At 47.0% G+C, this 142,578-nt stretch overlaps 14 protein-coding genes across 14 annotated transcripts; 4 read left to right on the top strand and 10 right to left on the bottom strand.

Moving 5' to 3' along the window:
- Positions 1–12,764: 12,764 nt before the first annotated feature.
- Positions 12,765–16,776, bottom strand: PtA15_2A882 (uncharacterized protein; the record flags this gene model as incomplete). Its single annotated transcript, XM_053166948.1, has 6 exons — positions 12,765–13,106; positions 13,175–15,190; positions 15,436–15,491; positions 15,594–16,224; positions 16,313–16,630; positions 16,717–16,776. The coding sequence occupies 6 exons, from the start codon at positions 16,774–16,776 to the stop codon at positions 12,765–12,767; spliced, it is 3,423 nt and encodes a 1,140-aa protein (XP_053018120.1).
- An 11,326-nt stretch (positions 16,777–28,102) lies between these two features.
- On the bottom strand, positions 28,103–30,297 carry PtA15_2A881 (uncharacterized protein; the record flags this gene model as incomplete). The annotated part of the gene is made up of 5 exons (XM_053166947.1): positions 28,103–28,173; positions 28,363–28,717; positions 28,808–29,305; positions 29,401–29,580; positions 29,680–30,297. 5 exons carry the CDS (start codon positions 30,295–30,297, stop codon positions 28,103–28,105), a joined length of 1,722 nt encoding a protein of 573 aa, XP_053018119.1.
- Positions 30,298–30,991: 694 nt separating this feature from the next.
- PtA15_2A880 (uncharacterized protein) lies at positions 30,992–32,465 on the bottom strand (the record flags this gene model as incomplete). The annotated part of the gene is made up of 9 exons (XM_053166946.1): positions 30,992–31,103; positions 31,219–31,301; positions 31,404–31,463; positions 31,538–31,551; positions 31,629–31,774; positions 31,836–31,936; positions 32,010–32,111; positions 32,168–32,329; positions 32,394–32,465. The coding sequence occupies 9 exons, from the start codon at positions 32,463–32,465 to the stop codon at positions 30,992–30,994; spliced, it is 852 nt and encodes a 283-aa protein (XP_053018118.1).
- Positions 32,466–32,748: 283 nt separating this feature from the next.
- On the top strand, positions 32,749–34,994 carry PtA15_2A879 (uncharacterized protein; the record flags this gene model as incomplete). Its single annotated transcript, XM_053166944.1, has 3 exons — positions 32,749–33,433; positions 33,513–34,147; positions 34,248–34,994. The coding sequence occupies 3 exons, from the start codon at positions 32,749–32,751 to the stop codon at positions 34,992–34,994; spliced, it is 2,067 nt and encodes a 688-aa protein (XP_053018117.1).
- Positions 34,995–35,915: 921 nt separating this feature from the next.
- On the bottom strand, positions 35,916–38,177 carry PtA15_2A878 (uncharacterized protein; the record flags this gene model as incomplete). Its single annotated transcript, XM_053166943.1, has 9 exons — positions 35,916–35,998; positions 36,071–36,223; positions 36,301–36,570; positions 36,641–36,706; positions 36,782–36,818; positions 36,894–37,103; positions 37,198–37,836; positions 37,935–38,042; positions 38,115–38,177. The coding sequence occupies 9 exons, from the start codon at positions 38,175–38,177 to the stop codon at positions 35,916–35,918; spliced, it is 1,629 nt and encodes a 542-aa protein (XP_053018116.1).
- A 6,650-nt stretch (positions 38,178–44,827) lies between these two features.
- On the bottom strand, positions 44,828–46,069 carry PtA15_2A877 (uncharacterized protein; the record flags this gene model as incomplete). The annotated part of the gene is made up of 9 exons (XM_053166942.1): positions 44,828–44,870; positions 44,930–45,009; positions 45,087–45,148; positions 45,234–45,286; positions 45,357–45,386; positions 45,457–45,557; positions 45,625–45,651; positions 45,725–45,802; positions 45,893–46,069. The coding sequence occupies 9 exons, from the start codon at positions 46,067–46,069 to the stop codon at positions 44,828–44,830; spliced, it is 651 nt and encodes a 216-aa protein (XP_053018115.1).
- An 826-nt stretch (positions 46,070–46,895) lies between these two features.
- Positions 46,896–52,337, bottom strand: PtA15_2A876 (uncharacterized protein; the record flags this gene model as incomplete). The annotated part of the gene is made up of 11 exons (XM_053166941.1): positions 46,896–46,976; positions 47,063–47,140; positions 47,241–47,356; positions 47,421–48,579; positions 48,657–48,842; positions 48,952–49,106; positions 49,205–50,309; positions 50,413–50,821; positions 50,947–51,227; positions 51,346–51,787; positions 52,282–52,337. 11 exons carry the CDS (start codon positions 52,335–52,337, stop codon positions 46,896–46,898), a joined length of 4,068 nt encoding a protein of 1,355 aa, XP_053018114.1.
- A 1,796-nt stretch (positions 52,338–54,133) lies between these two features.
- On the top strand, positions 54,134–56,422 carry PtA15_2A875 (uncharacterized protein; the record flags this gene model as incomplete). The annotated part of the gene is made up of 2 exons (XM_053166940.1): positions 54,134–55,449; positions 55,531–56,422. 2 exons carry the CDS (start codon positions 54,134–54,136, stop codon positions 56,420–56,422), a joined length of 2,208 nt encoding a protein of 735 aa, XP_053018113.1.
- Positions 56,423–65,085: 8,663 nt separating this feature from the next.
- On the top strand, positions 65,086–72,266 carry PtA15_2A874 (uncharacterized protein; the record flags this gene model as incomplete). The annotated part of the gene is made up of 10 exons (XM_053166939.1): positions 65,086–65,154; positions 65,243–65,348; positions 65,429–65,571; positions 65,647–66,069; positions 66,192–66,594; positions 66,677–67,018; positions 67,091–67,477; positions 67,568–68,538; positions 68,614–68,718; positions 72,033–72,266. 10 exons carry the CDS (start codon positions 65,086–65,088, stop codon positions 72,264–72,266), a joined length of 3,183 nt encoding a protein of 1,060 aa, XP_053018112.1.
- Positions 72,267–73,141: 875 nt separating this feature from the next.
- On the bottom strand, positions 73,142–114,215 carry PtA15_2A873 (uncharacterized protein; the record flags this gene model as incomplete). The annotated part of the gene is made up of 5 exons (XM_053166938.1): positions 73,142–73,278; positions 73,378–73,390; positions 113,490–113,683; positions 113,761–113,895; positions 114,089–114,215. 5 exons carry the CDS (start codon positions 114,213–114,215, stop codon positions 73,142–73,144), a joined length of 606 nt encoding a protein of 201 aa, XP_053018111.1.
- A 273-nt stretch (positions 114,216–114,488) lies between these two features.
- PtA15_2A872 (uncharacterized protein) lies at positions 114,489–116,267 on the top strand (the record flags this gene model as incomplete). The annotated part of the gene is made up of 1 exon (XM_053166937.1): positions 114,489–116,267. The coding sequence occupies one exon, from the start codon at positions 114,489–114,491 to the stop codon at positions 116,265–116,267; it is 1,779 nt and encodes a 592-aa protein (XP_053018110.1).
- Positions 116,268–127,697: 11,430 nt separating this feature from the next.
- PtA15_2A871 (uncharacterized protein) lies at positions 127,698–129,043 on the bottom strand (the record flags this gene model as incomplete). The annotated part of the gene is made up of 5 exons (XM_053166936.1): positions 127,698–127,785; positions 127,860–128,075; positions 128,142–128,740; positions 128,803–128,860; positions 128,928–129,043. 5 exons carry the CDS (start codon positions 129,041–129,043, stop codon positions 127,698–127,700), a joined length of 1,077 nt encoding a protein of 358 aa, XP_053018109.1.
- Positions 129,044–129,837: 794 nt separating this feature from the next.
- On the bottom strand, positions 129,838–132,109 carry PtA15_2A870 (uncharacterized protein; the record flags this gene model as incomplete). Its single annotated transcript, XM_053166935.1, has 6 exons — positions 129,838–130,642; positions 130,735–131,125; positions 131,247–131,567; positions 131,638–131,703; positions 131,768–131,810; positions 131,885–132,109. 6 exons carry the CDS (start codon positions 132,107–132,109, stop codon positions 129,838–129,840), a joined length of 1,851 nt encoding a protein of 616 aa, XP_053018108.1.
- Positions 132,110–135,315: 3,206 nt separating this feature from the next.
- Positions 135,316–137,303, bottom strand: PtA15_2A869 (uncharacterized protein; the record flags this gene model as incomplete). Its single annotated transcript, XM_053166933.1, has 6 exons — positions 135,316–135,369; positions 135,449–136,187; positions 136,259–136,497; positions 136,565–136,706; positions 136,775–136,870; positions 137,113–137,303. The coding sequence occupies 6 exons, from the start codon at positions 137,301–137,303 to the stop codon at positions 135,316–135,318; spliced, it is 1,461 nt and encodes a 486-aa protein (XP_053018107.1).
- Between the last annotated feature and the right edge of the window lie 5,275 nt (positions 137,304–142,578).

Here is a 142,578-nt window from a genome sequence, read left to right as displayed (position 1 = left end):
GTCTTTGTCATAGATTCATTGGATCTTGGAGGAGGACTTGAAGGTAAAGTCGAACTTTTTAGTTGTATCACATCGTCTCCCTCTCCACTCTTTTCCCTTCCAACAGAATTCCGACAGTTTGCTGATGTGTTTCGCCCGCAGGATAATTGTACCCTACCCCCACATCGCGATATGGACATCCAAATCAATTTGCGAGATGGAGCGGTTCCTCCATTTGGGGGTTTGTACAATTTATCTGTTGTAGAGCTAGCACAGTTAAAGGAATACATTGATGAGAATGTGAAGAAAGGTTTCATTTGAGTTTCTTCTTCTAGCGCAGCAGCATCAATATTCTTTGTGAGAGTACCGGGTAAGAAGCCAAGACTGTGTGTGGATTATAGAGGTTTGAATTCAATGACAGTGAGAGACAGTTATCCTATACCTATTTTGGGACAATTGTTAAATCAGTTGCAGGGGTGTAAGTTTTTTACGAAAATTGATTTAAAATCGGCATTTAATCTGTTAAGGGTAAAAGAGGGTCATGAGTGGAAGACGGCTTTTAGAACGCCTTGGGGTTTGTATGAATATTTGGTAATGCCGTTTGGCTTGGCAAACGCGCCGGCGTGCTTTCAACGGTTTATTCAATATGTTCTCAGAGAAGTATTACATGTATCTTGTTTCGTATATATTGATGATATCTTAATCTTTTTTAGAGACAGAGACGAACATACCCGGCATGTGAAACAGGTTTTGTCGAAACTTCAGGAGAATCATTTGTTTGCGTCACCAGAAAAGTGTTCTTTTTATGCTGACAAAGTTTCCTTTTTGGGGTTTGACATTTCTCCTAAAGGTATAAAGATGGACCCTGCAAAACTCGATACCATAACACAATGGCCATACCCCGAGTCAATATGTCATTTGCAGAAGTTTTTGGGATTTGCTAACTTCTATCGCAAATTTATTCATTGATTTTCGGAAATCACGGCGCCGCTCACAGCATTAACAAAGAAAGGAGTGGATGTATCAACACAGATAAGAAATGAAGAGTGTCGTCATTCCTTTTCCTTTCTAAAGACGTGTTTTACAAAAGCTCCATTATTGATGCACTTTGATTTCGCAAAGAAGAGAATTCTGTTTGTAGACAGTTCTAAATATGCTATCTCAGGAGTTCTGTGTCAACCGGATGAACAAGGACATCTTCATCCAGTGTCCTGTTTATCGCGAAAACTGACTTCTTGTGAATCCTCATGGCAGGTACATGATCAAGAGTTATATGCGGTGGTCTCGGCATTTCAGGAATGGCGAGCGTGGTTAATTGACACCAATGAGCCCGTGGTGGTAATGTCAGATCACGGGAATCTACGATTTTTCATGGATAACAATAATCTTTCAGACCGACAGGCTCGATGGGCTTCTCAACTCTTGTCGTTTCATTTTGTAATTCAACATGTGTCAGGTAAGGAGAATTCGGCAGATCCAGCAACAAGACGCCCAGATTTCATTTCAGATGGTGGGAAGGAGGACTCGGCCAGAGCGATTTTTCAGGAACAACAAGGCACATTAGTTTTGAAGGATTCAGACATGATAAAGGATCAGGAAGTAGCGGTAATTGGGGAGTTGTCTTTGACCTATATGAATAATGAACCTCAAAAAGAAATTGACTATCACATTGATCATATGTTCTGTCAACCCACAAAGAGAGCAGTTGATTTGTTGACGGCAGCTTACAGGAAGGAACCACCAAAAGAAACAGAAGAGGAGGAATCATCGCCACTCCATTATGAACACGATCTTTGGTGGATAGAAGATAGGATTTTTGTGCCTTTGTCTCTCAGGACGGCGATACTAAAAGAATTTCATGACGATATCTCTGCAGGTCATTTAGGTTCTTTGAAGACTCTACAGAATATAACCAGATCATTCACTTGGCCGGGAATTTGGCGAGATGTTATCCAATACACGAAGTCATGTTTATCGTGTCAGAAGGCAAAACATTCTACGCAGCGCCCGACAGGTCTCATGATCTCGCTAGCAATTCCAAAGCGTCCATGGAGTGTCATTGGGATTGATTTTGTAGTAAAACTTCCTCTTTCAAGGAAGTTTGATTCAATTTTGGTCATTGTGGATCATTTTTCAAAGGCGGCACATTTTATACCGGCTTGTGAAACGTGGACGGCTGAAGAATTTGCTTATACGTTTTTAGACAGGTTTATCAGGCATCACGGTTTACCAGATAAAATAGTATCAGACAGAGGTGCAATCTTTGTTTCACAGTTTTGGAAAGAGGTTCAGCGTCTTCTGCGAATCCAACCAGCACCGTCAACAGCCTGGCATCCACGGACTGATGGTCAAACTGAAAGAACAAACCAGACAATGGAAACGTATATTCGACATTTTGTGGCTGATAGACAGGATGATTGGGTTCAGTTATTACCAATGGCGGAGTTGGTATTTAACACCTCGGTTTCTGCTTCAACAGGATATTCTCCATTCTTTGCACAGTTCTCATTCCATCCTCGTCTAAATACTATGACAGGAGGCTCCAGTGTACCAGCAGCAGAAAATTTAGTGGAACAGCTGACAACGGTGCAAGATTTGTTACAGGAATTCCTTAAACAGGCAAAGGATACTCAGAAGGAGTATTTCGATCAGAGATTTTGAGAAGGACCGGGATTCAAGACAGGGGATTTGGTATGGTTGTTGAGAAAAAACATAGCAACAAAACGACCGTCAGGGAAATTGGATTTCAAGCATTTGGGCCCATTCAAAATAGCTAAGTCTTATGGAAACGAAGTGTATCGACTAATCCTTCCTCATGATTTGAAACGTATTCACCCTGTTTTTCATTCATCCCTTCTGGTTCCATATGTCAATCCCAGTTCCTTCCCGGGAAGAAAAGGTCCTCCGGCGCCGCAATTGTGCAATTCTCCCCCAATTCAATATTACAACAAAAATGAAATAGAAGCTATCATTGGGTACCAAAAGGCAGACGAGAATGTTCACAAAGATCTAGTCATGTGGAGAGACGGATCTACGGCAGACAATTCCTGGATTCGGGCAGGGCATTTGGGAGAAACCATGCTTCCATACATAAAGAAATTTCACAATGAAAATGGTATTTCTCCGGTGCGACTCACAGCTGATAAATATGTTATAATCCCTTTGTAGGGTACATGGCAGGTCATTTTGTCAAACTCAGGTCAACAACCGACAAAACAAAAAAAAGAAAAATATATGTACTATGTGGTTGCGATGAGAGACAGAAACAAGACAGTAGAAAGACGGATCCTTCCGATTGTTATGATAATAGTTACCTTATTTACGAACCTCTACAAAGAAACACTCCTTTAGACAATCTATCATTTCAAACAATTTCTCAGATATAAATAGTTCCCTCAAATTGTAAAAACTTTCCTTTTCTCAAGAGACTTATTTTGTTATTTCCCTTTATCTTACAAAAATCACCGACAAAAGAAAAACTTAAAAGAAATATCATTTATAATTTCGTGTCTCGCAGATAGTTACAAAGTACCAGTGTGTCAAAAGTCAGAAAGTAAAATAAGTCAGAAAGTCAAAAGTACAGAAGTATAAATTCAAAAGTAGCGGTGTAAGACTCAAAAGTGTTCCTGAGAACCTTTTGCTGAATGGAGAAGGGGATCATGGAGGTGCAAACTCTGCCCTTCTATACTATCAGATAACAAGACCCACCAAGGTAAGCTTGGCAAGTTTTAATGAAGTGACAGGGTTGGTTGGTTCAAGATGAGCTTGTTGATGACACTGAATAATTTGTTGATATTGTTATTGTAAGGGTTGTTATGTATGTAGGTTGTTTGAATGTATGTAAGGTTGTTTATGTAAATGTTGGGGTGACTGTAATTGGTGAGTAATGAACTGAGGTGAGAGATATGAGAATATGAGAGTGAGTTCAGTTGTTATTAGGGGGGTTCACGATTGGATTTTTGGCTCCTGGTGACCCCATAAAATCTTCCTTGCTGGTGCACAATTTGGGCCATAAAATTACCACCAGAAATGGTAAAACTTTGCTGGTCATCCAACAGGGACCAGCAAAATTTTACGGCACCCCTTCCAATGACCGGTCAATACCAGTCATCACCTGGAATGCATAACCCCATCTGATGGCTGGTCAACACGGGTCATCGGGTCGGGTATGACAGCTCTGTTTATGAAACTAAAGGTCAAAACCGTGAATTTTATATCTAATTAAGGTTTGTAGACCCTTGCACTATAACTGTGCTGAAATAAAACACTGGTAAAAATAATACCAAGCTTGTTACGTGGTAATTAGCCACTACAAGGGTTTTTCTCTCTTTATGTAAGAGGTAGAAGGCTTTATTATTAATAATATCTGAGTTTATTAAAGACAGACAATCACAAAAACAAAAATCAAGGGTTTCCCCTACAAAATAATCAAAATAAAAAAATAAAAATAAAAAACAGCCCAAAAAAACACCCAGCCCAATACCCATCCTCTTCTAGAGAGGGTGCAAGTATTGGGCAGATGACCCCCAGCGCGCCGCATTTAAGGCAAGTTGCAAAGGGGGGTCATCACCTTTCACCCTCAAACTGTGCAAACACAGCAGCGGAGGGGCTTGAGTCAACTCACTGGCTGGAAGTGCAGCACAGCGAGTCGACTGGCGATTCCACTTTGCCAGAGGCCGCTCTATTTTTAGGCGTACCCTCCACCCTCACTTCTCTTTCCTGACCGTCACCCATTGCAAGAAAACACCAAGACTGCCACCGCAAGCCTCCCGACCGTTGCAAGATACTCGGCAAACTAGGACTCCTACCAACAAGCACCCTTAAATACACTTCACCCCAGCCACAATCTACCGCGGCGCTGGGAAGCCCAGAATCCAATGGTGCTGGGCTCACCATTGAGAACACAACCAGGTCTCCAGGACCTATGTAACCTCCAACTAGCCAGTGTTAGACTGGGCTTGCACGTGCACGCGAGCCCAGTCGTAGACTGAGAATCCCGCCAGATGTCTGGAATCCCGCTGGCTTGAAACCAGCTTCAATCCCGCGCGACTTTCACTTGTCCGATATTCCCACCCATCACTCCACACCGCCCGTACACTCCAAATCTCGTGCCTTCACTCCAAACCCCACTGCCACCAGCCATCACACAAGATCACCCGACAATGTCGGGTTCAACTCATTTTGGGCTAATGTTCAAGGTGCTGCTAGGTGAGTCTTTTGTTTTTGTTTTTGCGCGCATTGACCCGCGTCATCTGATGGGACTCGTCGTCGATCTTCTCTTCGCCCTGACTGGCCTCCCTGCTTCTCCGGTTCCCAAAGATCCCGTTCAGCCTCGTCCATCTTCCAAGCCCCCCAGCGCCCTTCCGCCAGTCATTGTGTTCTTCCGCCAATCCAATGCTTGCACTCGGCCTTGACGTTGGCCAACACAATCATCTCGGCGATTGTCCACCACGCACCGCGCCTTCGCACTCGGTAAGCTCCATTGGCTCCTGGGAGTCGAGCCGGTGACTGTTTTCAGTCTCTATCGCGGCGATGAATCATGTGAACAAGGATCTCAAGGGTGATGGGGAGAACTTGGGTTTAGCATTGGGCCTCAAAAAAGACAGGTGAGGCGACATTGGTAAAGTCTGCAGGCCATCCAATTCCTCTGTTTTATTGTTCAGTACTGGAATTCCTGGTGGCCGCATTGCAAAATCCTGCAGACTTCTTGGAATATTCTTTTCGCCCCACATCACCAGCACCAACAGAACGGCCGCTTTGGGGCGCTGTTCGCAGCCGACGCCGCGTGTCGTGAACTCGCTGTGGCACGAATGGACGAGCGGACCTATGGAGATGTTGGACATGAAGGGCGTGGCGGACGACGGGATGGACTTGATCCGGCCGCACATCGAGCGCGCCATGGCGTTCATCGAGGCCTGTCGCGTCGCCGGGGGAAAGGTGCTTGTGCATTGCCTCGTCGGCGTCAGTCGCAGCGCCTCCATCGTCATCGCACACGTCATGAAACATTGCCGGCTCGACCTCACGTCCGCGTACCTCATGGTCCGCTCCCGCAGACTCAACATCCTCCTTCAGCCAAACCACCTCTTCATGTGGAGCATCAAACGGCTCCAAAACGACTTGGTCGCCTCCGCCGCTGCCAATGCTTGTACCTACAGGCCCATTAATTCCAGATTAGTCATGAAAGCTGTACAATCATTTTACACAATTTAACAACATAAATGTCAGCTTGCACTTAACTTCTTGAGGACAGCATCCATCAAGGCTCAAGAACAAGCACAAAAGTATCATCTCCAAACATAGTTTGGTATCCAAACTGGCTATTTTTGGATATAAATTTGAGCCAATAGCATGTAAATCACAAACAAATTGTACGCAGGTAGGCTCTTTGGTGGTTAAATAACTTCTGTGTTGTTTAATTTGAAAGCACTTCCTCAAGAGCATGGTCCTTGGGATCAAGCATTAATTTTCAAGGAACCAGCTCAACTCCATGTGAAGTTGCAATAAACATATTGTAGCACCTAAGGAAACTAAGCTACCAACACATAATTGTGCCCTCATATTCCCTCATGCCATGAATAGCTAGGTCACAAGCAATCCTAAATCAGAGAGTTGATGATAGTAGGAAGTTCAAGACCAATCTATAAAGAGGCGTAGAAAAAAATGTTGATTTTTATTGAACTTGATTCAGGTGGGTGGGTGGGTACTGGGTAGGGTGATCCTCCCCAGGGAGGGAAACTCAGGGGAGGTGTCTCAAGGGGGATGAAGAGTGGGAAGTCTGAGAGATTTGGGGGCTGCATGGGCCAAGTATGTGGTGTGAACTTCACACCACATACTTGAAGGGAGATTAAGCACAAGACTATAGGACTGAACCTGAAATCTGCAGCGGCGAAGCCGCCTTGGCCTCTAGTATAATTATTAATAACAGGGAGTTGAGGCGTAAAAATAGCTGGTAAGAGCTTAAGCTGATTGGCTGCTTGACAGAGGCTGTAGTCTTACTGCAACTATTTTTAAAGAATTTACGCTAAAAATTGCTATATAAGGAATTTTGTTGAATTTAAAGTGTAGATTCTAGTAATTTTGACGTGCTAGGTGGGGTTTTATAAGGGATACACTGCTCTTGAAAGCAGGAGGAGAATATTCACGAGTAACTTACAGGTTATTGTGGGTGAATAGTCTGGGGGATCTTTTCCTGAGGGCCAAATAGGCCTCTATTTATAGAGGGGACTTCAGTGGGCGTAAACACTGAGTCCTTTTCTCCCTATGGGAGTATCCAGGGCTGTAGCCGTGAAAAGGGCTTGGCTGTGGGTATTTTAATTGTATTAAAATAGACTAATTTCCCTGACTCTGTCACATGACATGTTTATAACCAATTGTCATGTGAAAGAGCTTCAGTAGAAGTCTACATAATACTTTCACAGGGTATTTTTACACGAGTAATATTACTCATTATTGTACAACAGTTTAATTTTATGTACTTTAATTGTTTTACTAATTTTTTGTATGTAATACTATTTTTGGGCGCTTTCTGTGGCCAATTCTAATTTATACAATTAGCACATGAAGGAATAGGAATAAGGGGGTACTTTAAGTGGGTGACCCCCCTTAATTTATGATGAGGAATCTGATTCTGCAATAATAATTTAATAATTATTATTATTTACTGAGTTATTGCAGTCTTTTGGATACTTGATGTATCTCTAAGGCTGACAGGGTACACACTCAACTCTTCCCCAACACCGGTGATCGGACACACGCAAACACCCCTAACCTGGTAATCGAGTGGATACACACTCAACTCAATGACCCGGGTTGGCCATCGACTCCACACACTCCACTCGATGACCTAGCCGGTCATCGAGTGGATAACTACATACTCGACTTCATAACTGGACCGGGTCATCGAGTGGGTACACACTCCACTCGATGACCCGATCGGGTCCTCCATACCGACTCGATGGCCGGACCAGGTCATCGAGTGGACACATACACTCCACTCGATGGCCAGACCGGGTCATCAAGTGGATACACACTCCACTCAATGACCAAGCCGTCATCGAGTACACACACCCCACTTACTCCACTCAATGACCCGGTCCGGCCATCGAGTGGATACACACCCCACTCAATGACGGCTTGGTCATCGAGTGGATACACACCCCACTCGATGACCGGCTTGGTCATCGAGTGGATACACACCCCACTCGATGACCGGCTTGGTCATCGAGTGAATAACTACTCCACTCAATGACCCGGTCCGGCTATCGAGTGGATACACACTCCACTCGATGGCCGGACCAGGACATCGAGTCGAGTAGTTATCCACTTGATGACCGATCCGGTTGTCAGGTGGATATTCACTCCACTCGATGTCCCGTTCGGTTCATCGAGTGGAGCGGGTAGCCCACTCGATGACCAACTCGGTCATTGGTGGAGTAGTTATCCACTCGATGACCGGGTTGGTCATTGAGTGGGGTGTGTGTCCACTCGATGACCAGCTCGGTCATCGAGTGGGGTGTGTATCCACTCAATGACCGGACCGGGTCATCGAGTGGAGTAAGTGGGGTGTGTGCACTCGATGACGGCTTGGTCATCGAGTGGAGTGTGTATCCACTCAATGACCCGGTCCGGCCATCGAGTGGATCCACACCGATGACCCGGTCCGGTCATCGAGTGGAGTGCGTACCCACTCGATGACCGGGTAGTGGTGATCCACTCGATGACCCAAAGGCATCGAGTGGAGTATGTATCCACCCAAAGACCAGGTTGGTCATTGAGTGGGGTGCATGTATGGGTGTTTGTTGACCCCATGATTGTGAGGTGTGTGAGATTGATGGCCGGTCTTGACCCGCCCAGGTTCATGGTGTGATGGGCACCAGTACGTTTCCTTTGCTCAGCCAGCATAAAATCCTCCTGGTGTGAGGCTAAAAATTTAATTGCGCAGCGTGCGCATCTCTACTGGTGAGGTGATAAAAAGTTGCTGGTGAAATCCAATCGTGAACCCCCCTATTGAGTTGGTAAGGGTTGTTATAATGTGTAAAGGGTTTGGATGGTATGTAATGTTGTGGGGTATGTGATAGGTGGGTACTGAACTGAGGAAAAGACAACTGAGGGGGGGGGGGAAGAGCTCCTTATATAGACAAATGTGAGGGAATTTAGCTACAAGGAAGCCCTGTATGAGGGATTTTAGCTGCAGGGAAACTGAATGAGTGAATGTGGTTGGTCAGGAATGTACATGACGTGTAGAAGGTACAAACATCTGAATGAGTGACTATGATTGGTCAGAACATGAGGGATTTAATGTGGTACTTCTATGATGTTGCCTGCAGCTGTCAGTTGTGAAAATCCACTAGTTTAGAATGTATGTATATACTATGCAGTGCAAATGAGTATGTGTAGCTGTCCTGCAGCTGGGTTGTGTATGTAAACGTGAGGTTGAAATAGGAGGTGAGGTGTATATGTAGCTTGGAATGTAACTTCTAGTCCTGTAGAGTCCTGTCCTTGTGCCAAAGTCCATGATTTCTGATGAATGTCATGTAAAGAAAAGAAAACAGAGAATTTTTTTATTTTTGATGTAGTGGAACCTTTCCGTCTACCACAGCGGTGTTCTTTACAGCGACCCTCAAGGGCTCCGCCACACCCGTCACCGTCAAGGTCCAGCGGCCCAACATCCCCATCCAGATCAAGCTGTCAGCCCCTCCAACCCCCCTCCACCCCACGCACACTTTCTTTTTTGTAGAGACCTGTTCGCCTACCGCAGCCTGCTGTACGTCTAACAGAAAGTCTTTGACCTGCCCGTGTACTCCATCGCCTAGTGTAAGCCTCCCACCCCCCGCGTGCTGACAGATGCCGATCGCTTGATCTTCCCTGATCAGAAGCAATCTTTTGAGTAAGCATCTCCATACTTATCTACAAGAAGGATTGGGCCCTGTGGGATGGAACGAGCTGAGGAGTGTCTCTTATGCAATACTGTCTGTTCTTTACCGTGCTCTTTACCGTTACTTCCGCGGCTTCCACTACTTTAGGGCTGCATTATTAGCTTTTTTCTGCTTCTTGTGTTTTACTGTTTGGAGCTCGATGTTTACTGCTTGCACTGCTTGCTACTCAATGTACTTGATAAAAAAATACTACAGCTATTACTGATGTACCCGTTATAAACCATTGCACCTAGTAAAAGAGAGAATCCAACAATCTACCTTCTTTCAAACCATTCTGCCAACAAAAAATGTTTCAGTAAACATTTGTCCAAACTAAACTTGATTACACAAATATTCTCTCTAACCAATGATGGTTGGAGGAATATTTCTAGCTACCAAGATGGTTCTTGAAACCATTTGGCCAACGCATTCTGGTTATACAAACAGATCAGCCAACATTTCTGGTTATCCAAACCAATTAGCCCGCCAAAATCAGCACCAAAACCATTCGGCCAACCGATTGTGGTTATCCGAACGGATTTGGCAACCAAAACGGTTTTTGACACTAATGGCCGGACCAAATTGGTTTTGAAAACCATTTGAAGTGGTTGGAAGAATATTTCTCCGACCAAGATGGTTTTTGAGATATTTTCAGGACCGCCTGAGGCAGTTCCGAGAATATTTCAAAAATATCTGAAACCGGTTAGTCCGACTCGTTCCTCAGGACGTCCAACACGTAGTGTATTGGAAATATTTTGAAAACCATTGAAATTGGTTTTCAAAATATTTTTTTGCACCCGTGGTGTATTTCTTCATTCGATTCTCGCTGTTTCATTTCTCTTGAAATACATATTCTCATTGTCAGGCTCTACACCACGGGTGCACCAAAAGTTTTTGGGATGGGTTTCAAAACCAAATTGATTGGATAGTGGTTTTCAGAACCAAATTGGTCTGAATCTGGTTTGTGGACAAATTCCGTTGCCAAAAAGGTCCCAAAAACCGTGCCGTGAGAGAAGGAGCATCCAGATGGTTTCAAAAACCATTTCAAATGGTTCTGGAAATATTTTTCAAACCAAATTGGTTACCAAAATATTTTTAAAACCACCTCAGGTGGTTCCAGAAATATTTTAAAAATATCTGAAAATGGTTAGTCCGACTCGTTCTTCAGGACGTCCGGACTCAATTAAAAAAAATATTCTGAAAACCAATCAAACTGGTTTTCAAAATATTTTGTTGCACCCGTGGTGTATTAAGGTGGACCTTGCTCCCCCGGCACAGTTGTATATACGGACTCTCACGCGTGCTCTCCCATGATCTGCTGACTCAACCTGACACTGCCTCTCACTGCCTCCTCTGTCTCCTCCGCCCGGAACATTTCGATATAAATATGGCTTGATAAAGTCCACCAACCGCTGGGTTCGTCGACAGCAACAAATCTTCCACTCCGATAACCAACCTCTCCCCGCGGCACCTGCGAAAAACCCAGCGAATCACACGATCAAAGATGAAACTGCTCATGCTCATGATGATGACGGCCTCACTCCTGGCCGCAACCGTCGCGCCCGGAGTTGTCCACCTAGCGGAGCGTGCTACAGGTCCTGGCACTCCTTGTCAGTCGCCTCAACACTGTTAAAGAGACTCAGTTAAGGCGTCAACTCATTTGACGGTACAATTACTGTAAGCTTGACATTCGTAGTAGAATCAAAGGTGTTGAACTAACAGCTCCGCGTTGCGCATTTTTCTAGCTTTGCGGTTCTCAGGCTCCCCCGATCTCACTTAAGGAAGCTCCCAATGCCTCAAGCAGTCCACGTACCCTTCCGTCTTGTCTTGTCCTCCCCCGCCGCTCAGATCGTCCCCCCCCCCCCCCCCCTTTGCCGGTTTCTGCCAAACTCCAATGTCCCTCACCTCCAATCTGCCTCACGACTATTTTATCAGCCAGAAGTATGACAACTAACACGATAATAGTCCCCGCATGAGACCCCGAAATTTGTATCTGTTGTATTTGAAGAATGCTTAGATACATACAATTATATCGTTGGTTGGAAGTTTTGATCGTGATCGAGCTCCAAACACAGCCAGCATTGGGTATTCTCACTCGGCTGGACTGGTTAAGCTGCGTCAGAAGAGAGGTGTAGAAAGTGCATGATCAGAAAGCACATTTAAGTGTTCTGAACGCATACATGTTTCCCACCAGATTGATATGGATTTGGCTGGTAGTAGCGTGTTGGCCTCTTTCGCGGAGTGATTTCCTTTTTTCAAAACAGATTATCAACATTACTGACCGACAGGACACTTCAGGGCCACCAGTACTATGCATGAGACGGGACCAGTGATAAATTGTTTTAGATGGTTCTGCCTGCCCCAAGAGTGAGATTTCTTGATCAATCTGGATATAGAAATTCAAAGTTGGTGAAGGGAAGTCAAGAAACTTGAAGAACGTATTCCAAATGCACAAATAATCAACCCTCAGACAAGACGAAAAGAACCTGCAATGAATGATCTTTTAATATGGATAGCAACTAACTTGCGTGTTGAAAATCAACGGAAACCTGTCACTGCTTGTTTGTTGGGGCAAGTTGTGATGTTCTTTTACACTACGGAGTTGTCTCATTAGCGTGTGGGATGAAGTCTCCTCGCACCAACTTTGTTTTGATTGTTGAGGTTCTCCCTTGATACTTCTTATTCCTGGTCTTCCTTATTCCCTGAAATTTGGTTGCCATTCATTCTATTCACCTGCTTAGTAGGACAGTGCAGAAAACAGGTTTGTATGGATGCAGCATAAACAAGGATTTTGAAAAATGGAAATGGCCTCTCGATGGCATCCGTGTACACAAAAGAAAAGGGGGCTAAGGTGAGAGATGAACAGGAGGTCTAATAATCGACGCCTTTCTTCAGAACTTTAGCGACCAAGCCTTGACCGATACCGTCGCAGATTTCCGCGAGACAAGCATCGAGATCAAACGCCGCTTTACGTCTGCGGCCATCAGCATTAGCACCACCACCACCACCGGCAGACATCTTGCTAGGATTAGCGGTGGTGTTGGTCGGATGAACAGAAACGGATGCTTCATCGAGCGGCTTGGCGAGATCTCCGGATTGCCGACGTTTGGAACTTTTAGATCCTCCGGCGAGAATTCGCTGGTCAACCACACCACCAATGAGTGGCCCCCCGAATTGATCATAGAAGAACTCGATCGAATCTCGATAGGTATGCTGTGAAAATACAAGCAGGCTCCCCTTAACTTGAGAAAAAAAGGGATAGGGAGGGGAAGAAGACAGACCTGCAATGCTTCAAAGAATTCGAGAACAGGGTCGTCATCGATTTGGGGTCGGGTCTCAAGCGCAGATGCCGAAGAAACGGAGTCCGGACAGACTCGATCGACGGATTGATGGAGACGAGTCGAGCAAGAAAGGTCAAGAAGGAGATGAAAGTCGAAGTGCGTAAGCGGACTTTTGAAGATTGTTTTGGGCTGAAAGCTGACGGAGCCAAGTTCTATGCTCGGCTCAAGGACCTCCAAAGAGGCACTGGCAAGCGCCTGGAGCCGATCTGAGATCAATCGGGTAGGACGTAGGATGCTGACCGCTGTCCTGCTCGCCTCTGGATCGCCACGTGGGCTTAGCAGCCATCTCGAACCTTCCAGGTCGTCTTCAGTCGCAACAAAGTAAGTATATCGATGGAATCCAGGATCCTTCTTGCGAGTTGCCTGGAAGCTCTGTTGGGCCGCTTTCACGGATTCAACGGGAAAGTGAGTGAGACCGTTGGTAGGCAACCCGATTGATGATTGAAGCGGGATCATTAAAGGTTGCTTTTTCCAGTCCCAACATTTCAGAAATCTCAGAAAGCGTATGAATCCTGAAGATCCTGTTGTTGGGGGAAGCGCGTCCTCTGGAAGTAAGTACACCACGGAAGTTAGCAATTCGACTAGCTCGACCGATATGTGTGTGGAAAGTAACATATGGGTACTGAACCATCGCTTGATCAGTCTCACAGTATACGTAAACGAAGGGAATCTTGTCTGAAGGGCAGCGATGGCATCGTGATGCTTCCTCGAGTAGACAAATGTCTTACGATAGTATGCAAGTGCTTCGACTATCCAAGAAGTTTTACATTCTGGGGCCTCTCTAGGATCGTTACTGTCGATAGCCAGAGCTTCTTCCAGTAACATTTCTTCCCGCTCGTAACAGACCATCAACTTGAAAGCATGGCCTGAGGAATGAAGAACATCCAACGTGACGTTCTGGCAGATGGGAAGCACCTTGTGATCAAACACCATCGTGCACTCGACAACTTTCTCTGATTGGACTAGCCCTTCAGCGATCTTGACAAGCAGTGCCGCTTTGATTTTTTGGATGGCTTCTAAGCTCTCTGGCCACTTCCCCGAGCTTTCGAATTTCAATTGACATAGAAGGCTTGGTAGATACTTCGTGGTTAAAGGTTGATTGGCATAGTGTTTTAGACGACGAGGGCCAGGAACAAATACCGAAGAATAGCGGAGATACTCGGAATCAGGCTGCACGGAGGTGATCGAGAGAGGTATCAAGCCGTTCTCCTTCAGAGTCTTTAGTTCTTTGGTAAATTCATTGAAAATCTTCATCACATGGGTAAAGCCGAGCTCCTTGGGATCTTTTTCGTAAATCTTCGACAGCTGAGTGGGATTTTCCTGAATGAAATCGTCAAAGTCGCCGATGAGGTCCCAAACGACACGTCGATCGTCTTTGAATTTGAGCTTTTCGATCAGGACCCAGCGTATGATCTGTTTGATAATTTGCATACGTTCAAGCGGATTCCGAACTTCCCAGTTGACACATTGTTTGATCGAACCATCTTGGAAACGTCGTAAATCAGATCGATCACCCCAAAACTTGCAAAATTTCTCGAGTTCGAGTGGGGATGAATCTGGCGAGGGGCCATATGTGACCAAATTGAAAGCGTGAGCTGGGTCTAAGACCAGTCCCAGCTGCAGGATAGTAGATTCATTTGGAGTAAGACGAGTCGTTTTCGAGCGAGTCTTTTCAAACTTCAGTGATGTCTCGGGAAGCTGGCGGAGAAGGGCAAAACCTACAACTCGCTTTCCAAGAGCAAGTTGAAGATTAGTCGATAAGACCTGTAGGGTGGCATGAAGAGTTCTCCGTTCCTCTTCATGGCACAACCTTTGGATGTCCTCGTCCGATATTCTAATGACAAAATGATTATCAAAGCTTGAGGCAAAAGAAGATGAGGGCCGAGAAAATACTGCTCCGAATACATCTTTGTCACTTTTTAGCAGTGATGCAGTCCGTTGTGCAGCAGCACAGAGCTGTCACAAGACATAAAATGTTAGTAAGAAACTTCTCAGGCGGAGAAACTGTAAGAGTGACATGATGCATACTAGTTTGAGTGTGGCTAATGGGATCCCCGTAGTCAGGTTGATCATGCCACTCGGGTCGATGAGTGCCGAGTCAAACACATTGAACTCTTCTTGAGCAAACTGTAACGCAGGGTGAGGGAGTTATTATCGGTGAAACATGCGTGCGTGCGAGAAGAAGACAATTAAAGACGGACGGGATGAGTATCCTCCATTGCTTTCATCCTGACGATGGATTCAGGGTTCCATTTGGCTAGAAGTGAGTGGGAAGAAGGAAACAATGTTCACAGGATCAGGCATCGGCAAAAAACAACCAGCAAAGTAAGTGGAAAAGGCTGAAAGGGGGAATACCTACATAGCCAATCAATTACATGTTTCCAGAGCGCAGCTGGATCAGTTTGTAAGATTGTCCCGCCAATGTTGGCCTTCTGCCCCCCTTCACGATTTCCAATGAGGACATGGGCCACGAGGAAGTTGACAAACCAGCCAAACCGAGAAAAGCCGAGCAAGCAGTGATCGACTTGGGTTGATTTGGCCTGCTTATAGAACACTTTACGTTGGGCCCAGGCTTTCACGAGCTGGCACGTCTGATTGAAGGCCGGTGATTTTACAGACAGCTGGGTGAAAAATGTGTGGTGTTTCAGGTTGAGTTCACTCGAGTCCATTAGGATAGACTGGTTGTAGTCTGGAGACGCATTTAAGGTCGACTTGAGGTTGTCCTTGGAAGGTGCGAGTTTCGCGAGAGGAAAGACTGATTGAGGGTAAGAGAGTATCAGGCGGGCAGTCCAATTAGATGCCGATTTTGAATCTTTCGGGGGCCGGATATTGAGGATCGGTTTGAAGGAATCGCCTTCCAGGAAAGAGTAGCTGAACTCGTAATTTTCGGAAAATGGAGACTTTAACAGCGATTTGGAGATATTGGCTAAGTAGTGGGCGCGTTTGTGGAAATATCGATTCGACTGGTAATCCTTTTCTTGTAAGACACCCTAGATATTCAAATGATTCGAAAATAAACAACATCAGCCGCGAAGTCTTGGTCACAGCGTATCTTTTTGAGAAAAAAATGTCACTAACCAGAGGAATTTGGACAAGCAGATCGATTATGGCATGTGGATGCTTTCTGGAAGGAGTTACTCCATTTTTCAATGACCAACTTCCGACAATCTCGACCTCCTTAGGAGGGATGAAGACGACCTTCCATTGTACAGGATCGATCGGATCACTCAGTGGAATGCGAACGCCACACTTTTGCAACGACTTTCGTGATGTTTCTAACGGGACAAGCTCACTAGATGGGATTCCGAGTAAATGTTCTTTGAGAAGCGGGAAGAAAGTTTCGAAGTCTTGGAATTTCTTGTGGGATAAGCTGATTGTTTGAGTCAAGGACGAGACCTAGAAACGTTTGCAGACGACGGAGTTTGCATGAGTAATGACGAGTCAAGGGACAGCAGATGGACAGTAAGCCCGGAGCAGCTTACCTGCTGAGAGAAGTTGAATCCAGAGGTTGGCAAGTGATACGCAACTAGGGCATCATCCATCTCGTCCACTAGTTCTGGGTTTGGATGGTGTGAATGCTGGTGTTCTTGTTGGTTTTGTTTTGTCTTGACATATTTTCGCAGGAACCAACTACCCGGAGTTGAGGTTTCGACTGTATTGTGATGTGGTTCGACTGCGGCGCAGCTGAGGAACTCAACCAGGCCGATGTCAAGCCAAAACCAATTGACCCGCCCCGAACTTAGAGCATCCACCCTCGTCTCTAGGGTTCCGATCCGGACCCCAAAGATCCGGTGCTACCCGACCGGATACCGGGTCGAGTCGGGTCACGGGATGGCTCCCAAGATACCGGGTATCCGGTCGGGTATCTGTAAAGCAGAGGAGCAGAGGACAGGCATTTCATTTATTGAATCCTCTGTTCAAAATAGCTTTTCCCTGCCTGAAGGCTAAAACTATTGAAGTCGCCGATCAGGCTGGCGTTTTGAGCGCCTGCAGCCCATTCAAGGTAGAGGATCGATCCGTCTGCTTGGGCAATCAATCCGAATTTCTCGTACCCTTTGGAGAATGGATCTAATCCGCCTTTGGTCTTGTCAATTTTTGTCTGCCATCTTTAAACTTTAGAATGCTGATTCATATACAGCAGTGGTAGTCAGTAGTACTAGGGGAAGGAGGGACAGTCAAGACGAGTCACTTACCGAGCCTCAATAGTCTGAGCGAATGGCTCTAGCCTGGGTATTCTCCTCAGCACAGCGACTGTCAGTTGAGTGAGATGGATGCTCTTACCAGGGGTCGTTGACCACCAGCTGAGGTTTCCCCGAATCACTCGACATCACGGCCAGCAAGAATATGCTATAGAATTGTGGTTTCAGCACCATCCTCACGCGTCGACCGTTTGTTTTTGGAGTCTGAATTGATGACAATTGGTTCGGGGTCTTCTGCAGCGCGTTTAGGGACCATTTCCCGGTGGTGGCGGTGATCAGAAAGCACAGATTCACCATCACCCATCAGAGCCTTTAGTAGCTCAATTTTTGGCCATACCCGGCGGGTACCCGGCGTCGGAGCCGGATACACCGGGTACGGATCTTGGGAAGGCGGTACCCGGACCCGGGGCACCGGATCGGAACCCTACTCGTCTCTGTAAACCCGCTCGGTAAGGCAGATTTACAGAGTACGTAGCCCAATTTCCACCCCCGAGCCCTCTTTAGGGCTCTTTAACAAATGAATCTTTAGTCAAATCTCTAAGCCTTGCGGGATTTACCCACCACTAAAGAGCCTCCGTAAGACGGCTTTAACAAGCCTGCCAACCACACTCGCTCAAATCCTCAAGTCCTACAAACACGCCATGGCCGACTCCCCCCCCCCCCCCAGATAGAAGCACTACTGATCCGGCACCCAAGAAAAAGAGAGGACCAAACTGGCTCCCTCGTGAGGAAGAGCAGCTCGCCATCTCTTGGATCAACGTCAGCGAACAACCCGAGTTTGCCAACAATCAGTCGGGTGAGGCCTTTTTTTGCAAGATTGAGAGTGACTTCAACACCCATTCCAAGGTACACTTTTGGGATCATGCTCAAATAAAAACTCGGTAAGCATTTCATTTCCTATTCTGCCCATGATCTACATAATTACTGATTCCATCCTGCCAGATGGGGTGTGATGAATACAGCGACCCTGAAATTCTTGGTGATCTACAATGCTATTGAGCGCAATCCTCCGAGTGGGTCGAGCCCTGACGATTGGTTGCAAGAGACAATGAAGAATTATCAAGCTCAGAACAAGAATGTGGCCTTCAATTGCCTCTCGGCCTGGCAGAAACTCCGATTTGCTCCGAAATGGTGATCGGACCAACGACCAGATCAGCCAAGCACGCCACTCCCAAACGCTTTGCCGGACCCGATCGAGCCAGATTTATCTCCTTCCACCGGGATTACCCCAAGTGCCCGTTCAGCCACCTCGATTGACCGGCCTATTGGTGGTAAGGCCGCTAAACGACGACGTATCAAAGGTTACAAACACGACGAGGCCATTGCGCAAGCAAACGAGCTCACCGAGATCGCTCAAGAACACCTCGGAGCCTTTCAAAAGGGGAATGAGATACTGATTGCTAAGAACGATATTGAGAGGGAAAAGCTTAAAATAGAAGAAGAAAAGCTGGTTTTGGAAAAAGAGAAAGTGACAATTGAAAAGGAGTTTCGTCGGAGCAAAACACAGATGAACGACTACAAGTTGCTCCGTGAATCCAAGGATATCAACAATGAAGATACCAAAGAGGTCCTCATGATCATGAAGCAAGAAATCAAGAGCAAATGGCGATCCCGGGCCTGATTCCTTTCTTGTATCTTCTCCACTTGATCAATCGATTGATCGATCCCTCAATCTATCTCTTGTGATTTATCTTGGTTGTATTGCTTTCATGTGGTACATGGTACAATACATACTATATAAATCAAACAAGAAATAATGAAAAAAATTGAGAGAGAGAGAACTGTGAATAAATGAAAGAGAGAGCTACTTAGTCCCTCTTGTCGCCACGGAGCAACCAATTGTAGGCTTTCAGGTCTTCGCGCAACTGTGCATGGGTTTCCGGGTTGTGTAGATCGTGGTTGTTCTGTAGATAGTTGGCCCAGGTATGAGTTAAGGCGGGATCTTGATGATTTTCGATGATTTTGGTGTCCGTTTTGTCAAGGAAGGGGTCCAGCGGCGATCGTTCCTCAAAAATCATGTTGTGAAGAATGATGCAGCAAAGCATCATCTCCATGACATTATGCTTCTGCCATAACCGACAACCCCCAGTTAGAACATGCCAACGGGCCTGAAGGACCCCAAACGTTCGCTCGATGTCTTTTTGGGCGGATTCCTGCAGTTTGGCGAAGTGCCTGGAAGCACCATCCTGCAGGTGCTTGATTGAGGAGACTAGCGTGGACCAGGGCGGGTAGATTGAGTCGCAGAGATAGTAGCCGTGGTGTTAATCATGGCCGTTTATCGTGTAGTTGATTGTGTCTGAGGCTCTGGCAAGCAAACCATCAAATAGATGACTCCAATGAAGGATGTTGATGTTATTAAGTGCACCCGGTGTCCCAAAGAAAGTGTGCCATATTCGCAGATTTTGGCTCGCAACAGCTTCCAAGACCATCGTGGGTTTCTTCTCCTTTCCGGTGTACTGGCCAGCAAAGCCCGAGGGGCAGTTCTTCCATGCCCAATGCATGCCATCAATACTTCCGATACAGCCAGGAAAGCCCCGGGCTTCGTTCTCACTCAGGATAACCTTCAACTCGTCACGGTTAGGAGGTCGCAGATATTCTGTTGCATAGAGCTCAATAATGTTTTTGATGAAGTACTTGAGTGTTTGGAGGGCTGTGGTTTCCCCAATTCGCACATATTCGTCCAGAATATCAGCACTTGTTCCGTAAGCGAGTTGTTGGAGAGCTGCAGTCATCTTCTGATGAGTTGATAGGCCTATCTGGCCACAGCAGTCCTGTGAGTTGTTGATCCAATAAGAAATTCAGTTCAGCCTCAGTTTTGCAAACAGAGGTGATATAAAAAGTACTCACCGCTTTGCGAACCCAGAATCGATCATGCTGCTGGAGATCACCACATAAACAATCAAACAAACGGTGACTCATGTGGAATCGTTGCTCAAAGGTTTGGTTGTTCCAAACAGGGTTCTCCACAAAGTAGTCCGCCATCAATCGGTCATTGCCTGCGATTCGATCACGGAGGACGATCTCTCTTGGTTTGGGGCTGAGATTTCTGGGGACGGATTGAGATTCTTGGAGTGCTAGGAGGCGTCGAATGCTTTCTTCTTCTTCTATGTCCCACATGTAATGAAAAAGGCGTTGGTCGGGATCCATTCTTGAGGAAGGTGCTATGTTACCGACAGGACCGGATGGCACAAGGGTGGTGGCGGGCTCGGTATGTAAATTTGTGTTGGCTATCAAGCCAATACCGAGTGGCAAGGGTGAGTTTTGCGTTTAGGTAAGCAACCGAGCCTCGCCAGACTCGCTGGCTACCTAAAGAGTTACTGCAACGAGGGTGGATGCTCTTACGCAAGTCCCTCCCTCAAGCCTACGCTCGGGGGCCCAAAGGGAGACCCTTACAAGGGGGAGAGCTACCAGCCAAATGGCTGGGAGATGATCTCATCCCCATATATTCTGCACAAGCTCTTGGATAAACATCTGGTCCTTGGCACCAGTAGAAGCGCAAGGCTTCGCGCATACTTCACACCACTTGAAAACTCTGAATAGCTCCATCCCCTCACAAGAATCATCCTGTAAAGAAAATACCCTTGTAAACAATCCAACCTTTTCAGGATTGGATATCCCAGCAGATATGCCAGTGCAAGTACATCCATACCTTGCACCTGAGCAACAATTCAGAAACCAGAGACTATCATTTTAACAATGACCTATTGATGGCCCCATGAGTCACTGAACCATGAGAGGGTGCGTGAACCAATGATCCAAACAGTTTGCCAGCTGTCAATCTCTACCAGGCAAAATGCTGGGACATGGCTGACTAGCAATCACAAGCAACTGTTTATTTCAAGCCAAACCACCCCCAAAAAATATGAAAAAATGCCTGAGAAGCAAGGTTGCAAGTCGTTCTCCTCAGAACTTCATGAAAGGCAGTTGTTTTTGTTTAAAAAGAAGAATTTCATGTAAATTTCTCAAAGTGCTCAGGCCATGCGGCTTGAGGGAGTCATCCGCCAAAAATATCATGGTGCCAAAGACCATTATAATATTGCCAGAGGCATATCTCACAATGGCGGACGCACTATTCAGAGTGGCGGATGCACTATTCAGAGTGCCAGGCGCACTTTTGATAGTGCTGGCCGCACTTTTCATAGTGGCGGTGTGGTAGACGGAAAAGTGGAAAAATAAAAAGTTTTTCTATGCCACATAATTACTCATACTAGGCCTCAAGATACCATCAAATGGACCCCAGAAATGGATCCTACGGCCAATCTCACCCCTAGTCACCACTGGAAGCACCCCTGGACCCCCTCTAGTGTGGAAGTTACACCTCATGGACACCTATCACACGGCCAGCCCCAGTAACCCAGCTGTCACCTGCCTCAACCCAAGTTTCACAGTAGTACCCATATACACATCACAGGATACAAAAATACATCTCCCTGTCAGGCTACACTCATTACATATTAACTAAATACACTCTTTATATACATAGTATGACATCATTTACACTGGAGGACTTCCTGTCACTTTTGAACAGATCTGGAATTTCAGATTTCACAGGGAAATCTGGAATCTGGAACTCTGGATCACTTCGGGGATCTTCGGGGACCCAGATCTCCCTGCGAAATTTGATATCTGGCGGCTCAGATCTGACTTTCCAGATTGACGGGAAGTCCTCCACTGTTTCTGCAGCCTCAGACTTTGTGTATACACTAATTACCCCTGTATGACAGCTCATGCAGTCTACTGTCACCTCATGCATGCGTTAGAATGTTCTTTTGTATATATTCTGACATCACGTATGCACCCCTGGCATGTTTAGAATATTCTGTTGTATATTCTGACACCATTCATGCGCCCCTGAGGGGTTATGACATCATTTGTATCTACTCCCACCAGCTAAAATCCCTCACCCTGTTGTCTAGATTAGCTGAAACCCTAACCCACAAGCCCCTTCGGGGCTCCACTTTTGTCTATAAAAGGAGCTCTCTCCACCCCCAGTGGTCTGCTCCCCAGTTCCTCACCCAGAACTCACAAGTCACCCAACACTCATCCACACTCAAATCCTAAAAACCCTTATAAAAACCCTTATAATAAAGGAATTCAACCCTTATAAGAAATAATTAAAGACTTACACATTGCCAGTCAAACAGATTTCATCTGGAACAGACCAGAACTATCACTTAATAAAACTTGCCAAGCTGAGCTTGGTGGGTCTTGTTGACTGATAACAGAAGGGCAGAGCTTGCAACTCCATCATACCCTTCAAAATTCAGCAAAAGGGTTTCATTATCACTTTTGAGTCTTACAGCGGAAGCACTTTTGATAGTGGCAGACTCACTATTCAGAGTGCCGGACGCACTTTTGATAGTGCCGGACGCACTTTTGATAGTGTTGGACGCACTCTTCATAGTGGCGGACGCACTTTTCATAGTGACAGACGCACTTTTGATAGTGGCGGACTCACTATTCAGAGTGCCGGACACACTTTTGATAGTGGCGGACTCACTTTTCACAGTGGCAGACGCACTTTTAAAAGTGGCGGACACACTTTTCATAGTGGCGGACACACTTTTTGTAGTGGCAGAGGCGCCCAAGATTTTTAGTGCCGGGTGGGCAATGAGCTCCATGTGTGGTGGAGGAGCTTTTGGTGTTTGATTGCAGGGGATCGAGCCGGAACCGGCGAGTTCCCCCCTGTCCATGAAATCCTAGAGTAGGGGGAAGCGCACAAGTGATCAGGACCAAGGTTTGGTGTCATGCGCGGAACCAGCAGTGCGGTATATAACATCAACACCTGAGAGACTCGGAATCGCCACGTGCATTCCAATCTCTCCCTCCCCTGATCCTTGAGCTTCTTTCCCCTTTTTGGAGCTCAAAACCAAAAGTTTTCAATCATTCAAGCCAAGATAGTTAGACTTCTCTGCCATTCTACAAACAAGTCGTTTTCATCTCTGCCTCTGCAATTCTACAAACAAGTCGTTTTTCACCTGCCATTCTACGAAGAAGTCGTTTTCACACACCTCATCATTACGTTCTTAGCCCATTCTCATTTTCTTCAGAAGCAGTCTTTGAACTGAGCATTTTAACTGAGCACTTTAAAAAAACTATAACTCGTTACATCCAGACCTTTGCGGTCAGCGGTCTTTGAACCCCTCCCCACACTCTTCAAATTTTTATCATACACCAGGTTGTCTCTGTACGCCCACGGTCAAACTTCGAACATCTCCACGCTCTTCAATTTTTATCATACACCAGGTCGTCTCTGTACGCCTGCAGTCAGATTTAGAACAGATAACGGTTGGTTGTCTCAGCGCACCTCATAAACGCTGATTCCCAGTGGTTTCGTTTCTGATATTTGACGTCCTGTTCTTTACAGTTTCTTATCCTATTTTATCATCCCAGCGACGAATCTTATCGGTTTCGCGACTCGTGTCATCAAACTCAGCTAGTTCAAGCTCCTGCTCTACACATCTTGGTGAATCGGTATGCTGTCGCGGATGTCTCCTCAGAGGGTCTCGAGGCATCGTTGCTTTGTTGACTTTGGATTTTGGGATCTTATAGATTAGAGATGGTTGAGAAAGGTTTAACCACGCGAGCGCTAGCATCGAAAAGAAATGAAGCGGCTCGACGAGATGAAGCTGCCCCCGGGGTGCACACCGATGCTACTTTAGTCAGAAACGGCGTAGGGGGTGGCGATGAAGAATTTTTGTCCCCTGAAGAGGGAGAGGACTTAACGCCGTTAGGTATTCATTACAATCCATATCTTTGAGGTTTATACTCAGATCTATTTCGGATGGGTATTGATTTAAGTTGTTTTGCGCAAATAGTTTCTCAAAAATCTACCGTCGAAGCGGCAAATCCCTCAAATGCACCGGACGTCTCCTCCATAATAGCCGTGCCAACCCTGGACAAAGAACAAGTTGCAGATATCTTAACTTCTACCCACGTTCCGCCCGCGAAAGTCACGAGCATTGATGTCCCCGCAGAGCGTGCCCATATCTGGGGGAAGATACAAGAGTGCCAAGCCTCCGGCAATGTTATTCTGACCAAGCATTTGATGTCCATCTGGTCGGGTATGGACAAGCAACGTGTCGAAAGACCACAGCCAGTGAGATCAGCATCTGCGACACCTGTTTTGGTGACCGTGGATTCTAGGATGATATCTAGCTTGGTCAACACTGAAAAAGAGCATGGATTGGTCCACGCAGTCGGAGCAGTCTCCACTCACCAAGATGTGGGTTTCACACCATATTTCGAAGAAAATATAAGGGCCCTTAGGGCGCCAATCCCATTAACCATTTTCGACCTTGGTAAGTTTATTTCCGCTCCTTTTTTCTTTGGGTCTTTGTCGGGATGTCCAGTTTTTTCTTGGGGAAAATACCTTTTGGGTATCGTCTTGATCAAGGCTGAGACTTGTCATTCTTTCTAATGTAAATAGCTTGGAAGAGAAAGGCTATCCTCGCTTATATCAATGGAAAGCACTCGAAGGGGAGCAACAACAATAAATCATACAAAGGTCTTCCTTATCCTTCGGAATGGTCTCAAACGGAGTCGCAGTGAAACAGCAACCACAGAGCTTTCTACATCGCACTCAGGGATGTCTATGGTATGGAGTTATTTGCATCCAGGCTCTTAGCACATAAAGAGCACTGTGATGCCATAGCGCCCGGTCGCGGCGGTCACCCGCAGACTCCAAGAGACGGGTAGCATCCAAACATCTTTGTTCGGCTACATGGACTCGGGGGTGAGGAAACACCTGACAAGACGGGCGGTCCTGGCGAAACTGAAGGTTGTTTTCTCCGGTGACGAATACCGTGGAATCTCGGGACATAGTTTTAGGGTTGGAGGCGCATCCTTCAGACATGCTTTGGGAATGAATAAGGAAGATGTCTGTTGTTTAGGTAGATGGGTTTCGGCCTGCTACAAATTGTATATCCGAAGTTATTCCCGCACCGACTTGGCCCGGACTAATGCGTTGTTGTTGTCTTTGGGGAAAGACCAGGAGGAGTGGAATTTGTAGTCCTTTGTGGCTTTGCGTCTTTACAGCTTTGTGAATGGAGTTTTGGGTGTTCACGCAAGGCTCAGGCTCCCTTCAAAAACCTGAGTTTTGGGCTTTCACCTGAAACCCAACTCCATCTGTAAAGACACCTAAATCCACCTAGTTTTCCTCTGGTCGAGGCTGAGCAGGGAACCACCACCCTGCTTACCTCTCTTCCCACACTTGTCACGGAGGGCTACAGCGTTGACAGCGCGGCACCTCGTGACAAGTACCAGCGGAGAAACTCTAGCTGGAATGGATCGCCAGTCGACATTTATAGAAATGGAGCGATTAAGTTGATCCTTCAAGAGAGTAACGAACCAAGATTCTGTTATTTTACGTGCTAGAGCTGTAGCGCAGTGGGACTCATAACCTGATGAGATGAATCATCCTCTGAACAGCAGAACACAGATGCGGTGAGTTCGTGGAAGGATGATTCATTTCAGAAACAAAACAGAAGAGAGGAAGGAACAAAGAAAGAAGAACAAAGAGAGAAAAGAAAAAGCTCACCTGAACAGCAGAACACAGATGCGGTGAGTTTGTGGAAGGATGAGGAAGAGAGCCTTCCACGAGTCTGCTGCTCAGGTGACTACACTACATACATGTCACAGAATGTGAAAGAGAGATGACAGGTTGGAAGCAGAAAAAGAGAAAAGGAAAGAAACACAAAACCCTACACCTCAACAGTGTGCCCAAGATGGGGGTCTTCATCCCCATCAAGAAGGATTTTGAATTTTTCAAAAAATTTATGTGTAGGATTTTTTACATGCTAAAGATGAGCAATCAAGACTCAGGTACCTGTTGGCACCCGGGTACCTGCTTGTTTTTTTTTTCCAAAATCAACACCTCACACCGCACCCGGCACCGCTTGGAGGGTACCGGGGGTACTTTTTGCAGGTACCCCAGGTACCCCCTTCAGCGGCGAGCCTCGGCAAGGGAGGTCCACCCGGTGAGCTGGAGAGGAGTCCCCTCGCCAAGCTGGATACATGTGTATCCAGCTCGCCGAGAGGAATCCTCCCAGCAAGCTGAATCTGTCCAGCTTGCTGGCAAGGGTGAAAGCACTGCGCTTCAAAAAGCGCAGCGCAGCGGTTTTGGTGGCCGCTGCGCTGCGCTGAAAGTAGCGGCCCCCCCGCTGCGCTACCGCTTTTTGGGTCTGGCAAGAAGCGGGGACCCGCTACTTTCAGCGGTAGCGCAGCGGAACCATCGCTGCGCTACCGCTTTTTGAGCTGGCCGCGTAGCGCTCCCCCGCTGCCAGCCAAAAAAGCAGAGCGCAGCTGTTTTGGTGGGCGCTGCGCGGCACTGAACGGAGCAGTCCCGCCCGCTGCGCTACCGCTTTCTGAGTTGGGGAAAAAGCGGGGCCCCACTATTTGCAGCGGTAGCGCAGCGGGACTGACACTGCGCTACCACTTTTGCGCTACCACTTTTTGGGCTGACCGCGCAGCGGTTCCCCGCTGCGCTGCGGTAAAAGACCGCTTTTTTTAGTGCAGCGTAGCGTTTCAGCCTTGTTGCTGGGAGACCTCCCCCGCCCCGCCAAACTAGATTTACCAGGTTTTGACCCTTGATCCCCCGGGGGGTGGGAGGTACTTGTGGGCGGTACCTGGGTACCGCACCGCTTTCCAGCCAAAACAAAGCACCTAGTACCGCACCCGGCACCTCTGCGCGGGTGCATGGTACCCCCCAACAGGTACCGAATGTTCATCTCTATTACATGCCAATTTTAGTCCAACATGACTTTTTTTTTTTTTCTTTAAACCCAACCATTCCTTATGTAATCAATAGAGGACAGGACTGTCATTCCAGGATGGTAAATTGAAAAATTCTCAAGGAATTTTATTTTTTGTGAAGAGGCCAGGATATGTGGCCAAACTGGGGTGGCACTGCAATCCAACCTTGACTTACCTCAGACTTTCACCCCAATACAATAGTTTATCACCATTTTTTTTAGCCAAATTCAAATTAATTACAGCATTTCCAAGAAAATGGGTTTCACTAATTTTACTGCAACATTACCACATTCCAAAATTCTAAACCCAATAATACCAAGTTGACTTTTACTTTAATTTTGTACATGAGGGCATATAATGTGAATTACAAGAAACTCTTTTTTTTTACAGGAATTACATTCAAGAATGGCAATTTTGCTTTCCTATCCTTCGACATCATCAAACAGGAGCAATTGATGAGTTGGACTTGGGTGAAAGATCATTTCATCATATTTTTTCCTCTAGTTGTACCTAGAAAACAAAAGAATTCTACGCAACATTGTGTTGACTCCCAAATCAATTCTGACTGACTTTTGACTCACTTCTGCATCCTCTTCAATTCATTTAGGGATGAGTTACTGATGCACATCAGGCTCACATCTGACCAAAACTCACATCAAATTCAGCTCTGGCACTCCCTGGGGAGTGGGAACATATCTCCCCTGGTGTACATTAACAGTTCAGGTTTTTTTCTCCTCCAACAGTTTTTTTTAGTATCAGTGAAGAAAACAAAGCTACACTAAAGCTTCTCTGCTATGCTTCAAATAGTATACTGCAGCAGCCCATTGTTGATTGTCAGGAAGGAGGCCTCTTCTTGTTAGTTGTCAAACTACTAATGCTGGTGATACTACTGTTATGTCTATTAAGGATGATTGGGTTATACTTTACCTTCCCTGGCATCCAAGGCAGATAACAAGGATGCATAACTCCAAGTCAGTTCACGAGCTCCTACAAAAAAAGAACCCCCGGGAAAGGAAGACCAGTCTCAGTAATTTTCTCCCCCGTGGATTACTTTGAATGGCCAGACAACAAGGAATCAAAGGTTTTGAAGCAGGGCTCTCGTGTTGTCTGAAAGTAGCTACATAGAAGACTGAAGATGGCTGATGGAAAGATGGGCGAGACAGAGACCCGACGTACCGCGCATCTGTCCAGTTTCGCGGTCGATTTGTTCGCTCATCCAGCCCTCATGGGGGTCAAAGTATTTGAAGGTAACGTCGGTCAGAAACCGGTCGGCCCACAGAGACATGCGACTCAAGAGCCGCGTGAACTCATCCGTCCCGCGATCGATCGTGAGCGGCGTATGGTCAACAGACTCGCTGGTCAGCTCAGGTAAGAAACGGCGGAAGAAGGCCAGGTTGAATGGGGTGACTGGGATCGAGACCGCCTTTCGGAAATCGTTGATGGCTAGATACGTCGTCTCTGCAACCGCATGCGTGCAGAGAAACCAGGGGTGCCCAACAGAACTCGACTTCACTCCATCGTATTCATCTTCCTTAAAAACCAGACATTGTGATATAAAATAAGTAAGAGATCCAAGTTGTGAGCACGAAAGTGGATACATCTCTGGTGGGTTTGACTCAACTGGATAGCGTCCGATTGCGATTCCAGCGCCGCTTTTAGAGTGGTTGATAGGATAAAGCTGTTCGAAGACTTCCACGAGACGGTCGAGTGTTGCAAGGACGCGGTCGGAGCTGGGTAGCCAATTAGTAGGCTGATTGGAACCAGCGGTATGATTGACAGCCAGTAAGACGGCTGTGTCGACTTGTGATGGCTTGGGCTGTCCATCCACTCGATCCAACGTGGGCAAAATGTGAGGCTTCATGGAGAACGGTAGGAATGAGTTGGTTGGGATGTCGGGATTACCACCCTCCCTGGCCGGTAATCCTGCTGGGTTCCAGAAAAGCTCCAGCCGCTCGTCCATTTTGGCTAACGTGGAGGAATAGTGTTCCTGATCATCAGGCTGTTTCTCAGACGGTAAAGATCGGATGAAATCCAGAAAGTCTTGGACCGCTTTTCTTTGGACCATGAGTGTATAAAAGTGTCCACCCTGGTTTACTTCGACTTCCTCCCATAAATCAGACTATCTTGTGATTATTGTAGGGGATCGCAAGAGATGGAAGCTTGATCAGCTAAGAGAGTAAACGAAGGCAGGGAGCTCATGTTTGAGTCACTAACGCTTGGTTCACTCCAGGTTCGACAGACATGATCAATGTCTAATTGTATTTGAAGTTTGGGATTGTCCTTGTGGTATAAGTGAGCAGCTATGTAATCGAAGACCTGGTCGAGGTTGGGTCGTCGGCTGATGAGGTGTTGGGCATATTGAATCATCGCGCTTGCCCGGATGGCCGGTCCGTCCTATTCATTTTCCAAGCCGAATGAATAAGAGTACATATCGAAACGAGTCATGAGCCGTTCGCTATGGGAAACGTTTAAGAGATAGTCAGTCGTGCTAACATTTTGCGGTCTTCTCCAAGCACCATCAAACCGAGAGCCATCGACCAAAAACTTGGGTTCCCCCAAGCCGCCATCCAAAGGGCCGCCTGAGAGGTTGATGACTTGCTGTAGTTGGCCATTAAAAACCACCGATTCTTGGACGATCGCCTCCAATGCGCGTTTCAGAGATGCTGGAGCTTCTTGGGAATTGATTGCCGAGCCGGGTTGGAGGTCGAGGCCAGACTCGGCCTCTGCCAGTTTCCGTATCACCACTCGCAAGCACAGGTTGGCGTCCCGGGTCCAATGGAAAAAGTAGTCCTCATTCTCGGTTTCCTTATCCCGATACGAGCCTGGACGGGAGGGCGAGGCGACCATGACGCCGGCGGCAGTGCCCGGTGCATTGCTACCATCCGGGCCGAACGCAGCTAGAAGGTGGCGGAGCGCTCGCGGCTTCTCCCGGATGATTGAGTGCTCGAGATCGTCCGGCAGGGGCTCGGATCGGGTCGAGTTGTTGGCCGGCGCCACCCGCGTCGAACTCACATACAGAGCTCCACCCGCGAGCAGACCACCCACCGCGAGCGCGAGCCGACTTCCGAGCAAGTTCTCAGTCCGAGACAGGAGTCGAGACGAGGACGCCATCTTGATGTGGATAAGCAGTCTTGAGGCCTGTCAAAAGTTGAACGGGTTTGTTGACTTGTGCAGATGATAGCTTTAGTGCCGGCTTGAATAACGGGAAGTGCCCCAGCCAGCTGGGGAAAAGATATATGTCGCCGATCGATGGGGCTGATGACCGTATGACGTCATAATCTGACGACCACCCTGGGTGAATCAGCTCACCAAGGCTCGGCCGGCCTTGGGATTATCACCTCAACTTGCAAAGAAAACCCTATAGCTTACGCAGAGTGGGTCTGTCGCTACACAGAGGCAAATCTGAACGCATTGGCGTTGGAAAGAAATAACCAAAAGTGAAACATAAGCAAAAACTACCTGGCCGCCGCCGGAATGAAAGACATGCCCGGGATGAATGACTCATGCCGGGCAGCCAGACACTGCCCGTTCAACAAATCTGGTGCGAACGGGTCGGCAGACATCTGGTCGTCCGAAATGCATGGAACATGCAATATTGAGTATGTACCTCCAATTTTCCTGGATTCCTTGCCCAAAAACATCTCACTTCCTCATCCATTTCATCCTGGCCATGAGCAGTTATTTTCGATGAGAATAGCACTAATATATAGATTCTAGTGTTTATATTATACTTGACTTAGCTTTCAATTTACAGTGTTTTTTTTTTTTGGGATGGAATACATTTGTAAACAAGGATTGGATCAGGCTACTTGTCTTGCTGGGCTAAAACTTTCTTGACCTGGTCTTTCTCCTTTTCATCTTTCCAGATTGGTCGAGGCAATTCGAAGCGTTCGATCGTACGGGCATAGGAGATCCCTCTGGGTGCCGTTGTAAGAACGATGATCATATTTGTTTAAAGTAAGGACGGATCCAAGTCTTCAATGATTATGTGCACATCTACGGCTTCTTCTTTTAATTCAGAACCAAACGCACCCAAGACGGCCAATAGGCATCAATTTTTCCACGGCGACCATCGGTGTATCATCGACTAAGACGTCCTTCTTGATGTGCCAGGCCTGTGGAAGCCGGGATGGTAGTCATCATTTCACGAGAGTAGGAGGGGGCAATCAGGCTGCAATTTCCACTCTCCTTTTATTGTTTCCATGGAAAGAGGTTACCTTGATTCTACCAAGCACGATTACTTGGGTTAGTTTCTTGGGGTCTGACGGGTCGAACATCTAGATGTAAGGATGGGTCCAATATGGGTCATTCGAACTGGTTCTTCGTATGGGGGAAAGAGTCAAATTCCCACCTCGTGCAAATATTCTGAGGCGTGTCGATCGGGATGACGATCAGTTTCATAAGTGACTTTCAAGGCTCTATTATACCGGATGGATACATACCTAACTCGCATTCCATGTTGACCGCGGCTTCTTGGACCCTGGCTGGCTTGACAATGACGGATGGCTCGGGGGTCAGTCCAGAGAGGAGCCATTCGGAGACTTCGGAGGGAGAGTCGATTGCAGTGTAGTTTGCTGCTTCGATGAACCTGCACGGAGGATGAGTACTCTTATCGTCGTGAGCGTCGAATAGAGGAAGTGGGAACTGACGGCTCAGAGATGATGGCGATGACGAATTGCTTGGTGGCTCTGATGTTGGCCGCCGTGTCTTTATCCTCGCCCGCCGGAGTAGCCGTGAAAGAGATCATGAGCTGCGCAAACGATTGTGTGTGTGTGCTCAGTGCTCGGACCCTCCCCCCCAGAGCTCCGTTATAAGCCACTCACCACAGGAGGGTTGGAGCCGGCAGCATTGAAGTAGGAGAACGGGGCGAGATTCGGGTGGCCGTCGGCGGAGAGGGATGAGCAGAAGCCGATCGGTCTGGGGACCTGGGCCAGGGTTCAACTTAGCAGGCCGCTGGAAGGGGGCTGGTTGCAGGGCTTACTACCGAGCTGATCATCAGCTTGTACATCTCCGGGGGCGCGATGTTCTGGTAGGGAATGAAGGTTCTCGTCGGTGCGCCCGGCTGGTAGATCTGGGCATCTGGGAGCGGGGCGGTGTTGGCGCCCTGGCCGACCTGCCAGTCGGGCTGGGGAGTCTTGGTGATCTGCAGGAGAAGTGCAGTGGCAAGTTAAGGCACTGATCCGCACGGAGGAAGGGATGCTACTGACTCTTGAGATGTGGGCCGAGTCGAAGTGGGGCCTGGTTGCTTCGAGCTGCTTGAAGGGGGGGTGGGGGCTCATCCTGGCTTGGGGGGCGGATGGATGGCGGATGGCCAGCTTATTGCTGTCCCGTGAATCTCATGCGATCCGATTGCTGGTATTCACAGCCGTGCCGCCCCCCCGTCCCGGCAATCGCCTCGGCCGGACTCCCCAGCCGCCTGGCCGAAGTATCCGGCGCAGATCCGGGGCATCCAGCTCCACTTCCGGGCCGCCACACCCACACCGGCCTGGCCGAGTCTCGCCGGGTCTAGCTCTGCTTATTAGCCCGGGCTGCCCTCGCCCACCCAGCAGCCAGCCCCTCCACATGCCTCCGCCTTGCCCCGAGCCCCTCCGAAGGGAGAACATCACCATCGACCTCACAACGCCCTCCCCCCCGCCCCGCAAGCCAGCCTCCTCCCCGCTCTTCCCCATCCCAACAGTCTACTCCCAGCCCCCGCCCTCCCGCACGCGCACGCCACCCACCACACGCCAACCTGCCTTCTTCGTCATCTCCGACGGATCCGATCACGAGCCTCCTTCGCCCCATCCCAGAACGCCGCCTCAGCCACACCGAGCTCACACCCCTGCCGGCGAACCCAGCCCCGCCTCGTCATCCTCAACAACCGATGCAGCCCATGTCGAACGCTCCCTGCTCCAACACACCCTTCTCCTCCAAGAAGAGCCCCCTCCCCCGACCCCCCCGCCGCGCTTCCTACCCTCTGACATCAAGCTCCTCAACGCCTACCTGTGCAGACCGATCTCGACCGTCATGGCCACCTGCTCGTCGCTCATCATCCCACCCCGCCAGATCCCAGGCCTGCCGCCCGACAAGCTCGAGACACTCTATGCCAAAGACACCTGGAGAATCAAACCCGAGTCGCTCGCCGCCCCCGGCATGTCCCAGAAGGTCGCCTGTTGGATGTACGGCCATGGATGGCCCGCCAAAACTTTCCTCATCTCGGGCTGGCTAGTCGGAGTCGATAGGAGGGAAAGATTCATCACCTACCACAGTGACGTCCTCGCCTCCGCTATGCTCTATCATTAGTCGAACTAAAACAACCACTATCTTCTTTCCCCCTTCATTCATAGTCGACGATGGGACCGCCGTGCTGGAATGCCAAATCAACATTGCCCAACTTAACAAAGCCTTCGATTCGACCTCTCAGGAGTACTCCCGCCTCCCTCACGAGAAGGAGCCCCCCCAGAAGAGCAGGGATGCCAGCGCGCAAGAAGAGTGTCCAGACCAGAGTGCCAGCTCATCCAGCCCGGCGCCCACACCCAAACCCCGATCAGATCCCCGGCTCGACCCTTACCGGCGCCTGCCCTCGCCCGATCGCAAGTCTCATACGACCAGAGCGACTGCCACCCACGCGCTGGAACCCCCACAGCTCGAAAACCCGGTCGCAGAGGCAGTCACCGAAGAGACCATCGCAAAATACGCCGCGTTGAAGATCGGGATCGTCTTGCGACTGGTCGGCAGACCCAAGTCGTTGTTCCGGGACACCAAACGAGTCCTCGATCTCGAGCGGGTCATCATCGTGCAGGACAATCAGGATGAAGAGGAGATCCGGTTCAGGCAACATGTGAAATACTGCAGAACGCATATCTACAATCAACCTTTCCGACTATCTAACGTCTGGCCCGAGGGCGTCAAATCGCTCGGCCCCGGGCATTCGCATTCAACCCACTTCTTCCCCAAGAGTTCAACGGCTGTCACCAGCCAGGTAGATCTCCTCGTCTTTTTAGTAAACCATTCGTTTCCTTGCCTGATTCGCTGATTGTCTTTTCCTCCTTGCTCTTCTGCCGGCAATCGATGCACATAAGCAACCAGTCGAAAAAGAGAAAGAAACGAGACGGCTGAAGCTGCCGCCGGTCTCAAGACTAACTCCCCAGCAGCTCACCTTCTCGAATTATCTGAACTACGTCAGCCACTACATCGTGTCCCGATACGACGATGACGCCAGCAAGACCACCTACAGCTACCACGAGCTGAAGAGGAAGATCGACCGATCAGAGGCGATAGTCTTGGACGACTTCTCGATCGACGATCTCCTGGAAGAGGGGCCGAAGGACGACCGGCACGGGGGCCTGCGGGCCGAGATGGGCCAGTTCACGGCCAAGCTGGTCGCGCAACAGGCCCAGGAGGGTCCAGAACGCCAAGCCTCGGACTGCGAGCGGCCGGCCAAGAAGCAGCGGCAGCAGCAAGGCGTCTTCCTCACCGACGCCGACAGACACCGCTTGTCGCGGAAGACGCTGGGCTCGAACAAGGCCTTGGTCACCCGGGCCATCCAAGCCTTGGTCAACCAAGGCACCATCATCATCTCGCCCACCGACGAGCGCCGCTTCGCCATCCCCAACCTCGCCAGCCTCGGCCCCAAGATCCTCCACATCATCAACACCACCACCCTCCCGCCCCCAGACCCGACAGCTACCTCCGTCTCCGTTAACGCGATCCTTAGAGGCCTCGCTCGCGACGAGCTCTGGAAGGCCGTCCATCGCGAAACCGTCGTCGCCGTCCTCCGCCGCCTCCAGCTCCGTCAAACCGGCCCCGACTCCTGGCGGATCCCATAACCCCGACCCCCTCCCCACTCTCCTCCTCAACGGATGGCCCAGTCCCTTCGACGCAAACCCTTGAATATCCATTACCTTTCACACTCTTGCATTGTCCATCCATTTCACCTACATCGACGTCCCTAGTTCTGCCTCTTAGCCCGTCTCTCGCCGCGTCTTCGTCCTTGTTTCCTTCGCAAAACCTCTGCACATACATCCCCCCTTTGCACGGGTGCCTCACCTTGTTACCCAGCGGTGCTTCCTACTACCGACCATGGTCCAATCTCCCAACATATCTTTCTTCTTTCGATCCTTCAATCGTAGTCATCCCTTCTAATTCGCACCTTGTATTCATCGCAGGCTTTGTTTGGTCGTAGGCCCCACTTGTAATACTACTCATCCGCAATTCATCCTACCCTCGTCGATAGCTGGCTGAGCTGGTCTGCAAGGGTCCAGCCTCGCTGCACCGTCACGGTCAGTGTACCCGACCTCATTCACCGGGAAGATACAGGCCTTCTTTCCGTTATCAGGGAGGTTCACAACAGAGTTTCATAGAGCTGAGTCACGTTATTCACAATATTTTAACGATTTGGCAAGTTGTACACAGTTCGCGGCGTCTGGGCAATCACCAGTACAGCTTCTCCATTTTGGAAACAAAGGTGCTGATCTTAAAATAGACTCTAACATTGTGTACGTTTCTATTGTGAATCCCTCCCTATTCATCAACCTTACAAAACTCGCACGTATCTTTGATTCTCTAATTGAGCAAGAAGTGCGGTCCGCACAGTGTTTTTGTAAATCGCGCACAGCGGGTCTTGATTGACGGAAATTCACGGGGCGTGGAGCATTTCTCAAGTTGCACAAAGCAAGTCCGTTAAAAAGAAAGCCACACTTTGAACTGAAGAAACGATAAATATGTCGTTGGACGCTTGAGCAGAAGCTTCAAGCAGAATAAAGTGTATCTAAGTATCGTCGGGCCAGGTCGCCTACTAATCCTGGTCCGACAGCACTAGAACTCCCCAAACCTGATAAAGCGAACAGAGCTCAGTCATGGAAACACCCACACGATCGCACAACACGCGGAGATGATAGCTCACCATAAAGCGTGACCATGTCCCCTTTACCGCCATCTTTGTCGCCCTTGACAGACGCCACGCCTTCTTTGAGATCCTGAATTAGAGTATCAATCGCTGTCGTTGTCGGTTTGGTGCACGCGATGTGTAAGGCAGGCGGAAATTGCAATGCTGTCACTGTAAAACAAGAGAAGGTACGTTGATTTCAAGCGGGTTAAGACACAGACAATTCTACTAAAGCACGGTAGACTCACGATGCCATCCTTTCGAGCCGAGGTAGTCTCCAAGTTGGTAGATATTCACGCCCATTCCCTTCTTGTCCTTGAAGGCCACCACAGAAACTAACGGGTTGCCCAAAATTTCCAATTCAGGAATTTCTTCTCTGATAGCCTTGGCCAGCTGCTTAGCAGCTCCGACGATCGACCGACAGCTTTCCAGGTACCCCTCCTTTCCCATATACATCAATGCAGCCCATGTGCCTGCAATTATTGAGCCGGGTCGAGATCCTGCGATCGAGGGTGAAGCTGCAAGAGTGTTGATAGGCAAAGTGATTAATTCGTATCTTGGTGTATCTGGTAGGAATCATCGCCTCACCAAAGACGCCTCCGGGCCAAGTTGGATACACCGTGTACTGGTACTCGCGCCATTTTGAAGTTCGGTCTGATTCAAAAAAAAAAAAAGGGAGGATTGTCAACATGTCATTTCAGGCGGATCGGATACGACAAGCATACTGACACATAATCACACTGTTGCCTTTTGGTGCGAATCCATACTACACAAAAACGAGAGTTTCTTGAGTGCCGATATGCAGTTATCTGCGGGGGCCGCGGTAGAGAGGAGTATATACCTTGTGAGTATCGCACGAGATAGAAGTGACGCCTTCGACGCGGAAGTCAAACGGGTCCATTTCGAAGCCACATTGAGCAACAAATGGTACGAGGAAGGATCCAAGACAGCAATCGACATGTAAACCAAGGTTGTATCTTTTCGCCAGCTTGCCCAATGCGGTGATGTCATCGATCGCACCATCTGGGTAGTTGGGCGCCGAGCCACATAGCTGGCAGCATGCCAAGTGAAAGGAAAACATGCAATGATCGGTTCAGATGTGCAATTGTTTTTTTAAGTTGGGATAAACAATGGAGATAGCGGACCATGACTGTGTTAGCATTGATTGCACGTTTGACTCGTGCAATATCAACCTTCCGAGTTTTCTCGTCGACGGGGATGTAGTGGATCTTGATGCCGAAGTAGTGGGCAGCCTTGTCGAATGCCGCATGGATACTGTTCGGCGCAATCATTTCTGGCTTGGTGATGCCCTTGACGTCACGACCCCAGTCCCGATAGCTCTTACAAGCCATCAGGATGGACTCGGTACCCCCACTGGTCACCGTGCCGCCTGCCTCAGGGGGGGCATTGAAAAGCTCTAGAACCATCTTAACTACTTCGGCTTCCATCTTGCGAACCCCGGGGAAAACGTCGGGATGGAGAGGGTTGCTGATGATGTACTTGCTCATGGCGGAGCAGATGACATGTTCGAGTTCTTCCCCCCCATGGTAAACGGTACCTGAGACCTTGCCGGACTGCCAGTCCGATGAAGGTAATCGGGAGAGTGAGTCAAGTTCATCTTTTAGCCATTCAGCCGATTTACCATCCTGTGGTATCTCAAGCCATCTAACAATCCCGGGACCTTTCGGGGCCAGTTTTTTCTCCATATCGGCAGACGCAGCATCCAGCTGACTGGCCACCTTGCGATTGATTGATGGCACTCTGAGTGCACATTTGAAGCCAAACTACATGTTGGGAAACACACGTGAGGAAAACAACGAGCTAAGGTCAGATCAAACCAATAAAACAGGAGAATAAGATCGAAAGAGTTGATGATAATCACAGTTGCCAGTTGTATGTACGTCTCGTTGATCGTTTTTCTGATCCCTCTTGCACGGAGATGACGGTAAGACGAGATGAAATATTTCCAGACGACGTACAAGAAGACGAACTATTAGGGAGCGATACACCAACCAAGATCAGCTAGACAACTTTACGAGCAATCAGGAAGAGATTAACAAACGTCTCTCAGGCCCTTGAGTGAGAGGAAGTTTTTGATTCGGTTTCGGGTCAAACCGCCAGCCATGACGTCAACAAGTGAGATGTAGCGTAGGAAATGTTAACGATGAGGGGCTTGGGACCCAAAGTGTTGGGAGGAGCTGTACAGCAGCAAGAAGGACCAAAAAAAAGGTCAGCTTCCAAGCCTATATGGATGCGCATCAAGACGTCCCAGTATTTAAGTAATCTCACTCCTTGGGTTTTCTTGATCTCGGGATCGATGGATTGCAGTTTGCTCCAGGAGCAATGGTCGAGTGGTGCTCAGGCCATATGAACCCGCCCACGAGGATACTCTCCGGGGAGACAGGGGCCCGGGAGATCTGTCGACCCCGATCGGACAGGAGTCTGTCTCATTCACCAACATTCATGCTGCAAGTACTCCAACCCATTCCTTCTTCTCCTTCAATGTTCATTATTTGAGGGACACTAGGCTTGCTGGAGGCACCAAAGATGTCACTCAAAATGTGCATAGAGAAAGTTGCAATCCAAATCACCCCGGTGGCGATCGACCTTCGAGGCCCTCGGGGGGAGGCTGTTATGACGTAGTTTACTGGAATCCTCGAGTCCTATAAGGTCCTATATGTAACACCGACGAGCAATTTTACCTCGATATGATTCTGGTTCCTTTTCCAACCCCTTTGGAGACCATGCACAAAAAGGCCACAAGTAAACTGGGCTGCTGATCAAACCAAGTCACTTTTTGAGTGAGCTCGAGATTTTCGACTGTGCTGTTCAATGATGGAAGACGTTTGACTGGATTAAAATGAAGGAATTTGTGAAATCCATTAAGCAACATTTTAAGAATATCAGTGAGGAAGAATTTGTTTGTGAGTTGGAATTAACTGAGGATCTAGGAGCTAGAGCAGCAAATGAATCATAGTCTGTCGCAAGGGACAAACATGACAAGACTTATAGAGGTGTGTGGATAGTTTTGGTAGGAGCAGATCACAAAGTATTAAGGCCGTGTTTGTTAAGCTTAAAGAGGCAGGTTAATTTTCAAGGGAATAATATATTTCAATTTATATTGTCACCAGGAAAAAAATAGTCAGTTGACAACTTTGACAAGTGACATCAGATCAGCTCCACTGTCCAGCAGCAGGTATGTGGGACCTCACTTCTGTGCTAGCCTGCACCTGCAAAGTTATTTTTTTGAGACCTATCAGTAGGGGTTTTCAAATTTGACTTGCATAAAATCCTGAGGGTTGGAAAAACAACTCCTGTTTTTGGGAAAACAACTCCCATACATCACTGGGACCAAATCACGACCAGGTCCAGACACCAACCTAGCCCCTTTTTTGGGTTACACCTTTCTTTGGGAGTTGTTTTCCTAAGACAGGTTTTTCTGGGGAGTTGTTGCCACTAATTTTTTATATTATTTTCATTATCCCCCATACTCATAATTTTTTTTACCACACACTCTTGCATGAAAATTTGAAATCAAAGAGAATTGTGCATAAAATGAACCCCCTTAAATTGATAGCAATAGTGTCACCAGGGAGGGATTTGTTGCACTCTCTAGAGAGTGCCAGACCGTAATTTTGTCAGTTGCTTGGTATGATGTGAGTTCAATGTCATCTGTAACTTTGTTAAACTTCCTCCCCAATAGAAGGGTAACTGTAGGTGAAGTTGTTGTGAAATGATCTGTCACTCAATGTCAACACATCATTATTGCTCTGTTGAATTTTTGTGTTTGGTTCATCATGATCACAATTTTGAACACAAGCTTCAATGCACAAAATTGTTGCCAAGAATGTACCTATCCTTATTCTAAAATATTGCTTTACCCAAGTGACAGGCAATATTTTTCATTGCAGAATTGTTTTAATTCAAAAACCAAACAACACCACATTATGAAAAATACTTGTCAAGTATAGCAACTTCAGAGGATCAGCCAAATGGTGGATGAATCCTAGTGAGTGACATATTTCAGCCATGATATTATTTGGGGAGAGTGGTTTGGTATCAAATTTATATCCTTCAAGAACAGGGAAAAAGGTAGGAAAACCTGTGTAACATGAAATTTGACTCCCAGAAATACAAAATGTGAAACTACTGGATTTAGTTTTCCCTAAAAATTTTACTAAGTGATGGAACATTCAGGAATTTTAGATTCTGAAGTGTGAATCACTTATTATCATTTCGGAATACACACCTTGTGTACAGGACTACACATTGTACAATTTTCATACCTTTAGTTAAACTTACTGAAAAATGCAGGGTTCAGAGCCACAAATAAAATTGTTCAACACCAAAAGGGGCTAGATTGGTGGAGGTTAACGGGAACTTCAATATCCCCTTGCTTCTGAAAACAGCTGGAGAAATAATTCAACAGTTTGCCTGAGACCTCCAAGGCAAGCAGTCACTTCTTAAATGCTCACACACATCTTGGTTTGGGTTATGTATGCCTTTTTTCTTTTAGATTGATTGTCTTCACATATTTTCCATACATATTTTCCATGAATTTTCTCCTGCACGTAGGATTCATTATTCACAGGTAACTTTGTTTCCATGTGCATGGTGCAAAAATGTGGTGTTGATTGCTCTTATCACATGCCACTTAAGTAGCACAGGCTGCTAGATAAGCCTTTGGTACTGCAGACCTGCTGTATCCAGACCACTGAAAATTATTGGCCTTGGAACAGCAGGAGTGGCACGCACATGTGAGGAAAAGAGTTAAAAAAAATTTTGTCTGGTGGTTTGAAGGTGGGCACAAGTAAACTATGGGCGCGCGAGGAAACTTGGATTGGTTTTGTATCCCCCTGTGTCCCCCGGGGAGTGTTATTTTCTTATGTAATGTCCACCCTCAGGTTCGGGCGAACGTGAGGGTGGACATTGGCAAGTCGCTGGCACATGTACTGCAAGTTGATGAACAGTGTGTACTGTTCATTGCACTGGGAAAGTCCCAGCTGACTCCCAGTACATGCTGGCAATCAAGATGGGCGTATCCGAGCCTTGTAGGGAGTATAAACTGCCTACCAAGCTCAGATAGGCCCAGATCGATGACCAGCATGTGCTGGTCATCGGGCTAGGGCTTCTCCGGCTCAACGACAAGCACGAACTGGTCATCAAACTGGCAGAGGCCGCGCTTGGTGACCAGCATGCATTTGTCATCAGCCCCCTGGCTCTCCGAGCTCAAACCCGGAGTACACAGGTCATCAAGCCAGGGAAGCCCTCGCGCGATGACCAGCACATGCTGGTCATCTATCTGGGATTTTACGAGCTCAGTAGGCAGTACATACTGTCCACCGAGCTCTTAAAAGCCCAGCTGAATGACCAGTACATGCTGGCTGTTGAGCTGGGATTTTCCCAGCGCGATGTGGGGTGTATGCCGGTTCACCAGGCTGAGAAAGGCTCTGCTCAACAACCATTGTTTGCTGGTCATTGAGTTGAGATTTTCACAGCCTATTACCCTGTAATCAATTGGATGGTGGCTCCACTTGATGGCCAGTGCACACTGGTCATTGAGAGGAGAAAAACTTAATGTGATGGCCTTACAAACTGGTCATTGAGCAGAGGATGTCTCAAATCAATGGCTGGTAATATACATGGCCATCAAGTGAAGCTCTCCAATTGATTGCCAGTACCCAGGCTCATTGATTGGAGTATGTCTCAACTTGATGGCCTTCCAAACCACCATTGAGCGGAGGCTTTTGCCACTCAATGCATATCCATACTGGTACTCAATTGGAGGGTGTATCCACTTGATTTCCAGTACACACTGGCCAGTGGAGGATCCCTGTGGGTGCCAGAATGAGCAATTGATTTGAGAAAACCAATATTTGAGTTTAACTCACTGGAACACACAAGATTGGATATGGAATAACTCAGTACGAGTTCAGTATAACCATACAGCTGAACCACAATAAAGTTACACATGAGGGAATGGTTCACATCTGGCAGACTTCCAGGGAGAAATTACGGTCTGGCACTCTCTAGAGAGTGCAACCAATTCCTCCCTGGTGTGTGCCATCAAAACATGAGATATGAGGCATATGGGTGAAAATCACATACAGTTTGTGGAGGTTGAGGGGTTGCCTAAGCCCCAGGTGTTATGTGAGGACTCAGCTTGGCATCACTTGGCTCAGTAATGAAAAATGTGTCATGCAAACACGCGTGTGTGTGTTTCTGTGACACATTCTTCAGCTGCTTATGAGACTTTTAGTCTTTGAAGTTTGGGTGATTGTCAGATAAGGATGCCAATCAGGAAGGCTTGGGCTGCCCACGGGTGTTATGAACCGTAGCCTGGGCTCTGCAGCACAGACTCATATGTACATAGATTACACGTACATGTCACGGACCATACTCAAGCTTCAAGAGGCTGAAGATCCAAGCCTCTTCCTCATCCTGCAATCTACCATCTTGGATCCAGAACCCCCAGAACCCCAGACTCCAGACTCTATCTTCCTCTCCATAGAGCAGACCATAAAAACGGGCTAGCCCGGCTTGACCTGTTGCACAATCGGACAGGCCGGGCCGGGCAAAATCACCTGATTTTGGTGTCTGTGTCATTGCGGACACGGGCTGCCCAGTGGCGCCCAGCCAGCCCAGATGTGCAGTGGGCCAGGCGGGGAGCCTGCAGGCTGCCCAATGGAAGTCCATGGGCCAAGGTCAAAGAAGTGAAAGTAGGCAAGATATGTAAAATTTCACATTTCTGGGTGTTAGTGTAAATACATGAGAGTTGAGACAAGACCAAGGAAAATTGTTTTGTGCAACTATTTTGATATGAGATGAGACTATGTGTCATAGTGAGAGCTTAACAGGCAGCTTTTAGTCAAAAGAAATGGGGGAAAAACACAAGAAGAAGAAACAACATCTACTTGGCCAAACACATCCGATCCTGAGAGAAAGGGTGAAAGCGCTGCGCTTCAAAAAGCGCAGCGCAGCGTGAAGCGCAGCGGCTTTGGTGGCCGCTGCACTGCGCTGAAAGTAGCGGCCCCGCCCGCTGCGCTATTGCTTTTTGGGTCTGGCAAGAAGCAGGGACCCGCTACTTTCAGCGGTAGCGCAGCAGAACCATTGCTGCGCTACCGCTTTTTGAGCTGGCCGCGTAGCGCTCCCCCGCTGCCAGCCAAAAAAGCGCAGCGCAGCTGTTTTGGTGGCCGCTGCGCGGCGCTGAAAGGAGTGGCCCCGCCCACGGCGCTACCGCTTTTTGGGTTGGGAAAAAAGCAGGACTCCGCTATTTTCAGCGGTAGCGCAGCAGAACTGGCGCTGCGCTACCGCTTTTTGGGCTGACCGCGCAGCGGTTCCCTGCTGCGCTGCGCTAAAAGACCGCTTTTTTGTAGCGCAGCGCAGCATTTCAGCCTTGCTGAGAGCACAAGAGGGCCTTGGTAGTTACATTAAACCTTGCAATCGTAGATGGGGGGGCTTGTCTTAGTGTCTAGTGACCCAGGAAAGGCAGAGGTAACATCATTCATCCCTTTCCGCACTCAGCAAAAGGTTCTCAGGAACACTTTTGAGCTTTACACCGCTGGGCAGCCCACAGCCACCCGCGCCGTTTGCTGAATTTAATGGACCGGGCCAATGTTAAAAAAATCTGCAAAAGCAGTGTCCGCGTCCGGCCCAAACCCGCTTGGGTTTGGGAGGCCTCCTGGACACCCGGCCCAATTGGCATCCTTATTGTCAGAGCACAAGCGGCACAAGCAGCGGTGGCGGACAAGAGAGGCAAACCTAAGGTTTACCGGATAATTTGTGTGAGCACAAGCAAGAACAAAAGAGATACTTTGGTTGAATTACTAATCACCTTTGGAAGGTTGGGTGATTGTCAGAACATAGGCAGACAAGAGAGGCAAACCCAAGAGAGATAGGACATGAGACAAAAGGTGAAACAAACACAACAGATGAGGGAAAAGAAAAGAGGCTATAAAAGGACCTAAGGTTTACTGGGAAATGTGTGTGAGCACAAGCAAGAATGAAAGAGATACTTTGGTCAGAGAACCGTACAAGCAGAAAGGAAGACAAACTAAATAGTATCTGTTAGGTTTGAGCTACTGCGTACTACTACATACAACATTGTGGGTATAACTAGATGCTAATAGAGAGGAAACACCAAAATATGCTAATAATGCTGACATTTGTCACCAGGGAGTTGGATTTATGGGACATGTTCAGGGGAGCCACAGATTACCAAGAGGTTGTGCATGACTTCAGAAAATATCATCAAAATGATTTGTGTGCACATGGATGAAAATCACATAGAATTTTTTAAGGATTCACCTAAGCTCATGGTGCTGCATGGGCACTCAGATTGGAATGGCATGGTGGTGTCATGAAAAATGTATCACACAATAGTGAGCATGTCAATCTGTGTGACAAATTGTGTCACACAAACCCAAGGTTTGTAAGGTTCAAACATGATGTCACAGTGGTTTTGATGTATGAGTGTTCTTTCATTTGGAGGATCAGACACTGGTTTTTTAGGAGAATTTCCGATGAATGCTGGGAAAAATGGGAAGGGATGAAGAGAGTGGTATGCAAGTGAAGGTACAGTAGTGAGAATTGGACTGAGAGATCCAACAGGAAAAATAACTGTCACTTGATGACAGGTGGCATCAGGCCAAGTGCAACCCATTGTACAGCACTCTGTAGAGGACAAAGGAACCATTCTAGCTCATTAAAAGTACAGTTGGAGTAGAAACAAAGCTACCTCCATTTTGTTTTGTCTGATGTGAATTGTGGCAAGTTTTAAACAGGTCCGGCTCGGGGGTTTTTGCCGTCAAGGTTGTTGCTGAAAGTAATTGAAGAGTCAGGTACCAGCGCACATAAGAACTGCTGAAGTTGACTTACAAATCCCATGTGAATCCACCAACCAGGGCTGTTGGATGGGGACCGAGTTCGTTTGGGTGAATGGCGAGTTTCTTGGCAAGCTGAAAAAAAAAAGAATCAAATGAGTTAACATTGATACTCAACTCTTTGAATTTCCAAAAGCAGTAAAGGTGCTTACTGAATGGGTAACACCGATCTCAAAACATCCCTCCTCTACCTTTGTTTTGTGGAAACCACAGCCTGATAAAGCGGCAGGAGCCATATGGACAGTTAAGTAACAAACGTCGCTGTGTTATTAGCGGAAACTATTGGATGGCAAACATACCATCAAGGACCGGGACATAAAAGACTTTCTTTGAGCCACGTCTTTGGATGTATCTATGTGCCGAATTGTTGACAGGTTAGAGCGCAGCTCAAGTAGCTAAAATCAAGAGAAGGGCTCTCTTACACTTGCTTGCCGCAGTTGGACGTCTTGAGTCTGTAATATCAAGGAGCCAGTGTCAGGAAGCTGTATGGATTCAGACACGGCTGGAGACTAGATTACTTACGAGTTGAGCCATCCAGCAGTATGGATGGTAGGGTGATCTTGTTCGGGCCCACTCCAAAGACAAACTCCATCCTGTTTTTCTGAATCGTATCGTCCACATATCTGCCGGAGCAAGGCGTATAAGAATGTCTATCTTTGAAATAATTTAAAGAGTAGAAAAGCAACCTACACCTTCGCCACTGGCCATGATTAATACCTGTGAATCCAACAAATTCCCACGTTATCAGTACTGGATTGAGTTGAAGCGGCGTATAGATAGGGTAACAAACATCTTCGTTAGTGTCGTAGCGGCGTTCAAGAGCTTTGCCGCTGGTCCTTGTCTTCTTGGAAGGCCCTTGCAGGACAAACTAACGAGACATCAAGGCAAAACGTAAGCAAAATGGGCATTGACAAGAGGGGTGCCACGTAAAAATAAGGGAGGGCAGAAGTGAGCACACCGTCGAGACAGGCTTTGGATGAGGTTTGGCTTTAGCCCCGCATCGGATGTTCGGGCCTGCTGCGCCATTGATACATTTGTCTTTTTTCAGGAAGTAGTCGAAGCACATAGTGTGGATGGTGGCATTTGCAACGGCTAGGGACAAGGCAAGGAATAGAACGATAGCTAATCTGTTCATTTTGTAAAGGGTTTATTGACGGGCGCTTTGTCGGGTGCGACGGCTTAAAACGATATTTATCGCGAGGAAATTATTGAAAGGAATGGATGGTGGGGGATGAGGTACGTCGACTGGGCTCATTGGTGGTGAGGAACCGCCGCCTTTATCCATGCTTGTCGGCTCCAAGCCACGGTTCACACGCGGATTTTGGCAGCTTGACGGTTGAGGCTGCTTGCCAGTGTACCCTTGCGGGGGTGGCTGACAGTACAGGTGATCAGGAGCGAAAGGCTTAGGCAACGCTTCCAAACCCGGGAGAGCTCGGATCGTACAGATCAATTCACATACCGGTCTCCGTATGAGTCTCGGGCGGGCGCTTATCGGGCTCACCACTGCATCATCAATTATTTGCGGAGAGCGGCTAATCTTCAAGAATTAACAGCTGCATCATGGTTCAATTTTTGCGTATTGACTTTCTAACTTATCAAGCTCCTCCCTTGCGCGGAGTGGCGAAGCTGTATTACGCCGAGCCAAGTGACTTGAAGTGTACACTGTGAAGGATAAATAGATAGCAACCAATATCGTATCCTCCAGGTTAGACATTTTGAGACATTCCCCTTTGGACAGCATCATCATTTTGCTTCTCCACTATCTACTGAAGGATATGGCTTGATTAAATTTCAACTTGTTGCATGTTGCGCAAAAACGTGGACCAAGTGTTCTCCCCATAAAAAAAAAAGAAATGGTTGAATATTGCTCGAAGTGGGTTTGTATTGCCTGACATCGTCTATCTTGGTAACCGGGAAACAAACGGCCGGCAGTGGCCGTCTGGTTTGTATTGCGTGCTTATTCACTTCTCTGCGGGTAAGGAGTGCGAACCGCGAGATGACAGGATGTCTTGACGAGTGATTGACGACGATTCACACATATTCTACATTTTGATACGTTTTCAAAGATAATTCGTAATGGCCAATGTCAATTGATGGTAGAAAAGATGAGACAGTGAAAGTTACATACCCTGAAGATTCCTGATTCTTGATCGTATAAGGCCAACGGAGTCCCAATTTCAACAGCCCGACCGCCATCCATAACGACCTAGCGTGATGGCATAACAGATAGAGCTCATGTCAGCCTTTCAGCCTCTGTGCTTGATTTGTGTTGTGCCGTAGCCAGGTAGGTTCCGGATGTCACTGACAATCTTATCATAGTTGATGACCGTCCTTAACCGGTGGGCTATACATAACAAAGTCTTATCTCCAAATTCCTTGCGGATGGTTTCTTGTATCTTGGCATCCGTCTCAAAATCAACGGCTAAAAGGAAAAATAAAATCAATGTTTATCCGAAGGCTCAGTCAGAGGACCAAAATAAACTAACATGCTGTTGCTTCATCCAACACGATGATTTTTGAATTCTTAACCAAAGCTCTAGCCAGAGATACTAAATTTCGTTCTCCCACCGAAAGGTTCGCTCCTTCATCCTGAATAACACTGTCCAATCCATACCTCTCTTTCGTTTCTTCGAGAGAGTCGTTTTTTTGATTTAGACCTGATCTAGATAAAGCGTCCCACAAGCTTTTGTCATCGTACTCATCAAACGGATCGAGGTTGGTTCTGATCGTTCCTTCGAACAAAATCGCGTCTTGAGGAATGATAGAGATCGAGCGCCTGAGACGATCTAACCCGATCTCCCTGATATTCAACCCGTCAATCCGGATGCTTCCCGACTCCAATTCTGTGGTTCTGAACAAAGCCAGCATCAGTGAGCTCTTTCCAGCTCCGGTGCGACCAACCACGCCAACTTTCTCTCCTGCTGCGATATCTATAGATAAGCCTTTCAAAACGTGCGGTAATCCAGGCCGGTAGCTCATCACGATGGAATCGAATTGAATTGAACCACCCGAGGGCCATGTCGAATCAGGATCGGTATCGGGAAGTAGAGCTGCAGCCTCTTGCGGTGCATTTTTTTGATACCACAGGACTCGTTCTACTGAGTTAAGGCTGTTCTCAACTTCTGCAATCTGGCGGACCAGCCAGCTAAGTGATTGAGAGATAGTTTGGACATAAGTTAATATCAGACCAATTTGACTCGGGTTGATGGTTCCGGCTTGGGCCACTGAGATAATCGCAACAATGAAAACCAGAATTGAGCCGAATCCTTCCAGTCGAATCCCTAGCCACTGCTGATTTACAGTGGTCAAGTACAAAGCCCGTGTCTCGTGATCCAACAGACGGCAGTGCTTGGCTATTGACTTTCCCTTCATCTGGAACGCCTTAATTGTGGTAATACCATTCAGCGATTCGCTGAACTGAGCATAGAGCTTACTTCGTAGCAAGTTACTCAGTCGTTGTATATCACGAGCCGAGGGTCTGTAGAAGCTGGCGAGAAGCCAACAGCCTCCTGCGACACCTGCCATCGCGAGTAAGAAATAACGACTTGTAATTCCAATCAAGATGATGGCTCCAATCACTTGAGAGGACGTTGTCAAAACCATCCTCATTGAGTCGTTGAACTTATTGTCGATGGAATCCACGTCCTGAGCAGAATTTCCAGATTATGCAATTAGACTAGACAGGAGTTTAAAAGACCATATAATGAAGAATTACCACATACCTTGGATAGTCGATTCATGATTCTTCCGAGAGGAGTGGTGTCAAAGAATGATAGAGGTGCCCTGGCTATTGCCTTCAACGCCCCATGGTGTAAGTTCTTCGACGCGTAGAAGCCAAATATTACACCAACGGCACCAATTGAAAATCCCGAAAGCGTCTGGAAGATTCCCAGGCTGGCATAAACACCCTAAATTTTGCAAATTTAACAACACTCAGTCTCATTATTTGCATTTATTGGAACACGGGTTGCAATTGATTATATCGCTCCGTCTAGGCCCAATATTTGGAGTATTTACCATGTAAGTTGCTTGACTAATTTGGAGTTTAGCATTCTGCCACCATACCAACCAGTAAGAGGAAAACACCACGGCAGATTGTTCAAGGATGATGCTGATCACCAAAAGCGGAAACAAGTATTTTCCGTTTCCGGCCGTAAACAAGTGCTTGTAGACTGTTAAAGGATTGCGAGTTGTTTTAGGTCAGAAAGATTTATCGGAAAGCCACTTATAATGCGCAATTTAACATAAGTAAGCGTGCTAGTCAGCTTACCGCTCCAAGGAACAGAGCCCGTTACTCTCTCTTCTTCTTGCATTTGATTCAAGTCATCTTTCCCCTCGATCATCCCGGGGGTTTCATAATTTCGTATATGATTCACTTTATCGTCTACACTGGGATTGAAATCCTTCTCTTTTGGAGAATTTGTCGAGCTCTCTGCCCCGGCTTTTTCTGTGTTCTGAATTACCGGATCGTGTTGTTTGTGTTCACCGCCACCAAAGTCTCTGTATAAGGCGCAAAATGTACCACCAGCGGCTAGCAATTCTTCGAAAGTGCCTCGTTCATGGATCTTCCCGTCATTCATGCAGATGATTTCGTCAACCTTGGGTAAAAAATGCAGCGCATGGGTAACCAGAATTTTGGTTTGGCTGCTAGATTCTCCGGGGCCAGCGAGATAGTTGCTGCCACGAATTGCATGCTCGAAGATATGATTTGCTACATGAGCATCGACAGCAGATAATGGATCATCGAAAAGGATAATGTCGGAAGAATAGTAAATCGAGCGGGCGATGTTTATGCGCTGTTTTTGTCCACCCGATAAGTTGATTCCCCTTTCCCCGATCAGGGTCATGTCACCTTGAGGAAGCATGTCGAGGTCAGCTTGAAGACAAGCTGCGTGTACTACGGCACGATAGCGCTTTTCATCCATTTCCGAGCCAAAGATGATATTTTCGCGGATCGTATCGTTTTGTATCCACGCGTTTTGTGGACAGTAACCGACTTGACCCCCAAAGCAGGGTGGGCTACCAACTATTTGTTTCATTTCGCCTATCAACGCTTGGATCAGAGATGACTTGCCCGACGCAATTGGACCAACGATGGCGGTCAGTGATCCACGCTTAATATCCATCTCAATGTCGGTAAGCCGGAAACTAGGCGCAGTATCGAGGGTCTCGGCTGGTTTCTGATTTTTCTCACCAAGGGTTGAGGGGTCTGCCGTGGAAGTGTCAGGCCTTTTGGCTTCATCGCTGTCAGCTGGGTTGCCCAGCTCCCAAACCCAAGAGGATTTCGTGACATGAATAGACGCATCAAGGGCACTATCAACCACGATTCCATCTTGGTCTTCAACCACCTCCGCTTCAAAGACTTTCTCCAGGCGCTGTACAAGGTTTTTTGTTTTGTTTTGTTGAAGTAGAACGAGAATGTAATTATTAGCATTTCCCGACTGACACTTGTTCAGAAATATATATCATGGTACGCACTTGAATACCACTTCGAGCATCTGCGATAGAGCCTAGGGCAATGGGGAGAATGAGGAGAGGGAGTCCAAGCAAATTGAAGAGTGAAAGACTAGTAAAAACTGCTTCCACATTTCCTGCACCATGTCCCATAGCGGAGTAAGTGACGAAGGCGACGATTGAACCTAGCAGAGGGAAGCTATTTGCGAGGGCCAGCGAGGCAGCTAAAACAACTAACGCTTTTTTCAATAGGTGCAATTCTCGCACTCGGAAGCGGTTGATGATTGACAAAAAGGCTTCCTCCCAACCAAAAAGTTTCAAAAGCTTAACACCTTGCAGTACTTCTTGGGACTTGCGGGTACGCTTGTCAGTCCAAGAAACCACTTTCATACGTAAAGAGAACATCAATCCCATGGCTGCGATCTGTAGAGGCCTTTTTAGAAGAAAAATCACAATCAAAATGACATACTATGGAAGTCAAAAAAGAGAAAGTAGATGAAAGCAAAAGTAGATGAATGCAAAAGTACGTTTTCCAGGTTTTTCTACGAAATGACTCACAGTAAAATTAAAATAAAGCCTATTCCTGCCAAGCTACTAGGACCGATCTGAAGAACTAGGATCACCAGGATAGCCGCAAGTTGGATGGGAGTAGCCCATGAAAAATGAAAGAGCCCCATGCAAACGTCGATCCGAGATACATCGGATGAGATATGTCCCACCAATTGAGATGTAGGGAATTGTTTCCGCGACCTTGAACTGAATGAGAGTGAGCGCTTATAGATGGCTGAAATCAATGCCGATCGACTTAGTACACCAACCGACATGCTCAGGTAAAAGAACTGCAAAGAAAAATTCATGGAGAAAGAAATGACCACTGTTTGCTTATGCTCCACCACGAAAGGATCTACCAGAAAGGCTTCAGGAAGGGGGTGGGAGGAAAGCATGAACGAGACTTACCTGATGTAGAAAAAACGTTGAAGATACTTGCATTAGGAATAGGCCAATTGCGAGGCCATAGCCATGAGCTTTGGAGGGAGGCGATGGTGCAGTATTTGGGTTGAGTTTATGAAGATATACACCGGTACCGTATTCGATCAACGCGCGGTTGACTAGCGGTGTGCATGCCACTAATCCATCACTTAACAACTTGCAAATTCCAGAAAGCCAAAACCTAAAAAAGAACGTGTCGTTCAGTGCTCGAGCCAACGAAGCGTTTGAAATGCGCTTGAGATTGTCGGGGGACCGGTCCTTATGTGCGGCAATTTGTCGTTTGCGGTAGTTTTCTAATAGTTTATCCGATAATATGTCTGATTGACGATCGTGATCCAGAGCCCAAATATCAGTTTCCATTAGCGGACGTCGATAGCCTAGGGAAAGAAGTGGCTGGATCCACTGAAATCTGTTTTAGTAAGAAGCGGGGGCCAAAAGCAATTCATTTAAGTCAGTTTAGGAGGAAAATATGAATTCAAGGTGCCTCAAGCTCTGTGATGGAGATAATAGTTTGAGAGTCTATAATAGGCATCTAATGTTGGGCAATGCTTGAGAGTCTATGGTAGGCATCTAATGCTGATCAGTTCTTCTGACTTGATGTCTGTTACTTTCACTTTGGATGGGAACTATCTCAAGTGCCCCAGTCTTGGCTTTTGTTGACTGTTATCTGAGGTGACAATAAACTCCGCCTCGCGAGGACCTTTGAAATCAATTTTTGATTCCAGTGCGTCCAGCACGGTAAATCAAGTAAAACGTGGGTTGACTGGGTAAGATGAGTAGTTCAACTTCGGGGAGAGTGATCACTTTCCATCGAGATTATACTCAACTCTTCAGGAAAATTGAATTGCGGGATGAACGTGATTCAGAAAACCCTGAAAGAATTGCATGAGGCAGAAGGCTCACGTGAGAATAGACAATATGTTCGCCTTGAGCTCTGGAATAATATCAACTTGATCCATGGATGAATTGACGATTGGCGCCACCGGCGAAGAATGCTTGGTTTCTGCACTTTTGGGTGTCCGACCAAGCAGTCGTGGATGCCTCCATTTAGATTTGGAAACATTTGAGCTTGATGGTGAAGTAGAAATCATCTATTCTGGTTTGAAATAGCTGCCCGGCTGGATGTTTGGAGAAGTTCCTGATCTTCTCGAGAGACGAATCCGCTCGATTTTACTTTTGATGAATACGGCTTTCTTCAGTCGAATTGGGCGGAACGGTGGAGTATCTATTTGCCAGACGGTGAACGATGAGAGCGCTTGGGATTGCGCTTCGGATGATAATTTCACTGCAAAACTGAAAAAAGTGGTACGAAGTTGATCAGTTACAACATCTGTGTGTTGACACTTCATGAAATGTAGTATGTATGTAACATCGAGTTCACACGAAAAATGTCGGGCAAGAGGAGAGGGGCAAAATGAATGCGTCTCTTGCCGCGCCCATCTGGACCCTACATTACGTACCTGTTTTACAAATGCGAATTATGTACGTATTTGAATATGTCGAAGCTTTCGACAGAGGACTTCCTGGATCCGAAGAACCCTCTCGACGAGTCGTGCGGTAAGACAACAGATTTGAAGAGATGCGTGCACTGGCGCAGGGTTCGGAAACTTGCGCCGCGAGCGGACCCGAGCTTACATAAGTCCCTCCCGTGCCCGAGCTTAACAAAGCCTCACTGTGAGAGCCCCGAAGGGGCAGCCCCGCAGGGGCTCTGTCTCACAGAGAACGAAGTGCGACCTCCCTGACGGGAGGTCGGGCAGGCGAGGGACTTGCGCTAAGTTCGTCCCGTGCCCGCCAGGGAGGAAGCCTCTCCTTCGGAGACGCTTCGCGCCTCTTCGGAGAGGCTTAAGTTGTTACGGCATAGGCATGTATTTAGGTATTAGCATATTCCACAGATGCTTATATTGTATTTTCTATTCACTCTCAAAGCCTCCTCTCTGGGATGCCGGTGAACTTCTCTTTCCTCACTCTCTTTTGTTTCTCATCACCGACATCCCAGACATCCCAGGCCAGAGTCTTAGATAAGTTAAGCTCGGAGCGGACCCTGGGACAGCAATGCCCCCAATGCCGGTATTTACATATTTTTAAACGAACCCCGGCTCGGCCGCGACCGGTTGCACTAATTCAGAGCAACTCTACCGGAGCCGCGATCAGGGGCAAAATTTGGCCGCCCGAGCTCCCTTTTTCGCGCTCTACGGCCCCGCGAAACGACATCGCCGGGTCAAACCTGCGATCGCCTGCTGAGTTAACTTAGCTGCGAGGAATCGCACTTCTTCAACCGTGTCATAAATTGCCCGCCTATCACCCACTTCATCACAAGCACCACAGTACAACTCAACTTCTCAAGGTTCTAAACGCATTCTCTAAGACCATTTCAATTATGTATGTAAATAAATAAGTTTGTGCACTACGTAGAAATGTTAAAGTTGAACACAAGAGTTGTCCACACAGTTGAGTTCTTAGCCACATCATAAAATTTCCTGGTGGTTCGCTGCCGCATCGAAGAGCCCTGAATCAGCTTCCGAGTTCCGTCAGAAGGCTTGAAGCTAAAGTTTAAGCCTTCAATCGACTAAATGCAAAGTACACGTAAATTGATGTCTGCTGTATGAACAATATCAAAAATCGTTGGGGTTCCCTTCTGCCTTCAGCACATTCCAGTCACCACTCACTCCAAGAACTGGGAGGAGCCCACCAAGGTCACACCTGACTCTCTGAAACCCAATATTTTGTATTCGAAAAGCTTTTCAATCGGCAGAGGATGCCTACAGACACTCTTTACTATTCTTCTTCCTACTCGCTCGAACCTACTAATCGGGATCTGAACCGGCACGTTTCAGATCGCCGCATCCAGCCCGAAGTGCTCAGCCGGCAACGCTCAGTGACGATAGACAGTACCACCGGCTCGAGTGTCGAGACTGTTACCGGACTCAGGTTGATGGCCCGGAGTGATGGAGATGACCGAGTCCTCCATCTCACTCATTCGGAAGAATCTCCCCAGCCATCCTTCCACAAGCCCACAAACGGCCCTGGCCGTCACACGCTCAGCATCAATCAGCCACCTCCATCAGCTTTGACGCGTCCTTCCCTTCTCCCGCATCTCCCAGTTCGACTTAATCGAGAGGCCGATCGGGAGCCGGTTTCACCAGGTTCGTGCTACTCCACAAGCAGTTCGATGGTAGGCGAGACTTCACGCGAGAGTGGCGACGGTGACGGCAGTCGTGCAATCCAGCCCGAGATCCAGCCAACCACACCTGCTCAGAATCCTTGTCGGAAAGAGCTTCGACCCGCCCGCCGAACGGAGAGGAAACTGTCGGTATCACGACCTGCGTCGATCGATTCTGAGTCTCTGTCGCCACTTGAGATTCGACCAAGATTGATTCACCATTCACCCCCACCCTGGTCGATGGATGGTGGACTCGACGACGAGGCCTGTGCGGATGAAATGAGTGGCTCTGGCGGATATTCGTCCAGATCAGATGGGGCTCAGATTCGGCCCAGCGACATCAGCCCCAACCATCAATTTCCTCACATACGTCACCACCTCAAGCCAACTCCAAAACGATCCAGTGCGGGCTTGGGCAAGCTGTTCAAATCAGTTAAAGCTTCACTCCGGTCCATGCCAGGATCTGGTAGTACTCTCGATCTACCTGGCAGTCCTGCATCCGCCAACAGGTTGGATGATCAGGGCAGCCAGCAGGGGTGGCCGACTCCAGACCAGACCAAGTCCAGCTCGCTTAAGTCGGTTGATGTTGATTGTAGAACTGCCCTGGCCCAACAAGAATCCGACCCCTTAGACATCAGCATGGCACACGACCAGGAGGAATCAAATAAGCCTCTACCCCGCAGCGTCAGCTCTTGTTCATATTCCACCGTCGACAGTCCCACCACCTCCACTTCCCACTCGCCATCAATCACACCGAGCTCGAGCTTGTTCAGCCTTCCGGCTATTGGATCTGATTGCCAAAACAGGAATATACCCGGGTGGCATCATGATCTAAAGGTTAACCGAAAGACTGATTCAAAGGGCCAACTTCCACTTTTGATTAATTCACTTGACGCTGGTCAACCTCACAGGTGGGCTGTTTTTTATAACTCTCCTCGATAAATTTCTTCTCCCAGTGCGCTGATTTATTGCAAGTTTCCTCATTCACGCAGTCCTTCACCAAACGGCTCTCCCAACATGTCGACTCAAACTGCTTTCACTCACTCACCGCCTTCGGCTAGCTGTTTCGGAAACTCCTATGCCTCGAACAATATTCATGGCAGACGTGAACACCCTAAGTTGAAGTTGAAAGCCAGTTTTGGTTTTCTTCATAACATCAAGCGTGCCGTTGGCGGCGTCGACCATTCTTTATCGTTTTCTTTTCATAACAACTCGACCACTTTCCTTACAACCAATACCATCAGTCTACCCTTCGGCACTGTGCTGAGGAATAATGGAATGGATCCGTTGCCGCACTGCCATCCCTTGCCCCTTAAACCCAGCCAGTCTAGTCCCTCAAGCCTCAACTACCCGGCTTCATTGCCCCCTCGACTGGAGCAGGCGGCGCACTTCGTACCTCCGGCACAACGCCCAGCATTATCTACATCGAACCCTGATTTCTTCGATGATCAACAGTATGTTCAATCGGCTGCTTCCAACCCAATCCGTCCTCAGAAATCCCCGCGTAGAACGGAGGAGGGCTCCCTCTGCCCCCCAAGGTCCCAGCACAGAACAAATGATGACACGCTCCACCCCCCAAAATCACCATCGATCATGGCGGAGGACGTGCCAACCTTAAACCTACGCCCAGTTTCGATCCCATTTGCAGCCGGCTTTTCCGACCGATTCTTGCTCTCCGATACTATTTCTGCCGATCCGTCAGCCGAGTCTCGGAAGCTGTTCAATGCACGCAGGAAGCAAAGACAAGGGACTGATCACGAGGACCATTGCTCTTGCTGTAGCGCCTTAGCTTCTGAAAATGACGCCCTCAAGAACCGCATCAAGCAACTTGAGTCGCATATCGATAGAAGTCAAGCTTCCAAATCAAAGAAAGTCGAGGTGTGACTGGTACGTAATTTTTCTTGAAATATGTAAGTTTCATGGAATGTCAACTTCGCTGTTTATATTCTTTACTAATTACAAGTGGATTTGTGTGTGATAGATGAAACAAATCGAGCTTAACCGAACGTCGATGTCACTCGACTGCAGTTCTCAATCAAAAACCTAAGCTTCATCAAAAATACTAAGCTATGGCCAGACCGTCAAGCCAAACCAATCACTTCCGTCTGATAAAAAACATACTAAACAGAAAAACATTGACCTCCATCATATGCTTATTTTCTATTTGATTCATGCCTCTGCCTGATTCTGATCCCGGCAACCTATGCCGGGCGTATGTTCTGTTTTCTCCTTGCTTAACTGGTTCTCCCACTAATCGTCAAATTTCTTACATACCAGGACCAACTAATTTCCTCCTTTCTCTATCTTGATCATCATCATCATCATCATCATCTCTTCTAAATTTACCTTCTTGTTGAATAGTCCAGAAAGTCAGCTCTTTGTAAAAACATAATTGATTAAGATCCGCGAAGATGTAAAAAATTGTAAAAAATGATTTGATCCCTAGTTATATCATACAGGATCATACTTGGCATTCTAGCACACTTTTTACAACCGTGGCCGGACATTGCTGTGGGGCCTAGGTGATCCTGAGTAGCTTCTACACTTGTCTGTCCAATATCTCCACATACATACCAAAAATGTGTACCCTACTTAATACGTTGTGTGGTGTTGGAAGAGGTTGGAAGTCGGTGAACTACATACCGATGTAGATCCGTGCTGAGCCCGGCATCTTGTTCTTGAGTTACAGAAGGTTACAGACTGTTGCAGAGATATTTACATAGATACAGTCAAACCTGTCTAAGGGCATACCCTTTGGGAGAAGACTTTTGGTATGACTTTAGGCAGGTTATGCCCTTAGAGATGGCGATTTTGCTGGGCAATCAAGAATCCGGGGAAACCTTTTCCTATGCTGTTAGGCAGATTATGCAGTTAAAAGGGTATGCCCTTAGACAGGTTTGACTGTAAATATTGTCTTTCCCAGAAAGCTTGGACCCGAGAAATTTATGAAATTTTGTTGTTCCCAAAAAACATGGAGATACACGTTTAAAGCTCGCAGTTTCTGCCTTTTGACATAATCTAATGTATGCAGCTGGTGGATGACACACTCTGACGAGTATCATACTCATTTGCAAATCCTGTTGTTCACTATCTGACAGGTGCCACTTGCACTTACTTTCTTGCGGGTGCCACTTGCAGACATGCCCCATCCATCCGCCCAACCAAAATCCTCCCGATCCGCTCCAGCTCTGCAAACCCAACCAAATCATCATCCTCCAGCTCCACAACCCGACCAAATCACAGCCAACTGTGACGGAAATCATGCCTCCCGCTCCGCCACCGGATAACAGCGAATCACCTTTGCCAGAAATCGAATCACCTTTGCCAGAAATATCAGAAATGGCTGCACCTGCTGCTCGGCAACACAAATCCGAAGAACCCGACTTGCCTGATACACCAGCTCCACAACCGGTGAACAGCCGACGTCAGCCCTTGAAAAAGAGTAGTGATTTACCATCCCAGCCAGTGAGTTTCCCTCCTCCCTCTTACCCTTTAACAAGAAAGATATTGATTCGTAACTGATCATTGTACATATGGTTGAGTTATAGTCGACTCAAATGGATGTGACGACTTCGTTCAAACTCTTTGTATCTAAACAAGGCAAAAAAAAACATCAAGAATTGGATGCCAGTTCCATCCAAAGTGGATTTTAATGTGACGATCATTCCGGGGAAAACAACACTCGAGGAGTTTCAATCACTTGTGGCGTTGGGATGTGATAAAGCGGTTGCAAACACGGGTAGTTTAGTTCTTGAGGTGCTTGGGAAGAATAAGAAGAAGCATGAACTGAATTGGTTCGTGAGCATCCCCCGAGTCAAGGGATGGTTCAAATGCGACTGGGTCAAGATAACCGATGTCAACTCCTATCAACTTTGGATCGATGCGTTTCTCAACACCAAAGTCAAAAACCCGGAGGCTTTCTTGACACTCCGCATGACCAATCCAACCACGGTTATCAAACGCGGAGTACAAGCAGACCTCTTGGCCAAACGAGCCCAGTACCAACAAGCGGTCAAAGATAACCGAGCTCTCAAGCGCAAGGCGGCGGGAGATGACGAAAGCAATGGTTCTGCGGCTGGTACTGACGAGGACGATGAGGAAGATGAAATCGACCCGGAAGACTGGAACGATGTTAACTTTCAAATGCGCAAGATTCTAAATGGCTGCGCTTTAAATACAGATTACGATACGAACACACCGGTCTTCATCAACCCGTCGGATCCCAACAAGTATGTTGTGGTCACAATGAATGCATCTCAAGAATGGGCCATGTGTATTGTGAGCTATTTGAACGTTTGGTCTATTTCTGTATATTTCTTACTGATCTATCTGCCTTTTTAGCTTGACCCCGATATGCCTGGAGTTAACTTGACGTCCCCCCCAAGAAGTTTGCTACCTTACTGCATTCGTGGAGCAAAGAAGACCAAACTAGCCAATGCCGATCCACCACAACCGTTGCAATCCGATTTATCGTTGCGACAGTTTATAGTTGAGGCCATCACAGCAAATGTAGGATCATTGGTGGCCAATGCCAATGTGGCATCATCATCGCAGCCATCCACTCACATCGCGCCTGCCCCTCCTACTCCTCCAGCTCCGTCTTCGGATAGTAATCCTGACTTGAATCCACCAATTCTCGAGTACTTGCAGTTTTTACGACTCAGAGACGTATCAATGGTTCACAAAATCCTCATAGAGAACGACATCATTTCCCACAAGTACTTCCGCCCTGGATCTTCCCTCTCTCGTAATGAGATCCGTCAATTTGGCTTGACGGTAGGCGTAGTTACAGCTTTGGTTGATAACGTTAGTAAATACAATCAATATCTAGCTAGAAGATAATTTGTACAACTCGCTTGTGTGTCTATCTATCCTGTACTAGCGTGTGTGCGAGTTTTGTCTATGTTGGTTGGTTCTCTGTCTCTCTTCAATGTCATCATACACGTTGTCCATACACATTGTCTCTGCTGGTTATATTTCTCTCTCCAATGTCAGACGTCTCTCAGACTTCTCTCTCTCAACTCACAGGAGCCAATGATTTGGACTTAAGAAAGTTGTAACATGGATTGGTGCTATTCCTGGAAGTCATGAGTGTAATAAAATACAGAAATAAAAAAGAAACAAACATGGAAACATGGAACAGTGAGGGAATACTCAGAGGTTATGTGGAAATACACTGGAATACGGGAAGACTATTCCCAGAGGTCATGAGGAAAAACAGGCAATACATGAAAAATAGGAATACATGTCATATCAGCGGGGAAGGGGTAGCCGGTGTTCCATGTCTTCCACGCTGCGCAATATATTCATAGTCCTGTTCGTGATCATATTCTCGGTCATCGTGCCGCTCAAGACGTCCAACACCTTCAACTAAGGCTCGCGCGACACCAATTGGAAAGCCAAGACCTATGAGCTCGGCCTCGCTTGACGTTCGGAAGAAAACCCAGTGGTGGATGCCCAAGCTCATCAAGCGGCCGCGTGTGTATGTGTCACCTTGATCGATTAAAGCGGCCCGGAGGTAAGTCTCCATTTCGTAGCTTTCTAATCGCGGGGAGGCTGGTGGGATTGGAATTAGCGGCGCAACCGTCGCGGATTGTGGGATCAGAGGCGGTTTTGGACCAGTTGCTGGTGGTATTTGTTCATCCACCGCACGCGTACCCATGGCGGATGAACTCGTGAGGACCTCAATCTCTTCTTCATTGCCCGAGTCAGTTGGTAGCTTGGGACCGCTGAGCCGCCGGATTTGAGCGGGAGGTGAGTTGTCAGGATGTGAGGTACTCTTCGGCGCATAATTGACCAGGCCCCAAACAAAATGGCTGGTAGGAGGCGGGACTCGGACGCTGACACCAATGTGGTTGTGGATGACACCTTCTGTCCATTTGCTGAGGTGTTCATTCTTCACATGCATGACTTGCTGCCAATCGAATGGATTAAAAATAGTTATCCCTTGAGGACCGACTGCCGACGCATAGCTCCGGATGGTGTCTACAACTCCGTTCAGGCGAGTCTTGCTAATGCTCTCGAAGGTCTGTAAATAAATCAAATCATTATCAGATTATGAGAGCGGACACTGACACTGATGAAGCAGAATCATACGGTCAGAAGCTTACCTTATCTCCTGCTGCACAGCTTGGGTTCTCCATCACGAGCTCCAGGTCGGTACAACCGGGGTAATTTTCATACGCCGCATTTGAGAAGCTGACCCAATCGGCAGCGCCGCCAATCTCGGCCCTTACAACGCGGTCCTTATGGTTTGTAATGGACGCCACCCACTTGATCCTGCGCTTATCGTGAAGGTCGAGTATAAGTTGGTAAACATCATGGGTTGGGTCTCCCGACTTCAAGTGAGTCAAGACCTGTTCTTGAAACTTAGGCCAGGTCAAAGACACGATGTCTATGACTAAAGGTTCCAGAACCGCAACAGGAATGATTTTCGTCCAGTTTTTGGAATGCGGGAGGAGTGTGCGGGTAGGACTGATCATGCCGGATATTTTTGAGACCTCCATGTAGAAAAGGTAGTCAATGTTGAGGGGCGATGGACGTGGTACTTTAAACATATTTTGCGACTCGTCAGAAGAGCTCATTTTGTATTGAGTGATGGATGGAGGAGAAGTGAAATAAGAGGTGGATGAGCGAGTGGGAAAGGGAAAATCATACCAGCACTCAGCTCCTTTTATGGTGCTCAATCATACCCACAATGGCAGGCAGATATACCGACAAATATCACTGCGCCTTGGTGACCGATGTCATTTTTCTCATGAGTCTTTCGATTGGCGAGAACTCACAGCGACCACATGGACTGTATACTTACCTAGACATAGACCGTACCCTCACCGCTACAGCTAGACATAACTAACAGCGCCTTGGTAACCAATGCCATTGTTCTCATTAGTCTTTTGAATGGCGAGTAGATCGATATCGATTTGACCACATGGACCGTACACTTACCTAGACATATCCTAGACATATACCTAGACATAGACCGTACCCTCACCGCTAGAGCTAGACATAACTCTCACATCTCACCGATCATATCTTGCATTCCGTTGGAGAAAAGACTGACTAGATTGCACAATACATGACATAATCAGATTGATAGTTTACATGACAACGAGATAGAGAGATATAGGACCAGATGAATAAAACACAAAATAAGGAACTACTGGGGATAGTGCCTCAATGATGGAACTGTGTAGCCGGCATGTCGATAAAGCTTACCACAGAGATTCTCAGTCATCACGTGTGCGCAAGCACGTCAAATGTCCCATTCGGGATGTTCACTTAATGACATTGCCTGAGTTCGGCGCAGTTGTCCCTTGAGGATGCCAAAACAGAGCTCAATTGGATTGAGCTCTGGGCAGTAAGCTGGAAGGAAGATGAGCCGGACGCCTGCCGCATTGCAGATTGCCCGAACTCAATTGCTGCGGTGAATCTTCGCATTATCGCAGACTAGAACCGAGTTGGGCGCAGGAAAGCAATTCATTTGTGGAATCTAGGGTGGCGGTCAAAGTAATCAGGAGCCTTGATGATTGAAACTGCTGTATTAAAATTGGACTAACCAGGTCCCATTTTAAGAAATGCTCAAACTTCCGAGCGTTGAAAGTATCTTCCCGGACAGTCAGAGCCAGTAGACCATTAATTGAAATCGCCGGGAGGATGCTGAGCCGGATAGGATTTGAACGCTGGATAAAACGAGCCGCCGGAGTTCCTTGTTTGGAGCGTGCGTGCGTCCGAAGCAAGTCGCGCTCGCAAATCGCACTTTCATCTGTTGGAAATTCAAAGCTTTCAGCTCAGCATCGTGACGCCATGAAAAGGGAAGAGATAAGGGCGGGCTCACCTGTGAAAACCAGGAAGTTGGCGGGATAGAATCGCATTTTCTCCACATATCTGAACTTCTTCACTAAGCATTTCTTGGAGTTGAGGGTCTCGGCCTTCTTCAAAGTTATTGATAAGTGGTTTACCAGGTTCTCGTGAACCGCACTGATGCTGAGCAGAGTCCCACTCGAGTCGTAAAGCCGCTCACGTATCTCGTCCAAGAATAGACCAGGTTCGTCGCGCACAAGCTGGACCATGAACGCCGCATCCTCGGTGGTCATTGTTCTGGGGCGACCAAGGAGCTCGTACTCCTCTGGATTGCGGATTACTGATTTAGTTTGTTGAAAGATGTGAAGCCACCAATTGAACGACTGTTTTGAGATTTGATGGCCTAGAGTTCTTTGGATAAAGTCTTGTGGATGGCCTTCGATTGACATTCTGACCGCAACTGCCTTGATTTGGGGATCGTATGGTACGTAAACCATTTGTGAGGTGAATTTGGATTTTGGACTGCGATGGAATGATAGGCGAGCGAAATGGGTCGGTTGGCGGAATGAGATGCTGGGCAGAAACGACTTACAGCTTGGTGCGTTGGGAGAGTGACTTGGATCGGATGGGATAGTTGCCAATTGGCAATTGGCGGGTTTGACAGTCAACATCGTGCTAAATCACATTGCATGATATTTGACAGCTCAATTTGGTTTTTGCCAAAAACAATACCCCGTCCTATCTCATTCCAACCCCATACTCAGTGCGATAAACAAAATTTCATAAATCTCTCGGGTCCAAGCTTTCAAGGAAAAATAATATGTAAGAGCATCTCCAGCAGAGCTTGGACCGCGCGAGTTTTGGACTCGTTTGGCAGGTCGCTCAACATTTCCGGGGTCCAGCAGACCCCCTAAACGACCTTTGATTGATCCAAGTCCATCCCATCCCAGACCGCGGCCGGCTACTTTCCCCATCCCATCGCCACCCGCGACAGAGGCTGCTACACACCACACATCACCTACTCGCCACTCCGCCATCACCTACTCGCCACTCATCACCACCGCGCCAAAAACATGATCGACCCAATGCTGGAAGATCTTGCTCGTAGTCCGCCACTGAGAACACCCTCTCCAGAAATTCAACCGCTTCAACCCACCAAAGGAAGGAACGGACCTGCGAAAAAGAGAACATCAAGGCCGAAAAAATCCGCTGCTGGGACTGCTACCGCTACCGCTACGACTGCTACCGCTACCGCTACGACTGCTACCGCTACCGCTACGACTGCTACCTCTACTGCTGCTACAACTGCTACCGCTACAACTGCTACCACTACTGGCGAATCTGAAAAACAATCATATTGTGAAGAATTATGCATGTCTTCATGATATAGGCGAGATCCTCGTGCTTCCAAAGTCGGCCAGGTTGCTTGACAATCCCCCAGCGAGCCTGCAAAATCCCAAACGCCCGTTCCACATCTTTTCGATAAGCTTCTTGATGTTTAGCAAAAAAATTTTCCTTCTTCCCCCTTGGGAAGCTAATTGTTTGCATCAAAGTCGCCCATTTGGGGTATATTCCGTCCGATAAATAGTATCCCATCGAGTAGTTGTTTGATCCAATTTTAAAATTGACCTCCGGTGCCACTCCGTCTTGAAGATTTTGGAATAGAGGCGATCGATCGAGAACATTCACATCGTTTAAGGTTCCAGGCAAGCCAAAAAAAGCATGCCAGATCCACGTATTGTAGGAGGCGACAGCTTCAAGTATGATCGTAGGTTCTTTTTCTTTTCCGCTATATTGACCCGCATGCGCTGTTGGACAGTTTTTCCACGTCCAATGCATACAGTCTAGCGAGCCTAACATTCCCGGAAACCCTCGTTTCTTTGCAACATGGAGTAGGCGCGAAAGGTCCTCGTGGTTTGGACTCCGTAGATATTCTTCCGAAAAGACATTCACCACCGCTCAACAGAATCGCTTGAGACTTTCGAGGGTTGTTGATTCACCTATTGAATTGTGGTTTGTCAAAAAAATGCAGTCCAATTCATACTTGAAAAGAATCTCACCCATTCTAAAATACTCGTCAAGAGAGTCAGCACTACAGCCATAAGCAAGCATCCTCAGAGCGCAGGATATCTTTTGATATGGGGACAGCCCAAGCTTCCCAGCGGCGTTCCGCTTCTGGACAAAATAGTTATCGTGTGCCTCGACCGCGTTGAGAATTCGGACAAACAAACTTTTGTGCATTCGGAATCGTCGACGAAACAGCTTCTCTGGATATGACGAGTTTTCGGAAAAGTAGTCCTTGCGTAGCTGGAGTTCACCTTGAAGGTGTTCACGATTGATAGTTTTTCGGCCAACGGTAGATCCTCCTCCCCTTCGAGATTCATCACAGTTGCTTGAAATAATCCGGTCGAACGTTTGGTAGGCAATGTGATCATTGTCGTCGTCCATGAAGTTGAGTAAATCAACCGAATCCATGCTGGAGATATCGAATTCCATCGCAGTCGTGTCGTCCAGCATGGCAATCTAGCTATCCACCCCCGGCGTGATCGCCAGTCTGCTGTGGAGCTGCTGTTGAACAGCTGAGACAGGTGTGTGAAAGGTGGTCCCGGCCGGCTATAGGTAGCGGGTCTCATCCCCGCTCTGCTGGAGATGCTCTAAATGCGCGTCGATCGGGCACGTTGTACCACTTGACCAACTGCCAGCGATCCAACAAGTTGACAATTCAACAGCGTTGGACCACCAGGATGCCGACTTCCCGACTCACTCCGAAAGAACACTTGTCGTATCGGAACTTGCTAGCGATCCCTGCCAAGGTGAGTGCCTATCACTATCAGTCCTCCATTTGATTATGTAGCTCTTCTTCCGTGCTCAAAATTGATCTTGAACATAATATCCGTGTAGAAAGAGGTTCAATTCTCGGAGATACCGGCTCTTACCAATGGCTCTGACTCGGAAGACTTGATCGTTGCAACCTCGGAGTACTGGATTACCAAACACACCAACCAGGGTATCGGCGATTTGCACTTTCTCTTTTGGAATAGGAATGTTCGTTGCCATTGAAGGGGCTCTTGAACTTGATTGTTGCAGGCCACTTAACATTCGCCCCCTACGACCGACCCGGCAAGCTTGCCAACAAAACCGCCTCTCTGTCGGCTTGCTCCGGGTCGATATCTGATTTCACCACCTGTCCCTTCGATAAGTTATTGGCGGTCGCAAACGAAGCCGGTGAAGTAAAGTCGCATTTGAGTTTATTCTTCCGGCTCATTACAGGACGTGTGCTAATCACTATTACTTCCATTGATCAGACATCGGTCTTCTCTCTTCCAGAAACTCTCAATCCGCCGGGAGAAACGCAGTCTTTCAACTCCATCAAGAAGCTCCATGGCGATCCCAAGAACTCCCCCGTTGATAAATTAGCTTTCCATTCGACTAGTCGAGGTATTCTAGCTGGTAACATTGGTACCCAACTGGCGATTTGGGATGCTGAGCATCTCAACGATGGATCACCCTTGATCAACCTTGCGAGCGGGGCGAGAATATGGGATATTAAGTGGGGATGGGATGGAAAGCTCATCGGTGCAACTACTCGAACAGGCATCTTACAGCTATGGGACCCACGGGCTTCGGCCATGGTTTCAAGTTGCGACAACCAGGATGGATCCGGTGGAAGGAAATGCAGCCGACTTGCTTGGATTGGTGATCACATCTTGACAACCAGTGTTAACAAGGTGTAGTAGTGCTCTGGAATAATTTTTGGGGTTAAAAGCTTGGACTGAGATCTGAACCTATGTATTTGAAATTTCGAATAATCCGGACCTACCGCCTTTCAAAAACAAAACTCTTGGAGTAGCTACGCGATCGTCAATATTCGGTGTTTGATCCAAGGTCCTTAAATTCACCAATCAAAATTGAACGAATAGACAATTCCAATGGGACTTTGATACCTTTGGTTGATCCAAACCGTTCGATACTGTATCTCGCAACAAGAGGAGAATCGACGTTAAAATGGTCCAAGCTCAACTTTTCCAGCACATTGACCGTCGAGGCTTTCAACTCAATGCTACCGATCTCTCCAGTTGCTGGTGTCGCGATGGCACCAATTAACCATCGCACTGTGGACGTGATGAAGGCGGAGCTCTGCAAACTAATGATCTTGACTAAAAATGCCGAAGTTGTTCCGCTCACCATGCAGGCGCCCAAAAGACAGTATTTAGATTTCCACGCTGATGTCATGCCTTCCGTGCGAAGTATGGGTAGGTTCCTCAATTGACTTCAAAAATGGAAAATGTATCATTTATTCATTACTATGTTTTATTGTCGCGCATTGGATGCTAGGGCCGGCGCAAACTGGAAAGGAATGGCTTCAAGGAAAAGATCAAAGCGTTGAACTGGTTTCGCAGGACCCCTCAGCATCCAGCACTCTTAAATCCACCATCAAGCAAGCGTCCGTCTCGGTAACATTGCAACCGACTCCAGCATCTGATACTGTCAAATCTTCCGTCAAGTCAGGACCAGTTTCAACGACTTTGCAATCAACTCAAGAGTCGCCGCAGGTTCCAGGTTCTCCTAAAAGCCAGTTGCTGGCTACTGGACCAGCCTCTTATGGCGTGAAGAAATCGCTTGATGCAAAGCTCAATGATCCGGCCCCTTCTCAATCAGTTGAGAAACCCATCTCTAGTATGTCTTACACGGTGACTCTTTTGTAAGTCTATCTATCACTCATGACTCTTTCAATGGCATCTTGAACAGAACACGATAGTGCCATTAAGCCAGTACGGTGGTCTCGAAAATACGTGGATGGTCAAACGTCTATGCAGGCTGATTACGAAGATCTGCACAATCTATCGGCCACTTTTCCGGCCGACCGAGAGATTATCAAATCTACATCCAGCTTCTTTTTGGTACCAATCGGCGGGCCAGGTGGAAGGCTCGGAGTTCATCAGATGATCAACAAAGGCAGGCTGCCCACTCGTTTGCCGTGTTTGATCAACGTGGCAAACATTGTGGCTTTTGAAGTGGACCAATTGGACCAAGGACGAGTCTATGTTGCTGGGGATGATTCGAAGGTCAGGGTTTTCCGCGTACCAAAAGAGGGCCTCCAAGAAGACTGCCTGAATACTGAACTTATCTTATCCAGTAAGTTCCCCCGTCCCCTTATAATCTCAACAGCGGCGCAATTGAAAGCTCGCAAAAAGCTTCAACTGACCGATGCATACTATGCTTCAGCTTTGAATATGGATAGGATTAGCTTGATTAAGCCACATCCTACGGCCAAAGATATCTTGTTGACCATCTCGGAGGACAGGAACAAGCCTTGCATCCGTCTTTGGTACACTGGTCAAGTTGATGACACAAGCAAGCCATTAAACGAGCTGCAACTTCCATCGGGTGCGATTTCTTCGGCATCTTGGTCTCTCGATGGATCTCTTCTAGCATTCGCGAATAAAAACAAGACATTATATATATTAGATCCCCGCGGAGAAGATGATAAACAGTGGTCCCAAGGGTCAACACATGGAAGTTCACGACCAGTGCAAGTTACCTGGACTGATGCCAGATCTCATCTTCTCACTAGCGGCTTTTCATCGACGGGAATGCGTGAGGTCAAGCTCTGTCGAGTGGACCACCAGCAACATACGATAGAATCATTGGCTCAGATCTCCTTCGATAACTCGCCAGCCGGGTTTTTTATACATTATGATCCCGATACATCGATTGGGTTCTGCTGGAGCAAAGGAGAACGGACAACCTATTTGATCGAACTGATTGAGACACCCAACCCGAACGCAAACCCACCGCAGTCAACCTTCAAATTCGATCGATTAACACCATTCGTACATTCTACCATTCAGTTAGGATATTCATTCTTTATCAAACAGGTTTTAGATATCAAAGCAGTTGAAGTCGCCAGAGCTTTAAGGCTAACTGGCAGTCAAGTCGAAGTCGTCAGTTTCAAGATCCCCCGGAATCGCTCGGAGTTCTTTCAAGATGACATTTTCTGCGACACTAGAGATCTCTTAACTCCTACATTCAAGAACGGGCAAGATTGGTTCAATCTTGGTCAGAATAAAGCACAAGAAGATCCCACAGAGAAAGATTTGGTTGAGGGTTTTGCGAAAATCAACTTACAACCAGTTGGGATGTCTAAATTAAGTCAGGCTCCCCTGACGAAGCTCCAATCCAATCAAAAAGCGCTTGTAAGTTACTGCAACCAAATTCTTTGATCGCCTGACCAACCAAATTTGAATGATACGTTCGTCGATTATGTCTAGATTGCGAAAGGACCCCAATTGACGGACTCGCAAAAGGCTGATCAATATCTCGAGAAGCTGTTCCAATCAGCTAAACGAGATGATCAACATGCGCCCGCTCAATCTGTCCTGACAAAGCCTGTTGACGATGATGATGATGAAGTGGTGGGGAGAAGTCGTGTTGGTGCTCCAGATGATGATGATTGGTGAAATTCATTCCAGACGTGCTGTATGAAAAGATAGGAGCAACTGAAAGTATTTGCTTTGTCTTAATTCATATGTATTTACAATTTATGAAGCAAGAGACAAAGAATGAGTTTTAAGGAAGAATTCTCTTTGCGTAGCAGCACGAGAGGGTGCTTGGCTTTGGTGGAGTTCTTCCTGGTTGCGGTCTGGGTGCTAGGGCAGCAGCGGTGGTTGGTTGAGAGTTACAATGGAGTTTTTAAGGAAAGTGCCTTTGTTAGCATTAGTCTCAGCTGCGCTTCTGATCTGGTCTTTTGAGCTCACCAATACAGGGGCCAGCTATCTGAATAGCTTGGTCTTATCCTGTCTATACAAGTGGGCTACGTTGGTTTCTACTTGTCAAACATAGTTAAGTCAGTCTTGTGTTCTGTTTCTACCAGTCCTTGGAGAGGAAGGTCTACTCACCATGTGTGGTGGTTGCTGCAATCCTATCAAGTAGGGACTGTTGGTTCTGGTTACCAATGCGGTCTGCAAGGGTTCTGCAAGTGTAAATTTGGTTAGCTATTATTCCAACTTTAACTCCCCTCAGGCTACGTACTTGGACACTGAGTCTAATCCTAATCTTCCTGTTGCGGTTCCCAATGCGGTTGCCGTATCTCTTTGTGCAGCTGGGTCTGAGTTTGGTTCTAGCTGTGCCAGCTTCCTCAAGGGTTGCTGGGGGTCTGGGTCTAGGTTTTGCTGTAACTGCTGTGGTGATTTATATTGCCGGCGTGGTAGAATGTCCACTTGGCAATAGCACGTGCAGGAATGCACAGAGCGGCTGAGCGCAGAGTGCATTCCGGTGACATAAGCACTGAGGATGATGTCAGAAAGCACACTAAGAAAGCTTACAGAAATGCACAGATTGGGCGGATTGCGGATTGGATATTTGGACTGGAGCGGAAAGACAGGGCTGGACTGTGGTGGACTACACTTGTGGACTGATAGAAGCCGCGTGTCAGCAGGTGAGCCAAGGCAGCCAAAGTGGGCTCCACCAGTGGGTGGAGCTGGGGCGGAGGCGTTGGCGTTGGCAAGAGACTGACTGACGGGGGCTAGACAGAGGGTGTGGGAGGTCAAGCGTTGGAGATGATTGGAGTCTGGGACAATGACATGCAGGAAATTGGGCAGAACTGACCGACTAGTGCGGGAAAGTGTTGGATCTGCGGGATTGGGTGGGAACAGAGATGCGTGTGGATGGAAGGAAGGGGGTGGAGGTTCACGGTTTCTCTTCTCTTTTCCTTCCTATCATCTTACTTACTACTCATCATTGTACTTACAACTTACGGACGTACTAAGAGTATTAGAAGAGTTTTATGGGACCTTTACTTTTTGCTTACGGGATTACTATTGCAGATTTGTGCTTGTGGAGTGCAGAGCTTTATTCACTTGCAGATTATTACACTATCAATCAGGCTCAATGACGCTGAAGGCTAGCGGAAAGTAGCAATGTGGAGCCAAGACACCAATAATCACTCAGCCTGGATACATATATTCTTGAAGAAGGCGGATAGTGGTCATTTCTACTCACTAACCATCCTTTGTTCTCACACTGCACAAGCTTCCTTAAAGGTTGCTGTGGGTCTAAGTCCATATTCTCACACTTTACTGTGGGAAATCTATCCTCTTTTCCACTCAGTCCCAAAAATCTCCTCTCCTTACTATTTCTCACATTACTACCATGTCTCATGACTAACGGGACTCAGTATTTGCATAGGAATCATGCAAATTTTGTCAATAAATTCACACCCACTTGTAGACTTTGATTGCTGTTGATGTAGTAACTTTTATGTTGAGGTTGTTTCTGTGTTCATCTGCTACATACATTTATTTTCTATTTCACTCACATCTCACATGTTGTCTAGTTGACCTGAGACAGTGGGATGTGGAAGGACTCCTTCACCCAAACTTAACCAAGTCCCTCCTTGCTCAAGTTTGTCCTTCACCATCCTTCCCCATTGCCTTGCCCCGTCATTTGTACACAAAACACCCAAAAAAATAATGACAACTTTCACCCTAGCTTAAGAAAGCCACTAGAATGGAGGTCTGAGAGACCCACACGGAGCGCTCTCCGTAGGAGACGGCTTTGCTGCCAGCCAGCAAGCCTCCCACCAGGGGGCACCACCGGTGCAAAAGAACCTTTGGGGACAGTTGTCAAGCTTTTCTGATGACAGATTATCCATGGCCCAATTGCAGGTCCCATGACTGGTCTTGAGCCTGGGGATTGCTCCATCTTGGCTGTCTTGTGATCATCAAAACCCATATTTCTTGAACGGCGGATCACTGCACATGTGGGCGTTTGGGTGTCTTTTGGGTCATACCACATGATAATTAGGTGTGGCTCTTTGTTTGGAGTGTCTCAGTACCAACAAGACAACATGGCAAACGGAAACAGGTAAAAAACAGGTGGATACAACCACTATGTACCAGCCAACAGATATCCAAGCGTTCAATCAATTGATGAACTACAACAGCCTTGCATCCTCAGCAACCGCCGGCCATCATTCATACTTCAACCCAGCAGCAATAGTCATTGCCAATGCCACCGCAATCACCCCATCAATCTCAACCGGCCATCATCATCAACATCACCAAAACGGATGAAATGGAGCCTTCAACCATCAATGTAGTAAATTGGACACCACTTTCAATGCTAACTTTGCCACCCAGCAATCAATCTTTACTCCCAATGCAACATCCATCCATCAACAGCGAATCCACAGCCAGTAGCAGCAACAACAGCAATTACAACAGATGTAACCTCAACAAGCTAATCAGAAACTTAACAAAGAAAAGCCAGAACCACCGCCATTTGAAAGGCTGGCGGTGAGGTTTGGGAGGATCAAACTTCAATGGAATGGGATCCAGGTACACCAGGAAAAAAGAATGATCACTTGCCAACAAGTGACATAGCAAAGTAGAAAGGGGCCTTTGTACTTTTTTATGTCACTTGCAGACAAGTGATCATTGTTTTTTCCTGGTGGTAACCATTTCTTTTGTTCTTTTCTACCTCCAAGATAGCCAAGTATCAAAAGACTGACTCACACACCAACCATAAAAAAACAGCTCATTTTCAATTATTTGTAGGAGATCCAGCGCCTGAAATCTCAGACAATGGTTTGGCGGCGGCGTTTTCAAAATGGAGCTCATTTGTCAAAGCTTGAGTAGTAAGAGACAAAGTAACAACAAAATCAAAAGGTTATGGATTTGTATCTTACAAGGATCTGGAGGATTTCATGAAAGCATGGAAGGAGATGAACAGGAAATATGTGGGCAGTAGACCAATCAAGATCTCCAAGGCTACCACCAAAGTCGGCATTGTTCAGATCAGTAATAAAAAGGCTAGAACTCTGGACGACCATCGCAAGAAAAAACTCATACAGGGCGTCAAACGCTTGCGTACTGGGGCTGGTGCCGTTTGGAAAAACGATAATCGTCCATATGCGCGCAGATAATCACACTCTCCTCCTTCACTACCTCTGTCTTCTTTGTATGTTTTCATTCACGGTGATCATGTGTTTCCCATGACACCAATTATCTTTCAAGACCATTTGTTCCAAAAACTGGCTTGATGAATACACATATGCTGAAAAAAAAATCCCTGTTTGAACAAAGCGTCTTTCTTTGGCTCAGCTGAGTGGGAAGAAAACCCCCCTTTTTCTACCTTTTATGCGTAAAGCATACACAACCAAGAATAAATGACGTCGCCGGTGAAGGCCTTGGGATTGCAAAAAAAGGTTGACAAGATATTGAATATTTCAGATATATGCATGTTGAGAAATGTGTGTTTACAAAACAGTAGGGAGAATGTTGAGATTATAGTGGGACGATCGTTGTAGGAACGTATTTTCTGGTTGGACATATTTTTGAATGTTGTGATCAATCAATCGTCGTTGAAAGGGAGGATATGGTGTTGGCATCAGACAGGTGTATTGGCATGAGCAGGATTTACGGAAACAAAATGATGGGGGACAAGAAGTGAGGGATGAGGACGTGTGATCAGTTAAAATAAACCCAAAGCATAAGAATAAAAAGAGAAATTGCACGATAGATGAAAGAAATAAATGAGGGATAAGGATGGGGACTAAACTTGGTATTGTAAACGCTTTGGCCCACAACCCAGGTCGGGTCGTCCTTCATGATCTCCCGTTCCCGGTCGATCCGTGCCCGTTCCCGACGGTAGAGGTCCCTGTCGTTCTCGGCCGTCAAGATAGGCACCAGATGGATCCTGGACCACATGTTCTCTCTTTTCAACTCCCTGTAATCAACAAAGAAATTAATCCAGTGGTGGTTTGGATAGATGATATGTATCTTGTCCTGCCGATCGAGCTCACCGTTTCTCTACGTTTCCTTGGCCGTAGCGATAGAATCCATACAAACAGGTCACGAACACTCCTGAGATGATGAAGCTTCCAGACGGTCCCCTAATCGGTAAATTCCTTTTGAACTTGATCGGCTCATAACCACCTGAGTAACAACAACAGTCTCGTCAGAATCAAAGTTGTTCTTTTTTTCGTCTATACCTCTTCCGCAAGTCACAAGGAGTGTCTCGAATCACTGACCAACGGGCGGCAATTCTCTACAATGGGAGGAGACGAAAAATAATGAAGTGTATGGATTTAATATTTATGTAACTGAAGCATGACATGAGAGAAAAGATACTTAACTGTTTGTATGGAACCGACATTTTTCAAAACCGGAAAACGGGTTCGTTCGATTCCTTGGTGACGTACCCGTAGGGGAGAGTTGCTAGTGTTGATTCGTCTTGGGTTTTCTGTGTCGACTGTTCCGTTCGCGCTCGGCTTGATTGAAACTCGGTGGTGCAAAGGGCGGTATGTAAGACATCCCGCCGTGCGCCTCGCAGCCTCCCGCGGCACCGATCTACAGGGCGCGGCGCAGGCTTGTTCGCAATGCACTTCGTAAAAACATCAACCTTGCCAGCTGTTGGTTTCAATATATGTACAACAAATAAACTTGCGCAGAGTGCATAACCGGCGAAATCAAGTGGAGCAACTCGGTGAAGTTATATATGGTGTGGGATGAGGCCTGGATGATTCCGTGAGGGCCTCATGATTTTGCCGCTTGTTCCAAAATGGAAAGCAACCAAGCCAAGCCACGATGGGCTCAAGCTTGCCCTCTTTTTTGTACATTTTTAAGAACCCGGGTTTATTCCCAGATTGATCAGCATTTTTACCCAGCCAAGTCTTTCCCGAGCTTAACCAACCCTCTCTGGAGGAGAGTCCCGCAGGGTCTCTGTCTCACAGAGAGGCTTGCCCCCAAGCCACCGATTTTGGCGTGAGAGCTGACGAGCCTGGGGCCCAACCAACCCCCATTTTTCCTTTGATCCATATATCTCACACCCATTTTTTGCTCAATAGGGACATGAGTGGTGCGGCCTTGTAGGCTAGCTTCCTGCGCAGGCAGCCATCCACTAATCAGCTTTTTATCCCCCCAGCTGGCCGCTGGACACCCTTGCGAATTCACTGCTGAGCTTGCTCCAACAAATCAAGGTTTTTTTCCAACTCCTGTACAGTGGGTCATCTAAAGTTTTTGGCACCACATTTTTGAATGCAGAAGCTCAGGCCACAGCCCTTAAGTCATGAGATTGGCTACAGGGGTGGAAAATAAGTTCCTAAGAATGATTATGAAATAAAAAAACGGACTTACTTTGCGCACTGCGGAAAACTCTTTGCGCACTGTGGGGGTCGTCGCCTCGACGTCCAGCCCCCAGTGCGCGCTTCTGTCGTCAGGTATGTGCAATTAACTCACCGAGGTTGGACACAATACCAAGCAAGGCTGACCGATCTGCGACGCATCTCTTGTCATCAGATTTGCATTCGCTCCACTGAGCGTCTTATAGGTTAAAAGCCGGTTCTGCTATTTGGTACCTGAGTCCACAGTTCGGGAGACCAACATTGAATGGTCGGTCGAGGAGGTAAACTGAAAGAGATTCGAGAAAAAGCGATAGAAGAAACACTAGAGAAACAACAAAGAGAAAGAGAAATCAAAGAAAAAGAGAGACTTAAAGCGATCAAAGAATTTGAAGAAAAAACTCGAGCGTACTACAAAAACAACCACCAGCCAGTACCCTCAACCTTGACTTCCGTAGTAATGGTGGCAGCTCTGCCAAAGACTACTTCCATCTAAAAGGCGAACTGCAGCGCCTCAAAGGCCTGCTCAACAATGCCAATCTCCTCCGCCCAGCCCCGCAAGCCAAAGTAGTCAACAGTGTGCTCCAAAACTTTCATAAGAAGCCCCTGGACCTCCACTACATGCACAATCCCAAGAAGACCCGGCTCGCGAAGGGAAATGCAAACTTCAAAGTCTGGGACCGCGAAATCAACCGGACTCTGAAGAATGTCTTCAAAAATCAAGGGACTTTTACCAAGCTCGAGGCGAACTTTGTGTCCCGGTCGGCCACAGATCAGGCAGCCATTGCTTGTCTATTGCGGTCAACAATTGAAACGACTCTATTAGACATTGCACCAGGAAAAAAAAGTAGTCAGTTGATGACAACTGACATAACACAGCTCTGGTTTCAGCTCCAAAGCTACTCCATCTGCTAGTTCAGGGCTGGCTGGCACACAGCTCAGTGCCCATTTTGGCACAGCTGAAGCCTCTAGCTTGCAATTTTCACAAGCTGCTCCTCAGCTTTGTCCCAGGCAAAGCTGCTGCTCAGCCTTGGCCCAGGCCCAGCTGCCCCTCAGTCTTGGCACAGGACAAGCCACTGCTCAGCCTTTGCCTGAGCAAGAACGGGTGTTGATAAACACACACCCGTCCCCCGGAGGCAAGCCCTCGCCACGCCCTTTGAAAAGGGCGTGTGGGACCGCACACCCTTGATAAAGGGCGAAAGGGCATGCACACCCCTGTAGGGGCGTGCGAGGGCGTGCACGCCCCCACATGGGCGTTCACAGGCGTGCACCATGGCTCGTCGGGAGCTCCTTGGCGGGCAGATGCAAGTATACCTGCTCGCCGAGAGCCCCTCGGCGGGCAGTTACAGATACCACCTCGCCGAGAGCCTCTCGGAGAGCAGGTATACATGCACCTGCTCGCCGAGAGCCTTGCCTGCTCGCCGAGAAGGATAACTCTCGGCGAGCAGGTATACAAACACCTACCCGCCGAGCCTGCTCACCGAGAGCCCCTCGGCGGGCAGGTGCATGCATACCTGCTCGCGCAGAGAAATCCTCGGCGAGCAGGCATACAGATCCCACCTCGCCGAGAGCCTCTCGGCGAGCAGGTATACATACACCTGCCCACCGAGCCTGCTCACCGAGAGCCCCTCGGCGGGCAGGTGCATTTATACCTGCTCGCCGAGAGAAATCCTCGGCGAGCAGGCATACATATCCCACCTCGCCAAGAGCCTCTCGGCGAGCAGGTATACTTGCACCTGCCCGCGGAGAGGCTCTTGGTGAGCAGGCTCGGCGGGCAGGTGCATGTATACCTGCTCGCCGAGAGAAATCCTCGGCGAGCAGGCATACATATCCCCGCTCGCCGAGAGCCTTGCCTGCTCGCCGAGAAGGATAACTCTCGGCGAGCAGGTATACAAACACCTGCCCGCCGAGCCTGCTCGCCAAGAGCCCCTCGGCGGGCAGGTTCAAGTATACCTTCTCGCCAAGAGCCCCTCGGCGGGCAGGTTCAACTATACCTGCTCGCCGAGAGGCTCTTGGCGAGGTGGGATATGTATGCCTGCTTGCCGAGGATTTATCTCGGCGAGCAGGTATAAATGCACCTGCCCGCCGAGGGGCTCTCGGTGAGCAGGCTTGGTGGGCAGGTGTATGTATACCTGCTCGCCGAGAGGAGGTGGGATCTGTATGCCTGCTCGCCGAGGATTTCTCTCGGCGAGCAGGTATAGATGCACCTGCCCGCCGAGGGGCTCTCGGTGAGCAGGCTCGGCGGGCAGGTGTTTGTATACCTGCTCGCCGAGAGTTATCCTTGTCGGTGAGCAGGGATACATACACCATACCCGCCGAGGGGCTCTCGGCGAGCAGGTATATGTACTTGCGCCTGCCCACCGAGGGGCTCTCGGCGAGCAGGCACGGTGCACGCTTGTGCACGCCTATGTGGGGGCGTGCACGCCCTTGATAAAGGGTGCGCGGTCCCACACGCCCTGTTCAAAGGGCGTGGTCGTGGGCGTGCCCCCGGAGGACAGGTGTGCATTTATCAATGCCTGTTCTTGCTCAGGCAAAGGCTGAGCAGTGGCTTGTCCTGTGCCAAGACTGGAGGCAGCTGTGCCTGGGACAAAGCTGAGGATCAGCTCGTGAAAATTGCACTAGAGGCTGGATAGCCAGCTGGAGCAGGTGTCATGTCAGTTGTCATCTAGTGACTACTGATTTTTCCTGGTGTTGTAGACAGTGTCAACTCTGATAACCCGTGGATCATCTTCACTCAGCTCAAGAACCAATGCGACAGGTCAGACAGGCAACATAAGCTGGACGTCATCAACCAGTTCGCCAAACTAATCGGCAATCAATCGCCTGGGACAGATGTAAACCTAGTGAATTGGAGCAAAGTGTGGACTGAGATGACTCAGCTGAAGATCTTGTGGGAAGAAGCTGGAGGCCTCCTCCTCCAAAGCAGCTTTGCGGCTCTGGTCGGTATTGATGCGAAGAATTTTGAATTTATGGTTAGTCAGAAGCTGGAAGCCACCAAGGATGTGACTTTCAACAATGTCATGATGGTGATTCAGGCTGCATCCGGCAAGTCTCAAAACAAGGCATCCCAGAGTCTGGACGACTCATATGCCCCGATGGACTTAGACGCGGTGAATGCGGTCAGGTCGATGGCGGGAAGGTACACGCCACCTCACAAGCGCAATCCCCCACACTTTGGACAACAGCAGAAGTCCGGACAAAACCAGCAGAGCACACCAAATGCCAGCCAACCTAAGCCGAACCTGTTGATCGAAAAGGCATTGGCTTACCGTGGATATCCCCTCACCAGCCACCTGGCAGGGAAGTGGGGCATTCGCTGCCACTACTGCAAGCAAGACGGTCACTGGCATAACAACTGCCGTCTCTTCTGGGAGGACATTGAGTCGGGAGCTATAGGACCACCTCTGGAAGGACACGATGCAACAGGTTCAAACTACCTTCCGCCTGAATGGCCGTTTGGAAAAAGCAATTGGCTTCGCCAACTGGACATACCGGAGGTCGGCGATGGGAAGATCTTGCTGGATTCGGGGGCGTCTACTCATGTGAGTGGTTCCCTATCACTCTACACCTCGACTGAAGAACTCGATTGACCTAGAAGAATATTGCTAGCAGTAGCTGATTGCTCCGTTGATGTCAGAATCAAGGGGACAATCACAATCCCAACGAAACAAGGAAAAGTGAAGATTGATGACGTCTATTATTGCCCTGGCGTAGACGGGGTCATACTATCGGTTGGAAGACTGACAAATGTGGGATGGAAGCTGCAATTCCGTGGACAAGAAGCGACTTTGACTAGCCCCACAAATTTAGTCTTTAACACGTTGTACCAAAATTTCTGTTGGTTTTTGGGTAATTTAAATCAATCTCTTGTTCTGAATAAAGTCACCCAACGCCCCTTGTTTGAACCATTCTTGTGGCATAGACGGCTCGACCACATATCAGAAGAAGTAGTGAGGAAATACCTGAAGCAGCATTACCCAGACAAAGTTGAAGGAAAAATGTGGGGCTCGTTTTTCTGTACTCAATGCGCAAAGTCTAAAAGTATTGATAAAAAATCTCCTGGAGGAAATTCCTTGATTCCACAAGATGAACCGCTTGACTTGCTCGTATTGGACGTTGCAGGACCATTCTTGTATGACCTATTGGGAAAGCGCTACGTTCTGACTATGCGAGACCATGCTACAACGTACATCTTCTGCGACGTCTTAGTGGAACGGAGTGAGGTCCCGGCGAAAATAATGGAATGGTTGCATCATCTCAAAGTCACCATTGGCCGGTATCCCAAGAACATCCAATGCGACAATGCTCCAGTATACACATTGTCACTGAAGAAACTCCTCAAGCCCATCGGGGTTTCCTTAGCTCCGGTCCCGCAGTACAGCCCTGAACAGAACGGCGAGGCAGAAAGGGTGAACCAAACACTGGGCGACATGGCTAGGACAATGCTACACAAATCTGGCATGGCACGTCCGTACTGGAGTTATGCATACCGCATGGCGGCCCACATCCACAACAGAATCTCAAACAAGAAGATAGACACCTGTCCCTTACAGGCGTTGTACAACATCGAGGTGGATCCGAATGTCCTATACCCATTTGGGGCAGACGCAATTGTGCACATCCCAAAGGAGAAGCACAACAAACTCTCAGAGCGGGCCATCACAGGAAAAATCATTGGTTATCCGGCAGCTGGGGCAGGATGGTTGGTACACTCTACTCAAAATGGCAGAATCTTGCACTCAACGTCAGTCATATTCCCCAAGTTCCAAAGCTTACCTGTAAAGAAGAAAGAAGCCAAGCGGGGCGATCTGGACTTCATCATCAACCAGATAGTTCTGAAGCTAGGAGAAGAGACGACTGATGAGCAAGTGAAAGCGGAACAGAAAGCCATAGCAAACTTGCCCGTCAATGAGGATCGGCGAATACCACTCAATATCCGGTCAGCACTTCAGGCAAAAGATTTGACTGTATGGCGAGCTGCGGCAAACTAAGAGATCAAAAAGTTTTTCGAATTGGAAGTCTGGGTACCGGTGGACCCGTTCCCTGGAGCTAAGGTTTTGGGGTGCAGGTGGGTATTTGCTATCAAGGAAGGCATGCAACGAGATGATCCGGAAATATACCGCGCCAGATACGTCGCAAAGGGATTTAATCAAGTGATGGGCCACGACTGCAACAAGACATATGCACCGACGGCATCCTTGGTCACTCTTTGTGTATTAATTTCTCTAGCTATCAAGTACCACTACCCGATTGCAACATTCGACGTCAGTTCAGCTTATCTGTACAGTCCCATTGAAGAAGATGTATACGTACAGCCCCCGGTAGGAATTTGTCCGGAGTTGAAAGGGAAAATTATGAAACTCAAGAAGGCAATATACGGCACAAAGCAGGCCGCGCGGTGCTGGTGGAATTTTTTCAAGTCAAAAATGGAAAACCTGGGATTCATTGCTTCGGAATTGGAACAGTCCTTATACATATACCGGTGCGGCAACGGCTTCATCATAATTTGGTTACATGTGGACAACGGATTTGCGGTGGCGTCAAATGAAGGACTCATGGGAGAACTGCGGACGGCAATGGAAAAGGAGATGAAGATAAAGTGGTTGAATGATGTTGCGAAACTGGTGGGTATAAACATCAAGTTGAAGGCTGATGTTGTGGAGCTTGATCAGGAAAAGCTTGCCAACCAGATCGTGACGGATTATTCCAGGCCAGTTTTCACTCAGCGGAGCACTCTACCGGATGAAGCACTAGAAATTCACCCTGGCGAGCCTCTAGATCAGACGAAATATCGCTCTACACTCGGATCGCTGATGTAACTTGCAGCTGGGACACGGCCAGACTTGTCTTATGCCGTGAATCTACTAGCAAGGTACAGTGAAAACCCCTTGCCAAAACACTGGAAGGCCCTGGATTTTCTGATTGGTTATCTGAAGCGGTCGAAGTCGGTAAAGCTGAATCTGAAAGGAGCTGGGGATTCTCTGGATCTGTGGTCAGATGCGAACTGGGGCGGCGAGCATGAACGGTCGACGTCTGGGTTTGTTATCAAACATTGGGGGGATTCGATCGCGTGGGCAGCAAAGCGGCAGACAGTTGTGGCATTGTTGAATTGCGCGGCAGAATATCTGGCTTTGTTGGACGGAGCACAGCACTTGGCAGGTCTTTCAATCCTTTTGGAAGATATTCATCACTCAATCAAGATGAACATTTTCTGCAACAACAAAGCGGCGATATTAATAGCAGGCAACAATGCATCAAAGAAAAGGACAAAATATTTAATGCGAGCTTTCTATTTCATCAATGATTTTGTCAGGGAAAACAACATCAAGATCATCTAGACGAATACACATCTTCAACAAGCGGACATTTTCACCAAGAAACTGGGACCAAACAAGATGGAAAGAGCAATGGCGAATCTTGGTCTAAGGGCGTGAAGTTTACCAGCTTGGGGGGGGATGTTAGAGGGCCGGGACAGCCAAGATGGTAAACTTAACTCATCCCGAGTTTATCCATCATTACATGCATGTATCAAACCTTTTGTACATACTTGCATACTGCGGCTGCGCCTTGTACCTAGTCTAACTCAGCTTGCTGGTACCGGTTCCAACCTTTCCTCACCGAGGTTGGACACAATACCAAGCAAGGCTGACCAATCTGCGACGCATCTCTTGTTGTCAGGTATGTGCAATTAACTCACCAAGGTTGGACACGATACCGAGCAAGGCTGACCGATCTGCAACACATCTCTTGTCGTCAGATTTGCATTTGCTCCACTGAGCGTCTTATACATCCTTCCCTTTTCAAGCGGGGAGGAGTGGAGATACAGCTACTGTGCGCCTCCATTGTTTCCTCTTGGCGAGCAGGATACAGGTGTTATCCTCTTTGCCAAGAGGAAACCTCTTGGCAAGAAGGATACATATGTATCCTCATTGCCGGTAGGTTTCCCTTGGAAAGCCTAGATGGTGTGTCCTGACTCACCGGGAAATCCTCTCGGCGAGCCTGGATACAATCTAGGCTTGCCAAGAGCTCCTCTTTGACCGGTGTAAAACTCAAAAGTGGTTGTGAAACCCTTTTGCTGAATGGAGAAGGGGATGATGGAGGTGCAAAACTCTGCCCTTCTATACTATCAGATAACAAGACCCACCAAGCTAAGCTTGGCAAGTTTTAATCAAGTGGTAGGTCTGGTCTAGTTCCAGATGAAGTTGTTCGATGACAGGTATGTGAGAGTTGAGAGGATTTTTGATGATGGAAAGGGTGAAAGTTGACTTGATGTTTCCGGTGGGGGTTGAACACAGGTCCTTGAGAGGGTGATATAAGAAGTTGAGAAGAGTGTCTGGACTGAGAAGGGTATATGTCTTAGTCGGGAGTTGAAACAGGAACCAGGTAACTCGTGACAGGTGCGTGATATGCAACCAGTGATATGAGAGTATGAGAATATGAGAGTGAGCTCAGTGGTTATTGCAGATAAGAGGGATGATATTGTATGTTATAAAAGTGTAAGGGTGATGATCATGGCTAATGGGTGATATCTGTATAGCTGGTGGGTACTGAACTGAGGGAGAAACAACTGGGGGGAGAGAGCTCCTTATATAGACAAATGTGAGGGATTTTAGCTACAAGGGGGACCCTGGATGAGGGATTTTAGCTGGTGGGCTGCGTACAAGTGGTGTCAGAAGATACTAAATACAGGCAAAAAGTGGGGTGAGAAATGAAAGATGATGTCATACTAATGCAAGGAGTGCATAAACGAAGCGGAGAATGTCAAATACAGAGGTACTTCATGCAAGGGGTGCATGAGTGGTGTCAGACTAATGCAAGGAGTGCAGAAATGGGGTCAGAAGACTGCATGCAGATGTAAGGGGTGCATAAATGAAGCGGGGACATGTCAAATACAGAAGAAATGGGGTTGGTCCCCTGCATATGCAGTGGAGATAAGAGGGATAGAAAAGAGTATGTGTTTTGCTGGGGCTGAGTATGCGTATACCTGGGAAAGGTGACTTGAGGGGTGTGACAGGTTGATGACTGGGGCTGGCCGTGTCCATGAGGGTCCAAGAGGGTGTAACTTCCAATCCAACGGGGTTCCAGTGGCGCTTCCAGTGGTGACTAGGGGTAAAATCGGCCGTAGAGTCCATTTCTGAGGTCCATTTGGTGGTATCTTGAAGCCTAGGGTGAGTAAATATATGTATGAGAAAAAACTTTTGATTTTTCACTTTTCCGTCTACCACACCGGTGAGATGGGAGAGGGAGTGCAGGCCTTCCCTCCTGCCCTTTTCAAGCCTTGAGCAGGGGTGATATGGCTATAGCTTACGCCGGGAGGAATCCCCTTGTTTCCTCTCAGAAAGCAGGATACATACATATGTATCCTCAAAACCTCTTGTCAAGAAGGATACATATGTATCCTACCCTCCGGGAGGAAACCTCTTAGCAAGCCTGGATTATGTATCCTACGCGCCGGGTGGAAACCTCTCTGCGAGCCTGGATACATGTTATGCAGGCTCATTGAGAGGTTTCCTCCAGACGAGTAGGATACATATATTCTGCTCGCGCCGAGAGGATTGAGGGCCCAATTATGTACCAGTTTTGGGATAATATTGGGATTGTTTTCAAATAAGTTTGAAATCAAAAAAAGTTATCTTAATGGTGCAGATACAGGGGCCAAAACTGTTTCCAACCTGTTTCAAACCAAGTGTAAATTATAAACCCACCACCATGCTGGATGAGTTTCTGGCGCAACTGAACGTAAGCCTCCAATGCCAAAGGTTGCTCCGTTGGACAGTCGTCTGTCTTGCATGCGCCAAGACAATGGCAGCGACGGCAGAAGCCTTCCCAAGAACTTGGGGGGACAACCTGGGTCAGGACAACTGACCACCGGTGTCTGCCGACTCTCCCTATTCAATAGATACCCGTGAATCAGCCTTGAAGGCTGATTCTTGCGCGCAACATACTGGTTCAACTGCGAGAGCCTGTAGCTCGCTCATTCTGCGAGCTACATATGGGGTTCCGGGAATCAATAGATGCGCTTGAATCCTGGCTATCCAGCCATGGTGTCCGTTTTTAAACTACATGCAAATCAGCCTTGATGGCTGTATCTTGCGCAAGTACATATGCTGTGGCCTTTGGCGGGGGGAAGTACTGGTCAGGTGTATGGCGGGCATCTGCATGCTGAGCTGTAATCACATTCAAAACAGTATTGGTAATCCAGTTTTCCCCAAACCACCTCCCCAAGGTGGTTTAGGTTGTTTTGAGATTTTCAATTCTGAAAAAGTTAGCAAAAAGATCTTTCAAACTTATTTGAAAATAATCCCAATATTATCCCAAAACTTGTTTATAATTGGGCCCTGAGGCTTGCACATTGTTTTATAGCAAGCCTTGCTATGTGCCGGTCGTCCAGAGGAGAATGAGTGCCCTCAATGACCGGCACAGACCGGTCATCAAGAGGAGACCTGATTCCCCTTGATGACCGGCACAGACCGGTCATCAAGGGGAGACCTGATTCCTCTTGATGACCGGCACAGACCGGTCATTGAGAGGAGACATGATTCCCCTTGATGACCGGCACAGAATGGTCATCGAGGGGAGAACTGAGTCCTCTCAATGTCCGGCGGAGACCGGTCATCAAGGGGAGACCTGAGCCCTCTCGATGACCGGTACAGACCGGTCATCGAGAGGAGACCTGATTCTGTAGGAATACAGCGGAGGACCCGCAGCAACCAGCAAAAAAGCTAGCCCGGCTAAGCCAAGACCCAGACCCAGTTGCAAAGAAAGGTAAGCCCTTTTGCAACCCAGACCAAGACCGAACCCAGGCACAGACAGCTAAAAGTATGTATATCTCTCCGTCGATTACGCAAGCAGCACCAGCAAGAACCTTAACGGTCAAAGTCCAGCAAACAGAACAAACAAGACTCCAAACCTTGTACGTACCTGAGCTCAGGCAAAAGCAGATCTCATCCTGAGACTGACTGAACCTTCTTTTGTTAAAAGATCACTCGCGGAACGTCTCGGATCCAAGCCCAACCCAGACCTGCTCGACAGGATCACGGAAGCGACAGCTACGTGTAAGCCCAGTGGTTACTTCCACCAAACAGACAGCAAGCTGACTTAGACGAACCATGTCCGCTAAGCAGCTTTAGATCCAGCAAACTCATTTCGCCAAGACAAACTCAAGCTACTCAGATAGCCGGGACATACCCGTGAGTAGAAACAGATAAGGCCCCGTTTGGCTGCCGCGTTATACGTCATAAATGGTCAAATTTATGACATGCAACCCCCGGGGGTTTCAACGTTTTGGTGGCAACGGTGTGGTATGCTTTATGGTTACCCATCTAGCCCATTTCAAAAATTGATTTTTTTCTCATATGTACACTCTCAAATCAACCAATACGGCAACACCACTGGATTCTACGGCCAAAACTACACAGCACACCATGGACAACACACCTTACACCTCTGGATCAGAAGACACAACCCCTTCAAGACACCATCAGCCAGTTTCACACACACAAACACCGTACTCAGGTCATGTAATCCGTTACATGAACCACACTTACCCGTAATCCGTTACATGGACCACCCTGACAGCTTGTCTAAACCTTTACATATACTTTACCTCATCAGCTGCACTCATTTCATTGTGCTATGCACATGTCATGCAGTGTCATGCAGTGTTATGCACACTTGATGCAGGCTTATGCAGTCTTATGCAGGTGCATGCAGACTAGTGTAATAGGGGCTGCAGTCTGACAGTTGACAGATGACATCATGCAGGTGTCAAGATAGCAAAAACCCCTCATGCAGCTTGCAGATGACATCAGTTGACAGGCCAGGCCAGCTAAAATATCTCACCTCCTATTTCTTACCAGCTGAATTCCCTCATATGACATCATGACCTCATGTGACCTGTCAACCACCAGCCAAAATACCTCATTGTAATCTTCAAGGCAGCTAAAACCCCTCATTCTCTTGTTCCCCTGGAGCTAAAATGTCTCACTCTTTTCTATTTAAGGAGGCTCTCCTCTCCCCAGTTGTAATTTCTCTTAGCAAACTACTTGCACTCAGCTTACCCCATAACAGTACAATACTTGCTCACTCTACAGTATTAGCCCACTCTATATTGTGGTTTACACCCTTACATACAAATTACAACCTCATTACAACACTTACACATCAGCTACATCACCATAACCCTTAAGCCACCTGCTCAAAGTAGGCTATCTTTTGATACACCTCCACTATCACTACATAAACCTTCCAATCGTAGATTGGGGGGCTTGTTTTAGTGTCTAGTGACCCAGGAAAGGCAGAGGTAACCTCATTCATCCCTTTCCGCACTCAGCAAAAGGTTCTCAGGAACACTTTTGAGCTTTACAACGGGGGGCGAACTTTGGGTCGCGGCGTCATAAATTCAACCATTTATGACGTATAACGCGGCAGCCAAACGGGGCCTAGGGAGAAAACAGAAAGAGGAAACGGCAGCTGAATCAGTGAGGACTGGTGCCGGTCATGCAGGCTCATCTCACGCCCTCCGACCACCGTGCAAACCATTCTCCCAAAGCCCGTCTCCCTTGTCCATCCAAGAACAACCCCACTCAGCCCCACAGCTCAGGCAGAACTTAATCTGCTTTCAGGTAAAATTAGTTCTGCGCTATTAATGTTTAGCTCTTAAGCATTTGTAGTTTCATTTCTAATAAGCAATAAATATTTCAGTTGTTCAAATTCTTTTAGATTCCCCTCGATGACCGGCACAGACCGGTCATCGAGAGGAGACCTGATTCCCCTCGATGACCGGCACAGACCGGTCATTGAGAGGAGACCTGATTCCCCTCGATGACCGGCACAGACCGGTCATCGAGGGGAGACCTGATTCCTCTTGATGACCGGCACAGACCGGTCATTGAGAGGAGACATGATTCCCCTTGATGACCAGCACAGACCGGTCATCGAGGGGAGAACTGAGTCCTCTCAATGTCCAGCGGAGACCGGTCATCAAGGGGAGACCTGAGCCCTCTCGATGACCGGTACAGACCGGTCATTGAGAGGAGACCTGATTCCCCTCGATGACCGGTACAGACCGGTCATTGAGAGGAGACCTGATTCCCCTCGATGACCGGCACAGACCGGTCATCAAGAGGAGACCTGATTCCCCTTGATGACCGGCACAGACCGGTCATCAAGAGGAGACCTGAGTCCCCTCGATGACCGGCACAGACCGGTCATCGAGAGTTGTGCATCCCCTCAGTGACCGGCACAGACCGGTCATGAGGAGGAGATCTGAGTCTCCTTGGTGACCGGTACAGACCGGTCATCGAGAGGTGTGAGTCCCCTCAATGACCGGCATGTACCGGTCATGGGGAGGAGATATGAGTTCTCCCAATGGCCGGTCAGAGCGGTCATCGAGAGGGGTGACTCCCCTCCACAACCGGTACAGACGGGTTGTCAAGAGACGTGTAGACCGCAAAGGAGGCCGAAGTCTGGGTGTACATACTCCTCAAAGCCAACTCCCTCGGATTCAGAACACTTCCAAATTCGGATTCGGAACACTTCCGAATGACCCTGAGCAGTCATCCTGAGGAATACACCTCTCAAGCTGACCTGTATACACTCGAATGAGTGTGAAACTCCATAAAATATTATGTGTCCTATGGGAGTTGAACCCATGTCTCTTATATCCATGTCAAGTGTACTAACCACTGTACTAAGGACGCTTGGATATGAACAGCTGCAGGTGGGTGAATGAACATCCACTGGTGTCACATGAAGATTCCTAATTGAGGGTAAGACCTGTAAATGACAGGTCATGAATGAGTGATCACACCAGCAGGTATGATAAAGCTAAGAGTAGCAGAACCACAACCTGACAGCCCCCCGTGCTATGAAAGGGGTTTATCATACCAAGACTCCATAATATCCTAGGTATCACGCGGTAGCGCTGGGCTCATAACCTGTGAAAATCCATAAAATATTATGTGTCCTATGGGAGTTGAACCCATGTCTCTTATATCCATGTCAAGTGTACTAGCCACTGTACTAAGGACGCTTGGATATGAACAGCTGCAGGTGGGTGAATGAACATCCACTGGCGTCACATGAAGATCCCTAATTGAGGGTAAGACCTGTAAATGACAGGTCATGAATGAGTGACACCAGCAGGTATGATAAAGCTAAGAGTAGCAGAACCACAACCTGACAATGAGTGTGTACATACAGGCCAGGATGTTGCCTGCCTAGGTGCAGGGCCCTGGAAACACAGTTGTGGTGTGCAAAGAATGTCAGGGCCCAGGGTGTCGTCAACTTCTGTCATGTGGGAGCTGGGACCAATACTTAAAGGGCTGGGGGCAAGCTGTTTTCCCCCCCAGGGGATCTGGTTTTGTCCCACCCCCTCCCTGGAGCCCACTAATCACTTGATTAGGGCCTCCTTGATTACATTTTTGACCAACCTTTTTTTGCCTGTTGCTCCGGCACAGGCTGAAGGGTCAATCCGAGGTGCCCTCCGGGGTGTTTGGGGATTAATTTCAACTTTTATGGGATTTTTGCTAAAGAGCACAGGCAAAAACTTTGATCTTGCCTTCCGTGTTTCTGTGATTTTAATGTACTTGGATAAAATAAATTGAGTCAAATTAGTGGTGATTTGGGCTACAGTCCCTGAGTTCAAATGAAATTGGTTGAAAACCCATCTACCCAAAAAATCATTGAAAATGGTTTCAAAATTTTTCATTTTTTATCATTCTTGTTGTATGCCATACTTTTCTCTCTAATTTCCCCCCCTTGGTTTGAACAGTAATGAACATTCTGAGAAATTTACAAGAAATTGAAAAATTTCCATATTTTTCATTTTTTTATTTTTACTTTTTTTTATTTCATAATCATTCTTAGGAACTTATTTTCCACCCCTGTAGCCAATCTCATGACTTAACGGCTGTGGCCTGAGCTTCTGCATTCAAAAATTTGGTGCCAAAAACACTAGATGACCCACTGTACATCAAGCATACCAATATAAATATTATGCATTGATCATGAATTGAGAAGTGAACTTGTTCAAAAATATGCATTTTTATTTAATTACAAGCAGAAAATACTGCTTCCATGCACTTACTAAAGATGCAGAAGTGTATAATCATTGCCAGAATCTTGGAAGCATGATTTTAAAAGCTTTGTAACTTCAAGACCGTTCAAGATAAAAATATGTGGCCTATGTAGGTTTGAAGGCCAGATGCAGGGCTTCAATTTGGCACCTGGGCGGCTCATTTGGCTCACGGGATGCTAAGTTGGTGTGGTGTTGAAGTTTGACACAAGCCAAATGGGCTGAGGCGGTCCTCAGCGCTCACACCAAATTTCCCGGCTTACTCCCAAGTCCCTCCTTCGGAGGCTTGCGCTTCGCGCGAGGGGCGCCAGCCTGCCAACTCATAAGGAAGGACTGACTAAGTTTGAGTCTTTCCCAGCTCAATGGCCAAGTGAAATTTTACTTTGATTTGTCAGCTTGATGATTGGTGAACCAAGGTGAGCTAGCTGCAAGCCAACACAAAGTAACCAATATTCCTATGTAGACTAGAAGGCATGACAGGGTGATGGCAATTGGGGGATCCCCAGTGAATTTCAACTCAGCTTGGGGAAATAGACTTACAGCAGCAAAGCCACTTTGGCCTAGGTGCTAGTAGAAAGATTCAACAAATGAAAGATTGAATTTAGAACATCAGAAAGGAGTTAGGAAGTGAATTTTAAAAAATCAGACAGGAATTGCAAAGTGGCTTGAGATGGGCTCCATGATAGAATCAAGAACAAGAGCTAAAACAGACATTTATTTATAGTTTCATTATGGATTCCAGAAAGCTTATTGTGATGAGCTTGATGGAACAAATCAAAAGATGAATTTTGTTATTGTTTTTCAAATTTATGATATCCAATTTCCCAGATAATTTTGTCATTGATTTTTCCTATAGTTCCAAAAAGATACAAAACAAATTCTGAATCCATCATGAATTCACCCTCTAAATGTGTTTTGTCAATCCCATTCTGGATCAATTCTTTTTTGATACTATGAAAGTATGTGTTCAATGTTTTCAAGTGACTATTTTTCACTATCTCCAGCTCACGGTCTGTGATTTGAATGTTCCATTTATGAATATGATGTATCTGACTTTTTGCAATGTTGACAGATTTATTAATTTTGATGGCAAGATTCACAAATTTGAGCCTGAGACAATATTCCTCAAATTTTTCTTGTAGTGTTACATCTTTCCAATAGTGTGCAATGCTCCCTTTTAGTGATCCCTTCCAAAGTTTCATCATAGAATCTTTTCCAAATTGGGATTCAAAGAACTCTAAGATTCCATATACCATTTGGATTTTTTCCTCCTGAGTAAATACATCTGCAATCCAATGCACAGTCATATCATTGTTAGACCCAGACCACTTCTTGATGAGGTACTGGATATTTTTTCTCATTTTGTTTTGGGCTTTAGCTTCCAGTTCTCTATGATATTTTTCCACTCCGTTGAAATGATCTTTTGGATATTTAATTTTTTCTTTCAAATCCCGAGCCAAAGCTTGCAAGTGAGAAAAGTTATCTTCTTTGTCAAAAATCTCTTTTAATGCTTTTTTCTCAGTTTGACTTCCTTGAGAGTTAATACAGTATTTCTTGACCTTGAATCTCCAGAAGTGCCATGTGAGTATATCCAAATTTTCTTTCTTTTGGGCTGAAATAAGAATAGAAAAAAAATGTTTGGTCTACCAGTTTCATTTTTCATAATTTAGAGGAAAAATGAATCTACATACCAATGACTTCTGCCAAGGGAAGGAGATTTTGGAAACTCCAATGTGCAAGGATAGTACTGAGATGATTCCCAGGAGATTCATATCCACAAATTGCATGATTAAAAGGATAGGTTTCCCTTCCATCTTGAAAGTGTGCAATATACCATCCCAATGTCCGTAGAACTCCTGATGTTTCAAACATCTTTTTGACATAATATTCTGTGAGAACTTCTGTTTGATGCAGAAATGAGATGGTGTCAAGCACACATCTCAGCAATTGGAATTCATAATAATGTTTTTCTCCAATTGGATGAGAAAAATCTGTGTATTCTCGATCCATCAGAATTTTCAGATCTTGGAAAATATGAAGTTGCAATAGTATTAAATCCACATTGAGATCCCGTATCTCTTTGTTTGATTTTAAGTAGGTTTTGATATTCTCCTGAATAGCTACAATGTTACCAATCAATCTGCCCAGGCTTGCACATTTACGTTGATCAGACACTTGAAATGAGGCTTTCAATTTTTCTGATTTACTTGTAAGATAGTCCATGGATTCTTCAACATAACCAAAGGCTCTATGATTTGAATTGTTTACCAAAACTTCATCTAGTCCAAAATTGAGTAAAAAAATACAATTTTTTCAAATCCATTCTGTTCAGGTGAAGAATAAGTGCACCTGTCTACTTACCATTTTGATTCTTCAAGGCTATCATGTTTGCCAAGGCAATGTGTGATTTATCAGCCACAAGATTGGATTCTTTCAAAGGAATTTTCTTCACTGTTTCCAGAAGATAGAAGAGGATTAAAAGAAAAGTATAAAAAATTATCAACTTGACCTTTTTTTTTGTACTACCCAGGAATTGACTTGGCTGATATAAATCTTTGGAATCTTACAAGTTCCCACAGCTGAGAAATGCATTTATTATCAAAAGGAAGTTGCAAAGAGATTAGCATTTATTCATAATCATTGGGATAATAATAAAATGGACTTACTTCGCGCACTGCAAGAAACTCTTTGCGCACTGTGGGGGTCGTCGTCTCGACGTCCCGCCCCCAGTGCGCGCTTTCGCCACGGCTCTTCGCGCACTGTGCATTCCCTCAAAAAAACGGCTTGCATTTCTTGAGATATTTTTTGATGAATCAATAGAATGGCTTTTTATGATCCCCCTAAAAAATAATCAAGTCATTTAGGGGTCTCCTTGAGCCTAGAGAAAATTGACATGAAAAAATCATATTTTAACGTGGCAGGGACCTGTAATATCGCTTCCTGTGCCCCAGTAGCCCCAAATATTTCACAGTATCATGGCACATGTGCAAATTCAGAATTTTTCCCAGAGATATAAGGGGTGCGCGGCAGGCTTAGTAGGAAAATTACTGCTAACTGTATAGCTTTTTTGTTACACACTCAAACAGTCCCAAAATTTCAGGAATGTTTTCATTGTGGATATTCTCCGCGCAATAAATTTCTTGGCAATAGTGTGTCATGATAACATGAGATGTAGTGCGGCGGGCTTAGTTGGAAAATGACTGCTAACTTATCTCATGTTTTAATGACAAACTATTGCTAAGAGCTTTATGGCGCGGAGAATATGCAAAATTGAAACATTCCTGAAAGTTTCAGACTGTTTCAGCGTGTAAAAAAAATCTATACATGTAGCAGCCATTTTCCTACTAAGCCCTCCGCGCACCCCTTATATCTCATGTTATCATGACACACTATTGCCAAGAAATTTATGGCGCAGAGAATATCCACAATGAAAACATTTCTGAAATTTTGGGACTGTTTGGGTGTGTAACAAAAAAGCTATACAGTTAGCAGTAATTTTCCTACTAAGCCTGCTGCGCACCCCTTATATCTCATTTTATAATGACACAATATTGCTAGGAATTTCAGGGAATTAATTTGAAGCATATTTCTCTGTGCTCTCAAAATTTTGTGCCTTTGGTGTGTGTAACAAAAAAGTTATACATATACGCAAAATAATAAACACAATACCTATTTGGGCTACAGGAAAGCTGGTGAAAATTCTGAAAATTATCAGGTCATGAATTTGCACATGTACCATGATACTGTGAAATTTTTGGGGCTACTGGGGCACAGGAAGCGATATTACAGGTCCCTGCCGCGTTAAAATATGATTTTTTCATGTCAATTTTCTCTAGGCTCAAGGAGACCCCTAAATGACTTGATTATTTTTTAGGGGGATCATAAAAAGCCATTCTATTGATTCATCAAAAAATATCTCAAGAAATGCAAGCCGTTTTTTTGGGGGAATGCACAGTGCGCGAAGAGCCGTGGCGAAAGCGCGCACTGGGGGCGGGACGTCGAGACGACGACCCCCACAGTGCGCGAAGAGTTTCTCGCAGTGCGCGAAGTAAGTCTGTAATAAAAAGGATGCATACAAGGTATTGGCTTGTGATCATCAAGTAAGGCATCTATAAAAATTCATCCACAAGATTTCACCAATTTATAGAAACATAAACAAAGGAGGAAACTTATAAGTCATCATATAAAATAAGGTTCAGTGGGTACATGTCTGCAATTGTTGTAAACTCACTCCCTTGAGTTCTGAATGAGATGATTTCATGGCTTGAAGAAGTACCCCCATGTTGTAATTTTTCAAAATATTTTGCTCCAGGGCTGATGATATTGCTAGGTATCTTGACTGTTTCTTCCTCACCTCTACAGGAAACTAGATTAAAATGGAAAATGAACTTTCCCTTGTCACTGATATCAAAAATCATGAAGTTTGTACATACATGGGACCTTTGGAGTTTTATTGAATTCACAGAATACTAGGCATCCAGTAGGAATTGTCAAGTTCAAGAAAAAACAAATCATAAAAATGTGGATGACATTTCCCAAGTGGTAATTTGATGGAATCATAATGGAAAGGGCAATCAATTTGAAATGTGATTTTTTTTCCAATAATCAAACACAGAATGCAGGGAGATGCTCTACATATTTAAGAGAGGCCAAATAAAATTTTGATTTGTGTTATAAAAATTTAACACAGTCTGGAAAGATGTATTATCACACAATCTTGCCAGCCCCAAAAGTTTCATGGACTAAACAAGAAGTTGAAGTGTTTGTTTCCTCTCATTCATTTTTGTGGTATGTTTTATGTATCACATGTTGAAACTTTTAAACACAGAAGACAGCACTGTTTTCAAAATGACCAAGGACCAAAACCAGTAGGTTTAAAAAACCTCAGAAAGAGGCTGGTGTTTTTTGAGTTTGCATCAGATTTTTACATCAAAATTTGAATACATAGATTCAAACACCCTGGGAATATAGGTAATGATCAGCAAACATCTCCCAAATCAGGCAACAGAGGACCTGTCAAAAATACATGTACATAGTTCATGAAAAGTACATAAATTGGAACTCTCAACCAGCTATGTACATTGTATTACCACAAAGTGAGATTTGAGACTGGTTTCATGTGTGTACACATGCGGTGATTGTTTGATGAATGAGAAATTCATTTTCATTGCAGGTGTTGTTTTATTAAACTCCTTAAATACACCAGTCCTGTACTTGGTGTAATTTTTGGGCAGCAGTTCCCCCTTTATTGGGTTTACTGGCGCAGCCCAAAAATGCAGCAAGTGCAGGCCTGGTGAATTTAAGAAGTTTGTTGATCATTAATCCGATGCAGGGAGGACAATAATTAGGCCGAGCCATCAATACCTCCCCGTGTGGGATACGCTCACAATCCCTCACAACACTCCTCCTTTTATATTCTTTGTGTCTTTTGTTCTCTGGAACCATCACCTCTTTTGTGTTTTGGCGCCCCCCACCAAGCAAATGCCTGTAACTTGTGACCCACCCACTGCCTTCTTTGCTGCTGTTTACTTTTCATAGTACTTTTCCCGGCAGAAAATTTGTCCCTTTTTGCTTGTATGTACATTTTATAAATTACTCTACCCGGCTGACAGCGCATGTACACTCCGTCTAGCAATCTTCAAATGCATTCCTGCTTAATACGCCAAAAAGCAGTAGCTTGGTCCTCTAATCTGCGAAGCCTGGGCTTCCAGTTAAGGTAATATGTAGCCTCCGGTCATCCTGTATAGGTAAAAGGTCCGGCTATCTGTTGTACTCTTATGACCGCTCTTAGTCTCTCTTCCTTTCTCCCTACACCGCTCTCTAGCCACGTCAATGCACTGGAGGGTTTGGTTGGGAGTTGCTTCACTTCTTCAATGAACATCATCCTGCATTTCTGCGACCACCAAAGCTTTCCCCAGCTTGAGCCAAGTGTCTCAAGTCAGGACCCATTGCAATGGCTCGGAAAGCCAGCGGCCCAACAGCCACAAGGGACTTTGTTAACTTAAAAGCTGTCCCCGCCTGTTTCTTGTTATAATCCTCATAGGATTTCACACCATTCTGGTCTGTGTTTTTTTGTTGCACCATAGAGCCATTTGCAAATATTTGTGGGTCCAGATCACCCATGATGAATCTGAGCCAGGTGTCAAAGAATGAAATGTGGATGTTTTTGTGTGTTCGCCAGTCGGACTGGGAGGCGCAACCGGGTCGTCTCATTAAGCTCTGGCTTGATTCCCACCGGCACCACCCAACCGCCAACAATGTTCTGGTCCACCTGACCTACGCGCCCCTAGATAATCCAATATCCTGAAGCCCAAGCACCCGTTCGTCAATCGCCCCAACCAACCAAGCCCAGCCTTGCCCGCCCTCAAGTTCCTCCCTCCGGCCAAGTTCACAATCTCCATTTTCTCGCTCTCCTACAACCGGCCTAACATCCAAGCCCTGCTCAGCCCAAGCTTACCCACCAGCCTCTTGGTCAGACACACCGGCCTCTTCCTGCTCGCCGCCATCCCCTCCAGCTTCGTCAGCCTTGTCCAGCCCATCCCATCCCACATCCAGACTCTCAGCTCGTGCTTCTCTAAAGAAGACCAGGAGCGCTGGTTGGAGCAAAGGGCCACAAGACAGGAAGCCAGAGCCAAGTCGTATAGACCCTTCTGTCAGCTCAGACTCACCTTCTTGCTCAGGATCAAGGGGCACCATAAGTCATCTGCTGTAAGCAAAACCCTCCGCAAACGCTGGGTCGCTGCGCTCAAGCTGATTGTCAAGTACATCACCTACCTCCACAAGCACCCATCATCATTGTCAATGTCACCCTCACTGACACCAATTGAAGGCCAAGAAGAACCAAGAGCTTCATGCTCCAATCAACAGGAAGAGCACAAAGGAAAAGGACTCATAAGGCTTGACCCAAGCCAGGAAGGCTGGCATGAGCTCTTTGGTAACATCCAAATAGGATATGCTGTTGACCATCATGACTAGAAAAAGGTGGTGCCACTCTTGGCATACCTTGAATCTGTAGCTGTTTGTGGCCATCTTTTATAGAGTCTCATATCTTGTCTCTCCTACTCTTTTATATCAGATTGCCAAACTTGGGCCAGACTTCCCCAATTCCAGCCATCTCTTTGTCAACTCCTACATATTACTGGGAGTCTCATCTGATGAGACTAATCCCTTTCCTCTGGGACACTTCTCTTATCTTTGTACTGTTGCCTGGGTTCATATTCTTTGCTCATACTCACTGTTCAACAAATATTCTTATTCTTTGCAAAATCAGCCCAGAAGCTGTTGTACCAGGGTGTGCCATGGCATTTCTATTAGAAAAACAGATCCCCAGGACCACCTTCAATACCATTAGCCATCTATTTTTTGCAAGTCATTTGCAGGGAGAGCGGTGGTATCTCTGGGTACTGCTCCAGCACATGAGTTCAGTTATTTGAGATGTTGGGACGGTATTGCTTATGCAACATTAAGGGAATCTGCCAAAGCTCACAGACTTTTTCAGATTCACACTACAAAATTTGCATTTCTGGGGCCGCAAAATGGATGGTAGGGGCTGAGTGCACCTGTTGCCTTTCATGTCTACTCCATTTTATGTTCTTGAATTTTTGCAATGTGTTTCACTGCATCAGGCCACACTGCTTTTACAACTGGAATCTGTCTGTATTTGGTGCTGTTGAAAGTTCCTAATTTGATCTGCCCAACGGACAATTGAATTCCTGATTCCAAGTCGACTGTTTGACTTCAACTTGGTATCAAGCGGTTGAGTGGAGTGTACCTGGCAAGTTGCCTTTGAAACAAAATCATCTGCTGTGTATGTATTGTGGTGAGCCAAATCCTTGAAGTCATCCCTTATTCAAGGCCACTCCCGGCTATACACTTTTTTTCCTTTGACTCACCACTCTTGGCCATATCCCTGTTCAAGCGTTGTTTGCCGTCACTACATGATGTGTGCTCCAAAATTCCTGTTAATTTTAAGTTCCAAACTGCGGCCCTGCCGCGGCTTTTTCCTAGTGTATCCTAAATGAAAGAAGAAAATCTTTCTGCACCTAGAATGGTAAATTTCAAAATATGCTTTCACATATTGAACCTGTTAGAATTATCTCCATGCTGAAAGCCTCTTGCAAAGAAATTGTTTGGATAAGGGGATTATGAGTGCAGCCTCAGCCACACTGACAGCTAGGAAGCTTCAGGAATATTGATAGTGTTGGTGAGATGTCCAATTTCATAAGATGAATTGATGATTGATGCTGAAAGACCAATGTTATCTCTGGTGATATCTGGAAAGAAGGTGCTGGTATATAAATCCATTCCAGTACCTTTTGAAATCAGAGCACCACAGAAGCGGGGCCACCCAAAATGATTGCTGCCAGCATAATTGGCTGTAGAGATTGCCAAGTGTACCCGGGTACCTGCCGCGTGTCTGGGTACCCGCAGTGTTTTCATGATATTCACACACCCGTACCCGTACATGACACCCGCAGGCGTGTACCGTTACTCAAAGGGTGGAATAGAGCTTGGAGTGGAAATAGACAACTACCCTAGTAATAAAGTAGGTTGAAGCTATGGGTGCTGATGAGGCTGACCTCCTATCTAATGCTGGAGTTGGTGAGAGTTACACTAAGAAAAAGAAGAAAGAAAAGGGTGTGGCTTGAGTTCTACTAATCCTTAGTGAGGTGTAGAATAAGGACTTTATGTATATCAATCAATGTCTATTTGTAATACCACAAGCTTGAGGATGAGGTGAGAGGAAAGGAGGGTCATGAGCAAAATATGCAAAGGATGAGAGGTTGAGAGCAAAGTATGCAATGGGGTTCAATTCTGAGTTCAATATGGGAGGTGATAGCAAAATATGCGAGTGATGATAGTCTAGTAAAGAGTACAATCTGAGGAGAAGGGTAAGTGCAAAATATGCAAGTGATGACTACTTCTTTAATGGGGAAATAAACTGGAAAATAGCATGAGGCAACACTGGGTAGTTACAATATGATACGTTATTGAGCGTTTTTTCATATTGTAACTAGTCCCGTTACTGCAAACCATCGTTACGGTAATTAGTAACGACGGGAATCCTTAGCATTCCATATTGTATCACAATCTTATAGTTTTATTTATTTATTTCTGGGTACCGTAGCGCCACTAACGCGCCATAACGCCCAGTATTGTGATTGACCCTGGGGAAGTGTTCTACATACCGCTGAGTGTCAGCTTACCCCTGCATTCTTCTACAGTGACCCCGCCATGTAAGCATAAGGATGGTGGACAAAAATCCTATGCTTACATTGCGGTATGCTTCTTATCGAGGTAAAATCCCAGCAAAACCAAGAGAATGGTCGCGGGAAATCTACATTTATGCTATGCTTACATCGTGAATGCTTACATGGCGGGGTCACTGTATCTGAAATGTTTCGGGCACAGTACCCACACAGTTGTACTGTTGGATTCCGCGGAATCCAACAGTACAACTGACTGTGTTGGGCCTTGGCGCTTCTAATCCCAGCGACTCCCCCCTGTCATTGAAGCTTAGACATTTATGAAATTGCGCTCCCCTGTTGCTTGCCAATCACCAGTAAATCCAAACACTCTTGGTTTTTTGAAACTTTGCTATCAGCTTTATCTTCTTAACTGCATCCAAGATGAACCCCAGAACTCAGTCAGAGAAAGGTACCGAAGACCTGGATGCTAGTGGATACGCAACTGACCAGTCTCAACTCCGCCGTTCAAAAAGAGCATCATCGGTGGTTGCGGAGCCAAACATGATTCCAACAGTCTCAGATTCTCGCGTCAGTTTAACTAAATCAGCCAAAAAACCGGCAGCCCCCGGTTCGGAATCTGCTCAGTCAACGGCCCCATCCAAATCAAAAGCTAAGCCCAAGAAAAAGCGAATCATTGAAGACGAGTCCTCTGCAACTGAAGTGGCGCCTGCTATTGTCAGAAAAAAGAAGACGAAGCCAAAGAAACCAAGCAAAAAGGCATCTGTGCGTGTGAATATGATTTCCATTGATTAAAAGAGTGGGTGATTAAAGCTTTTGTGATTGATTTGTTTTGAATGTTTTGATTAGGCGAACGCGACTGTTGAAGACTATGACTATAGTCAGGAATCAGATGAATCTATAGAAATTCAGCCTCGCCAAGCTAAGAGAAAAATAGAAAAGGAGTTTGATCATATCCTTGATTTTTATGACAAACCTTTTTGGAAAAAAAATGACAAGCCCAACACTCAGATTAACTACCGCTGCAAATGGTGTCATACCGTTGTCCGTGCGCACCCGACCTCAAATGGCAACTTGAAGGTCCATCGGGACGGTTCCACTCAGTCGGAAAACAGAAGTGTTGGCTGCGTCAACCAATCAAAAGCCAAGGAAGCTGGTGTAAAATTACCACCCTCCGTTGCCGAACGCAATCTTGCTGAAGCTAAGGGTGGGGGTGATCCGAAGCAAACCATCATTAGTGGATTTCTTCAGGTCAAGCCATCATTTGTCAACCGGGTTCTCAACTAGTTGATTATGATATGGCAGATTCGCCAGGCGCTGCCATGGACACACATTGAAGATCCGTACCTTCGTGCAGCTTTTCTGTATGCAAACAACAAGGCGATTCTGTTTGCACGACGTTGGTTGGCCAATGAGTCAAAGAGACTCTACTCAATGCTAAAAAAAAATGTGTTTGATGATTTAAATGTAGGCTACATGTGCTTGCTATTCATTAAATTTTGCTTTTTGATAATGAACAAGGAGCCGGGGGATCACACCTATAGCAGCGACTGCGCTGTGAGTATCACGACAAACACAGATGAAGGAGCTGGTGGATGCACACCTATAGCAGCGACTGCGCTGTGAGTATCACGACGAACACGGATGAAGGAGCTGGTGGATGCACACCTGAAGGTCGACCAGACAAAGACAGATAAGAGACCGTACATAAGATAATGAGAGAAAGAGACTGAAGGCATACCTGCAGACCGAGTGAGTTGAGTGAGTTTGATTGACAAAGTAAACGAGATGAATAGAGAAACAACATTAGGAATCGAGGTTGAACTATATACATCTATGGTTAGGTTTGGCAATCTCATCATGTAACTCTAACCTAAACAAACTCAGTCCGCAGCACAATGCTGTGCCTCAATATTTGATACTGATTGGTAGCATGTAATTTTCTATGAAGAACCTTGATACAAAGCTCAGCCTTATCCATGACGTATGGACAAAAAAGGGGAACAGATTTGCATTCATTGGGGCCGCGGTGTCTTACATCAATTTGGACTGGGAGTACACAGTCCGACATTTAACTCTCAAGATGATTCCATGGAAGCATCATGGAAATTTACTTGCACGGCCGATTGCTAGCCTCCTCAACAAAAACTGTTCCAAAAAATGTTGGCACAGACTACTGATTCCGGTTCAAACAACAACACTATGGCCAGCGAGATGTATAGCTTGATATACGCCAACAAACCACCAGAGACCAGCCTGTGGGATCCGATGACCATGCATGTCCACTGCTTCTGTCACAAGCTAGCGCTGATTGTGAATGCCGGCCTGGCCTCTTTATCACTGAAAACGCTTCCCCCAGCAAAAGCCAAGGAGTCGGTCCTTGGATTTTTCCCCGTTCTAGGGAGACTTGTCGAGGAAGACAAGGATGCAGTTGAAAATTTATGCTTGGAGTCGTCTGGTTCAGCCTTGGGCGTTCATTTGGACCCAATGGCCATGACAAGTCTGGTTGAAGACAATTGCGCTTCTCAAAGCAACTGTGGTAATGCTGATGATGAGCTGTCTGATACCAATGTGGCTCCCACTCCCACTCCAGCTTCCGAAATCAATCCTGACAATGAACCAGTCACAGTAAAACATGCAAATACAACCATGCTTCAAGCACTTACGACAAAGTTGGATGTTGTGATCAAACAAATCACCCGGTCTGCAGCTCAGCGAGCAAGTTTCAATCGCATGGCCAACAAGATGGGTGTTAAGGTGGCTCCACTGATTGCGGGTTGCGGGATCCGCTGGAATGTGAAATACGAGAGCCACCGCAAAGCACTTGAAGCCCAAGAAGTAATTGACGCACTTCTCAAGGAAGAAACCTGGGTATTTGACAACGTGCATTTTTCTCCTTGGGATTGGGTTTGGATTGACAAATTAAACCGCGAGCTTGAGGTGTGTATTATCAATTAATTTACACAACTTGACTGCCACTGATCATACAACCATTGACAGGTTTTTGTTACGCTTAACGCACAAATGGAATGGAATCAGCCCACCGGGGTGCACGTGATTCCTAAATATTTGGAGCTTAAGGAGCAGCTATCCGGAAAGCTTCATTGCGCCGAAGAGAAGGACCCATTGTATCCAATGTACTATGCCATGCTCAAGCGGGTTGAAAAGTACTTGGCGGAGGCGATGGACTGTGAGACACTGCTATTTGCCACTCTTATTCATCCATGCTTTTGGATCCATATTTTCGAACTGGTCTTTGGAGCCAAAAGCAAAGAGGTCAAGGATTGTCTTGAACTCCTCAACCGTTGGTTCCTGGACTTCAAGCAAAAACCAGTCTGCGGCTCAACCTTGGCCAACCCATCCGAGATCACATGTTTAGAAAATACAACAGCACCGGATTCAGACTCCCTCATGTCACGGCTTGCGTCCCGTATGACTCAGCAAACAACTCTGCAGGAAAACAAAATAGAATCTTTCCTCAAAGCCAAACTCGCCTTCAACAGCAAGTCAATTGCCAATAAATCCACTCCTCTGAAGTGGTGGTGGGATCACTGCATGGCTTATCTGATGCTCTCTTGGATGGCACGGGCGTATCTTGGGGTATCTGGGAGTTCGTGTGCAGTCGAAAGACTATTCTCCGCTGCTTCTGACGTCTGCAGCAGCAGGCGCGGTGGCTTGAACCCATCTACAATGACTCGCTGTGTCAGTAGTATGATGTGGCTAAGGGAGCAGGTCCCTCTCACTGGTGATTTTCAGGAGGCCGGCAAAGTTTTAAAATCTTTGGTGCCAGGTCCAAAGAAAAAAGTGCCTGCATGATTTTGCCTCACTCTTACATACATAGCTTGTTCTTTGGCCCGTTACCATATTGATTTTTTTTTTTTGCTTTTACATTGAAATCCTACAATGTATCAAGACATGAATAAAAAATGGACCCAAAAGCCCTGACGGCAATGGGAAACCGTTACCAGTAACAACGTGAGTTACGCATAAAAAATCAATATGTTGCTGATATGTTACCGTTACTGGCAACGTAGCTACCCAGTGTTGCATGAGGGGGAAGTACAGCAGCTGAGGGGGAGTTTATAAGTGAAAGAAACCACAGGGGGGGTACAAGGATGAGCACAGACAGGGGAATTCTGGCTATGGGAAGAATGACTGTACAAATGGAGAAGGTTATTTGAACATAGTACAACTTTTAATGATGAGCACTACTGAAAGAGATAAGCACAGATCCAATGATGTAATGTGTACAAATAAGGATAGTACATAATGAGCAATTTTTGTAAAGGGTTTAATATGTGAGAAAGTATCTGTAAAAGGAATGGACTATAATGATTTAAGTAAGTTACTAATGAAATGAGTGTTGTAACTAATGAAGACTGTAGGGTTTTCTGTAATTCTTATGTCATTTCTAACTATTGAACCATTGAAGATAAAGGGGTACTATTTATGAGTGACTATAGGTGAAATGAGGCGTAGAATCTGAATATGCAATAATAATGAAGTATTTGTGAAGGGTTATGGGGTAATAGGCAATGTAATGATGAAAATATGTAAAAGAAGATAATAAAATACTACTTATGGCTTGGAATGGAGCTCCACACTGTTCATTGGGTGTTGGTTCCTCTCAATGAACGGGTTCTGTACTGGTCATCAAGAGGGTTGATTCCTCCCAATGACCAGGGTCTGCCCCGGTAACCAAGAGGGTTGATTCCTCTTGATGACCAGGACAGAACCTGGCGATCAAGAGGGTTGATTCCTCTGGATGACCGGGACAGAACCTGGTAATTAAGAGTGTTTATTCCTCTGGATGACTGGGAAAGAACCTGGTCATCAAGAGGCTTGATTCCTCTCAATTACTGTCTTCTGTCCTGGTCATTGAGGGGGTTGATTCCTCTTGATGACCAGTTTCTGTCTTGGTCATTGAGGGGGTTGATTCCTCTCGATGACCAGGGCAGATCCTGGTCATTGGGAGGAAAGAACCCTGTCAATGACTGGTAAAGATCCCGGTCATTGAGAGGGTTGTTTTGTCTTGCTGAATGGGACACGTTCTGTCCCGGTCATCAAGAGGCTTCATTCCTCTCAATGACCATTGTGGTGATCAATTCTGGAACTTGTGTCAAATTTCCCATGGAGAAATCAGTGCGGCGCACAGGTGGTGCGGAAATGGCGCAGAACGGAGCAGAGCAGAGCGCACAACTGAAGGCGGCGGCGCGCGGAGTTTGACGGCGGAACTGGACTCAGACTAAGCAGGCCAGCGCGGACTGGATAGCGGAGATGGTGATTGGGAGAAGCCGTGGCAGCCAGAAGGGCGGCGTGTGGGATCCTGACATCATAAGCTAGACAGGGGCGTGGAAGCTAGAGAGAGGAGTTTGACGGCGGTCAAAGGCAAGCGGCAGAGACGACAGGAGTTGGCGTGAGAGCGGAGCTTGGCGGATGATGTGCATGTATGTATAGCACTTGGCGGATGATGAGTGTGCGTGTGTGAACGGAGTTAGCGGATGGCATGCGTGGGAGGCGGGCAGAGGATATCTTTTAGTTCTCTTCCTTTTCTCTGTAAAACCACAGTGGTGGAGGGAGGATTCTGTATCATACTCCCCACAGACTCTCTTTTTTATTGTTTTACTTTACTTTGCGGATTGTTGTGCTTCTTTTGCTTTGCGTACGTTGTGGAGCGGAGTTTTACGTTGCGGACTTGCTTTATGTGTTACGGTTGTGCTTGCTTTACGGCTTTTTTCTTGCGTTTTTTGTGGAGTTTTGTGGGGGAGTTATCTTCTTTATGCGGCGGAGATTTATTTTACTGTTTACTTTTGCAGAGCTAGATTATTTTATGTGCTTTACTTTATTTATCCCACTCAGAGCCCTACAACACGGTGGAGCTGTGGAGCGGAGTTTCTCCAGATTACCTGACTTTACCTGGGAATCATCTTGGAGCGGCGGGGTCCTGAAATTTCTACGCAGTGACCACTTTTGTTCACCACACCGTGTTTTGTCTTGGTCATTGAAGTGGTTTATTCCTCTCAATGACTGGGTTCTGTCCTGTTCATCGAGAGGGTTGATTCCTCCCACCATGATCTGTCCCGCTTGATGACTGGGATCTGTCCCAGTCATGGAGAGGGCTGAATTCCCTTGATTACCGGGGTCTGTCCCGGTCATCAAGAGGAATCAACCCCCTCGGTGACCGCAACAGCGGGTACCTGGCCAGAAGACCCACCTGACCATGGGTATTTTTGGCGGGTATCCGGGTACCTGGTGCTTTTTTGCCCAAAATCCCGCACCCAGACCCGTACACGGCAGCCGCGGGCAAGTACCTGGCACATTCTGGCGGGTACATACCCACGCGCAGGTCCCGGGTACCTGCCCACAGGTCCACTTGGCAATCTCTAATTGGATGGGTTGAAATTATCCCAGTTTAACTGGGATGCATATGACCAATTTGAACTTGGTTGATCTCAAATGATGAAATATAAATACAAGGTACCCCCCTTGGAATCATATTTCATTGGTTGAAATAAACCCAGTTTAAATTGGTTGATTGCATCCCAGTTAAACTGGGATAAAGTCAACCCAGCCAATTATCTGGCAGTGGATCTTACTCACTGTGATCCCTCAGGCCTGGCTGTTGCCCTCTTTTATCAGAGCCTCTCTGGTGCCCCTGGCACATTGAAACCATGGAATTATGCACCAGGAAAAAAAAGTACTCAGTTGATGACAACTGACATAACACATCTCTGGTTTCAGCTCCCAAGCTACTCCATCTGCTAGTGCAGGGCTGGCTGGCACACAGCTCAGTGCACATTTTGGCACATCTGAAGCCTCTAGTGCAATTTTCACAAGCTGCTACTCAGCTTTTTCCCAGGCACAGCTGCTGCTCAGCCTTGGCCCAGGCCCAGCTGCCCCTCAGTCTTGGCACAGGACAAGCCACTGCTCAGCCTTTGCCTGAGCAAGAACGGGTGTTGATAAACACATGCATGTCGCCTGGGGGCACGCCCACGCCCACGCCCACACCCTTCAAAAAGAGCGTGTGGGACCGCACGCCCTTTATCAAGGGCGTGCATGCCCCTGTATGGGCGTTCATGCCCCTGTATGGGCGTTCATGCCCCTGTATGGGCGTGCATGCCCCTGTATGGGCGTGCGAGGGCGTGCACTCCCCCACACCGTGCCTGCTCGCCGGGAGCCCCTTGGCGGGCAGGTGCAAGTATACCTGCTCGCCAAGAGCCCCTCGGCAGGCAGGTACAGATCCCACCTCGCCAAGAGCCTCTTGGAGAGCAGGTATACATGCACCTGCTCGCCAAGGGGCTCTTGGTGAGTAGGCTCGGCGGGTAGGTGTATGTATCCCTGCTCGCCGAGAAGGTATACAAAGACCTGCCCGCCAAGCCTGCTCACCAAGAGCCCCTCGGCGGGCAGGTGCATGTATATCTGCTTCACCTCTGGCACTATAACTATCTGGCTCTTAGCCGGAGAAAAATGTGCATTTTTCTTTGGCTAAAAGCCAAAGGAACGCTGGAGCTGGCCAGGCTGGCGGAGCTGAGTTCATAGGAACCTAGCCAAAAAACCTGGGCAGCGCAACCAATGGTTGTTAGCCTGCTGCAAAACTCCTTACAGCAAGGTTGCTGGTTCAATTCCCACTGCCCCCATGCTCCATTTGGGGGTTAGGGGGCGGGTTTTAGGGGTTAGGGCAGGTTTTTTAAAAAAAACTTGCCAAGGTGTATAGTACACTGTGTCGGTATGTATTTGATACATATTGGTATGTATTTGTTAGTACACTGTATTGGTATGTATTGGATACGTATTGGTATGTATTTGTATTGGATACAGCAATACATTGTATTGGTATGTATCAGATACACCAATACAATGTATGCCAGCTCATCCAGTGCCAGGTCCAGTGGAGCTGGCCTGGCCAGCTCCGCTGTCCTTTGGCTTTTAGCTGAAGAAAAATGCATTATTTTCTTTGGCTAATAGGCAAAGGAAAAAAGGGAAAAAACTTGGTTTGTATGCTCAATGACTGGTAAAAACCGGCCATTGAGAAGCTTTGAGTCATATTGACAACCATTTTGTACTGGTCATTGAGCAGCTTGATTCCTCTTTCTGACCGGTACAAACCAGTCATTGAGAGGTTTTGAGTCCTCCCAATGTCCGTCCAGACTGGTCATTGAGGATCTTGAGTTTTCTTTATGACTGTTCAGACCGGTGATTGAGAAGCTTGTGTCATCTCAATGACCAGTTTGTACTGGTCATTGAGCAACTTGTAAGGACTCCATTTGAGTCCTTCACTGGTTGTCGTCGAGGGGCACGAAAGACAAGGCAAAAGCCTAAGAAACCGTCTAGTACCAACGTAGGGGCTGTATTGCAGGTATCTAGCCGGGAGAGAGTGAAGCTCTCTCATATGTAAGTACAACTAGATCATAAGGGAATGAGAAGAATGAAAGATAGCTTACCTAGCCGGGAGAGAGTGAAGCTCTCTGCCGGACTAGGGAAGTAGCAGGAGGAGACTAAGTACTCTTGTAGCTTATGTAATACTTGTGATAGCTCTTGTGAAACGTTATTGTGAGACTCCAGGGATGGGGGCTTACACAACTTGAGTTCTCAAGATTACCGGTTTGACTGGTACTTGAGGTGACTTTTCCGACTGGTAATCAAGAGGGTGTAAGTCCTCATAATTACCATTGTAGTGGTAAATCCGTTTTGGGGACTCAAATTGACCGCACAGACTTTTGGAGGTTACAGACTGCGGATTGAGTCATCTTGATGACCAGTACAAACACTGGTCATTAAGCAGCTTGAGTCCTTGAGATGACCATTCAGACCGGCCATTGAGAGGGTTTGAGTCTTCCCAATGACTACACGGGCAAAAAAATCCTGGGGGTTCAGTCCTGTTTGGGGCAAGGTCAAAGATGGGTTTGTTTGTTTGTTTGTTTTGGACTGGTTTTTCCTGATTTCCTGGACCTTGGGGGGTCTTGCCGGTGTAAAGCTCAAAAGTGTTCCTGAGAACCTTTTGCTGAGTGCGGAAAGGGATGTATGAGGAAACCTCTGCCTTTCCTGGTTCACTAGACACTAAAACAAGCCCACCAATCTCAGATTGGCAGGTTTAATGTAGTGATAGTGGGGTGTTATCAAAAGATGACTGTTGTTATAAAGTGGGTGCGATGAAGTTGCTAAAAATGTGTTATGAGTGAGGAGTCTGGACTTCAACCAGGTGATAGTTGGTCAAAGAGGACCCCTCACAGGTTTGTCTTATGTAATGTAAGTGTTGTGTAGAGTTGTTATTTTGTGTGTAAGTGTTTTGTAATGTGTGTAAAACCAAAATATAGGGTGACTGATATATTGTGGAGTGAGCAGTTGTGTACTTTGTTATAGGGGAAACTGAGTGGAGGTAGTCTGCTGGGGGGGAAGTTACAACAGGGGAGGAGAGCCTCCTTTTATAGACAACAGTGAGGGATTTTAGCTCCAGAGGAGCTCCACATGAGAGATTTTAGCTAGGTTAAGGTACATGTGGGTTTTTGGCTAGTAAATATGCTGAATGGGTGAATGTGATTGGTCAGGACTGTACAGGTGATTATGGGTTATGACATGCAGGCTGAATCAGGAGGTGTGATTGGTCAGGACAGGATGTTAGTGTAGTCATGCTGCAGCCAGGTCACCTGCTGTTGTTATGCAACGAAAATCCACTAGCGCATGCAGCTAGTGCATGCAGCTATCACATGCAGCTAGCACCTGCATGTGTACACTGTATGTATGTAAGTGATGATGCAGCTATGTGTAAATATGTATGTAGATATTTATGTAACCATGTGTGTAACTAAGTGTTGTAACACAGATTGTGTAACTGTTTGAGGTTGTAAGGGGTATTGTGAGTGTGTAAGAGTATGTAACTTCTGAGTGAGTGCCTTTATGAGTGTTCTGTAAGGCAAGACTAGCTGGGGTGAATTTGTCCCTAGAAACTGAATATTGAGGAATATTAAGTGATTGATAAGAGGAAAAGGGAGATTAAGAGTAAAACTAATAGAAATAAGAAAGAAAAGCAGAAAATTTTGATTTAGTTATATGGGATACCATAAAGCCTACCACACCGGTCAGGAATACAGGTCCACAGGAGACATTCCAGGAGGGGTTTTTTTCCTGGAAATTGTGACCAACGGTGGGCCGCTACGCTACACTACGCTATTCAGCGCTACGCGTTAGCGTAGCGGCAAAAAGCTCCCGCCAATTGTGAATAGTGTTAGCGCGCTGTTAGCGCCGCCACGCTGCGCTAATTTTCAGCGGCGCTAACAGCGCGCCAATTTTTTGTTAGTGTTAGCGCGCCGCTACAGTCACTAAGCTATGCTACGCTGCGCTACAGCGCTTTTAGCGGAAAAAAAGCCCTTTTTTCTGCTAAAAGCGCTGTAGCGCAGCGTAGCGCGCGCTCTTTGGCACCCTCTGTGTGTAGCGTTAGCGCAATTTCTCGCATCTGCGCTAACGCTACGCTAACAGCTAAATTAGCTGCGCACCCTGTGCGCGTAGCGTTAGCGCGGAGACGGCGCAATTCCGCTAACGCTACGCTAAAAGTTGGCAGAATTAAGCTACGCTACGCCACGCTAACGCTACGGTTAGCGTAGCTGGCCCACTGTTGATGTGACCTGTACGACTTCCTGGAGGTGGTTTGAAACCCCCTATTGCATAGTAGGGGGTTTCAATATCAATCCAGGAAGTGTTTCAGGTCCAAGTTTCCAGGAAAAACAAATGACCTGGAACCCTTCCTGTGTACTAGGGATGGCACTTTGTACCTAGGTACCCGGACAGAATTTCACTAAAATCAGACAGCCGCACCTGCGGAGTGGGTACCCAGGTGTGAATGGCGGGTACCCAGGTGCAAGAGGGAAGTACCCGCGGGCCGCGGGTACAATTGGGTCAAAGACCCATGAATTGGGTCTGAAGACCCATCCATTCTGCATAGCGGTACTAACTTCTAGTACTCGTGTCAAGGGTTGGATAAAACGGTTCCAATTGGTTTAAACCAGTTTTATTCCCCTCTAGGGTGTATAGGAAAACCTGTGAAGGTCTCTCAGTCCACCCGAGCCTAGGGAGAAAATTGAGTTCAGCTCAATTTAGGCTAGAAGTGTAACAATTGCAGATTGTTCTCTAGGAACTGTTGAAGTTTCTAATCAAGGAGGGTTTGCGCGGCGAGCACTCCGTGAGTCCTTGCATCGCCGTTCTCTTCCTTACGGGAAAAAACCAAAGGGTGGGTGGGACGGTAATTAAAATTTTCGAATATTTCCTTGAGTCAGAGAAATATCAAGTTGAGTGAGCGGGAACGAGAACTGTCAGGAGTGAGGAGTGTGGATGGTGGTCCGTCCAAGAGACTCTGCTCTCTATATATCTCACTCTCGCTCCTAGTCTGAAACCGCCGCTCGGTCCTGCCCTTTATGCTGTACCGCTGGTCTGTTTTAGAACAGTTCTAGTTTTGTCTATGCTCATGGACCCCGGTACACTCGCTGCATTCTTAGCTTCGGGTACCTACAATCCATTCTGCATAGCGGTACTAACTTCTAGTACTCGTGTCAAGGGTTGGATAAAACGGTTCCAATTGGTTTAAACCAGTTTTATTCCCCTCTAGGGTGTATAGGAGAACCTGTGAAGGTCTCTCAGTCCACCCGAGCCTAGGGAGAAAATTGAGTTCAGCTCAATTTAGGCTAGAAGTGTAACAATTGCAGATTGTTCTCTAGGAACTGTTGAAGTTTCTAATCAAGGAGGGTTTGCGCGGCGAGCACCTGATTCTCAGTGTGAAATTTATAAATCGAGCCTGAGCCCTCGGCGCGAATACCCTACACTCGATAGTAATTTGCAACAAAACCAAAACCAAAGAATTCCGAGAACAAAAGACTACAATGACTAAAAATCAATCCTTCCATAATTCCCCCAAGCGTTTTACCAAGGCCTTGGTGTTGGCCACGTCAAGTTCGCTGTAAAACCTGATGTAAAGTTTGTAGCACGACGTTTTCCACCTCCCCAACTCGCAGATGTCCGTGGTTGAAACCCCTAAAGCGTTACGTAGGGAGGCTCCTCCAACTCGAAAGGAATGGCCCATCAGGCCTTCGAAATGCCCTTCTTTGAGAACACCTTGAATCCGTTTGATTGTCCGCGCCCGTTGCAGGTGGTGTCTCACACCGCCGGAATAGTAACCGAACAACGAGGTCGTGGATCCCATCGCCTCTAGTAGCCGTCGTTCGATTGCCTCAACGGGACATAGCATATTCCTTAAACTATGCAGAACCAGTTTCTGCGGCAAACCTGGCTTCGCCGTTTTCGCGTTTCGCACTGTCAAGTACATGTTCCGCCCCACATTGGTCTGCACTTGTCGAACGTCGCTGGTCAGGATAGAGTGCTGGATGTCGAGTTCCCCGGTCTGGCATCCGTACGTAAGTTCACCCAGACGGGCCATCCCCCAGAAGGCTACCAAGGATAAATCCGAGATCGCCTTATCTTCCTCGGAACCGACGGAAAGTTTGTTTACAATCCAGACCAAGTGATGCAGCATTATCGCGGGTTTCGGGCCCTTTGGAGGCAGGGTTGCGTCGATTTTCTTGGAAGCTAGCAGAATCAGTTCAACTCTCCTGCCGGTGACAAATGGGAAAGGCTTTTTGTGGAAACCGTGCCACGCTTTCAGACTGTACAGGTATTTTTTGACTGAAGAGGAGTTGATTTTGTTGTGTAAACTCGCGTGTAAATTTCTCCCAGCCCAAAAACAAAACTCTTCAATGTCATCTCCTGATAAAGGTAGGACGAAATCTTTATTCGTTGTTTGTCTTTTGAATAGGAGAAACTTTTTGACGGCGCAGTTGTAGCCGACCAACGTCGACATTGCCCGAGCTGAAAGGATGTGTTCGTTGAGAGGTCGGACTTCTTTTGGGAGCGACCCGTCCATCAAGAAATATCTCAGTTTAGATTTCCATGTTGGATCTTCCATCATAAGATAATGAAATAGTTAAAGTCTAAACTAGTTCAGAAGAAGTAGAGCTAGTAATTTGGGATGAGGCTAGAAACCAAAAGAAACAGAGGTTGATTGGGTGGAAAGATACAACGATAGCTTTCAGAGAGTAGGTTATTATATGGGAGCGTGGTACAAAACCGTCACCAGGTCATTAGGGATCTCAAATCGGACCCTGTTTTGTTCTTTATGAGCCCCCCTGATACCTCGTGACAACGCGTCTGCCACGTTGTCACCCGACTTCACTCTTTTCGCGGTTAGATCAATCTGTTCCCTTATCAAAAGACCCTGAATGTATTTCCACTCGTTGTTTACTGCCACGTCTCCCGATTTCTTATTTTCTATCACGGCCAACGTCGTGTTGTTATCTGTCCAGACTATCAAGTTCGACCCGGGTTGTACGCGTTTCTCGTGAATCAGCATCAATATGCCAAACCGGATTGCCACCGTTTCTAACCATGCGATATTGAGGCGCTCGTCTCCTGATCTAGTGTCGAAAAGCTTCAGTTGAGACCACAGTCGGCCGATCTTAATTCCAATGCCAAAACTGGTGCTTGCATCGCCGACCCAGTCGATGTTGACCGGTTCTCTCGTCGGAATCAATCTGGTGTGTTCGAAAGATACGAGTGTGTTGAACCAGATTTCTAGGTCTTCCAATACCTCGATTGGGGCCGGTCTTTTTGCATAACAAAAATGCCAGCTAGCCATCCACTTGTAGATGCTATTCAAGTATGCCTTCAGTTGTGGTAGGATGTACGCCACGTGATTCAAACGTCCTGCCAGAACTTCCACTTCGTTGAACGAAAAAATCCTCACTTCAATTAGAAAAAACCGTACTTGATCGATCCGTTCCAACAACTTTGCGCTAGGTAGCCGTACTGTTTTGTCTTTCCCATTCCAAATAAAACCTATAAACTTCTGTTCGTAAGAGAATTCGGAACATTTCTGTTCATTTGTCTGAACACCGAGTCTAGTCGAGTAAGTCACGATGTCTTTCATACTTGTTGAAGAGATTTCGTCCTTAACGAAAAGGTTGTCATCAACCCATCTGAATACCTTTACTAGATTAAACTCATCTTCCATTATATCTTTCCATGCGTCAGCTGGTCTCCCAAAAGAACCGCAACCAGCTACGCCCCCAAAGGTTATTCTAGTATCTAGGTATAGACCGCCGTTCAAATCCTGTACGACCAAGAAAGGCCACTGTGAAGGGTGCGTCGGGATTTGTCTATACGCTTTCTCCCAGTCAAAAAGCGCTAGTAACACTGGTTTTGTCAGTGCTTTGAAAAACTTTGCTACGACCTTAAAATCGTCCCATGTGGTCGTGAAATCTTTCGCATTCACGAAGGAATTTACCGAAGGAACTTCCGGATCATTCCGGGGGAAAGACAAATCGTTGATTGGTCTTACGGATCCGTCGTTGTTCACCACGGCTCCTAAGGGACTTGACCTAAAAAATCGGAATTTCCGGGACATTTGTTCTATTGAGAATGGTCCAAACATCCTCCTAGATGCCACCTCTTTTTTGAACGATTTCTCAATCTTTTCAGCTGCCAGCGACGCCGAGCGATGGTTCGGCGGGATAAAGGACTTTTTATCTCCTAGTTCGTGTGATGGGATGCCTTGACTGAAACCGAACTTGAAACCAGGCACAATATCTGCATACATCTCGCTCAAACCGGCCTTTTCCAACGCAAATTGCCAAAAAGGAATGTTCATTTCACATTTGACTTTATGCGGCCAATCAATAACTATAGATGAGTATCTACCCAGTAGATCATAACGTTTAAGAAACAAAATGCAAACGAAAAGAAAAACAATTCAAATCAGAAAAAGGACATTCGTGATATGACAAGAATAGAACTAGATCCATGATTTAAAAGGAAGAAAAAAAAAAAAACTTCTAGAAAAACAAGTATAATAGAAGGATCACAAAGAAAAAGCGCCTACTTCGCGTTGGATGCTGGGGGTGGGTTGGAGGAAGCTCTTTTCTCTCCGAAACCTTGAATGAAATTCGATCCCTTATATCCAGACCTTGCACGTTTCTTTGATTCGGTATTGTAACCTTGATGTTGTGCTTGATTAGGCAATTGTGACTGAGAACCATTGGACGATCCTTGTGTGAATTGGGTCTGTCCTTGGTTATTGAAAGTGTTGGCTTGATGCTGACTCGCGTTCGGACCATTGTGGAAATTATTTGCTTGAAGATTCAACCTCGCGCTCCCGGTAACCGGGTTAATGTGGGAGAAACCGTAACCGGGCGCATAATAGTTTTCGTCCCACTTGAGTTCGCCAAATTCTCTACAAGTATTGTAGCAATCTTCAACAATATCTTCTTTCAACTTAGTTATGTCGGGAATCTTCATAACACCTTTGACGTTTACTCTATGCGCGAATGTGTTTGATCTCATTAACATATCGTAACGAAAACCTATCATGAAGCACCGTGTGTCTGAAATAAAATCGACATTCTTCTTATGTTCTAGAAGCATATCCGCAAACTTCTTGTTGTTATAGACTTCCGCAAGGGTTCGATAGAAATCTCTGTGATTGAAAGTCCAGTGCATGTGTGCCATATGCCATTCGGGAACGAATGGAAAACCTTTATAACTAGAGTTGGTCGATTCTTCGGACTTCGGTCGTTTCTCTAGATTCCAGGACATCGCATTATGTCTCCACATCTTATTGAATATCGTCAAAGGTAAGGGACCTTTCAACTTCTTGATGTTCTTGTCTAGAAAAGGTGCATACCCGATGTGGACATGAGTAGTTCCTACATCGGCATATATTAAGCCACCATCTTGAGAGTCTTCTGCAGCGCTTTCTAATCCAGAGACTCGAGACTTGTTCAATTTGATCTCGTTCGCTGCTTTCATCAAGACTGACGCCACGGACGTGTTACCGGCATTCAACGCAGCAATCGCTTGTTCTATAAGGATCGACTTCGCATCTGTGTTCGCCTTTTCAACGACTATTGATTATTGGTACACCATCATCAACGTCAGAATAATTGTGTTTCACTTGGATTAATCATATGATTATACTAACTCGGCATCGCCTTTATTAAGTCAACAAACTCAGGCTCTTCTTCCATAGGAGTATTTCCTTTGAGATTGGATTCGACGATATCATCTTCCTCAAAATCGAGGTCACCGCCAGTGCTCTTCTCGACAGGTTCTGGTCCTGGAGCTAAATTGTTGCGGGATTCAGTGTGACCATCTAAAATAATATCACGCTACATGTCAATTTCCTTGTTCCTGAGAAATGATTTCACCAGTTGTTCGGTCAAGAAAAACATGATCGTTCGGACAAAGAATATTTCCCTATGTTCCTGGAGTTATATAACTACACAGTTGTCTGGTACTTAACCACTTACCAGTTATCAACGTCTCTTCTCCTCTACATTCTCCTGCCGCTTGATCGTCTTGTCTATCTTTGTTGGTGGATGCGTTCTTATTCATGTTCTTCGCGCTGCTCTTCGTCGCTCTTGTTGATTCAACCATGTTGATATAGATAAGGTTGATAAGGTAAAAAGGATGTTTATAATTTGAAAATTTACGGTAATTAAAATTTTCGAAGATTTCTTTGAGTCAGAGGAATATCGAGTTGAGTGAGCGGGAACAAGAACTGTCAGGAGTGAGGAGTGTGGATGGTGGTCCGTCCAAGAGACTCTGCTCTCTATATATCTCACTCTTGCTCCTAGTCTGAAACCGCCGCTCGGTCCTGCCCTTTATGCTGTACCGCTGGTCTGTTTTAGAACAGTTCTAGTTTTGTCTATGCTCATGGACCCCGGTACACTCGCTGCATTCTTAGCTTCGGGTACCTACAATGAATTGGGTCTGAAGACCCATGAATTGGGTCTGAAGACCCATGAATTGGGTCTGAAGACCCATGAATTGGGTCTGAAGACCCATGAATTGGGTCTGAAGACCCATGAATTGGGTCTGAAGACCCATGAATTGGGTCTGAAGACCCATGAAGTGGGTCTGAAGACCCATGAATTGGGTCTGAAGACCCATGAATTGGGTCTGAAGACCCATGAATTGGGTCTGAAGACCCATGAATTGGGTCTGAAGACCCATGAAGTGGGTCTGAAGACCCATGAATTGGGTCTGAAGACCCATGAATTGGGTCTGAAGACCCATGAATTGGGTCTGAAGACCCATGAATTGGGTCTGAAGACCCATGAATTGGGTCTGAAGACCCATGAATTGGGTCTGAAGACCCATGAATTGGGTCTGAAGACCCATGAATTGGGTCTGAAGACCCATGAATTGGGTCTGAAGACCCATGAATTGGGTCTGAAGACCCATGAATTGGGTCTGAAGACCCATGAATTGGGTCTGAAGACCCATGAATTGGGTCTGAAGACCCATGAATTGGGTCTGAAGACCCATGAATTGGGTCTGAAGACCCATGAATTGGGTCTGAAGACCCATGAATTGGGTCTGAAGACCCATGAATTGGGTCTGAAGACCCATGAATTGGGTCTGAAGACCCATGAATTGGGTCTGAAGACCCATGAATTGGGTCTGAAGACCCATGAATTGGGTCTGAAGACCCATGAATTGGGTCTGAAGACCCATGAATTGGGTCTGAAGACCCATGAATTGGGTCTGAAGACCCATGAATTGGGTCTGAAGACCCATGAATTGGGTCTGAAGACCCATGAATTGGGTCTGAAGACCCATGAATTGGGTCTGAAGACCCATGAATTGGGTCTGAAGACCCATGAATTGGGTCTGAAGACCCATGAATTGGGTCTGAAGACCCATGAATTGGGTCTGAAGACCCATGAATTGGGTCTGAAGACCCATGAATTGGGTCTGAAGACCCATGAATTGGGTCTGAAGACCCATGAATTGGGTCTGAAGACCCATGAATTGGGTCTGAAGACCCATGAATTGGGTCTGAAGACCCATGAATTGGGTCTGAAGACCCATGAATTGGGTCTGAAGACCCATGAATTGGGTCTGAAGACCCATGAATTGGGTCTGAAGACCCATGAATTGGGTCTGAAGACCCATGAATTGGGTCTGAAGACCCATGAATTGGGTCTGAAGACCCATGAATTGGGTCTGAAGACCCATGAATTGGGTCTGAAGACCCATGAATTGGGTCTGAAGACCCATGAATTGGGTCTGAAGACCCATGAATTGGGTCTGAAGACCCATGAATTGGGTCTGAAGACCCATGAATTGGGTCTGAAGACCCATGAATTGGGTCTGAAGACCCATGAATTGGGTCTGAAGACCCATGAATTGGGTCTGAAGACCCATGAATTGGGTCTGAAGACCCATGAATTGGGTCTGAAGACCCATGAATTGGGTCTGAAGACCCATGAATTGGGTCTGAAGACCCATGAATTGGGTCTGAAGACCCATGAATTGGGTCTGAAGACCCATGAATTGGGTCTGAAGACCCATGAATTGGGTCTGAAGACCCATGAATTGGGTCTGAAGACCCATGAATTGGGTCTGAAGACCCATGAATTGGGTCTGAAGACCCATGAATTGGGTCTGAAGACCCATGAATTGGGTCTGAAGACCCATTGATAGGGTCCCAAGACCCATTGATTGGGTCCAAAGATCATGAATTGGGTCTTAAGACCCATTGATAGGGTCCCAGGACCCATTGTCTGGGTCTGAAGACCCATGAATTGGGTCTTAAGACCCATTGATAGGGTCCCAGGACCCATTGTCTGGGTCTGAAGACCCATGAATTGGGTCTGAAGACCCATTGATAGGGTCCCAGGACCCATTTTCTGGGTCTGAAGACCCATGAATTGGGTCTGAAGACCCATGAATTGGGTCTGAAGACCCATGAATTGGGTCTGAAGACCCATGAATTGGGTCTGAAGACCCATGAATTGGGTCTGAAGACCCATGAATTGGGTCTGAAGACCCATGAATTGGGTCTTAAGACCCATGAATTGGGTCTTAAGACCCATGAATTGGGTCTTAAGACCCATGAATTGGGTCTTAAGACCCATTGATAGGGTCCCAAGACCCATTGTTTGGGTCTTAAGACCCAATGATTGGGTCCTGATACCCATTGATTGGGTCCCAAGACCCATTGATTGGGTCCCAAGACCCATTGATTGGGTCCAACTGCTGTTAGCGCAACGGTCAGACAGGCGGGTACCTGCGCCGGGTACCCACCCTTTTTCTAGCAAAACTAAACACCTGCACCCGCACCCGGTATCCTTCGGCGGGCGCCAAAGGTTACCCAAGGCCATCCCTACTGTGTACCAGTGTTCCTTCTACTCATGATCTTCCAGGACCTCCAGGACGGCAGGAAATCAGGAAAAAGTTAACCAAACAAAAGCCAATCAGACTTTTTCTCAAACCCGGGTCCCCTGGCTCTTCCCCCCTACACTACAGCTCCAGTTGTAGAGCAGTGCCAACTTTGTTTTTGCCCCGGCGTTGGATTATGGTCCGGCCAACCAAGCGCAACATTGGACATGCCAAAGGGTCAGCCTGACCTGTCCGGCCGGGTTAAATTGATGTCAAAGCACCTTTCCCAATGGGAAGGTCAGTCCAACCATGCCAATGCACTGGTAATCAGGGCCGGCCCAGCGCATGGATCAAGCTGAAAGTACTGATGGGTGGTGCATGAGTGTTGGCTTGCCTCAAAGGTTGTCAGACAGTTGGTGGTCTGAGTAGAAAAGCCGACTTGTCTGACAAGGCCCTCAGACAGGTCAATATGACTGGTTCCTGCTCAGTCAGACCAACCTGTCTGTTGGCAAGGTCAAGAAATCACCTGAAAAAATTGATCCTTGACCTAGACCAAAATTATCTGCAAGAGTATTGGCAGATCATACACAGAAAGAAAAAATAAACAGCTGATTTAACTTTACCATAAATTACAGGAAGTTTTTTCTTGGTAAGGGCTTGGAGTGTGATCCTATACAATTTTACAGGTCATCATTCTAAAGTCTTCATGGTGCAGTGGTAGCCGTGTGGCTCATGTTGTGGTAATTGTTGGAATTTCACCTGTTTCCGCTCTTGATCTTCTCTCTTCTCCCTTTCACAAACATGTTACATTTTTCTTATTTGTTGGTCATACATGTGCCCTTTTTTCTTCTTATTCATTTATGGTGTTCAAAGTTGGTTTGCATAATTTTATGCATGCATAAATCATAAAATCATAAAATCTTTTTTGCAGGGGATATGACTGTCTGATTATGTAATACAAAATTTCCTCACCAAAATATTTTTATGATTTTATGATTTATGCATGCATAAAATTATGCAAACCAACTTTGAACATCATAATTATGATTAAATATGCGCCCACAAGTTAACCATATTGGATATAAACTTAGTCTACTCAAACCCACTAGACTCCAAGAAATCAAAGCCTCAGTCCTGACCATCTTGATCCCTTGTGCACACTTGAGCCCGCACTCTGTCTTATCTACAAAGGCACTTAAGCCCCTTTGAGTGAGTTATTTGGTCCTTTTTCTCAGACATTGTCTGCTATTGGCTAAAGCTGATCTTCTTTCCTCCGCCCGCTCCACTCGTCCTTGGTTGAAAATCCTTCAGTAATGGCTGTGTTGATGCCAAGGTGTGAGCAGTGAGTTTGGCCCTTGTATGCAGATGTGTTTTTTGCTTGCTGAGCCAGGGATTAGCTCCCATCGCTGCCGTTGGGGTCAGTAAAACCCACCCGCCCAAAAGGTTGGGTATACATTGCACTTGACATTGGCATTGAACCAAGTGCTCAGTTCAACACAGGGAGCCATCCAAATACCTCTTCATATGCCAGGATCATGCCAACAGGTCCAACAGAAATTTCACCCCAACGTTGTAAGACTCAAAAGTGGTAATGAAACCCTTTTGCTGAATGGTGAAGGGTATGATGGAGTTGCAAGCTCTGCCCTTCTGTTATCAGTCAACAAGACCCACCAAGCTCAGCTTGGCAATTTTTATTAAGTGATAGGTCTGGTCTGTTCCAGATGAAATCTGTTTGACCGGCAACGTGTAAGTGTTTTAATTACTTTGTTATAAGGGTTGAATTGTTGTTAAAAGGGCTGATTTATTGTTATAAGGGTTTTAGGATTTGAGTGTGGATGAGTGTTGGGTGACTTGTGAGTTCTGGGTGAGAAACTGGGGAGCCGGCCACTGGGGGTGGAGAGAGCTCCTTTTATAGACAAAAGTGGAGCCCCAAAGGGGCTTGTGGGTTAGGGTTTCAGCTAATCTAGACAGCAGGGTGAGGGATTTTAGCTGGTGGGAGTGGATACAAATGATGTCATAACCCCTCAGGGGTGCATGGATGGTGTCAGAATATACAAAAGAACCTTCTAACGCATGCATGAGGTGACAGTAGACTGCATGAGCTGTCATACTGGGGGAATTAGTGTATACACAAAGTCTGAGGCTGCAGAAATGGTGTGAATGATGTCATACTATGTATATAAAGGAGTGTATGTAGTTAATATTTAATGAGTGTAGCCTGACAGGGAGATGTATGTTTATATCCTGTGATGTGTATATGTGTACTACTGTGAAACTTGGGTTGAGGCAGGTGACAGCTGGGTTCCTGGGGCTGGCCGTGTGATAGGTGTTTGGTGGGGTCCACAGAGGTGTAACTTCTTATCCAGTGGGGTTGTAATGACCATTCCAGTGGTGACTAAGGGTGAAATTGGCCGTAGAATCCATTTCTGGGGTCCATTTGATGGTATCTTGAGGCCTAGTATGAGTAATTATGTGGCATAGGAAAAACTTTTTATTTTTCCACTTTTCCGTCTACCACAATGTCAATCCCACATTGGCTTAACGCGGGGTTGGCAGGGTGTGCGCCAACGCAAGCACTGACAATGGCTAGACGTTAGAGTGCACCTGTAGTGGAGCCTGTTTTTCTTTGACACCCAACAAACATCCAAGACCCACTCAAACTTTACACCCTCCTTTGCCATATCTGCAACATATCACACAACTTCAACTAAGCTCATCCACCGCCTGCCATGCCACCCAAGAGAAAACATACTCAGCCAACAGCCCCAACCAGCACTTCCAACCAAGCCAGTAAGAAGAATTCACCTGTTGCGTGGGAAAAGGATGGTGAAGGTGTTGGAGATCTTGCATCCAATGTAGCAAGAAATAGTGTGCATCCAGCCCCTTTTCAATATTTTGACAATGTCTGGGGTAGCTCTTGCCTTCGATCCAAACAAGTGCTTTTGCATTAGCTTCTACTCTAGGTCCACCATTTCCATATCTTTTCCCCCCCACTTATAGTCCTTAAATTGGTATCATATTCTGAGCTGGAATTGATCAGCTAACAGAAAATCTAACGCCTTGGCCGTTTGTTGATCTTTGATGCACTCCTCTAGGGTTGTGATGAAAAGCTTCCTACAAGAAGTCAACACCATTTCAAATTATTTGATGGTTACAGGGAGGGAGCTGCAAGTGCTGATGTCTCAAGTCTCTGTGCTTCATGTCTCATACAGGTTTTACAACCAACCCAATGGTTGCTCTCAGTCTCAGTCTCTTTGATCAAGTACCTTCTACCACGGCCCCTGCTATATCACTTCCAGTCCTTTCCAAGCACTCACAACCGTTCTTCTTTCAAAAATTTTGTTGTAAATTCATTACTGGAACTGCATTCCCACTGGGAATCACATGATTTAACACTCCAAATGTAACAACAACTAATAAGAATGACTTGCTTGGCCAGGAAGCGCAATTGTGATTTCACAATATCCATTGCACATTTAAAGAGTTGCCTTGAATGGTGCCAACCTCAATGTGGGGATCATTGTCCAGCCTAGAATACCTGAGTAAGTCTGCAACATACTGGTAGCCACATTTGAGTTGACCTGCAGCAAGTGTTGGTCAGAGTTCAGCTGGAGGGCAACAAGCAAGTAATAGAGAGCTCTCACCACATGCAGTGTGATGATTTATGTTGTGATGAGTCATTACAGCCAGGATTTCAGTGCAGAGGTGATCCCTTACATGTGTAGTAAACCATTGAGTGTAGTTGTTGTCTGCAGTGAGCTAATCCAGAAGGATTGTGATGCTGCTAGGTTGTCCATTGATGCAATTGGTGTCCCAGGGAATCCCACAAAGCAATGAAGGAATTTTTTTGGGCATTTTTGGATCTGGAGCGTGTGAAAACAGTTGCACCACTAGACAATCTGGTGGGGTGCACTTGCGGTTTGGCAACAGGTATACTAGAAGAAAGGGTTTTCCATTTGCGACCCCGGAGGCATGGACAAAACACAATGAACTATTGGATTAGTTCCAGGAGGCATGCTTCTGGATTTGAATCCAGGAAAATTTCCCTTTTGGGGGTTTCAATGTAGAACCTCCAGGAAATTTGTTTTGGGAGTGATCTATTTTTCCTGGAATTCTGACCTGGAACACTTCCTGAATCAATTTTGAATGCCCCTATTAGGGGGTATCAAATATGACAAAATCCACCATTATGTAATTGACGGGTTTGAAAAAACCCGCCATTTTTAAAACATGCTGGTCCTTCTTCTACTCATTGTTTTTCTCAGTGTTTACATTTTTCCTGGAAGTTGGACTTGGAACACTTCCTGGATCATGTCTGCTGGAAAGTACAGAGACGCCTGAACAAGCTGCTTTTCAAATCACCCTGCCCAGCCCTGCCCACTTCACCCGCACCGCAAGCACTCTACTAGAGATGGCCAACGGGACCCAGGTACCTGCGGCAAGTCCGGGTACCCGCCATGATTTTGTATAAACCCCAGATACCCGGACTCGCCGCTGGCACCCGCGCACAGGTACCGCCGGTACCTGTGGCGAGTCCCGCGGGTACCCTCGGCCTGTCCCGCGGTACACTCACTATATTTGAAGTGACTTCAGACAAAAAAAAATTAATTTCAAAGCAAGTAGTTGTTAGATAGAATTTTTCATAAGAAACTAGCTCGGATTACACATTGGATCCGTTTTGTTGCACAAAATCCTGCTTGCATGATCACACTCGATCTTTGCCTTTTCTCTTCAATTTGTTCTTTTTTTCATCGTCGAGCCCATCCTTCCACTTTCTGAGCAAACCGGGGGGGATCAAGTCATTTTTTGAGTAAAAAGCCACAGACATCCCCCTACTGATAGAAACTGGGCTGAGTCAATGTCTTTTTTCCGATACATAATCCCATCCAAATGAGAAAGCCCGCTCAACATCGACGGAAGTAGCTAGGTTAAATAACCATCAGATATGCAGACAAGAATGAAGTAAAGTTATAATCGCTTACCTGGGCAACTGAGGACATCGAGGGCCATTTGCACGAGCCCACAGTGGGTATTTCCAGCGCGCTTTTGTTGGATCCACCACTTAAGTGCATTGATTGGGGAGCCATCGTCTAAAATTTGGCCGGAAGATAACCAGATAGCGAGTGGATCATTTGAGGACTGGCCCGATTGGGCAGCCAATGCAAGCTGTGCAATATGTCCAGTCTTTGGCTGAAAGAATCAGTCGTGAGCAAAGCAAGCCATGATTCTATTTGATCAACTAAATAAGCCCACCTTGCTCGACTTTGTTGATTGACTGGAGGGGAGAGAATCGAGCGGAGGGTTGTAGAATGTATTGAACATATCACGTGTGAGGCGAAGGGCTTCATCAATCCAATTCTTTTGCCAGCCAGCAACCCTGAAGTACTGGTCTTTGAAGGATGGGTGAAGTACTGTTCAAAAGGTATGCAGATAGGTTTGGATTAGCATAATCAGATGGTATTGAGAGAGAATCAGGAGGACGAGGAACAAACCCATGGCAATGCGATACAACGGCGAGCAGTCAGTAAGTGTGTAGTATTTATTTGTAAGCTGAAGGCCAAGTCGACATGCATTTTGGAGGACAGGTGGGTATTTGTCATTGTTGCCTTTGATGACACTTGAAAGATGTTCCGTTATCTAATCTATGAAGACAATGATGTTAGTTAGTCGAGCAGATCCAGACACAGATATTTGGAGTGTCTGTTCATAGAAAACTCATTGCTTAAATCCTGGATGTCCGCCATAGATAACTCGGACTCCGACCCATTGTTGCGGATGAATTCTTCCGAATCGTCACTGTCAGCAAGGTCGCCTTTGGCAGGATCATGTTCCTCACAGATGGAACCCTCGCTCTCGTATCTATTTTTGCATAAAAGATCAGACTCTTATTTGCTTTTTATCAAATAATAAAAGTACTAGCCAGCGGATCTGATTCTCAGCATCCTCATATTCTGATTCCTTGTCTGAATCCAGATCAGACCCCTGGTTACCAGCCATTTTATTTTGGACTTTCTTGAACGGTCGGAGGATTGACTGAACAATCAAATTCAATATATGTGCAAAACATCTGATCCACTGCGGATCACCTTTGAATCTAGGCCATTTAAACTTTTTCATTGCCGCCACCATTTTCGAATTATTTGAGGCATTGTCGGCAACGATTCCACAAATCTGATTAAAAATGGATGATTCAGCAAATCAGCTTGTTAAAATGTCTAGCAAGAACAAGAGGGCTTTGACCTACTTTATCTTGAACATCAAACTTCTCAACCACCAATCGCATCGTTTCGGCAAGATATTCTCCAGTGTGACTCCTAGCCAGGCGGACAAAATCCAGTGGCATGGACTCCAGCTCAAATTTTCCGCCATCCTTCTCAACCAAGCGGTAAATAATTATTCCAAAGATCTCCTGACCATTGGGTGACTGCCATGCATCGGCCCCAAGGTACATGGCACCTACATGTTTCTGACCAACCAGAAATAAGATTATTTGAGAGTCAATTTTACATCATCACTGAATGGAAATAGAGATGAAATGGACTGTCTACCTTTAAAACATCCCGGTAACTGTCTTGAACTGCAGTGTAGAGCATATGAATTGATCTCAAAACTACCTTCGCCGAAGGCATGTTTTTTAACGACTTTTGGATGGAGAATAGCTTTGTGGGACTCGTCTGATAGAGCTGCAAAGGGCCGTGCAGCCTCTGCACACCAAATAGCGCACAGTTGGTTTACCTGGAGAAATGATAACAACTTAGATTTTGCAACCAAAAATTCAGAGAGAGAAACAGAATGTCTGTCACTCGCCTCTTCCGAGTCAATATCACCAGTGCCACAACCACCATGACCGGCCATATTTTGATTGCTATTTGATTCACGCAGTTTTTTGAGACATCCAGCGGCATGTTTCAGCAAGTTACTGCAAGACGAGTCGTATGTTGGCCTGTGTATCTTTGTGCTACATCTGAATCAGGAATAAATGTCAGTAAAAAAAAAAAGAAAGGTTCTCTGGGCGGCTAACGTCTTGCATGGATACGCAATCATGCGCCGTCCCTTCTTGTCAAGTTGTGCTGAGAGTTCTGGTTTGTGGTAGCTGGAATAGGCCGTACTGATTCCCATGGAGGCAATTTTCTGTGCTCGAACTTTCAGGAATGACATCAGACGCCAAATTCAGTGAGATGAATGAGGTGGAAGAAAGCTTACCAAGCTCTTCATTATCAGTGAGTTCCCAAACGGTACTAGGCTGGCTGGTCCGAGAAGCTTTTATTGGAGAGCTAGTGGTGGTATCTGAGGCATCATTGTTTGGGACTAAGAGATCGGTATTGACAACATTAGATTGCATTGCTTTGGCCTGACCATCTGACGGTCCTGGAGGCGAGGATGTTGGTAAAATCAAGGTCTGGCGTGGTCTCTTTCTTGATTTTTTCATGGTGTGAGGTTGAGGTCAGAGGTTTTCTCAAATGTGCCTCCTCCAGAATTGGAGAACTTGGCGGTGGGTGCCTGAACGGGTACCTGTGCTGGACACGGGTACTCGCTATTTTTCACATGAATTTCACAGACACGTACCCGTACACGGCACCCGCGGGGGGGTACCCAAGGACTGGGAGGGGTACCCGCCCGCGGGTGCCGGGTACCCACTGGCCATCTCTACACTCTACCAAGTATGATGCAAGCCCTGAAGCAGATTTTCCAAATTGCTTCATGTGTTCAGTTGGGAACACCAAGTGGTCCAGAGCTCAAATCATATCCAAGAGTATAGTTGTTTTGTGGGTGGGATAGCTGGGGTGGCCTTGCTGGAAAGCACGGCCAACGCCAGCGAACATCTGTCCCGCACTCCCAACACACCGCTCCTTGAGATTGCATACTTCCAAGGAGACATAGCCCCAAACTTAACACAAGTCCCTCCCGTGCTCGTGGGGTGCGGGGTGCGAGCTCCCTCCTGCTAGGGAGGGACTTGCCTGTAATGTCGAGGTTCTTGCGTGACAAATACCAGCCAAATGGCTGGAAAGACCATAAAACTCCACAGATGACCCCCAACCCCTCTGAAATTTGAGAAGCCGGTGGCACCATTGGAATCCTCAGGACTTCCTACACCAGGAAAATAAAATAGTCACTTGATGACAAGTGACATCATGCCAGCTCCAGCAGGCTACGTCCCACCATCTACCCCCCATCTACCCATCATCTACCCACCATCTAACCAGTTTAATAATTTCCACAGGAGATCCTCAGTTTTTTCTGGGCACCACTGATCCCCATTTCTGGTCAGCTGATACTCAGCTTTAGCTCCCAACTTATGCTCAGCTTTGGTGCCCAGCTCATGCTCAGCTTTATTGCCCAGATCAGAACCAGTCCTGGCCCAGCTTATTTTCAGCTTTATTCCAGTCATGGCTCAGCTTAGACTCAGATTAGGACTATCATTGGCCTAGCCAATGCTCAGCTTTGGACCAGTATTGGCTCAGCTGATTTTCAGCTTTGGATAAATCTTGGCCCAGCCAATGCTCAGATTCTGAGTCTGACCACTCCTGTAACAGCTTATGCTCATCTGTGGACCAGCCTTGGCTCAGCTGATTCTCAGCTGTGGACCAACCTTGGCTAAGACAATGCTCAGCTGGGGACCAGCCTTGGCTCAGCTGATGCTCAGCTGTGGACCAGCCTTGGCTCAGGTGATATTAATCTTTTGAATAGTCTCAAAAAATCTGATACTCAGCTTTGGAACAGCCTTGGCTCAGCCAATGCTCAGCTTTGTACCAGCATTGGCTCAGCCGATGCTCAGCTTTTGAAAATTTTTGGCCCAGCTGGTGTTAATCTTTGGAACAGTATTGTCCCAGCTGATCCTAAGCTCTGCACAAGCCTTTTCCAAGATGATGCTCAGCTTTGGACCATTGTTGGCTAAGCTGATGCTCAGATTTGGAATATTCTTGGTCCAGCTGACACTTGGATTTGTTTCAGGCTTGGAATATCCAATGCTCAGCCAATGCTCAGCTTTGGTCCAGGCTCAGTCAATGCCTACTGCTCAGCTTATGATGAGCATCAGCTGTTCCTGGGAAAAAATTAGGATCAGCTGACTGTGCTACATTGAGTGCTCTGGTGCAGTCCTGCAAGCTCTACAAGTGCTGGTGGAGCAGACTTGGAGCAGCTCTTGAGTAGTTCTGGAGCAGAAACCAAAGCTGCAATGTCACTTGCCATCAAGTGACTATTTTGTTTTCCTGGTGCTACATGTTCTGAACTGTTGAACTCTTTAAAAAAAGCTGCTGTTGTGTTTGAAACCATTTGTAAAGCTGGCCAGAAGCCAATCATCTGTCACAGGAATTACAGATTGGTTGCCGGAGCAAAACACTATCACACCCCTTTCACACCCCTCAGAGCCCTTAAAATGGCTTTCTTGAAACACATGTAGACACCTCAACAATGTCACTTTTGACATAGTCTTTTTTTTTGGAAATCATAGGCAAGAAGGTAGGCTCCACTTCCCTCATTTTGATTCTTTGTTGGGGTGCTCAGTTGTAGGTGCTACAGGATCTTGAAACCAAAATAAAACAAAATATCACAAAAACCCTGATCTTGTCAGGCCACGCCTGCGACTTTACCAGTAAGTCTCTCCTTCGGAGACGCTTCGCGCCTCCTCGGACAGGCTTAGTTAAGCTCGCATAGCCCAGCGACACACATTTATGGTATTCAAAATTGCATAAGATTTTTTTACATAAAATCATAAACTGCAATTTTGGCTGGGAGATGTCACTTAAGTTTTATGCACGCTGACATCTCCCAGCCAAAATTGGCTTTATGATTTTATGTAATATGCAATTTTAAATACCATAATTGTCGAACACACAACCCATGCGGAATCGGGGCATGCAGATGTTATGTACCAGACAATCGCTGAGAAGAACTGCTGGGATCGGTGAGGTATTTGCTGGTATTCGTCGACAAGAGTCGGAAGTCAGGAGGAACAATCTCAGAGTGGATCCGTCCAAGGAGGTGGGGACGGTCCAGAAACGATCCAAGATGTGTTTTTGATTGGCCAGAATGAGACAATCCCTGTGGCTCTGGGGAAAGTAGGACTGAAAGAAATGCATTCCACAACCAGATGCATTCGATAACCTTAACCTCACTACATATACATATATGGTCATAACTATACTAGAGACACTTCAGATGGAAAGAGATAAGGAAGATACTGCCCATGTGACAATAGATAAAGAGAATCATAAACAACAATAGAAGAAAAGAAACACTCATCGGTTTGTAGGCAAGAGAACGTGGTTTTTGGGTACTGTCTGCATCTTCAACCAAAGCCCAACAAAAGCACAGACACGCACAGAGAAGAGAAGACAGCGGGGAAGATAAGTTGTGTTGATTTTTTTTGCATTTTTTTTGAAACAGAGATAAATCAATGCGATTCAAGTTGTTTTTTGTGAAAGATGTTTTTGGTTGGTTTTTCTTGGAATAAAAATAAGTGGAAGACATCCGTGTAATGTGCATATACCTCAAAAGAAACAAAAAAAAGGTGATGGTGGTGGGTGTGATACGAACTGTAATGAGTAGCATATTTAATAAAAACGAGAGAGGGGATGTGATTAGGTCTAAAACGAAAAGAAAAAATGAAGATGCTTTCGGTCGAAACGACGAGGCAGAGGAGGAGAGGTGATGATGAGGAATTGCGGGCGTGTGTATAAGTGATGAGTGGGGATAAGGAATATTAACGAGAGTGAGTAGAGTGATCAGATGGAGACTACGTGTGGGCGGTTAGCGGACGGGCAAGACGGTACCGAAGGCGTAGTCCCAAATCTTGCTGGTGACGCCGAAGCCGAGATCGGCGTCCTTGAAGTGATGGCTAGTTGAAGAGAAGCCGCAAGGGTCAGCGGGAGGGCAAGCTGCTCTGAAGACTGAGCGGGTTCAAGGACGTACGCCATGTGGTAGATCTTCATCTCCTTGACATACTTCGGCAGCTGTGTGTGGTGCAGGGCGTAGTGCGTGCAGTCGTAGAGCACGTAGAAGGTGAACGAGCCCGAGATGACAGCGTTGGCGTAGGGGACGGGGAAGAGGAAGTAGGCCAGCCGGGTGAATGGATGGGAGAGGGCGGCGAAGAGGATGGGGGGCATGACTAGTCGGAGCCGGTCCATGCTGTGTGAGAAGGAAAAGTTAGTTAGTTGGGTGTGTGTGTGTGTGTTGAGCAGTAGGAGTGCTTACGGCAGGTAGTGGTGGACACCGTGGAGGAGGAAGTGGAGGAGGAGGAAGAAGGGCCGGTCGGGGAGGACGTCGTCGATGTGGAAGAGGAAGCGGTGGAGGATGTATTCGAGGAAGGTCCAGACGAGGTTGCCGAAGAGGAAGGAGACGATGTTCTTGGCCCAGGCTGCCGGGGTGGAGTTGCCGGCGTCGATCTGCTGCTGGAGGGCGCGATGGAAGAGGGCGAAGGCGATGGGGAGCCAGATGAGCGGGACGACGTACCAGGATGTTCGGGTGAACATCTCGAGGTACCAGGGGCCGAAGAGGCGGGCGGGGTGGGAGAGGTGGCGGGGCTGGTGGACCTGCTGGAGGTAGAAGGCTCTGGAGAAGTGGGCGGACCACATCTGGGGGATGAGGGGCTTGGAGAGGTCGAGGAACTGGTTGCGGAGATGGTCTTTGGAGATGTCCGTGGCCGTGGGCTTGAAGTCGTCGTCGATGATCAGGTTCGGGTTGAGGATGGTCTCTGGGGTGCCGAGGATTCCGATCTGGAAGTCGTCCAGCATCTCGTAGGCCGCCTTCGAATGCGAGTGTTCCTTGGGGTCCTCCATTGCATCGCCCAGGTCCTGAGTGATGATGGCCAGGGTTAGCTTGGTGGTGTGGGGCAGAGGGGGTGTGGATGGCTGACCTTTCCGGCATACTGGAGCAGCAGATGGTCTCCACCGGGATGATCTGCCAGGAATGATCTAAAGAGAGAGAGAGAGAGATTAGTGGTTGTGGGTGGAGTGCTAGGTAGGACTATGGAGGACTGACGAGATGTTGTAGACCTTGCGGTTGTAGGATACCCAGCAGTCGGTGTTTGAGTTGTGCTTGTGGAGGTCTTCGGCCAGGAAGATCCTCTGGCGCTGGTTCTTGGTGTCTGCTGGCATGGTTAAGGTGTTGTTGCTGTTGCTGATGTTGTTGTTGTTGTTGGGGGTGTTGGGGGTGTTGGATGGAGGGAGTGAGGATAAAAGGAGAGTGGGCTCGGCTGGGCTGGCAGTGGGAGTGGAGGCTGGCCGCTGGGGATGTCCTGCGCATTTAATTGACTCCACTCCACTCCCCCGGGGGAAAGCCATACATACAGATCATCCACTCAGCTGGATCACCACCCCCTGATCAAGCCAGCCTGTCAAACCCAAACTGAAACCATCATGACCACTAAGGTTCAAACCCAGTATATAAAGCCCAACAAACATATGTAGAACCTAACACACCTGGCCTTCATCACAACATGCCGTACATGTTACATAAAATGGGCCTGGGTGTGGCCAAACACATAGAATCTTATTTATCTGCCAACGAGTATCAGCCACCTGAACTGGGCTCACATTCAGGAGCAGCGGATATGTACAGATCCTGATCTGCTCTGATCGGGGAAAAACACGGGTGGGTTGACTACACACATAATTAAGAGATCACAGAGCCTTGGTTGATGGAATGGCTGTACGTACTGTTTCTGCAAGATCTGTTGTATGTCACAGGAGAAGAGATCTCTGACCGTCATGGCGTCTTTTATAAGAGTGCCCACGTCCAATATTAACTCCAAGACGCCATCTCTTGTGTGGACTACGTACGTAGTCTGCATACGAGTATCAGGTTGGGACGGAGCCGCACGATACGCGAGCCAACGCCCGTATGATATATATTTATGTGATGATGAAAGATGCGGAAACAGGGAGCAGGGTTAAGCTTTTGAAGCCTCGAAAAACTGCTTGATAACCGAGACGAGCTTTTTGACGTTGAGGCGAAACTTAGCCGAGAGGGGGAGGACGACGATGTGGCTAGGATGGGGGGCATCGGCAGCAGCAGTACTCGAGGGGGCACTATTGCGGATTCCGTGCTGGACCTGGTAACGGGTGAACGCGCGGGTGTAGTCCTCGAGAGCCTGCAGTCTGACCCGGGCGATCTGCTGCAGATGGGCGTCGGAGGAGGAGAGGTCGGCTTTGTTGGCGATCAGGATGCCCACCCGGCCACTCAACCCGGGCTGGTACGACTCCAGCTCGTTGAACAGGGTCTCCACGTCCTGGCAGCACCGGTGCGGGTTGTCGTCCTCCACCCGTTTCGCGGGCGGCTGGTCGGGCGTCGCGGGCGGTGCTGTCGTCGGCAATCCGGCCATCAAGTCCACCACCACCACCAGCATCTTCGACCGCTCGATGTGTCGCAGGAACGCATGGCCCAGACCCACGTTCTCCGACGCTTTCGGAAGCAGGCCCGGACAGTCGGCGATCGTCAGCCGCACACTCTCGCACTTCCGCGTCGGCTGGCCGGCTGACCGTTGTCGACTCGACCGGTCCCGGATCAGATCCGTCGCGCTGTTGGCATCCAGATACTGCCGGTGCGTGGGCGAATGGTCGATCACATCCGTCGGCTCGTCCAGATCCCACGAGCCGTCGTTAAAGATGATCAGGGTTCCGATCTGCGGATTCAGCGTCGTGAATGGATAGGGGGCGATCTCTGCACGGGAGTTCGTCAGAGTGTGAATCAAAGTACTACCGTAGCAAAGTTGGCAAGAGAACCGAGGGGGGATTCTTTAGTCCTACACAACACTCTCCCCGATCAATCATCCAGTAAGCAGGCCTACCTCTTGCCCGAGTTGGGAAAGCCAACCAGGCCGATATCCGCCAGCGTCTTGAGCTCCAGATCGAGCTCGAGCACCTCGCCCTTCTTGCCCCTGGTTGCAAACCTGGGCAAGGTGGTCTGATTGCCGCTGAAGTTTGCATTGCCGAGGCCGCCTTCGCCGCCTTTGGCGACCAGGAAGAAGTCCTGCTCGGACTTCAGCGAGCGGTTGACTTGTGTCGAAGGATCCTCGATCCTCTTCCGGCTACGCCGCTCCTCGTCAAACTTGGCACAGTCCATCTCGAAGGGCTCCGACTGGGAATGCGCGCGTTCGATCGCCCATTGCTCTTGAAGCAGATCGAGTTCGAGGTTCTTGAGGGCTTCATTGGTTTGATTAGAGTCCTCGGATTCCGGATCTTTTTCCAGATCATACACATATCAGAGAGGGTGAGTAAATGGGTGTTGGTCGTCAGAACTGGGAGGGTCTTGACATCAAAAAAGGATACATAAGTGTAGCGATGCGGAACTTTTGCAAACAGTGTACGAATAATTTTGATCGCCTTGCTTTTGCTACTTCGGCATCCTCTCCAACCAGATCGCTAGCTTTGGGCGGCCGATGGCCGAGATCGAATCCGAGGGCTGCTTCCCTGTGGGCGGAGGTTTGGCTGGACCGGATCTCTCGAATCACCGTCCCGATCGGCACGTCGACGATCAGATCTTTGCCCGCCGGCCCATTCATCCATTGGCCCCCACCATTAGTCCCCGGCTGGGCCCTTAGAAACCTCGGGATCCTGTTCAACGATTGCACCTCCGCAGATGGCCGAAGAAACACCGAGCCGCCTTGGCCGCCATTCCCACCTGGAAAGACGAAAGAGCGCATTACTTGTCAGTCACAGTGCTTGTTTCCAGGGTCGAATTCTTGACATACCAGATGGTCCTCCTCGTGCTACGAATTTCTCTCGGTGGAAGGCTACTCCACCATCACCACCGTTTCCTAAACAAAGATGAGACTGGTGAGTACAAATGATTTTGCATCATGCGGCAATGGATAAGGTTACCTGCCCGGACCAGCACCTTCATCTGATCGACGAATTTGGATGCCTGTTCGATCGGGTAAGGAGAATTGGATTAGGAGCCATCGATAGGAAGTGTGATGAGCATTCCAATCGACGCACCTTTCGACCTCGCTCCTTTGCAACACGCTGTCGACGCCGAAGCTCGGGCTCCCAATCAAAGCTAGACTTCCATTCGGACTGGTCTCCCTGCTGAGGATCTGTACCATTCTTCGGCTGCTGGTCAGAGTTCGTCGGAGGTCGATAGAGGACCGACAAGCTCGAGAACGCTTGGTGGTGATTGTAGGCAGGTCGCGGTTGTAGTTGGGCTGGTTTCCGGATGATCATCGTGTCCGACGCCGCCCTGGAAATGCGTTGCCGGCGAAGTGTAAAGACACGGTGGATCTTCTTCTCGCCCTTCGACTGCAAATTTATGCAGAACGCAAGTCCCACTCGTCGGGACCCAATCCATTCGTGACTCTCACATCTCACTCCAGATGGTCTCAGTCGCTTATCCGCCAGAGGATAGTGACAGGCTGCACACAAATAACTCCCTCACATTTTGTAGATCACATCCTGAGGAGAGGTGCGCGATTGCAGCTCGTTTGACACACGAGAAGCAGCAGTGTGATTTGGGTCTGTTAACATATTTATTATTACGAGAATAAGAGAAAACAAGCAGGGTGCAAATGATAAAGAATGTTAGGGTTATGGTTTTGCTCGACCTTTCATGGAACCATAGGAACCGATCCAGAGAGGAAATATGACGAGCCAAGGAATATAACCCGGCCAAGTCCAGTCACTCGAGAGTCAAGGAAGAGGGTGAGCTCGACCGAGACGGACGATGGCGTGAGCGGAGGGGCCGTTTATTCTCGGTTGACCGGCGACTGAGGGTGTCCGTAATGAGAACATGGCGTAACAAGAAGCCCATGACGCCGAGGCGGGGCAACTCCCAATCGGTCGAAAGTCAGCAACAATCAAGTCGCGACCGCGGTTCCTTGAGGATAGATCCCGGGGGGTGGGATTGCTAGGATTTATACCTGGCCGCCCCTCGTTCGACTTGTGGGTGCAGCTGCAAAGCACTAGCGACTGCGGCCGCATGCATGCAATATCTAAATATGCGTTTCAATTCACGTGCGGGCACAGGAAGCTCGAGGGCAAAACTTCAAACTTCTGGATGCTGTTATCACTCCCTAGATTTATATTTCACTAGCATTTTTTACCAGTTGTGTTAGGTCAAAAGGTTTGTGTTTTCCTTTCTATAAAGTTGTTACTCAGATTCATAGTGTGCAATGCAATAGGCCAAATTTCACTAAAATAAGGCCCCATTGGGCAGCATCATATTACGCAGCGTAATAATAGGAAACATGCTACATTACATATGGTAAAACATGTCTTTTTAGGATAATATAATTATGAAAGTAAACCCTCATAAGGCTTGGCAGTTTACTTCCAAAAGATCAGGCGGAAAAGTGGTGTCTTACACAATGTAGGGGGACATGGCCGCAGTTTTCCAACAAGTTCCACAATCTGGAACGAGCAGATTGCAGAGAGTATCTCCCAAGCCCACCATTGCCAGCTCCACTCAAACACATGTCATTTCCAAGCTCCACATATCATCCTCTTTGCTCTCACACCAACTCCTGTTGCCTCCACCACTTGCCTTTGACCACCATCTGAGTTTCTTGCCTCTATCATCTGCGCCCCTGTCTAGTCCCCCTGAAGGGATTTCACAGGAAGACCGCAGCCCAAATGAAGGAACAGAGATGAGCCTTTGGGCTCGAGAGGGGACAGTGAGGAGGAGAAGCTCACCGGATCGGCTCGGATGTGTGGCACGGAAAGAATGGAGGAAGAACCGATGATTGATTTCAGGTTTGTAGGCTATGTTTTAAGTAGGCTACAATACAAGGACCAACTTGTGGTTGAGAGAATATTGAATATGAAAGAAGACAATAGAACCTGATGGAAACTCAGGATGAGCAAACAGGTGACATACAACCAATCACTAACAGAGCGCGCGCACCAGAGAACACAGTAGAAGGAAAGCAATACAGCTAATCTAGGCAGGGATCAAAGTCACAAGGCTAGTACGGCAAGATCGCATGACCAAACTAAAAGGAAACACAGGTGGTATGAGCATAAGTAGAGATGATGATGTAGGCAACAAGTAGCTCAGTGAAAAGAAGGCAGAGGGAAGATTTGAAAATCCAACACCCCCACATGTTGCCTCTGCCCCTGCTATCTCTGCTGACATAACCCACATTGGCTGCCACAGCTTCCCCCAGTCCCGCTCCGTTACTCCCGCCTACCTAGTGTAACTATGCTTTGCATGCCACCACATTGTTGCTATAGATTATACACTCCACTCTGCTTCCAAAAGCTGCTGATCCCCAGGCCCCTAATTACATACACAATCACTTGTGATCTGCAGGCTGCAGCAGTGGACACCCGTGACTTGCTCCCAGACACTCTGGACCTCCGGGCCAGACTACATCACCACATTGTGTCTTGTTGTTTCCTTGCAGATGTGTTTTTGTTTTGTTTTGGTTGCAAACATGCATTGGGAAAGAAGGCCAGCGGTGTGTTATGTCACAAGCTGGTATAAGTTCCTCCTGAACTTGACAATGGGAACCACAAAATTCCATTCTCATCCAAGAGGAATAGCATCACCTTTTTCCTGATTTTGATCCTGATTATGATTATCCAGTCCTGCTTTCCCACAATTGGGATACACTGAGTTGAACCTTGTTTGTGATCCCTCCATTCTGGGCTTGGAAGAGGAATCCAGGTGGCAAGGTGTCATTGTTGGGGAGTAAAATTAAGCCAATGAGGGTAGTAAAAAAATCAGTTCAAAGAATAGCTGTTTAGATAGTCCTGGGTTTACACCAAACTAATGTGGTTAATGGATGGGATGAGTACCAATGCTGGAGTAAGCTGAAGAATCACTCCTCAGCTTATTTCCAAACCAATGTGGGTCTTATGCTGATGGGGGTCAAAGCAGAACATTCCATAAGCTTGACCCCACTCTTCCACTCTAAAGTAATCATCAATACGCCAGTTGCCCCATTGAGCAAAAAGATGGTATTACTTGTAATTAGTTGTACTGTTTTGATATAATTTTTTTATTCATTATTACTAGATTTTTTCTTTTTTTTTTCTTGGCACAGCAGAAAAAGACGAGATAAGAAGAAAAGAAACAAAAGGAAGAAGAGCAACGAGGACGTATACGGCAAGTTAAGATAATCTGTACATGGAGCGGAGGATGGGGAACACAGGCAATGACGACGATGTTGATCATGTTGATGATGGTGGTGGTGGTGGTGATGGTGGTGGTGGTGGTGGTGGTGGTGGTGGTGGTGAGAGAATGATAGCAACGGTGGGCTGTCAAAAACCACACACACAAAAATAACGAGGGAAATTTATAATAATAGTCAAACCATGCGACTCGGGATCAAGTGATGTGTTTGTTTTTTCATATTCCTAGCAAAAAAATCGAAGAAGTAAATAAGGAGAAAAAGAAAAGCGGCTCGGGATAATATGTCCATATGTTTAATTTAGAGCTCGGCCTCAAGAACCAGTGTAGCGTAATGACTGTATTCATCAGCCGTCTAATGATGAGATGAGGGTAAAAAAGGGGCACCCATTAGCACGAAGGTTGGTGGGAAGGGAGGTACGAAGGATACGGACCATTTCCTGCTCCATTTCGTCAGTCACAGCATGCAAGGGTATTAGTTTCCCAGCAACCATGACGGTCCTGACGTCAACGGGGGCAGGGTGTTCAGGGGGCGTGCTATCGGCCTGAATGAGCGGCAGAGCGGGCTTCGATTTCTTGTGCGCACGCTCGTCATGGGGGTGGATGTAGGTGGAGTTGCCGTAGTACGAGTGAGTCTGGTCCATCCGGGGACGTTTGTGGCCGGAGCCGATGGGCGAGTCTCGCGAGTGGGTCGGCGACGGCAGCCAGCCGGCATTGCTATCGGTCGGGGAGCGCTTCGACTCATTTGAGCCAGCCGAGGAACATGTCGTCAAACCGTTCTGGGTCTCTAGCTTAGCGAAATAGGCATCGTAATCGACGTCGTCGATCTGGTTCCCTGTCGATTGAGAATGGACGACGGCTGAAGGATCGTGGAAAGAGACCCCGCTGGTCTGCTCGTTGTTGGACATCGCCGGCCCGTCCTTCATGCCTGCCCGTGTCAGTTCTCCGCTGACTGTACTCTGGGCAATCCACACCGGCAGTGCATTCGCTTGGCGCTTGGCCTCGGCCTGCTGTTCTTGCAGCAGTTTCTTGGCCTCCAAATCGCCTTCTTCCGCTAATTGAACTGTCACAACGGCTTCCTTGGCACCACCAGTGGCCACAGCCAGGCCGTCCGACGAATCGACCGCGTTTTCCAGGGGAATGTTCACAGCAACCCATTTTGCAACATCAAATCTGTTGAATATCGTCGAGTATTAGCGGCTCAGGTAGGCAAAAAGTAGGTGGAGAATGCCAGAGTCGCTTACGGTGGTATAACGACCGTATCGGCTTTCTGAAGGCTCTTCTTGATTGCCATAGTCTGCGAGTTGAGGCGTTGCATCCGGTCCTTATTCTTCTGCACCTCGATGTCATTTTCGTTATCATTCAGAGGGGTTGAACAGATCTCACACAGAAAGCTGGTAGCGGTCATTGAAAGACCTGAGATGTCAAGGGTCGAATAAGTTTTTTTGCATCGTGGGCAGACGTATCCTTGACCGTCAATGACCTGTGCAGGTGATTAAGACATTAATTCGCTTGCTTGTGAAACTTGGAAAGGCAAAGCGGGTACAAACATTTCGTTGCTTGTCGTCAAGGACTTTGTTCATCTTCCACATCCGCCACTTGACCACATCGACACAATGCTTGTAATCAATGAAATAGTAAGTTCGCTGGGTGGCTTTATACGCTCCAGGCTTCAACTCGGAACGCATGTAGCTGAAAGAAAATAATACGGTACAGTTGAGTGGATGATGAACATGAGATACGGGTTGTTGTGAGCTTACGTTGAGACGAGCTGATCCCGGACGAGCTGAGTAGCAGCTTTGGCGACTTCTTTTGGTTGGATTCCGAGTCGACTAGCAAGCTCCTCATCTTTCATGCTGTGTAACGCCACATTTGCAGACATACACATATGAAAACCTTCAGTTTTCAATCATCAATGCTTGGGGAGGTTTTTTTTATGCTCTGACTGAGATGAATCGACAGCCACTTGGAATCAAACAGGCTATGTGAGGTAGATGAAAGAGAGAGGTGGAAGGTCTCATGGTGAAGGATGGTCGGCGGTTGAGATGGGGGGGAAGAAGGGAAGGTGAGAGAACTATGTAGGATTTCGCAAACTCACGCCTCTTTCCGAATCAGTTGATCAAAAAGCAAGATTTGGCGGACTTCATAGAACGCACGAGCAACGTACTGCAGCAAGAGACGGATATCGGCAAGAGGGTCTGTTTGATCTTCAGGGGAAGTTGGAGAGGTACTGTTTCCAGAGGAGAAGCCAGGTTGGAAGGATGGAGAGGAGGCAGCGGATGAGGGCATGGTCATCGTCGGTTCCAGCATGCAGGTTCTTGTGAGAGGGGGTTGAGCTCGAGGAGTGGGTGGTTGAGGTGAATGAAGCGAAGGTGTGAGTTGGTTGGTTGCGGGTGGGATTCCGAGTCAGGCAGGGGGAGAGCGGGCTCGAGCGAGGCGGACAACAAAAGACACAACACAGCTGGGCAGGGCAGTCAGGCGGGTCGGCCAGCGGGCCGCCCGAACCCGGCCAGTTTCGGGACGGGTTCGGGTAGTCCGCGAGGCTGGCCCCGGTAGCCCCCCGCTCAGGCATCTCAATTGCTGCTGCATAATACAACCTGCTCGACCCCTTCAGCACCTCTCTTGAATGCTCACATTATTTGCCAAGGCTGTTGATGTTTCCTCTGAAATAGAATTTTCCATAGGTGTGATATTCAAGAGTTGAAGGTGCCTCATTCAGTATGGGTTATCCCCTGGCGGACTTGAGATCTGACATTGAATACCAAGAATACCTCTCCTGCCAGGAGCTCTGGACAAGCACATCCATCCTTTCACCTATACAATCAAATACTTACTTCAGATCTCAATCAGGTTTTTCCCCACTGTCAACCCTGGTAACATTAAAATAACCTCAAGGTTTCCAATAAAATAGATACATACACATTAACATCTATCAGACCACATGATAGGGATTGTTGATTGGTACCCGTGGTGGGTACCTAGTACCGCTTGGGCTTGCACCTGCCTTTCACCCGTGCAGCGGTGCGGGGTGTGGTACTAGGTACTTGGGTTTGGCCCAAAAGCGGTGTGGTACCCAGGTACTGCCCACAAATACCACCCGTGGCGGGTACCAAGTACTGCTTGGGGGGTACCGCTTGCACCCCCCTCGCACCCGCCAGGAGGTACCAGGTGCGGTACTAGGTACCCAATTTGGGCCAAAAACCAAGGGGGTACCCAGGTACCAGTTGGTACCAGGGTCTAGATCAACAATCCCTACCACATGAGTGATGAAGAATAAATTGGACTACATTTATGCTGAAGTGTAAGCTCAACAAATCTCTCAGAGTGCAAACCCAAGAAAATTATTAGAGATGCAGGGGCCAGAAAGTATGATAATGCAAGCACAAGAAAGTGAATAAAATTTAAAATAAACAACCAAATGATAGTGCTCTGCAAGGAGACTCATAAACAGAACTGGGGGTCTCTGAAACCTTGTAATGAACCTTGCAAATGTTGGGAGCAGGGGGGCTGGTTGCCACGTCAAACAAGGAGGAAACATTGCTGTTGATTGTGTTGTGTTGGGCTTCATGGGTATTGTAGTTGGATTTGGATGGGGGATTGGCCATGGTTGTTTGCACTGGGAGGGCGGGCAGAACTCAAGAATGGGCTGAACGATGAAGTCAAAGAATGAGGGGCACTTGGATACCCAAGAGCCCGGTCGGATTGGCCTTGGGGGAATGCTGGATGTGCAAAGTATATCTGGAAAGGTTATTGGGAACTTCCCAAGAAAGGTGAAACTTCCTGATAACCACTTTAAGTGGTTTTGGAAACTTGTTGTTTTCAAGGAAAGTTTTGGCCAACTTTTTGGAGCAGCCAAACCATGTGAAAACTTTTTCCATCCAGAAACATTTTGGCAGTCTGGATAACTTTCCAATAAACTTTATCGTGAACCAGATTGAAAAGTTTGGGTGCAAAAGTTTGGGCCAAAAGTTTCTGGAAACTAATAAGGCCCCGTTTGGAGCCAATATAAATATACGTGATATAATCATTTGTAAATTCAATAAAAAATACAAAACTCAACAGAAAGAATCCATTTTTTTTGTAGGAAACCTACAGTACTGGTCTCATCAACTATGAAGTCATATTTAACTGATTCAGCCATCTTCAGCACCATAATACCATTATATTGCTTTGTTTTGGTCAAAAGCAATATAATGGTACTACAGTACTGAATATGGCTGAATCAGTTGAATCTGACTTCATAATTCAAGAGACCAGTATTGTAGGTTGCCTAGAAAAAATATTTGGAGGCTTTATGCTGGATTTTGTAGTTTTCATTGAATTAACCAATGATTATATCACCTATATTTATATCGGCTCCAAACGGGGCCTAAGTTTCCTGAAACTTTTCAATTTGGTCCGGGGAGGGCAGAAACTTTCCCAAAACCATCTCCAAACTGTAGACCTTTCCAAAAACCATTTGAAAACTGCAAAACTTTTCCATAACCACATCTTAACTGCAAAATGTTTTGGGAAACCTTTTCACACCCAGAAACTTTTCTAGAAACCAAACTCAAACTTGAAAACCTTTCAAATACCACTTTGAAACCCAAAATGTTTCACATCAGTCACAATAAACCTTTCTTGCAGCCGTGGTGTAATCACCCCGTACATTCACACTAAGACTCATCAGAAGTGTGGCTATCTCCAGCCACCTTCCAGTGTATTTTTCTCCTTCTGAAAATTGAGATACATTAAGGAATGTAAACAAAAAAAACCTCATGCTGGCTAGAACCAACAATGGATACTGTATTGCAATCTGGCTCCCTCGGTATTTGGAGTGAACAGCCAAAAATGCATGTTCCCACATGCATCCTGCAGCTTTTTGAAATTCTCAGATCTGTCAGAGCAGTGAGTCCTGGATAATGATGATATTAATGCATCATAAATTAGACAAGATGTTGATATTCCATCTGATCCAAAAACTTGTTGGAATCCTTGGAGGTGAAGGAGCTATGTGAACATTTGCCAAAATTTTTTTTTTTGGCCTTTGCTCTCAGTCCTAAATCACCAATACCGCCTCAGTCCCTCCGGTGGAAGCGCTTCACGCCCCCACCTTCGGACTTAGTTAAGTTTGGCGTTGGCCGTGCTTTCCAGCAAGGCCACCCCATTCCACTCACAAAACAGCTTACGCTTGCGGATATGATCCAAGCTCTGGATCACCACTTGGTGTTCCCAAGAGAACACATGAAGCAATTTGGAGGGTCTATTTCAGGGCTTGCCTTGTACTTGCAAGAGTGCCTGGGTGAATTTGTTAGAACATGGGATAACAAGGAGGAAAACTTTAGTCATCTTAACCTAACTTAGTTATACATGTAGCAAATCCTGTATCTACATGCATAACTGCAGCTACGCATTGTGTAGCCGACGCCCGTAGCGCCCAGCCTACTTAGACCCTGTCACCACTTCCTGGACCCACCTATCTCCTTTGCCTAGACCAGTTGGTCTGATGTGTGCGGTGTGGTGTTCCATATGCGTGACAATGCCAAAAGCACATTGCAGAAGTATTATAGTATAGGGAGTGTGTAATACAGTGCGGGGGAAGAAGGGAAGAAGGAGCAAGATGGGAGGAGAGGCCTTGACCCCCAACATTGGGAATGGAACAGGTTAGACAGTGGATGCAGAGTGTGTGGAAGAGGATGGAAGATGGCTTGGTTGCATAGCAACACATGACATCATGCAGCGCAGTACATGCATGAAAGTGCTGTGTAGCTCAAGCGCCTCATGCAGCATATATCCCTCATTGTTTGTACGCATAGTACAGCATATGCAGGTAGATAAGCTGTACAGGAAGTGTCTCCCGCAGCATAAATCCCTCATTGTTTGTACATGTAGCACAGCATATGCAGGCAGATAAGCTGTACAGGAAGTGTCTCCTGCAGCATAAATCTCTCATTGTTTGTACATGAAGCACATCATATGCAGGTCGATAAGATGTACAGGAGGCGTCTCCTGCAGCATAAATCCCTCATTGTTTGTAAGGCAGTGCAGCACACGCATGCAGATGCTGTGTAGTTGAGTGTCTCCTGCAGCATAAACCCCTTGTTGTTTGTACATGCAGCGCAGTAAATGCATGAGAGGCTGTGTAGTTGAGATCCCCTGCAGCAATAATCCCTCATGGGGAGCTTCCCTGGAGCAAAAATCCCTCACCCTTCAATATATAAGAAGGCCCTTTCTCCCCTCATCAGACTTTTCCCCATCAGCCTACAGAGGTTTGGTCACAGTGGTTAGTTAGTTACGGTAGTTAGTTAGTGTTGCAATCAGCCTACAGAGGTTTGGTCACAGTGGTTAGTTTAGTTACAGTGGTAGTTTAGTGGTATTTTAGTGGTAGTGGTAGTGGTAGTGGTAGTGGTAGTGGTAGTGGTAGTGTTAAGTTTGAGTCAGTAGTAGTAGTAGTAGTCAGGAGCTCTAGTAGTAATTAAAGTGCCTTATCAAGAGATTGTTAAGGAAGAGATTATTACCAACTTCATCAACAACAATTATAACAAGTAGTAGTAGTGTAGTAGCAACCAGGAGCTCTAGTATTGATTAAAGTGCCTTATCAAGAGATTGCTTAAGGAAGAGATCATTACCAACCTTCTCATCAACAACCCAACATCAACAACAATTGTATTTTACATAATTGATCCCACTGGATTACATTATCCCTCCAGCATCAGAAGTTGTAACAGATCTGCAAGAATAGTGATTTGAGGAATCTAGGTCTGATAGAGATTACTATACAAAAGTAAGATCTATCTTGGAATCAGCCACATCTTTATAAATATTGATTACAAGACTCTTAGTTATTTGCATAGTACCATTAGAGGGGCAGGTCTTTCAAACCACCCGTAAGTTGTAATAGCCTTTCAACCTATTAGCAATTTATTTCCCCCTCAGAGGATATTTTCACCAAATAAACATTTTAGTGTCCCACAAGAGTCCCTACATCTGGTGTCCCAACAGTGGCCCATTTCCTTCAGCAAGATCATCAAGTCATCAATCAATTTAAGCAGATCATCAGTAACTTCAACCAATCGTGGAAAAGAGTGGCGGCGTGGATCATAGACGGGACGGAGTGGATAGGATTTTGAACAAAGAGGCTAGGATTTTGGACGACAAGGATAGGATTTTGGACAACGAGGATAGGATTTTGGACGACAAGGATAGGATTTTGGCCAACAGGGATAGGATCACGGACGACAAGGATAGGATTTTGATTGGCAAGGATAGGATTTTGGACGACGAGGATAGGATTTTTGACGTTGAGGATAAGGAACGTCGGTTGCGGGAAAGAGAAGTGATACGGGAGGTCTTTCGGAAGCATTTCCCTAACATTGGGGAACAGAGAACACAATCCAACTCAAGCTCAGTAGTCAACATGGATCCACCTATTGAAGATCAGTCAGCAATCATCCAACACCAGCAAGCGGAGATATCAGAAATAAAGGATGCAATGAAGGAAATGAGGGAGATGATGGCAGCACTGTTAGGACAGAAGAAATCACCGCAGAGCATACCAATACCTGAGACTCCGGTCCAACAA

Source organism: Puccinia triticina, chromosome 2A, assembly GCF_026914185.1.
Source record: "Puccinia triticina chromosome 2A, complete sequence".
NCBI lineage: Eukaryota > Fungi > Basidiomycota > Pucciniomycetes > Pucciniales > Pucciniaceae > Puccinia > Puccinia triticina.
The sequence above is the reverse complement of the archived record's forward strand: the minus strand, read 5'-3'. Positions and strand labels throughout refer to the sequence as shown.